The sequence below is a fragment of the Plutella xylostella genome, chromosome Z (genome assembly GCF_932276165.1).
Source record: "Plutella xylostella chromosome Z, ilPluXylo3.1, whole genome shotgun sequence".
NCBI lineage: Eukaryota > Metazoa > Arthropoda > Insecta > Lepidoptera > Plutellidae > Plutella > Plutella xylostella.
The window spans coordinates 7,030,445-7,174,623 of record NC_064012.1 but is presented as its reverse complement, the minus strand read 5'-3'; the positions used below and the strand labels follow the sequence as shown (position 1 = coordinate 7,174,623).

At 37.6% G+C, this 144,179-nt stretch overlaps 1 protein-coding gene across 3 annotated transcripts; it reads right to left on the bottom strand.

Moving 5' to 3' along the window:
* Positions 1 to 55,202: 55,202 nt before the first annotated feature.
* Positions 55,203 to 143,562, bottom strand: LOC105397006 (homeobox protein caupolican). Of its 3 annotated transcripts, none has more exons than XM_038122202.2 (7): positions 143,079 to 143,562; positions 83,234 to 83,602; positions 70,170 to 70,282; positions 64,214 to 64,530; positions 59,577 to 60,183; positions 59,392 to 59,450; positions 55,203 to 57,386 (listed from the first exon to the last, which is right to left on the bottom strand). In XM_038122202.2, exons 1-6 carry the CDS (start codon positions 143,166 to 143,168, stop codon positions 59,414 to 59,416), a joined length of 1,533 nt encoding a protein of 510 aa, XP_037978130.1. In that variant the 5' UTR covers positions 143,169 to 143,562; the 3' UTR covers positions 55,203 to 57,386; positions 59,392 to 59,413. The 3 variants fall into 3 exon arrangements, with proteins under 3 accessions (XP_037978130.1, XP_037978131.1, XP_037978132.1); XM_038122203.2 differs by lacking the exon at positions 143,079 to 143,562 and adding an exon at positions 98,174 to 98,471; XM_038122204.2 differs by lacking the exon at positions 59,392 to 59,450 and having other exon boundaries at positions 143,079 to 143,561.
* Between the last annotated feature and the right edge of the window lie 617 nt (positions 143,563 to 144,179).

Here is a 144,179-nt window from a genome sequence, read left to right as displayed (position 1 = left end):
CCGATTGAGTGATTTTCGCGAATTTCCAAATTCTGATTTCAGTTTCGGGCTTAGATATACCATGCTGCACATGTAGGTTTCGGCTTAGTATACCAATTTTGCAACACCCTGTATAATTATGATACTAGATTCCCCAAGTGTACGTGCGTACTGCGCGTGTCAAAAGGGTTGATCATAATAAATGATCAACTTTTGTTCATACATTTAGTTCCTGCCAGCTGTCATTGTCATTATCAGTGTCAAAAATAATAAAGGTCGTCGCTAATTACAGCCACCCAACTCCAACTCCGCACCGCCTCGCCTCGTGCGGTTAGTAGGTATTCTTTATATGAAATTGTATGGGTATGCGTTCACTACATCAAGTACGCAGCATCACAGCATCGACTCAGCCGCATGCCCTCCACGCGCGGACGACAGGTGGACCACTTGGTGAAAAAATACTGCTCGCACGCTGGCTTTGCGTTGAAAGCGCTGAACGCGAGTGGTACACTTGAGGACAATTGTGAAGAGATTACACGAAAATTCTTTGACTAATCGGCCTCTAGTCGTAGATCATGCGGCGTCTACCAGCGGCCAGCGCGGGGTCCACTACGAGTCCACGAGACGAGTGGACGACGTGCGACCAGGCGATGCGGGGTGGGGGATGGGTGGCTCTAATGAGCTATGACCTTAATTCCTATACAAATTTCGGCACATCGGTTCTCATAGAAATGAGTGCATTTGTGCAATCTAGTCATATTATATGTCTGTGGTCAGTATAGAGAACCCTCATGGAGAAGTCATCGTTACGAAAAAAACGTGGATGGCTGCAGAAGAACGAATGAATGATATTGAAAATGATTGTCAACTACTTAGATGTTGTCCGCGACCTCCGCTTTGGCTTTAAAAGTTTATACTTACCTGGGCATACCAGAATAATTTATGTTAATCTAGAGTCAGGTTCCTATATAGGTACTTACCGAATATCATCAAAATAGATCCTGCGGTTTGCCAGTAGGTAATGAAAGTTTGTATTACCAGTGATCATTACAATAGCACAACGATCATAGTTAATCAAATTGAAGGCGATACTTTTACTATGTGTCCTAAGTACCAGTACAGAAGTCTGGCTGTGAAGTGAAGAAGAATGGCTTTCAAAGAAATATGATTCCATCCCATAAGCAATAAAATCTAATTTAGATCGCGATCCAGCCGCACACGTTTTTATTTACTTACCTACCAATTTAATTTTGAGAAAATATGCGCCTTATTTCACTGGACTACGGTGCATAATAAGTTATACGTGGTTATACGCATTGAAAAAGAAGCCACCTTACTGCCAGTTTCTATATCTCTATCTATCCATAACTGCTAGTTACTTTCATACGATTTTGACATAATGAAAAGTAACAATCGGTCAAAATCGTATGAAAGTAACTACCAGTTAAACATAGAAGATAGGGTTAAAGAAACTGGCAGTTAGGGTTGCCTCAGCACCACAGACTACAACGTTTACTAAGCAACGGACTGAGTTTGTAAAAAGAATATCATGATTTTAAAACAAAATTAATTTGAATTTAGAATACAAAGCTATTCCAAACTTATTTTCTATTGGAAATTACTAGTAAAAGCTACGGCAATTTCATAGTTAAAGACCTATTCATAGATCTATATATTTGAAGTAAAAGAAAGAGGTAGATAGGAACCTAAATCTACCTAAAACATTTACTTCAGTCAAAAAATGTTTTTTTCTTCATAATGTGTGATAATATTGAGATGAATTAATTGATCATGATGTTCTGTTTTAGTTTAGTTGAGCACGAATACCACTCAGCTCACATTTTATAATCGATTCATTAATACATTTTGAGGAAAGTCTTGTGTCTGTAAATTTAATATATATATAAAATATATATAAAAATGACGTTGTCATATACGAATTTCAACCTTTTCACTGACGTAAAGAGTTGAAAGTAGTGTGAATTAAAGTCAATTTTAACTTTGTTGTAAATTTACAATACGTTCTATGAATTTGAGTTTGTAATCACAAAATTGACTCGTAACCTTGTAAAGTCTACTTACCTGAGATAGTTTTCCTTTTAATTTCGTCATAATTATATACTACATCTGTGATTTTTTTTATATTTTTCGACCAACCATTTAGACAGCAGGGACACTTGGGTCTAGCAAAAATTGAACTTTGAAGCATAATATTTCGTAAACCAATCACTGAATCAAAAAATGTTTTGAGCATACCTACAATATTTTTGAAAGACCTATTCAACGATATTACCCCACACCATCGAAACAGCTACTACACTGCCGGGCAATGAAAAAGTTCCACTCACAAAATGCTGACAACGAACGATACCAATTTTTTCAAAGATTTAATTTAAAATTGGAGCAAAATATTACCGATTTTAGTTGGTAATATTCTGATGCTCTGCTAAATGTACGTACTTCAATGTTGCAGAAGACGGCATTAAGCTAGCCTTTTCCGTTTAGAAGTAATTTGGTGCTTTTCTCAGTGGAACCTTTTCATTGCCCGTGAGTGTACTTTGTCGGGGCCGTAACTTTGTATATCTATGCGAAATATCAGCTTGATATCTTTACCCGTTCCTCAGAAAAAGGTTGGTGACAGACAGACAACAAAGTGATCCTATAAGGGGTTCTTTTGTAATTTTAAGGTACGGAACCATAAAAATATCAATTCTGGAATCTATGATGCTGATACTATTGATCAAAGTATTGAATACTGAGGTAGTTCTTGAGGTATTACCTGGTTACTTTTACAAACCTACTTCAAATAAGGTTACCAATACAAAATCAATAGAGATCTGCCACTGCCGTGCACGACAAAGGTTATATGAATTATAATTCATATAGGTAGAAAGGTAATAAAAACATCGCTCCTTATTGAAAAAGTGTAATAAATAAGGCTTGTTGGGTAGCGGCTTGTCGAAGGCAAAACATCAAAGATGGCTGATTAGGCGGTTGCGTGACAAACACCTATTTGTACGATCATTGTCTAAAGCCTCGAATCTGGACAACTTAGGCTTGATGAAAATACCTGGGGATATCCCCTTTTGGCTGGTACCTGGAAATACTGCTGTAGAACCTGAGGACATGGTCAAATATGTTCATTAATTTGATTTGAGACTTGAGTCCTAGCTATAATAATTATTGAGATTCATAACAGCAGGGCGGGTAGCTGTATCTTCGTCAGATAATTTTACTAGCTGCTTGTTTTTTTCTTCAAGACCAATTCAAAGAGGAGAGCTCGATCTGTAACGTGTAATGGGCTTATGAAGCTGATGTTTCGAAAGTTAAATTAAAATAATTTCACAGCAGAAATCGATTAAAGTACTTACATGAGGTAATTATTGTGTTGGTTTCTGTGGTAAGTAAATTTAAAAGCAACCGTTAAATTACCCTATGTAAAAATCCATTAATATTATGAGTTTCTACTTGTGTATACCATTCCTCAGAGCCTGAAGACAAAAGTCTTCAACCAGTGCGTCCTGCCAGTGATGACGTATGGTGCAGAGACGTGGACACTGACGGTAGGACTGGTCCACCGATTTAAAGTCGCTCAGCGTGCTATGGAGAGAGCTATGCTTGGGGTTTCTCTGATGGATCGTATCAGAAATGAGGTTATCCGCCAGAGAACTAATGTTACCGACATAGCTGTCAAAATATGCAAGCTGAAGTGGCAGTGGGCTGGTCATATCTGCCGAAGAACCGATAACCGTTGGGGTAGACGAGTTCTCGAGTGGAGACCACGAACAGGCAAACGCAGCGTGGGACGCCCTCCTGCCCGCTGGACTGACGACCTTAGGCGGGCGGCGTGTAGTGGTTAGATGAGGAAGGCCGAGGACCGAGTGTTGTGGCGCTCCTTGGGAGAGGCCTATGTCCAGCAGTGGATGATTATTGGCTGATGATGATGATGACTTGTGACAAAACACAAATAATTATATAATGGTAAAGAAATATTAAATTCACATTTACATTAAGTACATCTTGGATATATTGACTAAGTACCTATATTATAACTATTCATATCATTTAAAGCGAAAGTTTCTAAAGTTTTAAAGTAACGTAACCTCAATACCTCAACTGAAACATCCTTTGTCCAAGAAAATAATGAACGTGACGATGCACGTTCGATCAATTTCTAATTTATTTATACTGTATTTTTATCCAACAATAAGTATAAAAAGTATCGGGCGAGGTGCGAAGGTTCGATGGTTGTAGCGATACGATAATCTCGACTTACAGGATGTTCGTAAGGTTTAATTGGCAACTCCATGGTACGTACGTTTTCGTGCCTGCTTATTGTAGCTGATCAACGCTACTCATCGGGTCAATTAATTGAATAAATTATTCAAACTTAATTCTTTTGCTGATGCGTATTTTCAGAATAACTTGGTGGTACGGTGTCGCTTAAATCTCGTCGTTTTATGAGATTATCAGATAGCACGTACTTCGATTTTATTTAAATTGATCACACTTAATTAATTAAATGTGTGGTTTTACTTAATATGGTAGACACTTTCTTGTATTAGTTAAGTAGAATACGAGTATGACGTTAATTGACGTTAGTATAATTCATAATTATTGTGTATGTATTATGTGGGACCCAGCGAACCATAGTGCTTTATGGCAATAAATAAACATACTAATGCGTTGAGCTACTCTCATTTGTCATTCTTTGTTGCCAATTGTTAACATTATTATGACAGAAAAATCAATTCAAATCGTAACAAAGGAAGAAGAATACCTTTTAAAAGACAGATAAATGAGGGGATAGGTGCTTTGACCCCGGGAAGAGGACTAGGAAATCAAAAGTTATCGTTGCCGGTTCCCCTGCGCATAAGTCGCGTATGATTCTTCTCAGCGGAGTTCGGACAATAGGCGACAGCTCACGGCTAGAAGCCACAAATGCCGTAAGCGTCAATAAATCATTGACATAGCGGAAGTGCGTAGCCTGCCCGGCGGCCGGCACCCTGGCAATAACGGTTGCCCCGGCAGCCGGACTTTGGCATTTTCAGCGCGATAGATAAATTAAATGCCAACATATCCCACAAACTCTGCCGGCAGAAGCGCGCTAGGAATGCCCAAATAATTTTTTGATAAACGCAGCGGAAGCAGAACCTATTACGTGAATGCCCCCGTTCCGTCATTCGGATCGGGAGCCGACTTAGTTATTGTTTTTCCCGTTGAGAATTTCGGGCATTTTAAGGATATGGTTTTATTTCGTTCGGCAGATGGGCAGCGCGGCGGCGCTTTGAACCGATTATAGGCGATAGACAAACAGATAATAGGTCAGTTTTGTGTCGGAATTAATCAAGCGTCAAAGGGCTGGCAACCAATTATGTTACGTGGCATTGTGTGGGCATATGTCCTTTTAATTAATCGACTTGATTAGAATTTACTTTCGGGACAGAAGATAAGATCTTATTAGGAATCCCTTTTCAGCCACTAAAATATAACGAGTCTGAGTGGCAACGGAACTGAATAGTACCTTTATAAATCTATCCTGTAGACTTTATGGACTTCCCGGGCTGTCAAATACCATACTGAAATGCGGGTGATTATAGCAAAACCAATACATTTCCAATATCGAGGGTGAATCGGTGCGTGCCAACTCGATATAAAGAAAAAATCATATCATAAACAAGTAGTTGACGATGGTAATGCGAAGCATAAAGTAAGGCTTTATCTACGATCTCGGGGCAGATCGTGGAGTAGTGTGAAATGTGTTCTTAGTGACACCGTTTAGCAGCGTAATATGCGTGACTGCCATACAAATTATGCATTTCGGAATTCGGGTTTTATTGCTGCGGAAGTCATGTCTATAAAGCAACAACGGTTTTACGTCGCTGTCGTACCTATGACTTCCGATCGGACAGATACCGATTGTTATTACCATACCGTGGAAAAACGATTTGTTAAATGTATCTACGTCAGAATTTCCTTCTAAAAACCTAAATTTTAGCTTAGTACATCCTTGGGACATAAGGTACAGTTGTACCTCTATAAAGGCTACGTGAACCGTTGTAACAAATATGAAATTGGTGGGTAAGTATCTCTTAAGATTCTTAGACGGTTCGGTATGATGCAATAGCATTAGCACGAGCGTTCGGGCATATAGGATCATATATTTCTACGTATGCAGCATCATAGCACTAGGTCAATAATCGATACGGTGATAATTTATCAGCCCTCTATGCTGCAATCAAAAGTAGGCAACCAATAATATATAGCCTCATCCTTGATAAAACCCCTAGACGTGAGAAAACCCGCTTTTTCATATTAAAAATCTAATTCAAACTCGAGACAACTACAGAACAGCTCTGGCAGCGAGCGTTACGTAGGTACTTAATAGCTATAACCGCTAATTTTGTACATACAAATATAGACACAGTTTAATGTCGAATGCTTTCTCTAAATCTCTACAAAAAAATCCCTTCGTTACATCTATATGTAAACTTCACTACTTTCCAAATTCCGACAAAGGCTATTAGGAACAATGAGTAACTGTAAATGTTTGCTTTATTCCACAAATCCAACTTAACGTTGCATTAAACCCATTATTATCACAAATTATAAGCTATGTAAATATTTCTAGCTATGTATACGCAAATTATAAGTTTCTTTTTGTATTAATGTTCCGTTAAACTTACATTTAAACTGATTTAATAAGAACATTTGTATAAGCTTGGTGTAATTTAATTAAAACAAAACATTAACACTTTCAACAAACCAGTATTTACTTAAACTGACTCAAATAGACATCATAATATTATTCTTATTGTAACATTACAAATTATGTTTGTATTAATCTATACTTAACTTATTTAATTGATATTACAATTACCTTTCCTAACATAAACACTAACGTCTGTAACTCCTTACTGTAGTAAACAAAGTAAATTAGTACAAAAACTTTTTAACAGCGGCGACGTTGATGTTAAGTCATCCTACAAGAATCATGCAACATTAGAATCAAGGGACATTACTATACACTGTGTAGCGTTAATAGTGGTCCAAGCTTAAAGGGGTGATACATCATACAATAACCCATCAGATACCCGAATTTGAAATAATTTTACCCATAGGTCTGTCCAAAAATGTTTTTTTTAAATATTAAAAAAAAAACCTTTTTTGTCACTTAAGTACCTGTAATTTTGACAAATGAGTGACTTTTCAGATCTGTTTTTTGTTTACTTCACCTGAATACAGTGCCACAAACTTATCTGTTCCGGTGAGAGCGAACTAAATTGATCCATATCTCATTATTTACCAATAAATTATATTTTGATATAGATTAGATGGGTTTATTAACACCGCAAGAGTGAATTACCACTACTTGCAAACTTAAAATCATATAGAATAAAGAAATATTAGACATTTATGTGAGCTCTCACCGGAACAGATAAGTTTGTGGCGCTGTACATGTGCTAATGATGTCTTCCATGCCGATGCGGCTACGGCGACTGCTGCTTGTTATTTAGGCTTCGCGGGTGTGCCCTTGTGTGGCTAACATAGCCAATCTTGGCGGTAAAAGTTCGTTCGCATATACCACACTTCAAAACTCCATTTTCATAATTATATGTTATAGCCGCAGGTGGTCGGGCCTCAGCTGATCTCGCTTAGTGTCGAGATCTTTACGTCTTTTTTCTTCAAACGTGAAAACATTTATCTGAACCCGGCGTCTCCATTCAGGCCTATCGGCGGCGCACTTCTCCCAGTTCTCTGGTGCTATATTGCAGCTCTTCATGTGCCTCTTCAACACGTCTTTTCTAAGAAACTGGCCACCTTGTTTCCGTTTGCCATCTCGGAGTTCTGAATAGAACACACGCTTGGCCAGCCTCTCATCGGTCATACTGGAGACATGCCCGCACCAACGCAACTGTCGTCTCATCAAATAGGCTTCAATGCCGCCAACATTTGCCCTGCGCAGTACCTCTGTATTGCGAACGCGATCTGACCATTTGATATTCAAAATGTCTCGAAGGCACTTGAGGTGAAACCTATCCAATATTCGGATGTGCTTGCGATATACGCACCAGGTTTCCGCTGAGTATAAAAGGTTAGGCAACACGATAGCCATATAAACAGCTATTTTTGTCGATCAGTGTCCGTACATTCCAAGCTGCAAACGTCATTTTTGAGGTTCTTAAATTTTTATTATTGAGCTTGTTACCACGAGTGATGGGACGGCTGCCTAAGCAAGCCGTAGTTGCTACCTCCCTGTTGGTTTGAGGTACGCAATTTTTAGGACACCTTTTCTAGTCCTGTCCCCATGCAGGGCAAGCAGTGCTTCCCTAAAAATTGCTGCTTGGTCGCCCAGAGTGCTGCCGAGCTTTTCACTGTTACCTCTGATCAGCGTAAAAGCGACCACTCTCTCTGAGCCGCCTACGTGCAAACATCAAACAAAGCCCGGTGTGCATCACAACCGAGCCTCTCTACCTTTGTTCATCGCCGTAGGGCTTTTTTAATCCGGGTCCTTGTCCAAGAGCTGTCCGATGCGCAGATGATATTATAGAGCACATAGATGCACTCTCTCGTCCTCCCTCTTCTAAACCCGATGGAACGAAGACCGTTACGACCAGAGAAGAGTTTGGATGCAGTGTCTGGCCGACAGCCGCTAATAACCTCTACTATCGCCCTTGGCTTTCCACCAAGCCTTTGCTATACACCGACTCCGCTAATGTCCTTTGCTTATCAGCCGTGGATTGCCTTCGTCGCCGATATAGTCTTCATGCACTCGCGGGAGGTGACCGCGCGTAAGCCTGTCCGCAGATGCGTGCAGGTCCCCTCGACCAGGTTTAGCCCACGAGCCGACGTGGTTTGCCGTGGTGTGGCCGCTGCGTGCACAACAGCTTCTTGGAGCCACTGGTGAGAGATTTGCAGGACGCCTGTGGACCAGTGTGATTTCTACACCTTCCCGGAGGAGAGCCGGCTGTAAGAATCTGAAAGGTACTACCACTAGACATCCCACTACACCACACTACATGTGCTAATACATAAATACTATAAATGGAATGTATGGGTTATTGTATGACGTCACCCCCTTCAGCTTGGACCACTATTAACGCTACACCCTGTATACTTCTCTAACGATGTCTGAGGTGGTATACAGTTGGTCCTCTTGTAATTTTAGAGCACCTAATATATAGAGGAGGCAATCGTAACTGTATTTTTCCTTATCTTTAGCACAACATTCTTGGTTCGAGAATAACAATCAAATTATGTTTCTTAGTGCAATTAAAACAATAAAATCATTTCAGATATCTTTGCCTCGGTTTCGACAACCATTGGAAGCTAAGCATTCGTGCTTAAGTAAAATTAAACCCCAAAAAATAATTAATACGGGCACATACAGCAGTAAAATATGAATAACGACAATAGACGATACTTAACAATGTATCTCTACCTATAAGAATATAAACTTGAAACTTTAAATAGTACCTATGCAATTTAAATTCATGCAGGTCATGACCTTTACAAATGTACATGTTGAATGAATGACCTATGTTGAATTTAAAGCGATAAACAAGAATAATTAATGCTTACCATTGTTTCATTTGTTTCTAGTATGTCAACGATGTCTTACATTTGCATATTGTTACTTGTATCCGTTTACTAGACATAACTAGCTCTACCAACATATCACTGTTTCGTATTTTATACCAAAACTAATTTTAATTTTAATTATTTAAAATTAACAAGAACAGTGAACATGGTAAATCTACAATCTATCTTCTGGATCTGCTTATTCAAAGTAAGGACCTATGAGTAACATTTATGTATAATATTATATAAAATGTATCTTACTATACAATTTTTATTACCAAGTCCAATAAACAGGGAACACAAAATACCTAACTTCAGAAACAATCGACACGACGACGTCCCTCAGCGAATAGAAGCCGACAAAAAACTGTTATGACTCGCATAAATTGTACCGGGAATAAATCGTATACTTCTTCTAAGTGCCAATAAAAGTTGCGAGTAAATCATATTCGTATCACTCCTCTGAAAATGTCTATAACAAGTGTGTTATTGCCGAATAATTCAGTAGAGAGGTGGGGCGGAGTGAAGTATGTTTCCCTCAAGATCGCATAGATCCGGCTGCGACCTGTAACTCCCACCGCTCTTCTATGGAATCGAATCCTTCAATTATTTATCGGACCCATGTCTGCTTTCAGTTCACTCCTTCCTCCGCAAAACCTTTCAATGCAAAGCAAAATAAACATGTCACTCCTCTGGGAGTTAGAGGTACACGAATAGCGGTCTTTAAGCCTATAAAGTGTATCGAATTCGGTTTACCTGTGACACTGATAAATCGCGCGTTTTGGTTATTCACTTCCACGCCGGGTATAGTGCCTCTGAACGTTTCATTTATTGATGGCCTGTACACTGTGCAGAAATAGATTCCGCCGTTTTGTAGCCATACCTTTTGTGTTAATTGGCTGTTTTAATTAATGAATTGAGCCATCTCGCCGTATTGTAATACATAATTATTTACAACTTTTCTTTATGTTGCCTGTTTTGTGTCCCTGGGAAAAGTCTTCTTGTTACATCAATTTTAAAAGAATTAAAAAAGTAACAACTAAATCGTTTAGAAGCATTAACAATCCTAACTACAATAACTATGTTTGTCTATACTTAACGCTATGTTCTATTTCCAATATCGTTATTGTGTTATATTACTCATAAATCATGAGGTTAATTTATAGTTAGCGTTCGCAATAAAAAGTTGTCAAGAAGCGATTGGAATTGAGGAAACATAAAAAAATGTCGTTGTCACGTGTACGCAGTAGAGCAATAAGCGACAGTTTGTAAGCTTGCCTGGGCTTGATGTACCAAACTATAAAAAATGCAACGTTCGATATACCTATTCAGGTATAGATTATGTGGAAAATTAAAAGCTATTACTTATTCTGAGTGATTGATTACAGTGATTCTCTTGATTTACGGAACTGTAACTAAAACACGAGTATGCAAACCATTAAACAAATATCAACTAATTTAGAAGCCAAAAATTTGCGGTTTCAAAATGCAATGACACTTAGTTCAGCAAACTCTCAATAAATCATAGCGTGCGCCAATGGCGCTTACCACGAAAAAGGAAGTCGTATGTGTGTAGGTACTCTGCGTAAATTTTTACTGCTCGTTCCAACAGTTTGTCTCTTGCATTAACCTCTTTACATTGTTCTCTCCGCCAAAATAGTGTTCATTCAAACGGAATAAGAGTCAACGTGAGCACCGCCACAGTATGTCCTGGGACTTGTGAAGATGAACGTGCAGTGGCGTCCGCAATAGTCGGACATTTCGAGGTTGAGCCATCCGGTTCGCGGTGGCAAAAAGCGATGATAATAACAAAAGCCCATCGACGCGAAGGGCGCGGGTTCAGACTCCACCAACGGACGCGTGGCGAATAACGATGCGTCCCCTTGCCACAGAGCTACGAATTGCAAACACAGAACAGATTAATTTAATAAGTAGAGGTACAGTACTTATTTATATGAAACTGATTATTAATTACACTGATTATAGATTTAACTCCACTTTAACTGAATTATTAGATGATAACAATGCACATCAGAGAGATAGGAGTGTAGTGTAGCCACAATGACGAAATACAATTAAAAAAAAGTTTTGCCAACAGTATAAAAAGCTTATTAAAGCAGGCAGTTTTAGAAATTATCATAATCATGGTCTATGTCCTACTAAAGTCAAATTTAAAGTATGAAGTATTTTATTTTATTCTATGTTTATTCAGGAAACTAACAGCGCTTATAAAACATATGTGACTTAAGATAATTAATAGTGTACAAGGCCAATAATAAGTTCCCACATTATTAACTAATAACAAGTTGTAAACGAAACAAAACAAAGTAGGTAATACATTTTAAATACTGACTAACAAAGTGACAAAATACCATTCATAGTTCTACATTATTTTGATGGAAGAAAATCTCAACTAAGAATTAACTAGTAAGAAGTGAGCTGCTATTTGAAAATAGAGGTTCATTGATATACTACCTACCTACTGTATTTTTCAGAGTTATAGTGTAGGTACGAGTACCAGAGATAATGAGTAACTACATATAATATAATTTCAAATGAGAAAATATATTTAGGTGATTTGTGCTCTCAATCGCGACTAAACAGAAATAATATACCACAAATATAAACCAAGCAGACGGAGTTTTCAAGAATAACAATTTTATTATAAATTCATATTTAATATGTAGGCCATTCTGCTTCTATTAATATTAAGTATATTTGCCTATCTCTCCACATAAAATCATAAAATAGCTTTTAGAGTTAACCCAGTAACCTATCCTTATTTTGGAAGTCTATTGGAGTATTTATGAATATACCACTAAATTAAGTGATCTATAAGTAGAGTCGTCATTATGATTTTTTGAGATTGGATTCCACTGCCATTAGCGACTTCGACTCCTGTACCGTGGGTCCTATGTTCGATCCCCAGCTGGGCAGATATTGGTGTAGAGACAAATATTTGATCTCCAATTTAAGCGATTTTTTTTTTCATACATAGGTATGTTTTGTTTCTTTTTCAATTAGTGGATATTTGTTTATACTGGCGAAATAATAAATATATCCCAATTTTTTTACTCAGCCTTTCTATTCGTTTTGTAACACTACTCATTCTCAAGGTACTATTGACGGGTCTATATGAGAGCGTGGTGATACTCTGTGGAGCCGTAGTTTGGAGTACATCTACTGAGAGTCACGTAATGTTACAATATCCAAAGGCTTTGTTACAGACAGACCCTTCTAACATATTATAAGTGGTTTCATTTCACGATGGACCCGGGAGAGTGGAGGACCATTTGAATAAAAGAAGGCCAAACTGAAAGTCTGAAAGTAGCTGAAATATTGTAAGGAATAATAAGCTGCGCTAAACCCAACCTTTAACACAGGGTGGGTCTTTCTTCTTTCTTTCTTCTTTCTTTCAAACGCAAGAGAGGTTTTGAGGGTCCGTTAAAAAAAAGTTTCTAATTACACGTGCACGAGTTGACAACGAGTTATTAAATTTAAAACGATATGCTTTATTGAATAATCTTATTTTATACATTAATTATGAGACAAATAGACTTTATTCGCTTTAAAATAGCGCGACCGTGGCGTTTTATAAATTTTCTGAAACCTTCGTGGGTAATAATCATGTTTAATTGTCAAATTAATTGTTTCTACAACAGGAGAATAACTACAACTTACATTATAATACCTAATAATATTATCTCACCATGCACTCGAACATTATTGCTTACTTTGATTTATTTAAAAGTAAGTACTATTACGATTACTAAAGGAGCTAAATATGCTGTAATCAAGCGTAACCAAATAAAAACACCGTGCGTTTTCCCCTTTTCCAGCGCGGGTCGCATTCCTATCCCTACCCCATTTCGCGCCAAAATCTGCCCTGTAAGAGTAGACTTTTTAAAATCTTATTTAAACTTTATAAAATAAGTGGCTCGGGTCCCCTTCTAGAGGGTCCCTTTCCGATATTATTGTGCATCCATCTGTGACGGCTTGCTGCGACATCAAAAAGATATATTTTTAGATTCAACTGGCAAATAATTTGGATCCAATTGGTTTACGCGCGTGTGAATTTGGCGCTAAATTCGCTATTATTTTGTTGGTCTGTTATTTATTTGTCTGTTTTAGTTGGTAGTGCGTGTTTAGTTTTATGCTTTGTCGAGGGTGATTTATGCATCTACTGTATTTATATTGCTTTTTATGCGACTTTTTATAACGAATATTTAGTGACCAAGTTTTCTAACTTGCAATAAAAAAAATTATGTAAGTACCAGATTCTATTTGTTATGATTAACTAATTGCTATTGTTTTTATGATGTAAGTATAAGGTTTTGAAAGGAAATACACAGTATAATTATATACGTAACTTATGTCATCTTCAAAATAACAGTAATGAAATTTGCCTATTTATTCCTATATATGTATTGTCGATATGGAATATAATAACACAGTGCCACATATAGGAAGTTTATTTTATTACTTATCACATCAAAGAATCACAGCCCCCATAGATTGTCACTACAAAATGAAATAAATTAGTTTATTTCAAATTGACTTTACGGCGCTGTTTCTTAATATCACTCACCATAACTTTGGACACAGATTGTGGCACTAATGTATAAGTTTGGAGGGAAGGGTTGAGGCCCCTTTCCCTTTAAATTTTCATTCGTCACGCATATAACGTCAAATGGAAGTTTAATTTTAAGTTTAATATTTTAAACTGATTTTTTATTGTACATCTAAATGGAAGGCGACGTAACACCTCATTGTGTTAATGTGTAGCCTGGGCACCCCAGCACACTCTGGCACCTGGATGTAAAATACTTTTACAATACAAACTTTCTTGTCTTGGTAAAACTCTACCGGACATACAGTTCTCCCATATTAATAATGCGCATGCAAATCTTCGCAAACTGTCGTATTCCAGGAAACACCCGAATCATTGAATCGTAAGAGCCTTCAACAATGCACTTGGATTTTGCATCTTGTTAGAAAGAAATATGAGTCAATATCATGTGTACATAATCGAAAACAATTTGGGCTGTCGGCGGCTGTCACCAATCAGTCAAAGGTCCTTCAGTTCTTGTCAGTCAGTTCTGTGGAATGATATGTATAGAGCTGTTATTACACATCGTTCTTGGTTTTGTTTTCAAATGTGAATTTAATTTCAACTTTAATAAAATTATTGTGTCAAAAAAAACCAAGTCTCGTAACTCAGTTGTTCTACGGTAAAAAGTTGTGAGATCCATGTAATACCAAGTCTTATCCACGCACGCATCTCAACTTCACTTAAATATCTTTAATGGTCGCAGGCATCTGGTTTAATCTCCTGTTTGATTGAACCGCTAGCCCGTTCATTGGATGACGCTACTCAGTTGTATGACTAGGCCGAACGTTGATTGTACAAGCGTCACAAAACGTCCAACTAGTTAGCGGACTTAAAATCAGTCAGGTGGTGAATAAAACACATATGGCGTCTAACAGCGAACAGCTGACACAAAAAGCACTTGTATTGTAATTTTTTGCAAATAAATTTGCTTTACAGTGCGTTATTTATGTTAAAATAGTGTGACAACATGGATTTACCTATTATTACACCGCCGGCGGATAGTTTCAAAGAAAAAAATGTGCTGAAACTGGATAATTATGAACAACAATATCAAGGTACGAGTACTTTTATTGTTATTGTTTAGTTAATTTGTGAGATGAGAGCTTTGTAACATAGTCTTTGTCTTTGTTGACTCTTGTCTGGTCATGTTCATCCTAACCAGACATTACAAAGTTGCTATACTATATCCCATTTAACGACTTCGCTGAATAACGTTCAGTCAAGACGTTGGACGTTACAGTCAACCACTTGACGAGTTGTTCTTTAGTCATACAACTGAGTAGCGTCATCCAATGAACGGGCTAGCGGTTCAATCAAACAGGAGATTAAACCAGATGCCTGCGACATATAGGTACATATATTGAATCGGCCATCGCATGGAAACACGTGTTAATTAAATTATTTAGTGCGATGACCAAGTCAATATATTTATAAAAAAAACATTAAAGATATTTAAGATTGAGATGCGTGCGTGGATAAAACTTGGTATTACATGGATCTCACAAGTTTTTACCGTAGAACAACTGAGTTACGAGACTACTACTTTTTTTTGACAAGTATTGTTTATGATGGCTTCTCATTTCTTTTTGTATTTTGCAGACAGTTCTACTTTTTTTTCTTTTCGGTAACTTCTAGGTACGTAGGTGCGTTAACTTAGTTTGGTAGGTACCTACCTACATAAATCGCAAACTTGAGATAAGAATCAATAATCTTTATTTTTGGCTACGTAATGTACGTAATGAATTAACGTAACTTTGATACTTCGTACTGCATCAAATTTCTCTAATTAAATTTCAACCTTAGTTTCCAATACACAAAGTTCATTGTACATTAAGAAAATTTGATTATAAGTGGTAGCACTGGTAGCCTGATGTGCCTTGTCCGTAGGTAGGTAATCCATCCTTTGCGGATTTAATTTGCATGACGGGAATTTTTTGCTCGATTTGGCAGGGGCATTACCACACACACTCACGCCTTTTACTAATGTACTCCCTTGCGGGGTAGGCAGAGATGCATTGCTGCACCCACTTTTCGCTAGAGTGTTATGATAGTCAAAATGTAATAGGGGGCGGGCCTATTGCCATTTTACGGGCACATCCAAGACCCGAGAACAAATATCTGTGTTTAAACAAATATCTGCCCCAGCCGGGAATCGAACCCGGGGACCTTCGGCTCAGTACTCAGGGTAACAAACCACTATGCCATTCGGTAGTCAAATTGGTGCGCCTATATTTACTGTGATATGTGATTATGAAATTATAAAACGGAGATCACTAACATTGATTGGTCTAAATTATATGACCATACTGATATATCAGAGGCCACCAATTATTTCACTACCACGTTAAGTGATGTGATTACAAAGCATACTACTACATGTGTCTTACGAAAGGCTGACATCTTTAGTAGACCATGGATTACTCCTAATCTTATAAAATGTATAAGACGCAGAGACGCTTTCCATCGTAAGTCTACTAAAAAACCCGTCGACAATAATGTTGTAGCAATGTATAAAAAGTATAGGAACACCTGCAATAACATACTTCAAAACCTAAAAAATAAATATGAGAGTGATCTAATTACTAAAGCGAATGGAGATAGCAAGAAAACTTGGAAAGCCATTAAAACTATATGCAATCTTAACCCAAAAGCTAAGGAACACTCACAGTTGTTAAATATGACAAATAATGCAATTGAATCGCTTAATTTAGTAAATGTGTATTTTACCCAGGTCGGGGAAAATCTTGCCACCGATATTCTAACGAAACTAAATACAACGGAACAACAACTTGCAAATCTGGTCCAGGCAGTCAACCCGCCAACACAATCTTTCTACATGACACCAACAGATGATATAGAAATTGTCAATATAATAAGTCATTTAAAATCTAGCTCTGCATCTGGATGGGATAATATTAGTAATAATATTCTCAAACAAAACAAACAATCATTATCGTCTCCTATTGCTTTTCTGCGCAACTTAAGTATATCTACAGCTATAATGCCAGATTCCCTAAAAATTGCCAATATAACTCCTGTACATAAATCCGGTGATCAACTAATGCCCGAAAATTATAGGCCAATATCACTGCTCAGCTGTCTATCAAAAGTAATTGAGAAAGTAGTAAATAAGAGACTTCTAGCATTTTTAGAAAATAACAAACTGCTTTCTGATAATCAATACGGTTTTCGTCACAGGAGATCGACAGAGGATGCCGTTGCTCATCTTGTGGATTTCGTATCCAGCACACTTGACAAAGGTGATAAGTGCATCGGTGTCTTCTTAGATCTTGCGAAGGCGTTTGATACCGTTTCTCGACCAATACTTTTTCGCAAATTAGAGTCAAAAGGCATAAGAGGTGAGCCCTTAAAATGGTTACAGTCCTACCTCTCTGGTCGTACGCAAAGAGTTAAGTCTGAAGAACACCTTAGTAGCTTAAATTCCATTGACTTCGGGGTACCACAAGGTAGTGTACTTGGGCCGACCTTGTTTTTAATTTATATTGACCAACTTTGCTCCCTTGAACTGCTGCAGGCAGAACTTTTTACTTTTGCGGATGACACAGCTGTAATATTCTATGGCAAATCTTGGGATTCAGTACAAATGGCTGCAAACTTAGGTATAAATGATATTGCTAAATGCCTTCAACAAAATTTATTAACTTTAAACGCCACCAAGACAAAATTTGTCAGCTTTAGTATATCCAAGCGTTCTGCTCCGATGAAACCTATTAACATTTGTATACATACATGCCCAAATAAAAATCGATGTTCTGATTGCCCCAGTCTACAAGAAGTAGACCACATTAAATATCTTGGAGTGTTTATCGACAGCAAATTGTCATGGAGAAAACAAATTAATGCACTCACCCAAAGAGTAAGAAAGTTGTTTTACGTATTCAAGAGACTTAGACATGTTAGTAATAACTCCACACTCAATTTGGTGTATTTAGCTCTCTGTCAATCTGTGCTCACTTACTGCATAGTTTCCTGGGGCACAGCATGTAAAACCCATCTGCTGAGCCTTGAGCGAGCACAACGTGCAGTTCTTAAAATTGCTTTCTGCAAACCATACAGATATCCGACAGATAATCTGTACAGGGATGTAGAATGTCTCTCTGTAAGACAGCTGTTTATAACTTCTACTACATTAAGGTTTCACAAAAATGCCCTAGCTACAGCCATAATATCACGTGCGGCAAGACGTACCACATGGCATACAGAGAGAAAGTATACTGTCTTTGGACAGAGGTCCTTTTCTTTTCTCGGTCCCTTTATATATACAAAAATTAACAACTTGCTCAATATATTGTATATACCTCGTAAGCCATGCAGGGCAAAAATAAAAAGATGGTTGTTGTCACTCGATTACAATAAAACTGAACAATTTATAACCACATGCAAATAAATTTAATACCTAAATCATAATAATAATTTATCTTACTTAAAATAACTTAAATACTATACATGGGTTAGATACTTAAAATATAATTAATTGGTGTTGTTTGTATGTATTCTATATATTTTCATTGCATAGATGCTAAATGTTATAATTATGTATAACTTATTGAATTGTTAAATTGTTTAATTGTACAACTTAATTTAATTGTTTAATGGTTCAACAATGTAATAACTTCATATTTGCTGAGTTAATTAGTAATTCACAATTTTTAATGATTGTTGGATTTAGTTATAAGTAGTTATATTGCACAATATCGGAAGAGACTAGTACCCACAACACAGGGTATCCTAGTGTGGGGCTAGTGATATTTTTTGAATAACTTATCCTGTATACTTAAATAAATATTTCATTTCATTTCATTTCATTATTTAAGCAGTTATGTACCTATCGAGAAAACTGGACCAAAATTGAAAAATTTTACTCGAGTTGGTGGGGCCACTACCGTGCTCCCAAATATTTTAGTTTTCCCTTGATTCATACACCAAACACTACTTATATTCCAAATTTGAAGCTTCTAAGTCTGCTAGAAGTGCCTTAGAATTTTTATGATCGGTGAGTGAGTGAGTAAGTCAGTCAGTGACAAAATTAAGAAACTTTGACCCGTTATAAACTACTGGTTCAAATTGAATGAAATTTTAAATATACCGTGTCTTTACAATGCCTGCATGGTTAGTGAAAATTCAGTCTTCTAGTTTTATCCACAACGAAGTTACAGGGGGTCGAAAATGGCCTGGATTGCTTCGAGAAAAGGATGGTACAGCCGTGCCGCTTTTTTGCTCGACTTGAAGGGGGCACTGCCGTGCCCCCAGATATTATGAACTATCGAATCAAATTTCGTTAGTGATAAATCAATATCTCTTTAGCACCAAATACCTACATAATTCTACTAAAATTGCATGAAGAAATTGCACTTAACCACTCTAAATACATATAGTTTTCTAACGCTCGGGAATACGACTGTTGCCGAACAATGACGAAGATTTCTATGCGCATTATCAATTTTGGGAAACTGTACATGCATATTTTGTATCAAACAACTCATTTAACATACATACACACAGTATGAGACCATGAGTAAGATATGTAGCATTACTGCTAAAATTATTTTCTACCAGCCAACCTACAGAACAAACAAAATGTGAGCAGTATAGCGTTCAAAGTTTTTCGTTTAGCTATAACCTCTGTCGTGTTCCACGGTATGTCTGAACTTTGTCGTCCAAGAGTTGAGCTTGGTGTCCATACAAGTTTATCACTAATATTTCAGCGGCAAACATCGTACATTTCTTGTTATGTATAACGTACAAACATCAGGTCAAAATGTTTGTTATTTGCCTATTAACTTCATGCGTGTGCATCCCGTGAAATAGATTCCTAACTACGATGTAAGTAACTAATTTGGATAATTATCTGAAATACTTCAATGAATTGAATTTAATTAATTGAGTCAATCTAGGAACTACCCGCTTCAGTAGCAGCGTTTGCGTTTAAATTTGTATGAAAGTGCGAAACATAATTAACACATATTCGCCAAAGTCTATCCTATAAATAACTGTAAACACCAGCCATTATCACGGAATACTAAATACACACACTATATTAGATTACTTAGCTTGTTTACATAATAACACGGTGCGGGGCAGATAAGTAATGGCCCGAAACTGGCTGAAACTCGTACCCTTATTAAGCACCGTTTGTCAGTTAACCAACTGTAATTACCTCTTGTTATTTGCAATTATGACCGGCCAGTTAATACCTATTGTTGTGGTGGTTGCTATTTTGCAACGTCCTAGGTACTCGACAAATACCTACCTACGAATTTCATCGAAAATGCATGCGCTCGTTTTATATAAGATTGAAATTGAGGGCAGTTATATCTTTTGAAGGCAGATCAATCAATAATCGAAATTAATTCATAGCTCTTTTGCTTTGTAGAGGTACCTACATTATATTGTCTTAGGTCTGAAAGATGAAAATACTTGGCAAGATCTCATCTACATATTTGTATTATTACAAGAACTTTGTATTATTACAAAGTCCTTGCTCATCTATCACTTAAAAAAATGTTGATAGGTACATGTACCCTGTATATCATGTTTACAATTTAATTAGTCATGATTAATTTAGGCATGATTTAGGTATGGTTTATTTAGGAGAGTGTAGGAAGGTGGTCAGGACATAATAATTATGTCCTGACCAAGGTTGCACCGGACGTATACCTAATGAGGAACAAAGTTAGTACTTATATTATAAGTATGCCTATGCAGTATGCTGTCCGACGTTCATGTCTAATCCCCTAAACTGTGACTAAAACCCTAGTCCAGCCTAGCTTTAGTGGTTGTTATACACGTCTTATAAAATATATAGGTATCCTATTCATTTAAAACAATCTAAAAATCTAAATCAATATAAAAACAAAAAGTTTCCCCAAAGGGCAACCGCTACATTTAGCAACTCATTCATATTCCACTGGAGTACAAGACAATACCATAAAGAGATAGTTTATGCTACTTTAACTTTCCGGTATTCAGTAAAATACCAATTCGAGCTCCCTGCCTCTCAACTTAAAGTTCATTTTAGTGTGTAAAAGCGGTCGGCAACATGTGAATAGACGCTAGTCTTAGTACGAAGATGTGAACTTTTCAGATTCGCAATCAAGTCGGGAGAACTTTGAAATAAGTACGTACCAAGTTTAAGTTGGAAGAGGTAGTGACTTAGTTAAGGTAGTGATAGTGACGTAGTGGTGTACTGTTGGCAACGGACGCAAAGCTTTTGACAAAGAGCTTTTTTAATATTTTTTTGCAAAATATAGAGTGTCTGCATATAGCTCAATAATTATATCATGTGAATATACAGACATGCCATAAAGTGATTTTTATTTTGCATTGAGACCTTATTGAGACTGGCCTTTTTTTTTGCGAAATTATGTTTCGGGAAGCAGATCTAGCCAGTTACGGAAGGTGGTCGGAAAAGCTTTCATAACCAATAAAACTCCGAATTTGACATTTCAGAAAAAAAACATATTTTTCTAATATTATAATCATTAGATATCAGTCTTTTGTTTTTATAGAATATACATACGAGTGCAAAAGTTAAGTACCTTGATTTTTAATATTTTGTTACTTGGATGTTTTGGGAAACTGGTGTATTGAACGGGCTGTTTTTTGCCGCCTCTGCCTGAAAGAATCAAATTACTCAGCTTTCCACATGCAATTAATGTAATTTCCTATTTACCTTACTAATTAGGAAGGCTGCTTATTTTTTTATATTTATAAGAAACAGGCATGTAGACATTTTACAATTAATACAACTGTAGAATTAGAATCGTTCGCTAGGTGATAAAACCATGATTCTCTTACTATTCGTAGGCGAGTTAGTGGGCTTTTGATCCACCTATGCTACATATCCCACTGTTTATAAATGGGAAACCAAAAAAAAAGTTTTTTTTGCTGGAGCATATTTTTATGGAAAGCTCTGTTTCATCTATTATACACTGACAGGCAGAGAAGAAAAAGTTCCAGTGAGAAAAGCACCAAATTACTCCGTAGCGGAAAAGGATAGCTTAATGACGCTTTCTGCAACATTTAAGTACCTACAGGATATTACCAACTAAAAACATTAACTTTTGGTAAATAGGTATATTCTTATATGAAGTGTTTTAAAAAAATTAGGTTATTTAGTGAGTGGAACAGTTTCTTTGCTCGTGAGTGTATTACATATTATACTATTTCACTTATTACACTATACCTGTCAGCCTGTCCGTACCCGGGCATCCTGAGGCTTGTACCCGCTGAACGCCTTCATGTTGATTGTTTCAGAACTTGTGATTGTTTCATGGAAACTGCAAGGAATATTAGACGGGGATTGTTATTAACTGCGAGCAACGGAATTTCTTCAACTTTTCTTCCGTTCTATAGCGAACTCTTTATTGGATTCTGCCATCATTTTTTCCCGTCTCGCTTCAGTATGACACGAAGTTTTGATTGCTTTGAAAGTGCATCACCTAGTATAAAAGTGTTTTATAACATAGGTAGGTATTATTATAATTATTATGTTTTATATATATTTAGTTTCAGTGATCGACTTGAGTACCTATTACGGAAAGTAAATGAATCGCTTCCGAGTCACCTTTGTCTACCAACCATTACTGCCAGTTTCTATATCTCTATCTATCCATAACTGGTAGTTACTTTCATACGATTTTGACATAATCAAACCTATTAATCTGTCAAAATCGTATGAAAGTAACTACCAGTTATAGATAGATAGAGGTATAGAAACTGGCAGTTAGTAAGAATCATCAGTGCCTCAAAAAACGGAACACTGATAGATATAACAGGTGCACCTACACCAGATTTATAAATGTAAAGTCTTTGACAGGATTTCGTAACACGGTTGATGGCATAACAGAACAGCTTAGGTATAAGGAAACCCTTCTAATATTTAGGACCCCAGTAGGTAGCTCCAAGCTTCGGGAAGGTTTATTGGAACTAGAATGCGTGATCGTCCTATCGTCTAAGATGCTCTCTCTACTCAGAAATCTACAGAAAGCATGAAATTAAGTACTTTAGGTACGTATGATCAGATCGGGTATGTGTTATTAAGTACTATTTATTATGAGTAGAGGAAGCATCTTAATTATGAAGTCATGAATACAGACCTACAACAGCGCAATACTTACCCGATTTCAAATCGATCATTCCTATGGATAACGGAAAGCATATATTTTTGTACTAATCGTAAAAAGCAAATCCTGAAGCCGCCCATTTCAGAGATACTGTGGTTCTGAATACTGGAACGGTTAACATAAATAAGCAGCTGGATCTATACGTGAAACCGGAGTAGGCCGGCTACCGTTGTAAATACATTGTTGACGTCCATTTCTCTCAATCCAGAAAAAAAACCTAAGTTTTCCTACCGTAGTATCCGACTGACGCCGACAAACGATCATTAGTTGTAAACTGTTACTGCTTTCGATAATTTATGTAACTGATGTCGATAAGACCGCGCCAGGCCTCGTATAGAGCACAATACTTAAAATCTACATCCGGTCATCGGAGGCCCGAGTTTGATACAACGGAGTCATTAGGATAGATTTTGAGATTGAGAAAGGTTTTTTTTCAGATTTGACCTCTTTCGTTTTTAATTTATAAGATACTATATGTACCTATACAGGATGTTGCAAAAATGGTTGCTAAGCCGAAAAGAGGTGACTCAGGGGGTCATTCTGAACAACTTTTGTTATACGAGATTTGGAAATTCGCGAAAAAAAAAACCTTTTACATAGAAACGATATTTGTTAGATATTTTTTCATATTCGCCTGCAATAACCTGGGTATTTGTCGGTAGTAAAATATACTAACACACATTGTTTGAAAACTATATACCTAATTCCTAATTATATATTAAAATCGAATTTAAAATAACTTTTAAGTCAGCACACAAATTAACCTCGGCTTATATTGGCCACTAATCTGATATTGATAAGATAAGCATTTCTTACCACTTCCTTAAATATATTAAGTAGATTAATGATGAATGTAATAATAAATAAATAGATGGTGAATTTTACAGCAGCCAATAAAACGTTGGTCCGCCCGTCGGTATCGTAAAACCGTTGGGACCTTAAGTTTACGATGCGTCAATACGTTCCGCATAAATCGAAACCTTTAATTACCACAATTACCCTTACCTTTAGCTTTTTGTTGAACAATTTAAATACAGCTTGAATATAGTGATAACATATGCAAGCAAGACTCTTCCCCGGATTATGAGTGCTGTTTAAGACTCAGTTATTGATGTGCTAAAACTGAGAGACGAGATTGTAAAGATTCAAATACACCGCTTTATTGGAATAAAACAATTCCAAAGAGTTTTATTTTTAATGATTTGTATTTTGTAGATTCTAGTTTTTTTGCATTCCAAATGTTACGTACACCTGTAGGTATTGTAGATAAAACGACATTTGCCTGTTGCAAACTAACAGTCGGCATATGTGATGTTCCACGTCATTCGTTTTAAACTCGTTTTACAACAAATAATTAATTAGGTATCCACATAGGTCTTGTAAGTGGTTAAACGTTGAGTTGTTTTAGTTCATTCAAATAGCCGCCTATGCATCCTATATCCTATTAGAATGATGCACCGTTTTGAAAATGTACATAATTAAATTTCTATAATGTGGCTGCGACAGGTACATTACTTCCTCTTCCAAGGACCGCCACAACACTCGGTCCTCGGCCTTTCTCATCCAACCACTACCGGCTACCTCGTCAGTCCAGCGGGCAGGAGGGCGTATGCATCAGTTAACTATACATAATCGGATTAATAATGCCAAACGCGACTAATATTAAAGGGATGCTTATAATGATCTATATGAGGAAATCATTCTTGGTGTCATAAAAGCAGTAGGAAGTATATGCTTTCTTTCTAGAGTTTTTTTACAGGTTCTGTTTTGATGGTTTATCCTAACATTCTCAAAGTTTATTAACTCTATGGAAATAATACAGCGAGCGTGTGTCTATTAGTAAAGAAACAACGCTAACTAAGGCTAATGTTTGGATCCACTTATCTCATTATCGGCATTGAAGTCCACTCAATAATCATCGAAGTAGATCTAATCAAATAAACCGGAAAAAAATGACGAAAAAACAAGTCGGTCAACGTACAGACCCAAAAAAGTTGAGCCCTTTTTTTCGAAAAAAGGCGGATGCCCCTAGATGCGTCGTCTTTATTTAGTTTAATTTAACATGCTTTTCCCATTAAAGTGGCCAAGATTCGGGCATGTATAAAAGATAACGCCGACTCTTTTACTCCTTACACGGTATAATATTACCTCATTCACAGGTCGGGCCAACCCTCCGCGCTGTTAACCCTCGTTTAACTGCAGCTCCGAGCATTCGTCTCAATTCACTCACCACGCGAAAACAAATATCTACATAAGTGAATCACGTACACTCTCGGTTCTGTCGCGTTTTTACATTGCTACCAGGTCCCTAGGGTGCTTATGCCGCGCACTCAGAATCGATATATTTGCTTTAAGTGCTTAAGTGCTTTGTGGGCATACTGTTTTACTCGTGAATAAGCTACGCAAATTATTAGAATCGAATTTGGATAAGTCGTAGCTATCGCAATCGGATAAATCTCCCAAAGCTTTAACTTAACTCAATAATAGAAGTTTATTGGTTAGAAATGTATTTTTATGGGATTCTAGATTAAGGTGATAAGTACATAATATCACAAAATTTAGATTTTCTATTAATTATCTTAGTTAACTTTAAATCAATCGTTCCTCTAAATATCTAGATAATTTTGTCAAATTGATTTGTCAGACAAAATCAACTAGCAGGAATCAGGACCAGCAGAATGAGTAAAAATATTTATGGAAATCACTATTAAACTCCGATTAACTTAAAACCGAGTTAACTCTGTGACAGTGAAATCGGCCCGCGGCCCTGAAGACACCACGGCACCTTTTGTGAGTTTTATGGATAATCTTTGTTCGTCGTGTATTAACACGCGGAGTAATGTCCTCAGTTTTATACCTGCACCTCGCTCAGAGCTGCACCTATCAGCGGTCGAGGATATAGACGATAATTTTTATTACAAAAGTTTTGTCAAATTACTTGTGTCTTCAAATTAAATGATACTCCTCTTTTACTGATATCGCGCATTAATTTATGTAGGAGTCGAGTTCAGTATCTCCAGTCGGGGAGTTCGAAAGATAATTATTAAAATGTTGCAGATAGTGTACCCGTTTTAACGAATTGGAGATGAAGGCTTTTGTGATTTCATTCACCTGTTTCCAGGCTGCAGGCCTGCAGGCTTACAGTTTCGAACTCACCACCTCAGAGAGAGCGATTTCAGTAAGTGGTTTACCGCGAAGCTTTGAGCTGTCAGTTTTCAGAAGTTCGTTGCTGTTACCACGATTATAAATTGTATGCATCCATCTCTCACTGAAGGTATGCTTTTTTATAGTTTCCCGTGTAGTTTATAATAAACTTGCAGGTTTGTATTGTTGAAATTTATCCTAGGTACACCGTCCTATGTATTATAACATTAGTGCATCTAGATTTAGGAACATAATTTAGTTGGAGTAAAGTTACAATCTGAGCCGGCTGTGTCTCAATTGAACTCGGAGGGGTAGTGGTGGCCTAGGGGTTATTAACTTGTAACAAAGTATTGTCTAAACGGGGATTTCACTTATGACGAGAAACCTAGAGTAAGAAATTAAAACTAAAATTGACATATTTTACACAGATGTTAACGCATTAATATCTGTCAAATTTAAGCACCCATAATGAACGTGGATTAGACTTTGTACAGGGCCCTGAGTGCGAGTTTTTTCGCACTCAGGGCCCAGAGCGGTGTGATCCGGCTCGAAGGACCAATGTACAGAGCGGTATGCAATGTCACACTCTGTATAAGATTATTGTCAATTAGAGATGTCAGGATGTCAGGGTGTCAGAATGAATACATAACCGATACGTATAAAGGTCTATAATGTACTAAAGGCTTAAAACTAACGTGCCGTAATTAAAATAATAGAATATTTACAAAGATGTCACGACTTCCTTAATTGAGGGCGCGCATGTACGCGCTGTCATCAAATAATCTCATGTATGAGTGGCTCATACATATTTGTGTAAGTATCTTTTATTTTATAATTTTACGGGTTATGCAATTTAAAAAAAAACGAAAATACGTTACTTTTTCTTCTGTCATCTAAATTATCTGTCAAAAGTTACTTAATAGTTTTCGCTAGAGGCGCCACTTTGCGAGGTAATCTTTTGTAGTTTTCGACAAACTATCAAACCCGTGCTAGATGTGCTCGAGGATGGTGGTCTAACCAGTGTGATCGATTGTTCGCACTGCCCTCAATTCTCGTCTGTGCGTTATAGACCCTGTCTGTGTTATGGACTAATGATCGCCTGCGGGCTACTACTTAGGTCTGGTATCTGTACGTTTATATACATATTATGCATTTATAGTTTTAGATTATTCTAGTGTTGTACGCTAGGTCTCTACAAGGTCTATGTAGGGTAAAAGTACCAGTAACTGGCAGTTTAAGCGACTAGCAACACAAAAAAATATATTAAAATTAAAGTATTGACCTGATTTAAGCACCGGTAGGCTTGAATTACTGGCGATAAGATGACGAACAATTATAGGCATAAATGGTAAAGATATATGATTAATATTCGATTTTAATGAAGTTTATATCCACTACCCCCAAAAAACCTAGTAACTGGCAGTAAAAATTAGTAACTGTCACATGATGTTTCAGTAACTGGCACCTTTTAAAAAATCATGCAATTAGGTCAATAAGTACTCTAAAATCAATAATATATTTGATATTAGGTAATGTACAATTACCTGTCTAGGTTCTGTACCGGTAAGACTCAAAATCACCGTTGTAATGGTCGACTTCTACGACAAAATGACAGTACAAGTATGCGACGAATCGTGGGTCCATATGAATGCAACAAATCGAGAAACCCTTGGATTTGGAAACAGAAATGGAGAAAGCAAATGCTTGTGGACCTTGATGTATTCATTCAGCAGCTTGGGAGAAGTGACCTGGCTAAGTTGAAGACTGCTGACGGTAGTATAGTGCCTCTAAGCTGAAATTTCTTGTGGAAATTGAAAGGTTTCTACGGCTTTCAGCTTCACATGCTCTGGGTAAAGACAGAATTAGTACAGATCTTCTGAAAGCTATTACTATCCTCAAACGGCTTCAGAAGCTCTTTAACCAATTTAGTTTATAAGTCATGTTTTCAAGCTGTTTTATAAGGTCATCACGAACCGTGTTTCTATCAAGTTCTTCAAGGACTATAAGAAAGCCTTTGATTCCATTTAGACCTGGGCAGTTCTGGAATTCCCTCGTTGTAACATGCATAGCAGCCTTAATGCAGCAACAGTATATTATGTCTACCTTGAACAGTCTATTCCACTAGGCAGAAGGAACTTCGAAAACGAAGCTGTAAGGTGCATAAAACAAAATATGTATTACTGGATTGGACTGCATAAGGGAAGATTTGACAAATTTTCACATAAAATGCCAGAAGGCAAAGGTCTTCAGTCAATGCGTCTTACTGGTGATGACGTATGGATCATAGACGTGTTTGAAATATCGTTCCATCAGTGTATGATATACATACGCTAATTATCTTATCGTTCACGTGATCGTTGCTACAATTCGTTTCTGCAGTATCATTTATTTCATACGAAACATTCATGATAAGGTTAATACACTACATACTCGTATAGGAAAGACCATGTCTCTCATCTGTAGCAATAGCAATATCGTTCACCTGTCTAGGTATAGGTACCTACTGTGTCCCGCAGTACTATCTGATGTACGTACGGAACAAAGCTCTGGAGTCGGACTGTCGCCCCCGTCCTTTGTCTCCGAGCCGACACAAATGAGCAACCGCGGCATTATTACCAGACGGCCTGAACGCCCGCCCCTCTCGACCCCCCCACTTTCAGCAATGACATTGTAAACAAAAGTATCATATAAGTTTATTAATTACACCGCCCCCGGCACGAGCCTCCATGAATTTATTTTACTCAATGCCGAAAAGCTGCTTTAGAATTGAGTGGAGGAAAAGTTTTACAAAGAGCTCTTATTATTTAAGAAGTACCGGCGCCGCGTATTGAAAGGCAGTATAATTGCCGCCGGCGCTGGCCGTAAATAAATTTCTATGGTGAGTTGATAAGGTCTGTTTTTCGGTTGTTGAGCGTTGATTTATATTATCATAACACGATAAGAAAATGGTGTAAGAAAGTCAATAGAGTAAGGTGCGCGAGGGTACGCAGTGGAATAATTTTCCAGAGACTCGGCTTTTAATGAACAAATAATACGAGGACGGAGACGATTTAAATAATGCTCTGCGTGCTCCGCAATAAGCGGGTGTTTCCTTTCGTGGATCAATAAAGTTTCTTTGCTGCGTTGTCGTTGACAAGGAATAATTTTATTGAAGCGGTTACTTAGTCTTGCTACCCGTAGGGAAGTTCGTGAAACGGTTTGTTTATGAGACTGAGTGAGCGTTCCTTGAAGGGTATTGGATAGTACGACTGAAGAAAACAATTCCATGTAGGTATATGTAGGTATTGTGATATGCAGGTGTTGCAAAAGTATTACTAGCAATGCGAGATAAATTTTTTCTACGAATATAATGACTACAAAAAAATATAACATTAACTACGTCACTTGAATGAAAATCTGGTGCCATCTTACCTAACAACGGCAACGCTTAAAGTTCTTCGACTTTTTAAAGCGTCCTCAACGAAAGTCGAAATCTTACTTTTCGTACCCCAAAGCTTATGCAATCATTAGGCAGGGTATTAGGATTCTTTCAAGTTCGCTCGATTGTGGAACGAAAGTTACCACTACAATACATACCAGGCAAATAAAGCCCATATATTTTTAACCGACTTAAAAAAAAGCAGGGGGTTCTTAATTCGCCTGTATGTATTTTTTAAAATCTAAAGTTCATCTGCGACGAACGGAATTTGACGCGCAATCGGCACCCTTATTACTACAAGATAGACTCGTGGTTAGTGCTGCAGTTTTGTATTTCTCTACTTCGGATATAGATCCGGAGCCATGGGGCTCGGCTCTATGTAGTTGTATTATGCGTGCCGATTGCGAGAATTTTTTGTCGTTGACTCTTCGAAGAGAGTGACCCCCTGATCATTCAGTAAAACTGATCTCTATGTGTGTTATGATGATTATAATTTATAGTTTCGCTTAGAGCTTCGCTTCACCTTATTTTTTCCTTCTCGTGAAGGAAGTTCTCTCGACCATAAGGATTTTTATTCCCGTCCCTGTCTCCGTCCCTCATTGCAGCCCCATTGCTAAACAATTTGTGGCGCGTGGGCCGTGGCTGGTGGGTGTCACTTCCGCCCGCCTGTATGAAGTTCCAGCACTCATTTTATTTACTTTACTCTGCCACGAAGTAGACTTCGCGCCACCAATGAAGTGTTACGGAAAAAATGGGAAATGATAATATTTAAGAGTATTCATATGATCTGAGGATTTTCCTGTAAGTGCAGCGCCGCTTCTAACGGGTTAGTAGTGTTGCGGACTATTTCGACCCTTTTAAGGAGCCAACACACTAGCGGACGCGGCTTACGAACGCGGCTGTCAGCCGCGACTTATAGTGTGCACGGTCTTTTGGGACAGTTCGTGCCAAATCGCTCTCGGACGTCTTTATCGTTTAGCTTCCAGTAAGCCGCGTCCGCTAGTGTGTCGGCGCCTTTAACTGTAAAATGTTGGAAAATCGTTTCTTAGCGGGTGCTCAGGTCATTCAAACAACAATTCCTGCAAGTTTCAGGATGATACGTTCAGGAGTTTGGGCTGTGCGTTGATGCTCAGTCAGTCATTGAGACCGAGGGACAGTAAAAAGTATGTTACGTAGAGGTACATAAATACTCTCATATTTATTATATAACAAAAAAATAAGTCACATATTATGAGTCATACAAGACTTGTTTAAAGGTTGCAGGGTGCATAAAATATTTAGGCGAAGCAAAGCTTTCGAGCAACAATTTATCTAATTTACACTTGTACAGGTATATTTTTAATTCCATTTTGCGTAAAAGTAAAGTACTGTAAGTACCTTGACTAGCAAGAGAAGACATTCAGAAATAAAGCGCCACATTACAGTTGTCTGTAAAAAACATCCCTCGTTCCTTTGACAAAACATGGAGTGCAAAATTTGTAAAAGAAAACATTTTTATAACGGACAGCGTTTGGCCTGAAGTCCTCTTACATAAAAAAGTGCAAGAGTCACTTGAAAACCGCCCGCGGCCCTTATTTTTGTTATTACTGCGAAAGCGAACGACGTTTATGGAGTTGACCCCGGGGGTAGTACACTGGGGTCCTCCTGCTAACAATATTTTTGTGTGCCTTGTTCTTAATTCTGATCGTCATAAGAGTTAAATCAGAAAGATTATTTATTTTTGTGATGTTGTGCATTGTACCACGATGACGGGGGTAACTTCAGGAAGTGCATTGTAATAATATGCTCTAGTGTACTTCTAATCAATGGACGTGTGTTTGCTGTTGTGTATTATTTTAATCAATGGATATTTTAATTAGATGTTGTTTGGAGCATTAGTAGGTATGTTAGGTTTGTAATGTATTGTATTGTATATACCTAGTTTAGAATTGAAAAGTTGATGGATTTGGACTCAGAAAGGTATTTAATTTTGAAACGGTTCTATACAAGTTTGTCTAAGACCATAATTCATAAGGAAGAAAATAGTTGATCATAATATTATTATTATAAGATATTTATAGTTCAATAACTATATAAGGCATTTCTGATTTATAAAAATTAGTACTAAAACGTATGAAAGCGCAGCCGCGATTAATATAATAATTAGGTAATTTTCTCCTGAATTTTCTTAGTACGAAAGGCATAAACACAAGCTTACGCCCGGCCCAATAGCAGCCAAGTAGTTATTATTAAGAGTGATTATTTAATTAACAATGTCTTGGAACCTTACCCTCTTAAGTGAGTTGAGAGAAACAAGGAATTAATGCGGAATGTTCAGGTAGGGTTGTGCTTAGGAAAGCTTTGAGTTTCGTGATATATGAGGTTTCATTTAGTAAGAAAATAAAGTACCTACGCATCTTGTAGCAAGACTCATAGGTGGAAGATCATCTATCTTCCTTATTAATAATGTATGTTATCGATAATTTTAAATATATTTACGTCACATATAAGACTTGTCAGATGATCATAAAATTTGTTCTTACGCTGTGGGCCTCTTGTAGAATGTAGAGGATTTTTTTTACGTATTTTACGTTACTTTAAAAAAAAAAAATATTCATATTACCAGTATGGGTAGCATTTATACAAGCATCAGTATGTGTAGCATGAATTCTCATCGTGAACGTGAAGTAAAATTCATCGAGTAATTTTGTATGAAAATTTTTAGTTCTTCTAACGACCCTCCGTGGCGCTATTCATATGTTCATACAAAATCGATGAATTTTACTTCACGTTCAAGATGAAAATTCATGCTACACATACTGATGCTTGTATAAATTATGTGACGTTATTTGTTGACAGTGAGTGGTCCTAACACTTCCAAACTCTACGTAGTACAGTGGGGGACAGAGAAAACTTACCTCTCTCAGAAGTATTCTCATTCAGAGCAGGGTCAGATTTCTTTCCCCAGACTTCTTTGTGTGCAATCAACATAATAGGTAGGTACCTATAGGTACTTAAAATGAGACCCATCCACTATTTCCTAGGACTCCCTTATCTCACCACTTCCGGCTTCCTAGCGAGTTGGACTCGAGAACTTGTCTACCCCAACGGTCTTCAGCAGGCAGATAACAACAACAAAAATTACATAAAACTGATAATGGCATTAACCTATTATCGAATTCATTAAAGACTGTAATAAAATTTGTCGGTTTACTTACGGGGGGGCTAAATGACATGACCTCTCTTTAATTCGAGGTTTCAGAGGCGTCCCTGCTAATTATTCACTAGGGGTATATAAAGTAATTATTACTGGGTAGCCCTTTTTCCTTGCGCTGCCCCCCTTTGCCCCCTCCCTCTTGCCTAATCACCTCTCTGCGCCCGGTGGCATTGACGGCTCCAAATGTTGTCTTCCGTCGCGATGACAGAATTTTAATATATTTTGTTGTTGCTTGTAAAATGAGCAATGTTCAAATTGACAGCCCGCACAGACAGCATTACGTTATATTATACTATGCTCATCCCGCTTCTCCTCGCTTTGTCGTGAGTTTGATCTTTCTAAACTAAATGTTATATTTAGTTGATTATAGGTAATTAGCATAAATACATATGTGTACGGTATGATATTATTACATAAATCATTAAAAGTATCGAATACCTTTAAAAGTATAATTACCTCATTGCTGATGAGTAAATGTACCAAACATTAATTTCGTATAGTTAATAAAAGAACCTACCCAGGAATCGATAAAGCATCGATTATTTAGATTTGTTTAGTCTTCAAAATACATAAATTAGGTTGGGTAGGTTCTTTTATTAAGTATACGAAATTAATGTTTGGTACATTTACTCATCAGCAATGACAAGTTGAAAGAGGTAAGTGATGTTGATGTTGCTGTCCTAAGGTACCACAGTACAGAGAGCCTACAAGCCTGCGCCACGCCGTCCTGTTCTCAGCAACCACTCTGGCCTCCGTCCAGCTCAGGCCTTGCAGCTCGCTGTCCACTGTACGCCGCCATGAATGCACGGGAAGACCGCATCTGCGTGGACTCCAGGCGGTTTCCATAGGTGATGGAAAGACGTAAGTAGTGACTTGAATAACTACCCAGGTATAGGTATAGGGTTTATATGTTCCTTAAGTATCAAGAGCCGATCCGTTTGGACGAGGACAGCCGAGGACTGAGTGTAAACTTGAATTTGGCATTTCTGCAACACCCTCCCTGTCTATCCTAACTAATCCTAACTAATATTATAAATGCGAAAGTAACTGTGTCTGTCTGTCTGTTACTCTTTCACGCCAAAACTAGAACGGATTTGAATGAAATTTGGTATAAATACGGTCTAGACCCTAGGAAAGAACATAGGATACTTTTTATCCCGGAATTCCCACGGGAAATCTTTTTAAGGCGAAGCGAAGCGCGCGGGACCAGCTAGTATCAAATAAGAAGGTTTAGTGTGAAACTCTTACAATATTAATTTCAATCATTCGTTCATAACGACACATGAAACACAAAAATCTTATTCCTTTGTTCAGCGATGTGTTCATTCCATTGTTCAGGTTATTATTTCTTAATCAACCGTAACTGCGTTCTCAATTATACTTATTTACATTCGAATGCATGCAAAAAGTAATATAACAAAACTCGATGTGTTACCGTGGTTACTGCGTCAAACAAAATTGAATGCAGACAAGTAAGGGCATACGATTTATAGATTTCAATATTAATATTAGACAAATAAAACTAACAGAACTAAACAAAACAATATCAATACGGCTTTTACTGCTGAGGCTTGCCTACCAGAGCTAAGCTTATGGTACCATGAAGGTTCGATTAAAATGGTTGGTGAATAATGAGGCAGCTTGAATGAAGTGAGCAGAGAGGGGGTGGGAGGGGTACACAACCGAGCCTTGGAAGCGGTGCGCACGACATCTGTTCCTTTTGTCGCGACAAATTAACACCAACTCTGGCAAACTGAACTGCGACTAAAACGAGCATTTCTAGCAAACGTAACGAGCTCCAAAGCTTCCTTTAAACCGTGCCACCATCTGCTACACGCACTAAATCCAACGCTACAATGCTTTGTTTTATAAAATTTGTAATCATTCTCACATTTTATGGAAGTGAACGGTCCGTTTCTGAAAATTTGATCTGCCTCTAAAGCCTGTAATTGTGTAGCATTCCAGTTAATTAAAAGTTATGAATTTAGAGGCGCACAGCTTTGCGAGTCCTTTCTAACATTCTACAGTGAGTTTGAGTGCTCGTAACTTGGTAAATTGTTCTATTCACAGATTCTTTGAGCTCTTATAAGAAAGTTATCTATCATAACTACCTATAGTAATAGTGTTCTCAAAGTCATTTACAGGTATCTTTCGGATACTATGTTATTGTTCCGACATTTTGCCCGTAGAAAAGTATTTGGAAAAAAGTAAGGTATTTTTCAATTAATTTAATTAATTAGTCACAGCTTTCGGTTGAAAAAATCATCAAAAATTTCTTTGCTAACGTCAGGTAAACTTGAAGAAAAAAACTTCATGGAAGGCTGTCTTATAAGTTTAGCAAACTATTATGACCGTAAATCCTAATGCGATTATGGTACTTATTTACCTTTTAACAGCGAATGCGTTAATAAAAGAACATTTAAGACTATTTATAGTGGCAGCTTCGAATACAAAATACGTAAGCGACACAATAGGCAGATGCGACATCATAAAAGTGAGTAGCGAAAAATTATGCAATAAAAAGCTGCCGAGTCAAAACATTACTTTCCCACAATGATTAAACGGATCTTTCTATAAAGGGCAGTGGACGAGACTGTTCGCTCAAAGTGAGTTATGTAAACAAACACACATAAAGTATACGCATGTATGAAATCTCAAAAGCTAATAACCTCAAATTGTGAGGGTAACTTTTAGTAGGGTTGTTTTATATAGAACGTTAGTTTGGTATAATTCGATAAATGAGTCATGTTGGCAATTTAATGGTTTAGTCAACTCCTTAGCGACCTATTTTACTTTCATGTTTTCAGTGAATTCATGCCTGATGAAAAACATCTTAATGTAACGTTCGAAGTCAATACCTAAAATGTACCTATCAGTTTTATTGAAAATGCCAGTGCTCTGTTATACGGGTTTCAGAGCAGAATACAATGTAACTGTTCAGTGTTCATTATCCAATTATTGAGCTTTCATCACGTTCAAGTCTGTCATGTCACCCGTATTGACGGTACAATCGGAGTGTGTTACATTGTGTCAGCTTACATTTCTAATCATTATGATGTAGGTATTAAATATATCCGACATTCATATACAAATACAAACCGATAAAAACCGTCAGCTAAATAGAACTTTAATGATTTTACCATTTATTTGCCAAGAATGAATGTCGTATCAACAAAGCAATTATTACATAAGTATAAAGAAGGTTAAATATAATATTTAGAAACAGTTGAAAGTTTGTTTTATAAGTAAGTACTATTAAGTTTCACAGAACGTTAATTCCTGTATAACCAACTTCCTGTGTTTTTTTAGATCATTAACAATATATTTATGCTAATTCTACACCGACGTGAGGTCAAAAATAATGCTAATCCGCATGCCTCCAATGCTTGTGTGTTAATGTGAATGTGTGTGACGAATTTGAAAATATAGATACCTAATTAGCTACAAAAAATATGTAAATTAGTTGCATGTCAGCAGGTACCTGATTTTTTTACCTTTTTAATGCCATGTAGAATTATATGTGCCTAATTCCCAGCTTTTTTGATGTTTATTTATTACTAGCTGTTCCCGCGCGCTTCGCTTCGCCTTAAAAAGATTTCCCGTGGGTATTCCGGGATAAAAAGTAGCCTATGTTCTTTCCCAGGGTCTAGACCATATGTATACCAAATTTCATTCAAATCCGTTCAGTAGTTTTGGCGTGAAAGAGTAACAGACAGACAGACAGACAGACAGACAGACAGACAGACAGACAGACAGACACAGTTACTTTCGCATTTATAATATTAGTTAGGATTTCATTTAATAATGCTTATACCTAAAGCCAATATTGTTGTCACTTATTATCAGGTATGTACAAAATTGGATAACTATTGTAGTAAGTACACAAGCACATGTTTTTCTTTCAAGCTTTCATTTGAAGGAACAGTGTTAGGTAATATCTAATATTATACAACGAAATTAATTTATCATTAAAAATAATCAATCTTAGTGGATCTCAAAATCAAATTTATGTAACCACTAAGTATGTGTTAACTCGTATATATACGTAGAATTAAGTCAGTTTTTATGCAAATAATTGTGTAAATAAAATATTAAACGTCATTTAATTGCATTTACCTAATCTGCTAACTGCACAATATGAAATACGGAAGAAGTCAGAAAGCAACATCCGTCTCATAAAACTCGGATGAAAGTATAGATAACAGCAATAATTTGTGTCATTTCACGGTCCCTTATAATGTACCTAAACATTTATCAACATCTTTTTGTATGTTGAGCAAAAAGTCCACCTATACAACATCTCAACAGGGAACCCAGAGGAATAAGACAACTCTGTCATACATTTCTCACACAAGTCGTAAAACATTTTTTTCACTTCCTACTCAAATCGACGTTACGACTTAACATATGGCGAACTAAATTATGTCACCTACGTTCAAATGACAGTTAAATGAAAACATCCAAACATTTGTATTACACTACTTTTGTTGTCAATGGAAACCTTTTTTTTCTTTTGGAATATCCTTTCTAAAATTTTGTTATTAGATAGTTGAGTTTACTACATAAATACACTCGCAAGCAATGAAAAAGTTTCAGTGTCATAGTACCAAATTACTCCTATGTAAAACTGAAAAGGCTAGCTCAAGAGTTAAAATCTGGCCCTTTGCTATCTTTTTAATTACTCGTGCGTTTATAGTGATGTATGTATATATTATCTACTGTAATATTTCGTGATATAATAATAATACAGTTGTGTTAATAATAATAGTACTGATTTAACATGAAGCGTCGTTAAAACTTATTATTTTATTGACTAAAAACATAAACTATTATAAATATTATAAACCACAATCATTATTATCAAGACAGAATAGGAAACTCTATATCTAACATGTAACAGCAAGCGGCAACTGCAACGTAGGAATATGTATATCATACAAATTTATCATTACGATACATTTATAGTAGCAGATAAAAGGAAGCTGCCTCGCGCACATGGGGAGCCGTCAAATCCCAAACGTATTATTTTTTCAATGTCACCTCACGGTGTACTAATACAAGATAACGAAATTCACGTCTGAAGTGACTGTTCGCTTCGCGTGTAATCAGACGTGTTGGTGAGAATGCGCGTCGCGAGTGTGCACCTATAGCTGTACACATGTAGTGTGGCCGGGGTGCCATGTCGCGATACCTGTCAAAATATGACGACGCTCTTTCAGTTACAGATGTCCCTATTGTCATCGGGCTAATCTCATTTGAGCGCGCGAACCGTGAAAGTGTTCGGTATTGCGATTAACACATTTTTCTGTGCGTATTATTGGGAGGCTGTCAGTCGTTTTGCGTAAGCTGTGACAGTGAGTGGCAGGGCCTAGGGGGCGAGACACTGAGGGATCGCACGCCGAGCTAGAAATGCATTGATTCGGTGTGCATTATGGTGATAGCATTATCACTGCATCGATGGAACTGCAGCGGCTGAACTTGGCGTCCGGTTTTAGGCACTGCCTGTCTCGCTAAACCGAACCTGAAACGTATTGACTTTGTGCCAGACGCCAGCTTCCGATATCTTCTAAATTAAATGGTCGAGCGGGGATTCATTTTAATTATAACGTTATAATTTAAATACATATTGGTCATGCTTCGTTCTTTTGCCACTAAGCAGTCGTAAAATAAAACAATAAAGTAAACTTTTTAATAACTGTGTTAGCTTAATGTATCTTTAAAAATAAAGACGCACGTAAGTACCTGAATGATAATATCAATGTTCACGAGCATAAATAAAAATTACGTTCCCTGTTTCTCTTAATGTTAAAGTAAGACAAAAGGCAGTATGACACTAAACCAATCTCAGAACATTCGGTTTCAATGATCTCGCTCATACATTTTGTAAGATACGGCTACTTAGTAAAATTAGATGTTGGGGGAGATATGTCACAGTAAAGTTATTTAGATGTTTACGTGTGCAGCGTGGCATTAAATAAGCTACGAATCAGAGCGGGGGGCTAGCTGGAGTCGAATCCGGGACAATAAGTTCGCAGCAGCCGGCCTAACATGATTAACTTTTGTATCGCGCCGCTGACGCTTGTTGACATGTTTGGATGGCACTTTTGGTTTGTTTAATTTTGATGTCTTGTTATAAAAGGTGCCAAACGTAACAAGCTGAGAATAAAAAGACGAGGCTTGAAAGGTCTGCTTAGTGAAGAGGTACAATGCGTTTTTTTTAAGTAGTTATCGTATGAGAACTACAAACACGCAGTACCTACTATTTATAAATTACTTAATGTATTCCGGAAACCAAATCAGAACTAAACACCAGGCAAAAATTTGATCAACGACATGCTTTATTTCAGTCTGTGCTTATTACAAACATAAGGAATCCATTATGGCCATTAGTATTATTAGAATTGATGCAGTCGTAAGATAGTAGTGTGCAGCGATTAGGGGTAGGTGTTGGTGTGTAAGCTACACCGATACAGCTGTCGAGGAGGGCCGGGCCCTAATGCCGAGATAATGCTCCGACAGAGGAGTTAATTGCAAGCTCTGCACCACACTCGATGCGGCCCACATGCCCGCGCCCCCGGGGACCTCGGCGTCTTCACACCCCACCCCCCCACACCTACCGCTTAATCATTCAATCCTAATGGAAACCTCTGCTAAAATACGCATGAAATTTATATCACCCTCTCTCACTGACAAGAAAGCAAAAAATCGAACGTAAAATACTTTGCGAATTGTGTCCCCCAGGAACAATGGCGGAGCCACCAACGCCGTCGAAGCTGCGTCCCGCGGCGCACCAGCGCACACAACAATACGATGCGCACAAAACCCGTGCGACGAATATCATCAATCAATGTATTCCAAAATGTTTCATTAGTAAACATTAAGATGTTTGCTTACAAATGTTGTGTCCCATAATATGGTCAGATTCTGTGAAATGAGAACCGATGGGTGAAATATTGTCAGTGAAGATGTAGTTTCTCGCACAATGGCGTATAGTCTCCAAGCTGTCCATTGCATCACGTCGCGGGAGGTGACCAGGGGTGTCTGCAGAGTCAAGTTTGTGGGTGCATCAGTTGCTCTATACTCTCTCTAGCAGGTAGATTCGGCTATTATCTCTTCGTTGTGCTCTACAAGTAATATTTCATTTCGTATACAAACAAGTGAGATATCATTATTGATACAACAATTATTGTTGTCATGATATGTTTCTATGTGAAAATTTAACTTAAGCCATACATTGATTCTTGCAGGTGGCAAGTAGGAATATTTGCTTCAGCATTTGCACTAATCAATTAAAAATGGGGATCATCAGAAGCAACTTAGCAGCCAAGGATCCTTACCACCTTCCGAGACTGACAATAGCTATTAAAATTTCAATAATTATGATAGCCAAAAACACATTACTTAGGAAATCAACTACCTAGTTCCAATCAACATCACTATAAATATTTTCATGCAACCACAAAAAACGTGAGTAGGTATTAATGTCAAACATTGTATGAACCCTTTAACCCTTGCTGACTCCACCGCACCGTTACTTTAACTCTGACATAACCTTAATATTTGCATACTTAATAATTATATTCAATATCATAGTTTAGATTTGTCATCTAAACATAGACTGATGAATCATGAATGATCATGATGAATCTTAATATAAACTTGTCGATAATATCGAAGATAACAAATATGTAACAATACAAGGACTAGTAACATTGAATGCATGATTGGTACAAAAATACTACCAACCGTCTGACTTTTTCTGCATTTATGCGTTCTTGTTCCCTATACAACTAATTGGTAATTAATTATGTATAAATTGTCTTCTGCCTGAGTTCCACGCTGATAAAATGTTTCTAATCTTGAACAATGTCACTATTATTAGTATCAGTATTCAGGAATCCAGCATCAATCGTTCCCACAGTCGTCGGATTTTTATTTGGTATTTTGCATACTTTTAGTTTTATAGAGATTTATTGATACAATCTTGAAGTCCGTATACTTTTATTGTTTTTATGCTTTCAAGGGAAGATATGCAAGTTTACAACTTTGACTTCTACGTCATACTTATTTGTTTCTTTTAAGAGGTAAGTACAATTAAGTTATTAATTACTAAAAAGTATATACAAATATATTTAATTTAACACACCAAAGTAAGTACTTAATCCTTTTTTACAATATTATTCTCGAAAGAAGGTGAGCCCTAATATAGTTAGGGGTTAGGGACCATTTGTTAAACGTCTAAGTATTAATATGCAGTACCTTTTATTTTTTATACGCTTAAATTTACTTAACCTTTAAATAAATAACCAACGAATTTTAGATACATTACATTAGATAGATTACAGTCGTAATCAATCATATCATCACATCAGGCACCAATTTGTCCACTTCTCAATGGAGGTCTTAATCAGATTGACTTTTTAGAAAGCTCCACCAGCTGATATTTATTTATGTGTATTTTAATTTAATATTGAATGTAACTATGTGTTATTGTTTGTGTTATTTGTAAACATAAACTTACGATTAGCCGGCGAACGGTCTACAGAGCGGGTTATGTTAGAAAACAATATTTATTTGTCTCACGGCATTAGTGTTGCCCAAATTCAGTCTTGGTCTTGCAGTCTTGGTCTTGTTCTTGCGTTTTTGCAAGACCAAGACCAAGAACAAGACCGCGTATTTTTAGCAAGACCAAGACCAAGACTGACCGTGCAAGACTTGAGCAAGAACAAGACATAGCCTGCAAGACTCTTGCGTCTTGCAGAGCGCTATTTCACTGAGTAGTTAGGTGTAACAGTTCGGTGTATAGGTAAGTACGCTTAGGAATTCTATGAGATGCAAAAAACTGTATCAAAGAAAATGAAAAACTGGACCTATGCGCATTACGACTAATACCATAAACATAACGAATAAAAAAATATCTATTAAAATCAAAAAGTAAACTTTAATAAATAGTAATAGACTAATAGGTAATTGCAAGACTTGCAAGACTCTTGCTGCAAGACCAAGACCAAGACCAAGACTGGGAGCGCAAGACCAAGACCAAGACCAAGACCAGGTGTATTGGCGCAAGACCAAGACCAAGACCAAGACCAGGTGTATTGGCGCAAGACCAAGACCAAGACTGGTTAAGTCTCGTCTTGTTCTTGCATTTGGGCAACACTACACGGCATAACTATGTCAACGTTAGCTAGCTAATGTGCATATTATCTTAAACAAAGAAGCTGCAATACTTATTCAGCCATATTAGCAGTTTTTAATCGATATCGTAATGCCATTGTCAAATGGTAACTTAAAACGTACCTACAGGATACAGGTACATTTACCTTTAATTAGATATTGAAAAAACTAACCTTCTTAAAGTACTCAGAGACTTTGAAGGGGCGGTCTTATCGTTTATATCTCTAAGGTAACCCTTGGAGACAAAAGTTTCCTTTTTACACGTTTTATCGATCGCCTGGCCGTGAATGAATGGAAAGTATAACTCGCGCTCCTCCTTGCCACTCTCCCATGGACAGGCGCTTGTTTAAAGCGCATCATGTTATAGTAAGAATATAAACGTAACATGGTTTAATTTTAACTTTATAAAATCCAGATGCTGACATAACTGTATAAATAATATAATATAATAATATAATTTACCTAGAAAGAGCTGTTTTTCGTCGATGTTTTGGCTATGCATTCAAAACCGTGTATAATTAAAGCTACGAAGCTTTAAATATACACGGTGGGTATTTGTTGCTAAAGTGATAGGTGGACTAGGTGTCTCGGTGATTCTAATAAACTTTTTAAAAACTACATAAGTAAAAAGTATGGTTTCACTTTTTCAGTAAAACTGTTGATTTTACTTTGTTCATAAATTGTGGAACAAAATTGGTTCACAATGATGAGCTTATTTTTATAGTTACTTAGTTACCCACTTTCGGTTTGTTATGTCCATTTAACTACATTATATACAAATGGTGTCTGTAAAATCAATAAGTAATACCTATACTTACTAATATGTATATTAACATGCATAGAATTATCCTCACCTGATAAAATGAATCATGATAGAGAATCAGCTAAGGACGCCTACATCGATTTACCTACTTATAATATTATTGTTTCTGATTATTAAGGTCAATTCCGATTCATCATTCTCCGGTTGACACGCTTTGAGTAAGACTATAATAGAAAAATACATTACACTTACACAAATATATTATCTTCTCTGTCTTCCATGCAACCTTTGGATGGAGGAGTGCCTTATTGAGTGAATGAGGCATACATATATTGTATGTAAACAACTAGGTACCTAAATGCTATTGCTGAAAATAAAGAAGTTTATTATATACTCAATAAATAAGAACCTGAAATATGCAGATCGCTTTAAAAGGTTCTTATTAGTTTTAATGCCCTCCATTTGAGTAGAATCGGAACATTCAATCATCCTGTATACTTATTATAACATTAAAAATAACATAAAGCGATCACATGCACGGAACATAACGTTGTTATAACATTCGTTTCGATGTTTGTTATTTCTGATCTCTGTTCCGAATGGCTTTTAATAATACCTTTTTAAAACCACCGGACTGCCCCTTCACTGTTTAAAATATTATGATTATTACAGCCATTAACAGGCATTTGCAAGCGACCTATCGATATGCCAACAAATAAAACCCATTTCGCTTATCCAGTGAATCAGATCATTCATCTTAACCGTTATTTTGTATACCTATTAAACCATTAAACCCATCAACTGTCTTCAAAAATATACTTACATGTGTTAACAGCCTTTAAGGATAAATATTTAAATAATAGTGGAAATTACGTCATTTATCCTAGCATCAGACAGCTTTACTATCAAATCATAACCAATAAAGTTTTATAAAGACAGACATTCCAGAGCTTCGAGGCATAAATTTGAAAAATGTCTCCTAACGATCATAACATACTTAATCTTCGGATAAATTACAATTTATATCACCGAGCGCACACACCATTTTATAATTTCGGTGTGAGTATTGAAAAGTTAAAGTTGTGATAAATAAATAACAACATGATGGCAAACAAATAAAGTGCGGTCGCCTCCCGGCGCTCGGGCCCGTGTCTTGGATTAGGGACATTTTCATATGAAAGGGCAGCTCAGTTTTATGAATTATTTTCATTTGGGATCTGACGTAATGTCTCTCTTTATTTGACGGCCGAGGGGATGTTGCGTGGGAGACTTTAATTTGTTGCACTTTTCACTTAAGCGCATTAGTGAAAATTGTTTGCATGCGTTGAGTTGATATCTTACATGCGCATGTCTGATTGTCACAAACCGGCTTTGTGAGATAGAGTGTTAGTTGAGATAAAACTTGAATAAATTTGACTGTAATATATCTTTATTAAAGTAAAATTAACTAGATAAGGTTCCAATAGAATAGAAACGTGCAACAGAGAGACGACAGCTGCATACACCTATGAACGTAAGTGAGTGCATATATTGCGGAGACAAACGACAAAATTTGGCGAGCGCCGACCGAATGGAGCCGGACCACCGGTACAGGGTATTGTCCGATTTGTTCCCATTTCCATGAATTTTGTTTATCCAACATTGGCCCGTTTCTGGTCTGTTTTTTTAGGCATACACTTGATTTATCCCCAACCATTAGGTCACAGTGAGTAATGCTGTAAACTCGAACGTCGCCGCGGGGGCCCGATCCACGGACATAGATACTGTTGTCAACTTGTTGTTTCCATCCAAATAGCGCTTATTTTGATAAATTCTACGTTTTACATTTATGTCGATATTAACACTGTTTTATTAATGCATGTCATCTTGTAAGCTGTCGCTGGCTGGTGTGAGATCTGAGGTCATCAGATGTATTCTTGATAGTTTTGGAGTTTATGACTGTATAACTTATGTAGGCATACATGGTATCTTTGTGTGTTTTAGGTATGTTACGTCCCACAGTTACTGTTTGTGAGTTAAACAGCGACACACAGCAACCTTTAAACCATTGAAAGTGAAATGCGATCTATTTACAGCATCATAATAGACTAGAACATAAACTTTTTTGTGTTAACATGAAAGTAATTGTAAGTAGTAGTTGTAGTAGTAATTGTCTCTAAATGAGCTTTGGATTTCATTTCTGGGCTAAAATAGTGTGATTAGACTGCTCGGCCTAAAACAAAGTTAGAATTTTGACTGAAAAATTGTTTGTGAAACAAAACTACCTAGTTATGCTCCTGCATGAATGTTACACCGGAAAGGGTCCAGCTAGAGAACTCTCAGAGGACTCGCAGACGACTCACCTACAATGTTATGGGTAGGGTAACGTAACGTACCTTGGGACGCTTGTACCTCGGGAAATTTCTTCTATTTTAAAAACCGGCTAAATAAACCCATTAAAATTCTACCCTAGGCATAGTATTTTACTCGCTTGGCAAAACTAGTGAGTCTCGTGATCATACCGGCATCGAGTGTGTGGTGAAGACAATATGAAGTTTTTTGGAGTCAAAAGTAGCTTTTGTATAGTTTTTTGAGTTGCTTTATCTCATTGAGGCATGCTCAAAATAGAGACATGGATGTCACGTATATATTTTCAGTTATTTAATTTTATGCAGCAGCAATTATTTGAAAGATTCCTAACATAAAAATAAAGATATTGAAATTTTTGTTAAATATTGCTTTTTTGTACCTTGGGACACGATTAAATTTGTACCTTGGGACACTGTATCCTATGGTTTTGTACTATGGAGACTGTTAACTTCTAAATAACGCCATAAATCTCTGTTCTTATTAGTGGCAGAGTAAAACTGGAAAGAAGAGAGTTGTAGTAAGTCAGGATCGTTTGAAACAAGCAGTAGATAAAGTAAAAGAAGGAGAAAATATTCCTTTAAAGTGAATGTTCCAATTTGTAACATAAGATTCATACATAATCGCAAAATATAATTTCGTTATAAACTAATGATAATTTGATGTCAATGTAGTTATAAAATAACGATGATTACAAGACTTTTTGTACCAAAAATATAATAGATCAATTTGTCCTAAAGTACACTCAAAAGTGTCCCAAGGTACAAACGTGTAACGTACCTTGGGTCAAAATAAGCATTTTTACTTTAATCTTAATTTTAAAAAATCTGGCCACACCAAAGCTCCAGTACAAATACTAGTGTTAATAGATTATATATCCTACCGAATAAAGTAAATTTCACATTAATATCTTAGTTGTACGCTGCGATATCTTCATTCAAAGTTGGGGTAGTCGAAAGTGTCCCTAGGTACGTTACGTTACCCTATACCTCAATTTATATCTTCCAGGTGGATTGCTTCACTCAGATATAGAGATATATCACGAGAATTAATAAACACCGATTTGAAGGTGTCAACACGGCAACAAATTGTCGTAACTAAAGACGAATAACTTCCTGCTCCAACTAAAATAATCGGGCGTTGACTAAGTATAAATAAATAAGTCGGTTCAAAGAAACGCTATCAAGATTAGGAACACACGTATCGTGTGACATTGATTACATGTTAGTCACTTTATAAGCTGCCGAGGAGAGGAGCCTCGTCAGCACACGGACAATGAGGACAGATAGACGAAGCTCACTTGTCACACGACAACACTTTTTGTCTCTTGTGAATTTTTATAAGCAGATAGTTTTTTTTGTAGTGGAACAGTGTAGGAAGGAAGCCACTGCGGGCGGTCTGTGCCCTCCTGGGGCGTACACAAAACATTTCGTGATCCATAAAGACAAAAGGAAAATTAAAATCTGTATAACTCTCAGACTGGGCGCGTCTTTTACAGATTACACTTTAGAATCAGATAACTTGGGTAATTTGGTTATTGGTTTTGATTTGATATAAGGTGAAACATGTATACCTATCTTAATTATGGTTTGACAGTTAATTAATTGATATAACTTTATGCGTTAAAGAAACTTATCTTAGATTAGGCGACCGACCGTAACTTATGTAGGTATAGGAGTGATGTTCATTTACATACAAACTTTGAAGTCCTTCATTAACTTAACTTTTCATTTATCCGAAAATTCTTAGGTAGGTACATAAGTTTAAACTTACAAATAACATTTTATGCATAAACCTTAGATTAAAATATACAATATCGTTGGCATGAAGATATAAATCATATTCTAAGTACGCGGATTCTTTTCAACTTTTTGTGTGAGCATTCAAAATAAGCATACTGAGCGTCCCTGAGTGCCTGTCCGGATTTGCGGCCGCCAAACGGAAAGTAGTCAAGAGTTCACTCTACATGTGCCTATAATAAAATATTTACATTTTACTTTTATTATTCATGTAAACAAATGCTCCCTGGATTGGTTTTGAATTTTGTTGACTGCATTTACGAGAGCTTGGCCATTTCGCTGGTGAATATGCATTATGGATGCTCTACTCCTACTGTTTTTAGGGTTCCGTAGCCGAATGGTAAAAACTGGCCTATCTGTCCGCTTGTCCGTGAGTTGTAGTATGGCACTTGGGAAGGTATATTTATTGATGACGTGTGGCTCGACCAAATTATGCTCATCATCAGCTAGCATAGTAGGTATGTCTACTCTACTCATAACTATATTTTGTAAATTATACAAAGGCGATATTAAACCCAGACCGGTCATTAGAGAACCTATCGACATTAGTTAGATGGCTGAAACAAAATGTCTCATAACATTGATTTATCTACAAAAAAATCTGATATACCGCTAGCTGCTGGAATTAGCCATGTCCAAAATTTTGTACTGGATTTGTGCTGAAGATGAAAATGAAAAAGTACCTATTTATTAAAAACCGTTAACATTGCAATTAAATGGGTCGTATAATGATGGATGTAGCATTATGGTGTAGAATTACCAAGTAAGTAAATATCATCGGCGTCCCCTACAGTAGGTACGGTGGCCTGCGCCTAAAAGTATACAGGCGGAGTTTTTAAAATAGCGATCTCAAGCTCACATGCTGCTCAAGCACATCCACATAAACACCACTGCTACACACATCACACACAACACGTCCCCAGATTTATAACAGATGTAGCTGGTCCCTTCATCATCAGGGATCGCTATTTTAAAAACTCCGCCTGTATACTTTTAGGCGCAGGCCACCGTACAACCCGTATCGTCAGGGACGGTAGGCAGATTAGACAGAGAATGTTCACAGATATTTTACAGGCTGAAATACGTAAAATTAAATTTAGTGGCATTGAATAAAACAATCTCGAAACAATTTAAGCTATACTTTAGTTGAGCACTAGCTCACTCCTCGCTCAACACAGGGGGGTCACTCCATATGACAAAACATTTCTGAGCGCTACTGCGCGAGTCACGAGTTACGACTCTATCTCGCTATAATAAACGTGCCGATAGCACGTCAGCTCTCGGCCGTTCATTTTTCGTCAGTATAGAGTAACCCCTGGGGGCCGAGTGTCGGCCGAGCCGCGAGCTCCGTCCGGAAATCATTGATATAATAAAGACCTAAGCGAGAAAGCGGCCACTCGCTGCGTGATAGATGCGCAAGCGCGAGCGACAAAAAAATAACAAAATCGATATAGCAAACAAGTTTAATAAAATGAATGACTCGCTCATATATTTTCACCAGCTTAGTATGACATAAATTATAATAACATTATGTTGTACACGGCCAAGGAGTCCCAACAATTTCTTGTTAGAAATAAGACGTTACAGAAAAAAATAAATTGAAGATCGAAGTGTATGAAAGTTAAGTTACGGTAATATGTATAAAAAAAATTAAATAAACATTGCTGTTCGTACCACTTTAAATCTTTTATGTTACGCATACTTTGATGCTAATAAGAATGGCTGAACTGAGTGCCGACGTCGCAACTGAGAGCATCAAGTTAAACAAAACATAGCACAACATGAAGCGGCAGTGCTGTGATTGAGCTAAACTTAAGTTAATGCTTGATCAAAGGAGAAACTAGGCCTCAATGATCTGAATTGAAGCACTAAGTATTTGTAAATTATGGCAAACTAGCAGGAAAAGTGTGTAATGTGTATGTGTACCATGTTTAATAAAAACAATGTAATTTCACATCATAATAATGTAGGCAGCATAGCTTGAAATGATCTCGCCGTTTGCACTTTTATATATTTCGGTGTTTATTATTGATGTGATTGCGAGCGGGCGAGCCGCCGGGAATGCCGAGGCGTCTCGGAAGGGAGCACAGTCGAGCAGACAAAGGAACTCTTCACGACACAATCGCGACGACCGCCCCCGCGATCGATAAAATTATAAAGGCGAGCTGCTCGTAATTAGCGACTTATGATGACTGCGGCGGCGGTACTGATAGCGTCGATTTACGGATGCGGTAGTATGGATTTTATTTTACATTGTTTTGGCATTATTATATTGTAAGTAGGTATTAAAATATACTTACTTTTTATGTTTTATAAACTTTTGGCCACTGATTGATGGCTTCAGTCTTCCGTAGCTCTTGTCTTGATCTTCTTAACTGACGTCAATCTTGTATCGACGATTTGAACAGTGCGCAAAGTTTACTTTCATTCATATGTCTAGATAGCGATACTTTTTTCCGGCATAAAAAACTATTAGATTACAAAGCAAACGAAGACGCTGACATTGTCATCCATATACGCGAGACATTGCACTTAGATGGATTTCGGCGAAGATTAGGCGAGTGTGGGGTTGTACGTGCGTGTCGCGGCGGAAGGGCGGCGGCTTAGCGGCCCCGGGGACCGCTGACCCTCAGCCTCCGCACGCTGACAGCCGCCTTTGTCAACTGCTTAAGTGGAATTTCATACCGCGCAATTGACAGCCATACACTGCCCCGCGCCGTTCATTCATTACGTAGACAACGCGAGACGTGTTTCTGAACAGCTAAAATGAGTGCAATAAAATATTAGCAACAAGCCTCGCTGGATGCGGTGCCGGTCGAACACGGTTCGCGGCTCGCGCGGCAGGGAACAACTATGTTCTTATTTCAACGTGTACGAACCATTTTATTTCTTTAATAGTTATTTTATTTAATTTGCGCCGCAATAAATTATTAAGTTGGCTTTGTTCTTGATGTTATACGTTGGATGTATGATAACATCAACGCTGTTGTTACCGTTTGACGACTAGTTAAATTAAATGCCCCTTGAACAATGGAAATGTAAAAAATACATTATATTAATTATAATGTTGTACATAAGAAGTACGTCTACAAAACGCACTGTTAGTATATGCTAGTATACGTGTAGCTATCCGTTGATCGTAAGTTTACAGAGGGAACCATAGAACGTAGAATGGTTCCCGTATTTAGGTATCGCAGTTTAAGCGGGGCCTACATACTTGCGCTGGCTGCCGCGGCGTGTCGGTATTTCTCATTGATTTGCCGTATTATTCGTCGTCCTCGTGCAAGTATTCGACAAGTTTGGGGCCCGGTGCGATTTGATGAGAAATATTAATGAGGTAAATCGCGCCTCCTGTTTCCACGGCTGGGCTCGTCTTCTGAATCATAATGGGATGCATGAACCTTGACATTATAATTTGAAATTCCATTTTAACAATTTGGCTTCTTAGAGTTTAGTGGAATTAACACGTTAGAACGGACAAAGTTAGTTAGAGGCCTTAGGTTACCAATTGAACTAACTCATCCCGAAGGAAACGGAGAGATGTGCCTCTCCTTAGGTATAGGTAGTCTGTCAGAGTTGAGATCAGAGTCCAAAAATCTTAAAACGTAATCGCAGGTACTTAAGTGTATTTTATTTATAATCCGATAAAAATATTACTTAAGTACCTACCAATATATTAACGTGACCACCGTGCGAGATAAACGTTTGTATCTTGATGTGAAATTATGAAGCTATCGGTCAAGCCGCTACTTGCGCGGAAGGTACAAATGTCTATTGTCCACTCAGATCATAAGGGATGTCCGATGTCCGTAGATAAATTATAGTGATGTTTGTTTCCAGATGTAGGAGGCCAGGCGAGTGTGATCTCATCGGGAAACGCTGATCAATGCGCCGATATCGACCCTAACGTAAGCTAAGTCATTTGATTCAATCACTATAGTGCCGTCCCGCTCTGCAGCCCAGATCCAGTGAAGGACGGAACAGCATTTACTCTGGTTTTGTTTTCTTAACGGCCAGAAGTAGGGTAGATCCACATCTGGTAGCCCTCTCGTTTGTTATCGCCATCTAAACGAATTTATCGAAGTCATTTAGATTTATGGCTGCTAGTTTTATTAACAGCGCAATATTAAGGATAAATATTTAAGTAATCTAAGTATTTAACTCTTGTAAACAGTTGCGGCAACAGACTGCTACTATTGTGAGCTCAGGAATCCAGTTGTTAAAACTAAGCAAGATATAAAAATATCGCCTAACGGTAGTAACAATGCTAAAGCAGGTAACTTAAATTCTCTTTTTATCCATAATTAATTACTCTACAAATCACTTTAACGAGTACGTTTTACCTAGTTAGTCAAATATGAATATACATCTAGCAAAAAATATAACATGCATACCGTATGGGGATTTATGATTTGCCTAGGTAAATACCTAGTAGGTACACCAATAAAAGACGAATCCTATGTTATAGATAACTGTGATAAAGAAAGGTTAAAAAACTCTTTATGGCTTCCTAATTTTGACGGATTAGGTGTGTTAAGACATCCCTTAACACTTCCTGTACGCATAAATCGCGGCGATATCTGCTTAGTTTTGCAATAAATAAAACAAGAAGCTTGAGGCAATCCCGATGCATATAGAGGGCGCATTACGCAATAGTTTGATTTATCGGCGGGCGGCAAGGTGCGCCTCTAACGGCCGGCCGCACGCCGTCATAGAATTTCGGCAGCAATTTTCTCATATTTGTGTGAAAAACTATTCGGAGGGCTTCGGATGATAAATGCGAGGGTATGAATAAATTTGAATGGTCGAAAATCTGAAGTTGGAATTAGATTCGACACCTTGGGCCGGGCAGGTGAACTCGCTCAACAATAAGGCCTGCTAGCACGGTGATTGATGCAAATTTAACAGCTACTCGACTCACTAAAGCAAAGCCCTTTCTGTTTCACAGATGCGAAATTTAAATAAGCGAATAAAATAAAATATCTAATCATTTTAATTAGTGATAAACTGGAAGAGCACTTCTTATCTTAATTGTAGACACAATCCACTTAGATTTGGCCATTGAGCAGCTGAATTGTAATCGTAAGTTAAGTCGTAAACATAATAAGAACATTGTAAATAAACTATCACCTTCATTATGTATCTTTCCGAAAATAAAATCACCCAGCATGAACTTTCTCGTCAATTATAACGCTATTATTAAAACTTGCTAAACGCGAGTAGAGTGTGAAAAAAAAGAAAGAAAGAAAATACTTTTATGTCAGTCACACAATACGCTGATATACCTAGATATTTAGGCATATCTGCTCAGAACTTTGCTTCAATATTGCATATTATGATACTTAATAGGTAGTGCATTTACGTAAGTAGTTTTAATGGTGACTACGGCGGTAATTTTTCTATGAGTCTTGTTAATTAGATTATTTCCCATGAATAGTAGTTTTACTTAAAGCTAAGTTATAATAACATAATCTTCACCATCATTATGTTTTACAAATTTAAATCACGACTTCATAACATTAGACAACTGCACATAATGGATATAGATACCTACTAAAAAAATTGGGAATAGGAACATAGACATTGAACTGGGACAGAGCGGTGGTGTAGATGATTTTTTTTTTATTGGCGTTGTTTTTAATCTTTTGGTTTTATTATTGTGTCATTCTGAATTTACTATAATACGGCAAAACTCACTAATTCACCAGATCACCTTAGCTTTTTATTTGAAATTCGCATTTAATAAACCTCTTTCGCATTCAAATTAAAACATTTTATTTTAATACAGCTCATGCAAATTATTTAATCCTTTGCAGAATTAATTATACGTGACAGACAGTCTTTCTCATTAAAACACCTCTTCTGGACATTCGTACGAATAAAGTATTAAAAATTAACAGTTAGTTTCACTTAACTGTTTTATGCTTAACACTTAAGAGTCAGTTAACACACACTTAGGCGCCCACGCAATTGTATAGGTAATTAAATGTATAAGAAAAAACGTAGGAAATAACTCTACCTGTATTATTTTGTTGAAATACCTATTATGAAAGTAAAAATATTAATATATATTATCACTTAAATTATAATAAATACCCACATCGAATATAAGAGCCAAAAATGTGCTTATAAATGTATTTGAAAATACATACATAGGTATTCGTATTTTCTTGTTACCGCGCAGTTGTAAAGCTATCTATTATTGATGTAAAATGATCTATTGTTGTGTAAGTAACTCTCCTACTGGAATCAATATCTAAGCAGTTTAGACTTCTTATATGGTTAATTTTATACACAAAAAGTATAGGATGTTGCCGATGTTGCAAAAGTGGTACAGTTAACCGAAATGGTCAAGCGGTCGTCCCGAATAACTTTTACTCTGCCTCTTTGAGTAATTCGCGAGTTACCCCCTTTCGGATTACGCTCTTTTTGGAACACCCTGTATACCTACATAAACTAAAACTGCGTTAAAGAGCTTCAACAAAGCATTCCTCAAATACTTTTTTACTTACAAAAACCTAATCGTCAATTCACAAGTCCTGCCATCTTCTGGGGACAGGTGGAAACTAGCTAAACTTTACCCAACTACTTAGTAAAGTAGCGAGACCAAACGGTAGCTTATGTGAGATTAACACTTCAAATTGTTGAGTTGAACTCACATGCTTTCCCAGTTATTAATCATTTAACGGATTTAACCACAGGCCGAATATTCTAACAGGAAAAATAAGGATAGATACCTATGTATAGTATCGATGCCATACCCTTTAAACAATCATGGCTTTCAGTACGTACTGACGAGCAATCAACCATTAAGTACTAGGTAATAAATATGGTTACTGAGATGAAAATAGACATATTTATTATATTCCGCGCAGGTACTTACGTCGAAAATAAAAGTCACAAAAATTTGATTGGCTCCATGCGTTATTACTTCTTATTATTAGTCTTTATTTGTGTTGTTGCTATTTATGAGTCGTTTATGGGCAGTGCACGCAGTTATATGGCGGATTGAGTCGGCACGGTGATGCTTGATTTGATTAGGCAAAGCAATCGTTTCTCGTTTTGTCGGCTATAAGTTTATGATGAGACGCAATTGTTGCCCCGGGAGACGTCTTGTTAATGGGATATTGACTTATTTTGGTTGTACCATGACGCTTCGTTATTTTATGTAGGTATACAATATATAAAATAAGGAATTTATAGAGGGACTGAATGTATACCGACAGCAATTTTAGTCCAAAATGCAACTGTGCCATAATTTAATTTATATGATCCACAGAATAATGTCTTGACACAGTGAGACTGGTTGTCTACTGTTTCTCGCCAATTTATGAAGCTCTTAATTAATTTATCAAGCCCTTTGTAAGTTCTAATCCACCACGAAGTCAGGGGGTCGAATAGCCTGAACTGCTTTGAGAAAGGGATACTGGGCCCGCTTTTAACCGCTTGGGAGAATATTAAAGCCAATATTAAATATATTTTTATATCATTGTAGATCATCTTTCTTTGAGCAGCTTTACCAGACTTGAATGGCCTAGGCGCACAACATAATTTTACCGTGCATATGTAAAGTCATTTGCCATAAGAAGTAAAGGGTGCCTACTATTCCTAGATATGCACATCAATAAGGGTTAAGATTTGGTTGCAGCACTCCTTTATAAATGATTATCCCGGGTGTCAATTTTCAGTCTCTGTACTCAACATTGTACTGTATTAACTGGCGAGATATGCCGTGTGTCGAGATGATGTCAAGGTGTCCAATAGGAGAAGCATGACGATGCCATGCGGATGATGATGAGATTCCTGCTTTTAGGCTTTTTACTACTTAAGCTGGACTGACGACCTTAGGCGGGTAGCCGGTAGTGGTTGGATGAGGAAGGCTGAGGACCGAGTGTTGTGGCGCTCCTTGGGAGAGGCCTATGTCCAGCAGTGGATGATTATTGGCTGAGGATGACTACTTCAGTACTAAATATTATATTACAAACCTGGTGAATATTTCAGCAACTCCAGCATGCAAAAACACAAATAAAACGTGCTTCATTGAAATAAAGATTTAATTACAATTGGTACATAATTATTTTACTTAAAATTATTTTATATAATATTCTATAAATATCTATATAGGACATTTTAAATATTAAGCCATTGTATTCGATTTGGTCACTTAGAGGATTTTTTCTATTTTCACAATGTGTTCATTCCAAGCCTCAAACTAACTCCTTGTTTTCTGTGACCTAGGTCTGTGGTAAACGGATAATTAGCAATGTTCCTGTGATACTACTATTCTGCATATAAATAAAATATCTTAGGTAGGTATTCTAATCGTGTGATATCTTCATAACGTAACTGGATATTGAAATTACGATTTCATAAGATATTATACTAGTTAAATTCATTGCAATGTTATTAAAAATATGGCGCGTGATTAAACACTCATTGCTTTGCTTACCTACTGGAATATGTCATACACAGGGCTGTATAAAGCTGTATCGATCGATAACACCACATGTCGAAGGTGCAAATGTATACCCTCGACTACCCCTATACCTAACGTTCACTGCTGCACTCTTCCGATTGGCAGCATTTAGTGTATTAATTTACTAATTACATTAAAATAATATACCCAACTTGATTGAAACATACAGTGGTTAAGCACTCTAGTGGGTTAACCACTGATATCGTTGTACAAAAACCATTGATCAATATAGTTTAAAATATAATATTTTCTGAATATATTTACACGTACCCTAATAATACTTATAAACATTAAGTTCATCCGAGGTGCCCTTGACATTATTTGATGTGGCTCACAGACCCTTTGGATAGTTTCATTTTGATCCCCCAGACTTATCAGGATAGCCAGTACCCAAAAATTTATGGGGGATTGGAAGTGTTTTAATAGAAGTCACATAGAAGACGATACAGCTATAATTTACAAAACATTGCTCTTAATTTAGGAGGATCAGATGAAACAATCTGAATTTGTTTCATCTGAATTATTAAAATTTTACATAATTTAAGTTTCTAGTGTATTAGGCACCCCATGGGAGGACTATTGTATCTTTCAAATTTCATATTATGGAACGTAACCGGTATGCGTTCTTTTCTTGTAAATTAAAAGTAAAGAACGTATGCAGCGACTATAGATACCTATATGTATGCTGGTCAGAGGGGCGATTTCACTGATTAAATATTTCTGAATACTCCACATTATTATCTCATATTGAATGCAGCATTTGATAATCCCGAGTGAGTGGAAGTCGCCCCCAGATACAAATACAGTAATTGCAAGTCAGCACTCGCTTATCAGAATAAAGATATGTCGATCGATAAAATTACAGATGTAACAGTGCATGGACAGATCAAAGAAAAGTAACCATCAGAATCAGACCAAATGCTAATTACTTTGTACACTTCACGAGAAACTAAAATATAAAATCTACAAAACATTGTATTAACAAGGACAACAACAATAACCAAAACTAAGATCCTCTATCAAGTATTTACCTTAGAATAACAAAGTAAATGAAGCAAGGTATACAAATACGAAACCGAACTATTAAATAGATTCGTCTCTTTCGCTACTTTACACATTTCACATGTTATTAGTAACATTAAGAATCTGGCACTAAAATAACAAATTATTGCTTGAATGAAACAACAGTTCAATTAAATAAATGGAAGATCAAACAGAATACATACTTCAAGATATCTACATATACAAAACCTTACTTATCTACCTATCTGCATAGTACACATTAAACTATTTTATCGTCCAAACGTTACTAACAATGACCAATTACGGACCAATATTGGCAAAACATTCGATGATTTTCATTAAATTTTCCTTAAAACTATAAAATACTGAGCAATGTCGATTTCAAACAATAATTTGTTTTATATTTAAGTACAAAATATGAAAATTACCAATTATTTTAAGTACATACATACAAAGTAAGTAAAGTACCTACTGAACATTTTTCTTTCCCATAATATTCTGTGCATTCTTATAATATAGGTAATAACATAGTATACAAGTAATACTCCAGTACTTTGCTTTCATTTCACCATGACACTATAATAAATAGATTGAGCTGAAGTTTTAATGATAGTATAGACAAGTGTATCCGTTTGTTGTAGGCTTGTAGGACGAGATGACACACCGTGCACACTGGAGTTAACTAAAGTCGGACATGGCGGCGCCCCACGTATCACTTTCTTTACCTGAAACAATACCAAACAAACCGATTAATAAACTGCCAGAAGCCATAACGTATCAAATATTATTGCAGGGTCGTTCAAAGATTAACAATATCGATTTCGCATCGCATTGAATGACAAATCATATTAAAGTCAATAAAATAAACATCCTTTTATCCTCAGCCCATTCAGCGTTCATCAACGTTTATTTTATCCATTTTGGGCAAAACTTAAAAGCATCCTCTAAAAAGAAGCGGTTAGTATTTAAATTAACAAAAAAAGAAGTCCTATACGATCGCCCTTCGATTCTATCGCAGTCTGTCGCCCGAGCCAGACCGCCGGCGCGTTCACACATATAAACCCAAAAAGAAAAAATCTAAACCAATCGAGATGAGGTGACGAAACGTTCAACGTCTCATTATCTGAGAATTTATTAACGAATCGTCCGGACCGGGAAACCGAAATTTTAAAGAAATAAAAATTCGACCTCAGTCGCGGTCATCTACGGCGTCAATGAAAAAAGAAGTCAAACAGGTTCTCGGGCGACCTGGGACTGAATGAAACAGTGGACCCGAGCGAGGTTCACGAGATAAGAGAAAAGATTAGGGTGTCGAAAAAAAAGTAAAGTTTTAATGTGGAGGTAGTGTTGTGAATGAAGAGGATCCGTTGAGCTCTTCGCCCACGCATAATGACAGGATGCGTTATCGGGCAAGGCGCATCCGGGCCCCGTACGACCAGCTCGTTACTGCACTCCTCGTCTCTACACGGACCACACTACCCACAAACAACTACGTTACTATACTTGTACTCTTTTATTTGTATGTCATGTGTAAATCGACACTTTGTTTAATTTATGAAAGTCTTTTTAAATCACACAAAGGCCAGAGTAAGTTCTAGAATATAGAGACAAAAATAAAAGTTAAAAAATAAGAATAAAAGAAGAAATTGATATTTTTCTTCACATAAAAGGAATTCAATTATAGTTAAATAAGGAGTTATTTTCAGGTCAAAGAATTTGGCAGGCAAAAAGGCGTGAAAACCAAAATAAAGCAAAACCTTATGAAAGTGAATTTGTGAACGTTTGGCTAAAACAAAATTCCTCGCGCTGCCATCCTGTGCGGCGGATGGCTGTGAAAATTTATTGTAATAAGACACTAATGCCAGCGGCTTCTTTAACTAAACGTTAGGAGGCTAATAAAAAACGTGCCAAATATTTCCGTTTGACTCCAATAGAATTCGTCTTCACACGGTGTCAAATAAGCCGGTCTATTCCGTTGTCATATTGTTTTTCGAAACTGCTAGAGAGCTAGACCATTGGGATTTTTAACTTATCTGCAATCTTTTTGGCTGTCCACACCTGTGCTAATCAGCAAACTCTAGACAACTTAGTATTAGTCTTTAATATCAGTAGGTAATCTTAGATCTAGTACTTTGCCTTCGGAAAAGTAAAAACAAATACCTATTCGATATTTTCTAAAGTAGTTAATGGAGGTAGGAAGAGTATACCTTCCTACGTAGCTATTGGTAATTTGGTGAGGTCAGGGCGGCAGGCAGTGTCGCCGCTATGTGACACTGACATATGGAGGCAAGATTGCAATCTCTGTCGCCCTCGGGCCGAGATCCTCGCCCTTCCGCCGCGAGCCAGCTCCATTGTTTTCAATTACAAACATGACACCCCGACGACGAAGGTCCCACATGACGTTACAAACATTCGGTTTTAAGCCGGAAAACTAGGTGTTTTATCTTTTTTAGCATCAGCTTCGAGTGGTTTCGTATTTTATTTATCAATTCGTCTATGTCATTTGTTTATTCCTTTGTCTATTTGGTTTGTTTATTGTTTTATCGTTCGATTGTTATAATTATAAGCTTGATCTACTACTATACTATGTAGGTAATTGTAATTGTAATGGTCACTTAAATTTATATTTCATTAAGACGTGAACGTTTCCTTTAGCCCTTGTACTGCATGATCTTAACAGTGCGTTTTTACATAAGCTCAGTCATCATCAATCATCAATCTGTAACTCACCACTGTTGGGCGCGGTTCACTTTCAGACGGCTGACACGTAACCATTGGGGGCATGCGAGCTGGAATAGGAAACATTCACTCTGTTCACGTGGAGTCATGTTATAAGGCTTATGTTTTTGTGATAGAATTAAACCTCAAGGACTGGTTAGATGCAGAGTAGTAGGTATATTGGTGGTGACAATTACCTTTTGTAGAACGGTTTGAAAGCTGCAGCGGCGTCGTTGTGATGCGAGGGTTGCGTGGGCTGGTGCGGGGGCGCGGGGTGGTGCTGCGAGTGGTAGGGGTCGCGCTGCGGGGACTGCTGGTGGCGCGGGAAGCAGTAGCCGGAGGGCGCGCCGCCGCCGCTGCCCAGCGGGTTGGCGACGCTCGGCACCTTCATGTTGGGCGGCGTCTGCGGCGGCGTGTCGGTCTGCACGTCGGGGAAGGCGGCGGGGTGCACGCAGGGGTGCTGCGGCGCGTACTGGCCGCCGCCGGGGAAGCCGCCGTAGCGCCCGTAGCCGCCGGCCGCGGGGTTGGCGCCCCCTGCGCTGGGCAGCGCGAACCCGTTGGAGCCAGCGTCCGGCGCCGCGCGCTCGCCCGGCCCGGGCGCGTAGGGGTGCTGCGGCCACGGCGCCGCCGCGGGGGGAGGGGTCTTACACGCCGCCGTATCCGCCAGTGACCAGATCTTCGGCTTCGTTGCCGGAATCGGAACTCCGCAATCGGATGTTCCTCTTTTTGCCTCTTCTTTGATTCCGTATCCCAATAATTGGTGATGCATTCCCTGCAGTAACTCATCGCTTTTCCGCTCGTCATCTGTAAAGATGATAAAAATCCTTTAATCATATTTCGTGTCTGAGTCACTCTCTAGGGCGCGTGAGCGTACATTCATTTGAAAAGATTAGTAGTTTTCAACCTCATACCAGAACTAATGCAACAGCAATAAAAAGGGGCTTAAAATGTTTATTCCCGAATAAAATCGATGTGATGCGGATTCAATAGGTAATAGTCGTGACCGTTACACGCGGGACGTAAGTTTTAGCTCGTAAGACGCAGAATCATCAAGCTCCCCCAGAAAAGTCGTGTGAAAATACGTTTGGCGTGCAGTGACCCATGCGTTAAGTGGTTATCCGATTAGCGAAGTGAAAATACCACTTTGGGGCGCGACTCCCCTGCCGCGGGCGGCCGATCATCGATCCCTTTCGCATTTAAGTTGGGCATTTATTTGGCATTTCCCGGCGCTAGGCCGCGGGGCGCGCCGCCGCCGCCGCCGCGGTCGCGTCCTCGGAATGTGCTTTCCGCCACACCAATTAATGGTCAAGCGACCCTCCCACGACTATTTCATCTATTTTTGTGAGATATTCAATAAGTACCTAAACAAATTTTTATGACGTATTTTTCAGTCACACACCGCCTGTTTTCAGCACAATTAATTCAAACGCTTTTAGTGTAATCAAATGAATCCTTCCGACTTAAAAAAATCGGCGTTATTGAGCAATTACATAGGAATGTTTATTCAGCAAAATTTTATAAGGCTTTAAGTATTATCATAATGCTATTTTCTGTTGTAAAGTGGCTTTTGGAGGGGGCTAGGGTGGCTAATGAAATTCAGAGGCCGCCGGGCGGGCGGGGACCGGGGGGGGTACGACCGCTCGACTTCATTCTATTTATTCCATTTAATGCTGACTGCTTCTAGCTTTTAAGAGGGGTGATCCTCGTTGGCCCTACAATAGGCATAAACAGGGATGCTACTGATACTATTCGCAAAGATATTTATCCGGCAAATTGTTTTAATTTTCATCGTATTAATCTAATAAAGGCCCACAACTGGTGGAAGATAAGCGAGGATTGGATGATTTTATCGAGTTTTTGTTGGCAATGGGTAGGTTAATTAATTTGTATATTGTGTGTATAATTTTTATAGGTCGCAATACAAAAGGGGCATTATTAAACCTGGTATTAATATTTGATATCAGTATTTTCTGTCTGTAAGAGGTATTTACCTAGGAACATCCATGGAAGACTCATATTATGTCCACCAGAGGACAACAGGTTTTTCATGAGCCGCCACTGCTAGGCAGAACCTGACACGGTTTTTAAAAGGATATGCCACGCGTTTTCTATACTGAAAATCTGATTTTATTTATGATTATTTAGTTCAAAATCTTTGTGTTCAAAGTCCGATCATTTAATTTGATAATATGTTTCCGATATCCTTTTAAATTAATTTAAATCATTTCTTGCATAATGTATTCGATGACTCATATAATCGGCCTGAATTAAGCTCACGTTTGCCTACCCTATTCGTTTTGTTTCGTTATAAATATTTAGTCGAGGGCCGTGGAGGGCTAATGGAATCCTTGGATATGCAAACTATACTTTGTAAACGATATGAAAGTTGTCAAATCCATACATTTTATTTGACAGTGGTCCGTTTTCAAGCGAAAATTAACTTTATTTATCAGGGCCTCTAATACGGGTTTGGCAAGGGTTTGTTTTGGGTTTCTTCTGTCACCTTCATACATTTTCTGTAAAAAGTTTCATGATAGTTTCCGCTAGAGGCGCCAGTTTGTATGCGAGAAAACTGAAACTTTTATGGTTTTCGAAAATCTATCAAACCTGTACTAGACGTATACTTACAGGCAAAAGTCACAGGACTCATGCTATAATTTTCAAAATACCTATATGTACTTTTATCAAAATTGGTCTGCAACTGTGGTCGCAAATCGGTGAGAGATCGTGGAACCGGGACGCACTGCCCGTGGTGTTGAGTGGTTTTCCCCTTTTGTCACCGGGGCGGCGGCGGCGGCGGCGGCGGCGGCGGCTCAAGTGAGAAATAATAAAAAGGCGTCTCGTGAAGGCCGGAGGGTGCAGGCGCGGTGCACCCCGGGACGGCCGCACGCTGCCAGCCCCAGGCCACTGCAACCAATTTATTACTCCTAGAGAGCCGCGCCGCCCGCCCCGCGCGATGCTCACTTGTTTGTATTACTTCTGTACTCGTTTTCCATTAACGCGCGCCAGATTAATATTTTGTTTGCGATGCGTGTGCTAGCGACAAAAATTAACATTTATTGGTGGGGCACGAAATGAAGCTTTTATTCATGAGTGGCTTAAAGCCGGATAGTTTTAGATGTTTGTTTGCACTACGACGACGTTCTGGGGTTCGCGTGTGAAAGCTTTTATATTGCCTTTGTTTGCCGTGACTTAAAATGATATATTACACGTCGTGAACATTGACGTTTTAGTAGAAGTGGAGAATAGTTACGGATCTTTTACGGATCTTCAGTGCCGGCGACGAATGTTTATATTTATGTCAGTCAGGAACTCAGGACAGGATTGATACCTACCTAGTTAAATATATATTTTGGTAATTTGGCCTAAGTATATATACTTGCTTCAGAACTTATTTACCAACCTACATAATATTTACGAGTATCTAATAATATGATTAGATAAGTATACTTCCTATAAATATCGATTTACAAATTTTACCGAACTCTGAGAAAGATGGATATGATTATTTTCTTTCAGATATTATTATCACCGTGTCTTCGCAAACGTTAAAATTTTCATACTTTGTACCTCTAACAGCTATCTGTATTATTTCCGAGTGTCTCTAGCCTGTAATCCAGGCTTACAATAATGTTTCGGAGTGTTTTCAGTTTGAATGCGTTGTTGTTGAGATGGATGTATTCGTCACGGCGACGCCATTAAGATGCTGTTAGAGCGGAGAGCGGCGCCGCGGGGTTCATTAGACGACGTATGCCCCGCACGCGCCGCCCCGCCGCCGCCGCCGCCGCCGCCGCCGCCCGCCGACTCACACATAAATATCATTGTACTCATGAACAGCCCTTTTTGTTTGCCAAACAAATGACACTCCACCCAATTCGACACTCTGTTGCTGACATCAGCGATCTGCAGTTTACTACCGGGGTGCAATGTTAAGTACATTCCCACTTTAACTGCCTAACCGAAATATATTATAGCTACGTAATCGAACGGGAACCGTAACGAAATGAAAAAACAAGTCACAATCAAAATATATTTGCTATTGAAAAACATTCCGTCGTACTCAAGGAGAATAAATCCCGAACCTTACTCGCTCCCACTCCGACGGGACATCATAAAAGAAACGATCCAGTGAGTCGACAAATCCTTTGGCAAGAACACGAAGTAGGGCAGATCGTTCGACAAGCGGAACTCGACCTGCGAGCTTGTCGCCCCGTAGCGGAGCGCCAGGCGAGGAAGAAACGTTACTTGGGCTAGGGCGCCGCCCATTTTACTACAGAAAGGAAATCCGGGAGCGAAGAGAGGTTACGCATAGTTACACGCTTGTCCCTCCCCCGCGCCCGCGCCCGCCCCGCCCCCGCCCGCGCCCCGCGCCCCGCAGCCACACGCATCTTCACCGCATCCCCGCGGCCCCCTCGCCTCCTACTCGGTTTCAGCCAATTCACTCGACGATTTATACACCGACAAAATGAAACCAATTTTAAACGGTTAACAACACAAGCGCCATTCAAATGTAATGTATCTTTACATCCACACACAGGGGAAATGATATTAGGAACAAGGTGCCATTCGCAGTCGCAACATTGGTACATTGTACAGACACAGAATTTTATTACAACAACGCGCAGCAGAGACATAACATGGATTAAAAACTAACACTCAATTGAAATGCATGGAAATCAACATCCAATTGTCAATTCCGGATTCCGCTTACTCCGTGATCCGCAATACAATTTACGATGCGACCTGTGGCTGATATTGCATAATGTTGTGGATGAATTTGTCTGCGGTTTTGGAATTGAATATCGGATGTTACTAGTATTTTGATTATACCAACCTTTATGAGTTTTGAGCTTATCGTCCTGGTCGTCTTTTTCTTTTTCATCATCAGAGAGCATGGCATCGTCGTCATCGTCGGTCTTGTTCTTCGGTTCCCAGGTCATCTTGTTCTCCTTCTTGAGCCGGCGGCGCGCGTTCGCGAACCACGTGGACACCTGCGTCAGCGTCATCTTGGTGATGATGGCCAGCATGATCTTCTCGCCCTTGGTTGGGTAGGGGTTCTTCTTGTGCTCGTTCAGCCAAGCCTTCAGCGTGGCGGTTGATTCTCGCGTCGCGTTTTTCCGCCTCGCCGCGAGGTCGTACCCGGCGCCGTATCTGTCAACAAACACATATTTACACATATACCTAAAGGGCAATAACGCTTCCGGCCTTCATACATTCGCGCGGTGTGCTAAAAGTTGTTTGGATCAAGCCACATTTTCGGAGTGATAGCGACTGAACTTGACATGTGTATGTACGTTACGTATCAATGTAAAATTAGACATGGATTTATGTAGAATAAAAATATTCCGTTTGGGTTTTCAGAAGCTTCAAGTATTTACCAAAGATTACGGTTTATGATGACATTGATGACGATAAGGAAAGATAACGAATACGGTCATTTTTTTTTACAAAAAGCTCTTCAAATTAATTTGAATCAAGCCATTTTACATACCAATACAATAAACGTATGTAGGTACCATTATGTCGCCTTCACTCAAGATACAAATCTCGAAAGTCCCCGAAAGCAAAATTGTCTAATCTGAAATCGATAGACACGTTTTCCCTAAGTGCACCTTGAAACAGATTTTACGGGCCTACGGGTCTCATTTTGCAGCGTCTCCCCTTGTGGTAGACGCTTGTACCTGACTTCGATTTTCTGAGACACGATAAAGGCGAAGTCTGAAGGGTCCAATAAATAGTTTCCACGCGTCAATGTACAAAAAATGGTCGGCTGTCGAACGAGATTTAAGGAAATCGAGCGAGCTGACTTGGAGATTTAAGATTTTAGGCGTTTAGTAAAGCAATCCTTTTTAGTTATGTTTTGAGTTTGAGTTGAGTTTTAAATAAAAATCTCTACATTTCAGTGAAAATAGCGACCACTATTCGAAAAAAAACACACAAAGATTTCTCATTTGAAAGTAATGTATGCTGAATGCTCGTGCACCCTTAGCATCCTCAAGTGCATTCGGACCTGTTGTGCGGAGGCGGTCCGGTGCACTCGGGCTGCAGCGGCGGCGGGCGCAGGCGTGGGCCGTGTGGGCGGTCTCGATCAATGCCGGCGACGCCATCTTGTGACTGACATGCCGGACGTTGCAACCGCTAGCCTCCTGATAAAAAGGCCTATATTCGCATGTACGGCATTCAGGTGTGAAGTGGTAACTGCTAGTCCTGTGACTGTGACGCAAAACTGTCAAACACTAGTTAAGTCGGCAGACAGTTTTGGGAATATCGGTTGGCTTTCAGTGTGCAATGTTAATAGATTAAGATTTAAATATGGTCTCTCATGTCCGAGTGTTTTAATGGAAAATGAATTCGTCTAAATGAAGTTGAGTGGGTAGTGGGTAGGTACCGATTGGTTTCGGTTTTAGAGAAACAACTAGGAGAGCCGGAGTGTAGAGCAGTTTGAGTTCTCCCGGCGAGACGTGTGAGTGCGAACACGGGTAAGCTCTTCGGAGTGTCTCGGTGCCAGAGACGGGCGTCGGGAAATTCAGCTACTACGCCAAAGAGATGTAACTTTGTATCGAATTCGTTGTTTTGGAAACCGTCCTTCTGTTTAGAATACTTTGTGGAATTGCTATTTTAAAAGAGGTAGTAGTTTGTTGGAAACTTCTCGTGGAGAAAATTTAGAACAGCTTTTTGTTAATCTTATCGTGAAACAAGCTCTTAAACAATTTAAACTCAATTGATTACTAAGTTTGCGCTGGTTTTTTTAGGTGCTAACAATAGATCTGAAACCCAGCTTTATTACACATACAAGTATAACGTATACTTAACTGAAAAAGGTAAAGTTTTAATATGAACACATTTATAACTTTGTTCATATAAATTTTCTTTTCGTTTCAGTTGTCCTTTTAATTCTAATAAGTGCTCTTTAGTTAATAGATAAAGCACTTCCTATAAAAACCATTTTTTATTGCTATAAACTGGGAAGTTATTTCAGTAAGTACCTACAATTAATAATGCGGTTTCATTATTCAACGCGTTTTAATATAAAAATAGACTAACATAATTGTCTATCAATAGATCTTACTTTAGAGATGCTTTATTTCTTTTTTGATTAGCCTCGTTTAGCAGTTGGGTTAATACGCTGTGACATTTTCCACTCAATTTATTTTTAAATAAATCTTCAGACGTTTCTGTTTCTCCGCACGTTTTATTCTTTAAAAAGAGGAATAGAGACAATAAAACAACGTATTTCTGTTTTAAAAACCTGTAAACATTTTTGTCTTTTGAAGAAATGTGTAGTTGATACGTATTATTAGTTTTTCTAGCCATAGATTTCTCTAAAGTAAGTAAGTAGATATCCGTAAGGCATACCGCGGAGGTATTCTTACAGTGCTAAATATAGGAATAGCCGGTCTTCGTTGTCATCCAATCCCACTGCTCTAATGGATATAGGCCCGTTCCACATAACTGGGAGTGCACTACGACTGCACTTAGCGAGTAAAAAAAATAGACAAACCGTATGGAATGATCATTACAACTGCAATGAAATCAATTCGCAAGCGTTTGAAAATTTGCGTGGCAGACCTCGACTATATCGACGCAATGGGGCCCGGGGGGGTCACTCTATAATATAACAAAAAACTAAGTCTAGAGCGCTGCCAGCCACGACTGTATCCCGTTGTATTCAACGTGCCGATTGCACGATAGCTCTCGTTCGTTCGTTTTTCGCCAGTATAGAGTAACCCCCCGGGCGCCGTACTCCGTCTGAATGCGGTAGCATTCAATTCGCGGTATCGGAGGTTTACGATCTACCCGCTTAGGGGAATTATAGGCCCACGTGCCCTCCCTTCACACTCTATATACGTAGGTACGGCTCTTACATAGAAACCCCCACCCAGCCCTGTTAGGGGGTTTTAGAATTAGGATTCGTAACACAAGTTGTACAAGTAGTGAATGTTTTGGCTACTCGAAGCGGAATTGAATTTAATGACAGAGACACCGTTTTTTTTCAGGTAGTGTGAGTTGGTTTTTGTTTATTGGTAGTTTGTTGGTTTGTCATCAATACGATAAGAAGAAGATGTTAGTTTTATTTTGATCCGCATTTGATTAAAATTAAATATGCCTAAGCATGAATCAAGTCATGCTCAATGAAAATTCAGTTAATCACAGCGTTATACGTCATAGGTACCTACCTACTTCAGTTCTACTTAACTTGATTTACAGCTGTGAACCCGGCACCGGCAGTTAATCCTAACAGTCAGGATTAAGATTAGTTATATTGTATGTATAAGAAATTATGGTTAGATGGAGATTATTGTGTTGAAGCCCTTTAATAGTTATTCGATATCGTATAGAGATTTTTTGAGTCATCTGATTGTTTGTCGGTAATTTTTATCTCTTAATTTATTTTGACGGTATTATAAATACAATTGCTGTAAATAAAGCAGTAGGTAAATAGTTACAGTAGTATTTTGTAATTATTACGCATTTGTAATTGCGACGACGATGTTAGTTTATTAATGAGATTTCGCATCCCAATGATAATTACATTAACTAACACCAATTATTGATTACTATAGTCGGATAAACTCATGTCAATCTATGACATTATTAATGGCCTAGATATAACGTACTGATAAGCTATTAATTTGGTGATGTGTTTCAAAATTGCGGTAATCACGTATAGTTTAGGATTAAAATAAACCTAATGATAATTATTTAGAACAAATTTCTTCTTGTGTAAATAAATAAGATAGATCTACATACCGACCACATACGTAACCAATTAAATATCGGCCTCATAATTTATTTTCTGACTAATAAAAGCCTAGGAATACAAATTATCCTTCAGACACTTTATCGTCTGTAAGTTTTGGAAGTTTAAAATGCACAGTGGGTTGACATGTGTGACTGTGTCTGTGCCTAGTGTTATAAAATTTAATATGATTTTTTAATAAAAAAAATCACAAAAATACTTAAGTAGTGTAGTATATCTACTAAATTGATGTTTTGATTTGAAGTATCACAGTGATATGCACACCACATTAATATTGTTTATTAATACCTATACCACGGTATGCCCCGACCAGAAGTTGATCCACCGCGCAATAATTTAGGGCGCACGATTTTCCGCGTATTTTGATCTCAATAACGCGGTACGAGAGCGCCCTCTTCTCTAATTTTTGTACGTTTTACTGTGTGCTCGAATCTTGTGTTAAAAATAGCTGTGTAATTTTTCATTTCGGCGCGCGGCGGGCGTGGCAGATTACAGACTGTTTCAAATAATAAGCCAGCAGCAGTTTAACTGAAGTGTACCAATAACGTGAGTGAGTTTTGTTGCTTGTGCTCACTTTTCACAGTACACTCGTACCATTGTGCAGTTATTTATTTGACTCGGGCCAAGTTGGAGCGGGCTCCGACCGCTTTATGACGTTCTTACCAAGTTTTCTTTGAAATGAATATGTAGGTACAATTATGCTGGACCTTGTTATTATGTCGTTTGCAACTGAATAAATTGGCTGAGAATATTCTTTGTGACAATGAATATACAACAGTTATGGCATGAGTGCGGAATGTTTACCGGGAGAATGCAAAACAAGGACATTAATTTGTCTAAAGATTATTTTTGTAAGATATTTGGAAAGTGATCTCGGCCCGTGTTGGTTGGGAACAATTGTGTGTGTCAGTCGCGGAGCGCGATATATCACGGGGTATTTCCGTGCGCGTCGCGTCTCGCTATCGTTACATCTTTTTTAAAGCATAAAAACTAATGTCGCCTCTAATTATTTTTAGATTGCGCAGCCTGCCATATATTAAGTCGAGCAGAGCCGGATCGTCAGCATAACTCCGCTTTGAAGTACCAAGATTTGTTTTATTTTTCAGGTGATTCATGGATGTCCGTAAAGCAAGGTCGCTGTAAAACTTTACTTTTATTACCTATCCTAATCTTGACTTTTACTATTTTTATTAGGAAACTGTTTTTATACGCGAGACTCGAGTGGTTTGAAAAGCTGATTTGGAATTCTACTTAGCTCGTAGCAAGTTGCTCTCCGCGAGTGAGTTTTCATAACGCGTTCGACAAGCTCATAAGTTTTCTGAAAAAGTCCGCAAATGTTGGACTACTTGTTTTTGTCAAATAAATGAGAAATGCCAGTTATCCTCTTCTCACTTGTGGAGTGCGGGGTGAGGAGAAAAGAGACAGCAACAAGCGAGAATGATTGTGCGGTCATTTGTCCCGGTTTGCGGTCTTACATACAACGCGAAGCTCTGTTTTATCCGTTGAGTGCTGAAATGTTTATTTTGCTCAGCGAATTATTGTTTATCTCGTATTTCAAGGTGGTTTGGGTAAATGCTGTAAATGTTTCTTTATTTGGATAAATAACGTATCTTTATGAAAACAATTTATAAAAACGTTTTTTAATTTTATTAATACTTGTATTAATTAACTTACAAAGAAACTTCTGACTCCTAAGAAACCCGAATAATACCATGTAACGAATATTTACAAACACAACCAACAGATTTACAACGCTACCATTCCAAATGTAACTCGATCCAACTGAACTTAGCAGCACTCTAGCAGGGGTGGCATCGCTCACAGTATACATCAACGCCGTCGCCAACGCAGACGCGGAGCATTCGCAGTGCCTGTTCAAATCTTAATCCTGGTGTGCCCGGGACAGGGGAGAAGTAGGAAGTGGTATAAGTACCTGACCGTCTCGAGCGCTTCTTAATACTTCGTTTTCCTTAAGCCAGGTCGCTTTGGTCACTTCTCTCCCCCTGTCCCGGAGTGTCTGGAGACTTACCCGTAAGCGGCCAGGGTGGGGTCGTAGGGGTAGTAGCCGCTGGACGGCTGGAGCCCCGCGGAGGTCCACGCTGACATCTCGCCGCCGCCTTCCTTCAGCGCGTAAGGGTTGCTCTGAAACATCACAGTCGGAAATAAATGTTAGGCTCCTGTCGGATAAAGCATTTTAAAAACTTCATGTTTATAATCTCTTTTCAAAGAAATGTATAGGTAACATTTATTAATATCTCATCAACAATTATCATCAATTCCTCTCTCTTAATTCTAAACTCGTGTAGGAATATCAAACTACATGTCATTGTTATTAACAAGACACTAATTGAATTTTCTGAAACTCAAACCCATTGTTTACAACATTATAACTAACTAACTAATCACAAATCTCTTAAAAGCCCATTACGTTATTAACACTCACAGCCAAGGGTTCTGTAAGCAGATAAATCTCGTCGAGTAATTCCTTTTAGTCAATCGGCCTAACAAATACGTCGGCTTCAATTTAATTAAAGTTAACTTAATAAAAGGCAATAAACGCACGAACAACAATAAAAGTCCCAAGTGTACTGGCTGACATATCGCTGGCGTATTTGCATAATGTATGGATACAGAGGGGAAAACTATTAAGGCCGAGCACCCTCGCATCTGATAGATGTTTAACAGCAAGCCATTCGCCTGCGGAGGGCCTACTGTACCCTCTTAGCTCTCTATTCGCATACATTAAGAGCAACTAAATTAAAATTTTGAACGATTCCGCACCGACATACCCTCTCCCCTACACATTCTGCACAACTCTGATAAAAAATGAAAAGTATTATGATACATATGCGCCGCCGTCCCTTTGTCGCTCGATAAGTGAATAAAAAGGAAACTTATTTGTCTCCCCTTTTATAAAGAAAAGTAGCAGTGCGTTGTATTGGTGTCGTTGGTAATTTTTCTCTCTATTCCTCTGTGTATTGCACGCGGAGAGCTTCTGTTTGCAGCGCGGGATTACAACCTGACACTCCGGGTTTCGATTTCAACCTTCTCAACGATTTATTCTGAGAGATTAACAGATTTATACCCACAAACTTATTTGGTATCCATTAAGGCCTAATCATGATATCATCATTATTTTTCATTTTATTATGCACACGGCTTTATTTATGATTTCGGTTATGCTTATTCTCACAGGGAATAGTGTGGGAGTTAAAACCTTATATTACGATGCATGTTTATTAAGTAAATAAAGTTATTTCACTTTATTTAATTACGGCTACGAAAGGGTTTTACGTGCTTGTGTTTGCAAAAAAAGTAATAATAGGGAGTGTTGGGCTCCTCCGTTTTTAAATAACTGTATTTATGGCCGCTTCTTATTACCGAAATCAGTTTGTATTAGTCCGTTTATAGTAAACTGCAAGCTTTTATTAGCCGATATAACTGGCCACATTCGGCTATTTTTATCAGTTACAACTGAGTACTATACTGCATAGTAGGTACAAAATAGAAACTAGTTCACGTTTGTTTACAGTTGCGCTGAACAACAACACATCGGCTTTCAGTTCTAGGCTAATTAGTGAGCAATTACGGGGAACTCCTGCTCATTTCTGTGTGAAGTGAGATAAAATTGCGCTTTTCCTGGCGGTGACACTGGTAACCCTCGCGCGGGAGGTTCGCTAACTATGAGTGATGACTGCGCGCCCCTCGCATTAGCGTCATCGCGGGCCGCGTGCCACCTCGTAATGACGCCATAGCCTCAATAGAACACTGTTATTTATGATTATGCTCTTTTTTCGTGAAAGACAAAGGATTAGGCCGTAATTTTGGTTGTATTTTTGAGGGCTGTTTAGCTGTGCAGAGGCAACATTGATTGCAGGGGCAAATTATTTTGTTTTTAATTAGGAAATACATAATTAGGTAACTAAACTATGCATAGGTACTTAAAACATTTATAAAGCACTCATGATATGCTTAGCACATTTATATGTGTAAACCCACCAAACCTAAGTGGATCATCGTGGTCGGAAATGGTCCAAGCTTAGGAAGGCAGTTTGGACGTTAAGGAGATATGCCCCAAGGTTCGATTTGAGAGAGCCAGGTAAAGGTACTAACACCCCCACAGAGAATAGAATAGAAACACTCACAAATGTTATACCAAATGCACAACTTCTATTACCCACGGCTGGGAATAGAATCAAGAAACTTTGAACTTATTTGTTAAAACATCTTCCAGCAGGTACCTAACTCTAAGGTATTTATTTACTTACCTTCTCTAAACCAAACACAATAAATAAACAAAGCTTAAAAATGAACCATCGTCTTAATAAAGTTGTTAGAGCGAGTTGAAACGGTGTGTTAACTCTCATTTATTAACTCAATAAAATCTGTATCCGGCTCCAATTGATCCCCAGTTTTCCGTAAGACTGACTCTAACGACGTTTTAATCAATTCTTCACAGATTTTGCGAGTCAGCGCACTAGATAGACTCATTACAGCCACCCCAAATAAACATAAACAGTAGCTAAGGGGAAGGCCCCACTATTAACGTTATTCACACGCGTCGCTAAGTCCATAAATAAAAGCCAACTAGGATGCTCGCGACCCTTGAAACAAAAAACTCCAAGACGGACTCTATTCATTCATTATTGCATTATGGAATAATAGAATCGGGTCGCGATTCATAAATAAGGCGTTCATTTATTTGGTAGGAAGCGAGGCAATGAATTGCATTAAAGTGGTGATAAGTTATTTGACGGTTCATAAATTCGAACCCCATAGCGAGTGTGGTCGGTGGTCGGGTAATGGCGCCGCCGGGGCCGCTGCAGCCTGAGGCGCCACAATGTGTCGCGATGCCAAATAGCAAACACTTTATCATAACACTAAATGTCCCTATTAAGCACTTGCATACTGACTCTAGCCCAAAATATCCTTGCTTCAGCTACTTAGAGTAAAAGTGGAAGAAACACTGTGTTTCCGTTTCAGTCTGGTAAAAATTGTCTGTGTGATAAAAAAATTGCCTAAGGGTTGATTTTTCAACAGTCCTTTGAAAAATCAGAATGTCAGCATTACCTACCTCAAGTTTACCCCACAAACAATACTGTGCTACTGTGCTGAATCTAGGCATTTTGAAACAGACACTAAATTAAGAAAGTTTATTAAGCTCAGTCCAACTGCCTCCATGTTCAGACAGCATTTAAATAAATGCAAGGAATTAAATAAACAAAAGAAAGCATGGTTCCGATTTTCATTCATTTCAGCTGAAGTTGAGCAACGATATAATATACTAGGAGCAATCTGAAATTGAATTGAGTGGAAAAAAGATGACTCTAAGTGGATAAAGAGCGTATACAAACGAAAAAAGTCATTTCATGCCGCACGGTGCTTTGCAGGGGTGGGTGAAGTAGTCTGAGTCTTGTGAGACAAGAATTAGGGTTGACATTTGTACCGAGGGAGGAGGCCGTGGTTGAGTTCAATAAAGCCCCAAAATAAGCTATAAAACGACGTCGCCGGTCAGCGGGCGCGGGCGCGGGCGGCGCGGCGCGTAGGTAGGTTTGGTTCCCATTCCAATTATTTGTTTGTGGAGGCACAATAATTTTTTTATACGTTTTATTTAACATTTATTTCTTTACGGTTATTTCATGGGTATCAAAAATCGTCGGATTGTGATTTAAACGAAATTGGTTATTTTCCACTTGGCAGACCATTCTTGCGTGGTTTTATTGGTATTGATTCAATATTATTTTATTGTGCATGATGTTGAGTTGCTGAATGATAAAAACTTATTTACATCCGACACGGAGAGGCTTGGCCGGGTGTGATGCAGATTAACTTGTTACCCAACTCCGATAACAATACAAAAGTCATTATGTTTTATAACTTTCTGAAATCATATTTGCAATAGAGGGAATCGATATGAAAATGAGATTTTTTTACATTAAAAGTTATAAAGCAATGCGATAAATTCATTAAAATGAGGCAGGATATAGAAATTAGAAAGATCATTTCCCGCGCCCGCGCCGCGTTGTGACGCGTCCATAAATAAATAAACGATAAACCGGGATTAAACAACTCAATTGAAGATCAAACGTAGACAATGTGCGGTCAGGTTTACTGCCGAACCCGGCGGTTGCCGATCGCGCCGCCGTAATTCAATGATCGTAAACGCTCGCAATGATATCAATTAGACGAGGCCCCGAGACCGATAAAATTCCACCTTAATTAGGAGAACAAACAACAGACGGTCCTTAATGAGCCGTGAGCGTGTGGAGGGCGAGAGAGGTATGTAATTAGGACGGGGGAGCCACTGAGCTGAGAGCGATCAATAATTGAACCTCCATGATTGACTCGATCGCGGGCGCCGCGACGACCGCGAATCTGTCCCACTAACGACTTTCCATTTTCAAACTTCCCTCTGGCCCCAACTCGAACTCGCTCTGAATCTACTACAACTGCCTACCCAACCAACCACAACCGTCCTTTTAATTCAGCCTATCACGTATATTCTAAACTCTATGCAACATTAGAATATAACAGTTTATTTGTTTGTAGTGAAAATAAAAGCGCATTGGGTTTGAAGGGGTCGTGTTTATAGTTACTCGACGTATTTATCAGATGTCCCACTAATAGCCATCTATAGGGGGTATAAATGCAGCTGTAAAGTTTCCCGTTCTTGTATAAATTTGCCGTAATATTATACAGAGGGAAAGCTGTTTATGCCACGCTCTTTGTCTAGTCGTTAAAGAACTGAAATGATTTTACCAGTACCTACATTATAAATCTGGCTAAATCCATTTAATCAGTTATATATAACTAGCTGTTCCCGCGCGCTTCGCTTCGCCTTAAAAAGTTTTCCCGTGGGATTTCCGGGATAAAAAGTAGCCTATGTTCTTTCCCAGGGTCTAGACCGTATGTATACCAAATTTCATTCAAATCCGTTCAGTAGTTTTGGCGTGAAAGAGTAACAGACAGACAGACAGACAGACAGACAGACACAGTTACTTTCGCATTTATAATATTAGTTAGGATACTACTAAACGATTTTAGGGTTCCGTGATGGAAAACGGAAACCGTATAGAATCGTCACGATCAATCTATAAAAGCCGCTTTATTCCAAAACTATAAGTGAATAGTTTGCCTAAAAACTTATTTTTTCAGTTAGTGAAATGTTAAAAAACCTTATACCACATCTCAAGCTTAAAGCCAACGGTCTAATTTGTAATAATACACCCATAAAATAAAACCCAATAAAAGTATCAATATCAACAAAGCGAACCCCGTCCGTCCGTATAATAAACTTTTAAAATGTATACATTAAAAACCATTTAGAGCAATAACTACCGTACGCAGTCCTAAATAAAGAAGTTATAATTTATTAGATGTGTTATTTTGATACAGGAATAAACGTTGAAGAGGTGTCAGTGTTAATGGTCCGCGGGGGGAGGGGCGGGGCGGAGGGACAAAGATCCCCCGGGGCGCTTTTGTGCGCGATCTCCCCTGCCCCTGACATCTGTCCGAACCGCTACAATAACCCGCAAAAAATTCACTCCAAAGTCACAACTTTGAACGGAGCAATTGAATTCAGTTCAATTCAATTCATAGCTCACTCGCAGATATCTTCATTACATTGTTGTAAGTGACGTGTATATTTCATCCGGGTGCAACCGCCGCGGTGGTCTCCGTTCCTCCATGCAGAGCCCGGGACAAAAGGTGCCCACGTAAAATATTGTCACAATATTATAAATAGCGTTAAATTTTAACACTGACTATTGTTAGTTGCAGAAAAATCGCACTTGAAGGTAGACCAATGTGACACAAAGTATAGAGTTTTAAAAATGATCTTGTTAATTCTTTACAAAAATCGTAGCGCACAGTGTGGGAAGGTGTAAGAATACTCTAACAACATCTGCTATGTTCACACCTACGTAATGGTTCAATCTTGAACCCCCTTATCAATCTGTAATGAAAAAAAAACAGTATCTCGGGTACATCAATGTACAATCATTAATATTATATCAGGTCAACCTGGCAACGGTACCGTCACTAATACCTAGGTAAATTCTACCCTGAAAGTAAATAAACTATGTGTAAAAAATAATTAAGTAGCTATTCCTACAGCTGTTATCAAAAAGTTGCCTACTCAGAATTAGAAGCTTCTTATGCCATCGAATCCTTATAAAATAAGTACTGTGAAACAAGGAATCAAATTATTATACCAACCTAGTTAAATTTGTTACACTATAAAAACTAAAAAACGCAAAATTATCTCAAGTTTCATCGACACCTTGTTTTTTTAACCGACTTAATGCTTAGCACCACGGGCGGCGCGATGCGGACAAAAATTAACTTTTTATAAAGTTTTTTTAACTTCCGGTGTAGATAATGGTCAGAAAAGGAACCTTCATATGTTGTTAAATAGACACAGATCGGACTTAAATGATATGTCCAGTGTAAAAAATAAGTATGAAGTTATAAAAATATAGACGACCGAATGGCGTAGTGGTTAGTGACCCTGACTACTGAGCCGGTGGTCCCGGGTTCCATTCCCGGCTGGGGCAGATATTTGTTTAAACACAGATATTTGTTCTCGGGTCTTGGATGTGCCCGTAAAATGGAAATAGGCCCGCCCCCTATTACATTGGGAATTTGGGACTAACATAACACTCTATCGAAAAGTGGGTGCAGCAATGCACCTCTGCCTACCCCGCAAGGTAGTACATTAGTACAAGGCGTGAGTGCGTGTTTTTTAGGGTTCCGTAGCCAAAATGGCAAAAACGGAACCCTTATAGTTTCGTCATGTCCGTCTGTCCGTCTGTCCGTCTGTCCGTCTGTCCGTCTGTCACAGCCGATTTACTCGGAAACTATAAGTACTACAGTGATGAAATTTGATGGGAATATGTGTTGTATGAACCGCTACAAAAATATGACACTAAATAGTAAAAAAAAAAATTGGGGGTGGGGCCCCCCATACATGTAACTGAGGGATGAAATTTTTTTTTTCGATGTACATACCCGTGTGGGGTATCAATGGAAAGGTCTTTTAAAATGATATAAAGTTTTCTAAAAAACATTTTTCTTAAAGTGAACGGTTTTTGAGATATCAGCTCTCAAAGTCGTAAAAAGTATGTCCCCCCCCCTCTATTTTTATAACTACGGGGTATAAAATTCTAAAAAAAATTGAGGTGATGCATGCTAATTAACTCTTTCAACGATTTTTGGTTTGATCAAAGTATCTCTTATAGTTTTTGAGATAGGTTGATTTAATTGCTGCTACGGAACCCTTTGTGCGCGAGCCCGACTCGCACTTGGCCGGTTTTTTTAAATTAAAATATACTAAACTTACGATTTTTATACGGGGAACGTTACTCTTTAAATTGTGAATTGAAATTTATAATGCCATTCTATAAGAAATTATTAAATTAGATTATAACAATTTACTTCTGGCAAACCGGTGACCCCTGTCCGACAGCCCTCACACTTTCAATTAGTCTACATTAGTACACTTCCGGTGGTCAAGCAATGTTGCGAAACTTTCTACTTAAGTCTACACACAATACTACGCAACAGAACGACGAAACAATGGGGCTACATCAGTTCCTTACAAAGTGCTGACTCTCGCCCGGACCCACCACTGCCGGGGCAGGGGGCTGCCGCAAATGATTGCCAATGAAATATGCTTCAACACACACATCGGTCACGATAGTGGTGTTCGAAGTGTCTTCAAACAATAGTAAATACATTTAGCCAGGACGTTGTTTGATTTATCGCGAAAGCGTGCTGGTAATTTATAAGAGTGGCGCGGCGGCGTCCGGCGAGGGCGCAGGCTCGCGGCGGGAAGCCGCCGGGAAATCGGGGAAATCCGAAGATTTATTAGTGGCCGAGTCGGCGGGAGCGCGGCCGCGCTGACCGCACCGCTGTTTGTCCACTCATTAAAGTCGCCAACCAAAGATGAGTATATTTGCGGAGCAATTAACGCTCTCAAGATGAGACGAGGGTCTCTCCATCCTCGCTCAACTGACATTGTTTGCTGACCAACAATTAACAGTTCTAAATTAGCACCGCGCCGGCCGATTAGAAAACTAACGCGACGCCTTTAAAATTGAACGCTGATGCTATCGCATACTGTAACCGATAGATACTCGTAGGGCCGGCGATAGAGAATCAGTGCATGTCATGATAAGGTCTCTGTAAACATACGGGGTGTCAATCAGTTTGAGGCGGTCCCTTACAACGTTTATCGGTGTGCACATAATCTGTGTAGGTATAACGCATTTATGTCAAATCGTTGTTAATGTACTCAGTGATAAGCATGGCCGCCCATGTCGGTTGGCCCGACTATTGCACAATGAAGGCAGACAAACGATCGATGTAACTACTCAACACTTTTACATTAATAAAACAAGGCATTGGACATATTCTGCCCATGCATAACAGTTATCGCAATAAAAAAAGATGTAGGTATTATTAGGTAGGTTTTATATTACTAACTTTTCCCGCGAGCTTCGATTCGCCTTAAAAGGTTCCCCCCAATAGATAGACACACATAATTATATCAAAATTATAACATAATTTAAGAAGATAGTTATTGTAGTTTAACATTAAGGAAGTTTTCTAATACATTACCTACGCTTGGTCTGTTATTAAACTTTTTAGACTTACCGTAGTATGATCATACTTAACATTTGTGTTTATTACCATGTAGTTTTTTGACAGACCGACCAGAAACCAGGTCGATCATCGCATAAAATTAGTATTACCACTTTTGCTATAGGTATCCATATAAGTACATCGTTTTAATTTATTTTGATTGATTAATTCGGCAAATAATAACTAAATATTTTAACCACTCTGTAAATATATTTTAATATAAATATATAGTTTTTATAATCTGGTTAGCTACTGCTACTGGATCATGATACGCGGCTATTGTTGGCCCGCCTCGCTGATCCGATGCTCGATACAGACTTGATAATTAGGTCGGGACTTAATCTGTAGTGATTAATGAAGAAAGCGAGCTAACCGTGGACCACCCACAAGGCGGGACGTCTTTATAAAACCCTCATTAACACCTTAATTGCCATTCTCAATTCACTCGATTCCTCTTCAATTTTATTTATTTTTTCCCTCTCCCTTGCTCTACCGTCTCCTGCGCATTACGCTTTCTTTCTAACGCCCTTCTTTAATTGAATTTCTGCTTTCTTTCTTCTCTTTGACTTAAGATTAGCGATGCCGAATTTAAATTGGCATTTTGTAACGTTTTTATAGTCGGGAAGGCTCTCTCAACGACTGTTTCGACTTATCGAACTTTTAATTCAGTCGTGATAATGAAAAGACTGTTAAACTCCTGCTAGCTTGTTACAGGAAACGTTCGGTATTTTATACAACAAGTAATTTTTCGCTTTTGATGTCTGTGTTAACAGTGTGTTTATCATGTTTAACATAATTATTTTGTGGTTTATGTTGTGTTACAAGATAAAAGTCGATTTGTTCAGCTAATTCCGTCATCAAATTCGGATGTCGCAGTCATTTGTCTATCAGTCGGTGTGATTATATCGCCGCAGTGGCTCAAGACAGTCATGAAGATTTCCGTTTACAATAAACGGATGAGATATGTTTCGCAGGACGCCAGCCGCCCCGCCGCCGCCGCTGTCGCAGATGTGGCGGCACGCTGACGAAAGATTTTATGTACCCCTCCTCTCAATTTGCCACTAACAGTTTCTTAATAAAACTTGTTTCAGCCATCTAAACTTATTAAATCCTACCTACATACATAAAAATACTTAGGTACGGTGACGGGTTAAGATCCTTAGGGACAATAGAACTACCTTCACGGATAGAAATTCATTCTAAGGCGAAGCAAAACTCGGCGGTAAAGCTAGTCTCTTCAATGTATTGGGTCAGACGTTTTTCGAAGGAACACTTTCCTTTTAAGAATGTTGGCATGCAATTTGCATTGCAAAAATAGCTACACAAAGTTTTATTAATTGGCAATTAATACTTATACGTGTATAATTTTATGCGAAACACTAAAGTAACAGTTATAGTATTTATAAAAGTGTGCCAAACGAAATGATTGATTAATCAGCTATTAATTAGGTTACCGACATTGATTAGCTAACATAAAAACTTTTGCTGTAATTAGCATTGTCAATGTGACCATAAACCGCAAGACAGATTGGCTTTATCGATTATCAATTCAAACAATAGATAATAGATGGCGCTGCTTGTATTGTTGATAACCCGCAGCAAGGGAACAGACTATGGCGGCGCCACCGGAGTCGTTCGCCTACAAAATGGCAGTTGCATATTATTTTCTTGAAATCATTGTTGAGGTTAGCGTTTAACATTCTGAGCTTTAAATCTGAAGAGCTACAGTGTATAACCCGTTGGCTTGTGGCCGGCAAACTTGAACTGGTTAAGGTATGTGTGTGGTGCGGCGTCGTCATTGTTCGCTAAACTGTCGGATGCACGTAAGCCAGACTCAGTCGTGAGTTAGGTACGAATAGTGCACACAATGACAATATACGTAGGTACATTTAAACACCTGTTATTAGACATGCACAGGGACACAAAGCGTACTGCATCGTTAAATATATTAATGATAGAGACCTCCGGCTTGTAAATGGGCTGACATCTAAAAACACTGTTTATTATGTACTTAGGTAAACATACATAATGCCGACTACTATAAAGACCGTCTAAATTAATTCTGAATTGGTTTAGTGGCTGCATAGTGGGCCTGATACGTAGCTGAACTAAAGACATAATGCCGTTGAGCTATTTTCTTTATGTACGACTTCAAAGCAGAAGCACAGTATTACCGTTAGCTGTATGAAAAATGCGAATTGCGAACCTGTGAAATACCTTTAAATTCTCATTTCTTTGCTTTTCGGTACCGATGCCAACGCAAAACGAAAAAGTAATCTTACAAGAGCCGAACGCTCGCGCACTGAACGCTTCCGTTATGAACATTTCAACACTTATAAAATTACAAAAAGAAAAACTTGGCTCGGTTAAAGCTGATCATCCTTCGCCCGCTTGGCTTTTCCGGGCTTAGCCCATTTTCACGTGAGTAATGTCCAACGAATTTTATGCAGCTTTTGTGAAAAAATCTATTGTTCTTGAATTAAAAGCGTTTTGTAATGTGGTTTTTGTATAATGCCATAATTTTATTTTATGGTCATATTTTTTATTAAGTATATGAACATTTTATAGGTAGATATATTTTGGGTACATTAAGGTTTTGTATAATTAAGTGTAAAGGTCTTGCTCAACATACTTAGTAGTAATCTCATTCAATAAAAACTCATTTTGTGCAAACAATAGAACATAGTCCAATATAGTTTAATGTAGTTCATAATAATGATATACTTATTATATTAAATAAACTTATAAAATTTGGAAAAATCATTGTCTTTATTATTCAATAGTTATTTAAATATTGGCATTTTACTTACTTATAGCAAAAGGTTTTAACAGATCAGATAAAATAAATGCAGCTGGCATTTAAACACTACATCTAAAGTGGCACTAAACTATCATGGCATACCTTACCCTTTTAGGTGTATATTTTACCAGGTGAGCTAGTTCGTATATGTTTTCAGACCAAATCAGGCTTTATTTACGTACTAGTCTATTAGAGAGTGCACTGTATACCAAATCATATTTTTTTTAAAATGGTATCTATTTCGATGTAAAACATCGATGCATTTGGTGTCTGCATTTTGTTTTGTGTGTGGAACTTTACAATTTCTCGCGAGTGTATTTTTGATGCAATATGAATTCTACATATGTATTTCTTTGGTAATGTATAAAATCATGAATCATGTTTCTAAGTAAAAGTTGTAAAATGCTCTAGCTTCATAGAAAAACAGCTAGATTTGTTGTATTTATATCCCTTCGTAGTACGTCCACTTGCAAGAAGCGCATGATTCAAGTATGCAAGTACTTACTAGGAAGAATATTCTAGGCTCCGCTATAATACTGCTCTCCCGACTTGCTGTAAGCTGTAGCTCACCTTTGTTTACAAATAAGCTATTGAACCTTAATGCTCACCTCATACGGGTCAATTATGTACAGCCCAGCCCTGTACAAATTATCACCACACTCCTTTGGAGCACAAAGCGACAACCGACCTCGACTCGGCAGGTCCCGTTTTGTCAAATAACGTTTTTGCCTACAAGTGTACGTAAGGAAAGGTAAATTATTCCTTCATTATGTAAACTGCCTATTCGAATACCTTCAGTCTGAATATTAAACGGCTTGTGTCGAGCAAGTCTATTTGCAAATATTGCATTTAGTATTTGAGCCATTCCGTCTATGGATGGGCAGGAGGCGGGGCCTCGTCCGCGTCCAGTCACTCGGATGGCGTCAAACGGCAAAATGTAGATTGGCAGGTTTCGCTATATTGACAGACTTTTTCCAGTCAAGTTTAGATGAAATATTAATGATTTGGGACAGAGCTGCGAAGGCGGCTGCAGCGCTCGCGGAGGTGTCGGCGGTTTTCTGGCCGACTGCGCAGTGACCGGTTTGAGCCTCGCGCAGGCATCACTAGGGTTGCCAACATTCTCTCTCTGACTACAGGATATCCGCATATTTTATTAATGCTCTTTGAAGACTATTTGATACCTTTCTGTAGGTTTTTGTTATTATTTCAGCCTTCATCGCATAAGCTTTTATTTTATAAAGCAGTCCTGATTTATTGTACTTTATAGTCCACTACAAGGGTGCAGCGTGCAGGCCCTACTGCGCCGGCGGTGCCCGCACGCCACACGGCCGGAAAGCCGGCTCGCCGCCCGCTGTCGATAAACCGCACTTGCTACGGACAAACTACAAATTGATAGGTAGGTACTAATTTACTAAAATCATGCTTGAGGTTATTAACCATTTCGATTGGGGCGAAACTACAATTTTAGCAGACCCTGACTGTCCATCGTGCAGAATGTGTAAGAGATTTGACGATACAAGTACTTACTCGATATCTCTTCCAAAGTTGTAACCCTCATCTGCAAAGCGTGGAGAATCTTTGCTAGTTCCGTTTCTATTACACGGAACAGGAGGGTATCAAATAAACCAGCTGAAAAAAGTTTCACTTACCAGTGGAGAGTAGAACGCGGAGCTATCGACGCCGATGCTGGGGTAGGGGTTCTGGTCAGTGGACGGGTAGGGCGAGCCGTACACGCCGACTGCCGCGCTGGACAGCCGCGGGTAGGAGGTGAGGGCGAGTCTGGCACTGTCGTACTGGCAGGAGCAGACCGTGTGCCCGGACACGGGGTCGGTGATGATGGGCCGGGGGGTGTCGCAGCAGGGCGCGGCGGGGGTGGAGGCGTGCGAGCCGGCGCCGGGGGACAGCGCGCCCCCCGCCACGCCGCTGCCGCCCGGGGACAGCGGCGCCGCCGAGCTGGAGCCCCCGTCCGGGGACGTCGCCGACCCGCCGGTCCCCGCCCCGCTGCTGCCGACCAGCAGCTGCAGAATTAAATTACTGTTAAACATGTGTTTAGGCAACTCCTGATCCTAGATACACTAAACACAAAAAAAAAGTTTTATAACAGGACACTGTATGCGAAAATCTAATAAGGCCCCAATGATTTTATGAATTAAACTGTAGCTATAGGTAGGTACGTGCAGACATGAAGAATTTGAAGAAAGTTGGTGTGGCTATGAAATTATTTCAATAACAGCAAAGAACCATATGGTGTATCGAATCCTCATAGGTACAGTGCTCTACAATATGCTTGCTGAACTATTTCTGCTATTCACGATACAAGAGCATCGAGCGATAACTTGTAATCGTTTTGAATTTGCACTGTAAAACGTAGACGCTAGCGTAAAAATTGCGGAAACGACCACAGGGTTGACCGAATTACGGCATTAAAAACAAGTTAAAACCGTATCCGAAATTTAGGTGTCCCCACAAAACATGGGAAGTTTGTTAGTTTCTCAAATATTCTGTAAGTACCTATTAGGGTATGGTGTGATAGATACAAAATGATTAGTTCATAGTTGATTATTACTTTTTTTAATTTTGAGTTCTAAAACTATCATGTATAATGATTGCAAAATTAACGTATTTTGTAGAAACTGGTATGAGGAAGCCATGAAAAGGGATAGGTGGAAGAAGTAGGGAGAGACTTTTGCATAGCTGTGGGACAGAATAGGTTAATAAATAAAAAAACATAACTAGAACACGCACTAAACATGACTTCCTTCTTATTACACTCCGCCATAAATAGATAAAGGTAGGAGTAGGTACTAAGAATATACATATTAATTAGGTAGGCATACGTATCCAATAAATTTCTAAAACAGTAGAAAAGGGACCATAATGAATTCTCGCACATCGTACGATATCATTATTTATTTTACTTTACGAGTAGTAGAAAATTATTGTACAAAGTAGTACACATTCAAATATAGTTAGCGTAATTTCTACATTTATATGTAAATTCGGCGTGACTGTATTAAAAACAACCTTATTACATATTACCTGTAAACTGGAACTGAGTAAATATTTCTATGTTTCGATTGAAGTTGCACATACGCTGCCCAAGTGATGATGAAATTGTAACTGAACTGAGATTTAGACTATTTAGTTACCATGTCTCACTACATAAGTAACAACTATTCCCATTAAACTTCGGTTAAAAATTAATTAATGCAAAGCGAAACATCTAATTGTGTTGGAAATTAATTACACTTATAGCGTATCCACAATGAAACAGATTTATTATAGCCTCTGTCTACTGAACCTTTATAATGACTACGTGAGTTTTTAAAGTCTACCCGCTGATCATATTTTAAGCTAGGCTTATACCGCGTGACGATCGATAGGCATTCCAGTTTTTATTTTGTTATGAACTTTATTAAATTTATGCTAAATTATTCAATTATAATACTGGGCTAATATACGATAACATCGAAGTGAGTATCAATGTGTTGCGGCCGTATACACCTTGCAGGCTATCCTCTTTCAACGCTATGGCTTGGGTGGTACAGTCAGAAAAACAAATAAGTGTCCACTCCAGCTTTGGTATTCAATACAACTTCATATTAAACTCTACTGATGATAGATAATTCAATACCAAAAATGTAATTAGATTTTAAATAGCTAAGTTAATTGTTTACCATAGGTTTGATTGAACTATTTGTTAATGAACTTTTAAAATAATATATTATAAGTATTCATACTACTTGAATATATTAAAAACAGTTGCCTTTTTAAACAAAAACAAATATCGCGGTAAGGATTAAAGGAAAAGAGGAGAGTTCTGAAGGACGTCAACAGATATGATCAAATAAAACTCTGAGCTGGTTGATCCAGTTTGATTCTTAGCTGCACCTAGTAAGGTTTATTATGCCATGATGTGAAATGAGGTTCGGTCTTAGAAAATAATATCATCAGTGAACTTAGGCTCTGTACACAACGACCCCTCGGCTCGTTTGAGAAAGCATCTAGATTATTTTCTTTACAACAGAACCCGATATTTGAACAACGTCTTTTGGGGAAAATACTAAATCAACTATGACAGTGAAGAGATTTTCAAATAGTGATGCGATGATCTTCAATCAGGTAATGGCTCATGGGTTGAGGGCTCAAGTGTTTGAGAGATCGTTTTCATATATCTTTCCCCGATAGTTAGTGAGGTATTATGAACTGATCAAGTATGTTGGACATACATATAAATAACAATGTACTTCCTCACAAAACTATTTCTATTATATATAGCCCAAAAATAGCAGCTACTTTTTGTAGCATCATGATAATGTAAAAGCAGACAGAATTGTAGTAAAAATCCGTGTTTCCCCTGCTAGCCAGTGTCCATGTCCCATTTATTATTCATACGGGCTAAAAGCGTCAAAACTATGATGAAGGTACTGACTTAAGTAGGGATAGGTACGTAACCTTTCAGTCCCTCCACTCAGTAATTGTTGTTATTACCGCCAACCTAAAATGACCCGTCTGAAAACGGAGCCGCTATCTGCTAAATAATTAATTAATTAAAATAATTGCTGCCGTTGTAGCATTGCACCTTTACATTATTTTGTTGAAAAACATACATCTTTACAAAGACGATGTCAACGATACTTTAATTGCGTACACTCATGTATTACTTACAAGTGACACTGGACAATGTTTATTATTACTTTTCTAAATTAATCAAGGGACCGAGAGTCACTGCAGGGCTTATATTTGACGTGGATGTAATAATCGGATCCCCTTCTTTGCTTAACACTCCTGCTTTGACAGATTGAGCGAAATCACTAATGATTTTTTTATTTATTTTTTGTGTGAGTATTGCAGAAGAGGATTTGTTTGTACTGTCATATGAAGTTTGGTTTCCCCTGGATGGAGTAGTTTTTATTGAAGATCGTGTTGACAGAGTAGGTCGAGCGCGACCCAAGTGGTCCTTGGCTAACTCAACAACGCTCTATACCGTATCGGTCACTTTGAGAGCGGTATTGTTATAAATATGTTGTTTTAAAGTTCTATTTGACTTTGTAGTGCCTTTTAGTTTCTTGAGTTCTGTTTGTCGGACATATCCTTAATTTTTACTATAGTTATGCTAGCAATGCATCATCCTGCCTCCTATAAGTATGTTAATTAACCTAGTTTAGACACATTTGATTTGCCTTTTTCGTAATTTTTTCGTCAACGATAAGAATACTACAGCCATTTTGTCAAAACTAAGAACATGGTATACTGAATGTTATATTAAAATGTTAAATATTGTGCCTAGTTTTAACTTATTCTGACATCTCGTTGCAATGTCGTGATTATCGATATATATTGTCGTGATTATGTATCTAAGTACATAAAATATTCATCCTAATCTACAAATTCAACACCCCCTGTACCTGCTCTATTTTATCAGCGCCCATATAGGAGAGGTATTTTAGCGTTTTCAGGACGTTATCGCGGCTTCCTATCTGGCACGTTGAACGATGCTATATGACAATCACGCGTTCGTATTAATAACAGTATGTCCACGTCCAGTTACTATCGGTGGATCAGAATCACAATTTCATACTTAAATAGTGGTCGCGGGTTCATAATGACACAGCCGGGACGTTCGTGCTATCGCGGCTACATGCGGCTAATTACCGCGCGACACGCAACTACTAGGTATTCTGTATCTCAATATTACAAATTGATTGTGTTATCACCATGTAAACCCACTACGGTATCTCTCGCGGCACTACTTCATAAGGCAGTTTTGTGCGTAAATGCGATACGGGGATGACAATGATTTGTAATTGATTATTTTCAATCCTGTCCGCAGTCGTCACTTTATCTATTCCAGTTCTCGAAGCCGATGACTGAGTAGGCTACGCGCGTCACTCATATCTTATTTCATGGTCGAATTAGCCGACATTTTAAAAGCAGAACGCAGCCTTTTATTTTTAATGCGGCCGATATTACTTGCAATTAAGTAAAGGTGCTACACCACAACATAACTTTTCATTCAATAACGGTCATTATTCCGTGAGCAGTAAGGTTTAATAATATGTTTAGTGCGGCTGCAACTGTATGTAAGATTGTGAAACCTGTTAGTTAGCAACGCTATCATTCATCACTCATTCTATTGTCGCTCGCACCAAGACGACAAATTGAGTCAGTCTTGACTCCCAACAGATTTTATACAAGTACTTAAATAGCATTTTAGAAGTTTACCTCTCACAAATTCAAATGCACTATAATATAATTTCAGGTGTTCATTTAGGTAATTAGAGATAGGAAAGACCATTAAACGGGTAATAAATATGCATAAGAACACATGTTCGTATGTCTTGTATCTCTACGTAAACTATATTACATATTATTATTTTATACTTTAGTCACCGGTTCCTGACGATTTTATTAAATAAGTACTACTTAATACCTACTATAATTTCGCAATTCTATTCTCAACTGATATAAAGGCAAGGCAAGCAGAACTAAAACGAGGCAACTGTAAATAAACAATAAGTCCATTCAAAAAATCGTTACAGGCGGCCTCAGGTGGAACTTGAAAAGGAAGCAACTGAAAATCGATGAATTAGATTTTAAGAAAAACAGTATTTTGTTTCATTTGCCATTTAATTCATAATATAATGAACATCAGTCAGTTCCTAGTCCTCGTATTACATACCTCGAGACGACATGCAACGCTGACGCAACGCCTACACCCTACCCCGAGGGCAAGCGCCATTTTCCCAATAAACACCTAAGGTTTTAGAAAATACACATCGCTCTTCTCTAGGGCCCTTTATGGCTAATGTATTGTACACTATAAGCGTGAATCTGACTGGCACTGGGATATACATATAAATCCAACATTGATAATAAATGTAAACCATGCTCAGCTATAAAATGCCCAGTAAATAGTATATCTTGACACTTGAGATGTTTGTTTGTCAGCGAGGACCGTTGATTATGCCGATGACAAACCCGATAACGTGACGAAGTGTGTCAATTGATTTAATTAAATGTCTTCAAAACTATCAACGTTTGTCTTGTTAGTTTATTAGTTTTTACACAATCGCACGGAATCAACTGATATTATAAATGCAATTACTTTTGGCTTTCTTTTCAACGACTAACTTTGAAATATTAACAAGTGAAAATAACGACATGAAAGAGCAATTTATACTGCTTATACCTACACAATGTACTCAATAGAGTATCTAACAGTAGGCAAAGTTTAAAGGCTTAGCTAAAATTATAATAAAAAGCACAGAATGGAAAAGTCGTGTTAATTTATATTTTATGAGGCTGTCTCATTTTTATATCGAAAAATTCTATATATTTTAGTTACACTTTTAAACAGTACAGTTGCAGTAATATTTTTAGATAGTACTTACTAAATCCAAAATAATATAACAAATATCTTGTATAATTTTAATATCTAATTATATGACTATGTGTTAGCCTTCCACAAAAAAAAGTTATTAAATCTGCTTTATTTAACCTAGATTCTTCGTAGGCCTTCTTATTTTCAGTTATGTTTTTTAAGTGTTTTATGATAGTTGTAACTGTTAATTTCACCAACCAATCTATATCGAATACGCGAATTTCGACACATGTTACAGACAGTATAGTTAAAGAGAAACAGACCTTTTCGACATCTCAATGGCAATTGCGGGGTTTTTAGTTTTAGAAACTTTACAGGAAAACTAATTGTGCTAGTTACTGAAATGAAAATCAAAAGGCATGAAGAAACAACATAAAAGCATATCGCACACACAAAAATTGAATAAATATCCGGAACCCTATTTCATGTGTCAATTACTAAAGGTACGTCTCGAAGACTGCGCCATCTTGAAGCAGGACCTGCTGATAAATTTACGATGCCTCTCCTTGGACATTCGGTCCGGCTCACAGAGTTGTCAATATTTTATTAGCGTCGGGTGAGCCAGGCTCGCTCGCTGGACAATCTTAATGTGTCCACCGCCTTAGGGTGACATTTATAGTTAACCTGATTACCTGACCTGCTGGTGAACCCTCCTCCATACCTGTCCATGCTGAGGACATTATTCGCTATGCGGACACATTATCACTATCGTTAGTAACAATGTTAGTAGGACTTTCGCGAACTTCTCTCTTATAACAAAAGTGGTTCACAATGAACCCCTGAATCACCCCCACTCGGCTTAGTATATTTACCACTTTTGCAACACCCTGTATAACACTTTGTACTAATAAGTTTACGCTGAATTTTATCTACCTACATACTGAACTGAGTTTTTACGTATCTGCTCTGTCAAGAATAAGCCGGAGCAGTGGAGCTCAAATCCAAAATTTGTCGATTTTGCAAATTTAGCAGAAAGTGCCACTGGGTCATTATGGATGTTATCGGGCCGGAATATCTTGAGCAGTTTAATTCGTACGAGAGGGTGCAGGTGGAGGCGCGGAGGCGTCGCAGCTTTGTTTACAAGACCTGCCAGCTTCACGCGCCAACATTTTTTGTTATGAATAAATTCAATACAAAATTACTGGCTACCTGAACGGATGCACTTTAATTTAATCCCCATTTTCGAACGCGGAATGCACCATCATAAACCTGACCAGTGGACAGTAAAGGCTTAATAATGTGTTTATTTTAAAAGCACAGTTAAATGGTATAAAGATGATCTCATAATTTCCATTACATTAGCTAAAACTGTTCCGAGCCGTGGCTGCGCCGGTCGCCGCTCCAATTTTGCTGCTCCGTCCAACGAGATATGTTAAATAGGACATTATAATAATTTGATTGTTATCAGATTTTATTACGGGAATTTTCCAAAATTATAAGAACGAAGATAAGTCGATAATATCGTGACGACGACGGTAGGCCGCCGGTGCATAGATTAGAGTATAACCGGCGGCGTAAACGGGCCCACTAAAATTTGGTCCTTTAGAAGAGCACGCCATACAGCAAATCGATAACCGATCATTAAAATGATTGGGCTGTAAACGCTGCTCCTTTTCTCTTTTGAGTGTCTTGACGAACGGGAGTCGGTCGCAGCTCGGGGAGGCGCGAGAGGCGCGCCGAGGACCGTGAGCTCGCGTGACCCAAACGAAACACTTTTCATAATCGCAACTCTATTACCTCTATCCTCTGTGATTGCAAGATGCTAAGCCGCACGGAATTATCACTAACGCTGCCCAAGGACCGAAACTGAATGAGCCATTCCAGCCGATATAAAAAGATCAACGGCAGCACCCTCTGACCGTAAACACGTCCCATTTTATATTATTGTCGAATATTTATTTTAGATAATGGTGATCACGACCGACCGGTGTTTGCGGTGTCCTTTACCATCAAAGTAATGGGAAGACACCTCGTCGAGCTGAAGGCAATATCAAGATCCTCCATCGTCAGTTTTCAATTGACGCCACTATAATGTGTGCCATAAACATAAATCTTGTTGCCCTATTCGATGGAAGTTGGGTATATAATAGCACGGCGCTAGCGCTGGCGGCGCCAGGGCGACGCCTCCCCGCCACTACTGCGACCACTGAAACTCTTTCCAACAAGGCAATTGCAAAAAAAGTGTAAGTGCGACTCGAGGCTAGAGAGTTTTATTTTGCGAGAACATTTAAGACTTCTTTTTTTACGGTTACGATCTACAGTGGTTTCTTAATGTAATTTAAACTTTTATGTAAGGTTCTGCTTGTATTCCGAGCGTGGAGATTATGACGAAACCCTTCAATTTCCACGGAAGCCATGCCCTTTTATTGCATTTATGTTAACAACACGGGGATGAAATTTCCGATGAGGATGATGAGATAGGCCTAATCGTCATCGTGAACTACCTTTTAACTGCAATCACTTGAATCGAATACCTCTCCTTCACCTTTATAGTGAAGTGAACGTGCCCACAAGATATCTTACACATACGAGTAAACCCGTGCCTAGGCAGTATGTCGTTGGTACAGGCCGAGACAACTGAAGATGAATAACAGCATTACTCACACTTAGTGCGAGACTTGTCATTTAATGTACACATAGTGTCGCTCAGCGTGATGCATATCACTATATTATACTACAGAACCCGATATATATCTATATTCTTACATGTATAGAGTTTACTCCAGTGCATTATAACCTACGTTGTAGCTCGTACACAATGTATAACGTAGCTCTGACAGGCGACGATGTTGCAATGGCTCAAGATAAAGCTATTCTTACATGTATTATTCGGATTTTCCTAAACTTATGATGATATTACAGTACTTTGGTTTGTTAGGTATGTGAATTGAAATGTGTTATGAAATAACATTTTTGTAAAAATTAAATAACAGTTAATTCATATTGATTAGGTATTCGAAAGAACTTCAAACTTTTTGTTTTGAAAAAAGTCTAATTTATTAACCAAAATGAGGATCCTCATTAGTATAATTTAGTAAAATATGCAGAAAACGCGCAGGTCTCTAATTCTGAACCGCGCATCTCTGTAGGCTCTGTTACTAACTTATGGGTATTACTTGGTTTTACTGTATTACGAGTATGATGTGTCACAAACATACGGATTTAAAGGCGTGTGATTGAGTTTCAGCTGTCCAAACATGAGTACTCCTCGTCACAACAAAATAATTCCTCACCTGGCATAGAACTACATAAGTACATTACATACGCGTAGTAACTACTTAGTCATGTGCCTATACGATACGTAGAATATAAGTGATTTGTTGAAAGTATAGTGCGGTGTTGGTTGAAGACGCGTGAGCCACGACGTGTGGGCATGTCACGAGGGTGCGTGGCTCGTGTGATGTTCGACGCGTGAATGTCCGACATTGCTTTGTTCTCATATTTTTGTAGTTAACATGCGAGCCGCGTTTGCCAGTCTAGACTAAAAGTTAATTAAAATTGTTTGAAGTTAATTAATAAATCGATATTTAACTGCGTGTGTGTAGCTTAAGTTTAATGGAAGTCTATTAAATAAACAAAATTAAACATTATAAAGTTTAAACGAAATTAATGCTCATCAGTCGAACATTTTTTAAACTGAATATCTACGCTGTTCGATGGATATTTAGCGCCGCGGGGCAGCGTCGCACCTGCGATAACATCCACCGGCCGAAACAACGACTAATGGTCATTTAACATTCCATTCAATTATTGCCCGGTGGTTTGTGTCAATAACTCCAATAGCCCAATTCCCACAAGTTGATAATGCTGGGCGAATATTTCATTTATGGACATTTCGCAACGAGCCGTGGAGACTACGGCCGGCGCCGCGCCGCCCACAGAACATATTCTGCGAAGTGGACAGAGGACCAGCGTGGAAATTGTCACCAGATTAACCAAAATCATTATCCGGTGAAATACGTTGTAAGTCGTAAAATATTTTCGTAGCATACTTAGATTATAAAACGGGCGTATTGAAAAAATTACATAAATTAACTACAATCTTTATTAATTCTCGAGTAATAATTATTGTGCATGACTAATATTACCTACTATGCATGTTAAAGTTCCTATTTAGATTAAATGAGAACTCACTCGGATCCTCCAGTCGTGGTTGGTCGGTCCGAACATCCCCGCGCGGAAGTCGTGCGTCGGCTAATCACAGGCTACTGCCGCACTCTGACTCCAGTGCTAAGTGCAATTTCCTCGCAACGTTCCATCATAAAATTTATCGACAACTTTAATAACAAGCATACAATAATAGCAATAATCGCCATAAATTAATTATCGGTTTAGAGCGAGCGCGAATAAAAACCGTAAAAATGTGTCGGTATGTTGCGTGGCTCCGATATGAGAGTTGGACCGCAATAATAGGATGAAATTTATACGAGGCGGGCCGCTGGCGCTCGGGGTGTGTTTTGAGTTGGGCTTATAAATGAACAGTTAGCGGGTTGGGCAGGAGGCGCAGTGTAATGAGGTCGCAGGACTCCATTAAACTGTGCTACCGTATCCCGGTTTTATTGTGGAGTTTCGGCTTGACCGGCCCGGCCGCCGGATTATATAAATTGGTCCACTCCACGCTCGCAATCATGCCACCGCACTCAATGTTAATGATTCCCGTCTGCGGACGCGGGCGTTGCATTCGCCGCTACAAAACGACTGTTCAATCAATAGCTGTAATACGAATTTAACATGAGTATGGATCACGGGAACCTGCAGCTGGCTACACGGTATTATGTATTCTGGGTAACTACTAGGTTCAGTACATATTCATGCCTACATACAAGGTTAAGTACTTACATAGGTAGATATGTAAGTACTTAACCTTGATTGTAGGCTAGTATGAACTATATCTACCGATGAGGGTGTATTGCTATGTGTCTATTCGAACCGGAGGGTATTTATTTATCTATATCCATTTAGTCGAGTCCTTGTATGCATTAATGCAGTTCTTTCTTAGGTATACTATGATTTTGTAATTTCCACTTGTGTTAATACCATACTTTCATGCCAGTTTGTCGATTTTCAAGTGGGAGTCGATATCGAATCGCAATAAACATTAAGTAGCTACTGGGCGAGTTTGTTTAAACGCTCAATTGCATTTGCTCAATTATACGGAAAATTATTACGAGTGTTTGTACGCTCCGGTCACATTCCTGATAATCGAGTTTTGTAAAAGTTGAAGAATTTTAAGCTTTCACGGATGAAAACAGAGTGGCGTAGGCATTGGTGTACTCTAAAAAAAATATTGATTACTGTGATTGGTGGAACGTGCATTACCAAACAAGTTTATCGACGTCAATAACAAACCCGTGTAGCAGCCGCTGAAAAAGTTTATGTTACATAGCCCCTGTAAAACGGAATCTCGCCACAATATGATAATGCCATCGCGACACTCCTGCATGTGATATGAAAGGAGAGAAACCGCGCCATATATGTACGAACTGGGACTAGCTACACTACATACCAACCGCATCGCTACTGGAGGGGTACTCTATACTGTCGAAAAACGAACAAACCAGACACGAAGTAGATAGAGTCGTGGCTCGCGCATCATCACTCCGAAACTTAGCTTTTTGTCATCTAGAGTGACCCCCTGCATCGCCACAAAAAGAAGAACGCGTCGTCACCATGGTAGAAAGCTTCACATCCTTAATCATAACAAGGGCTACTTTTTACATACTCCTATTTAGGGTAGATTTGACAAAAGTGAGATAATTGTTATCTTAGGATTAAATTTGTTGCTGTCACTTTCCAAAATAATACTACTACCATTTTTCTATGCTACTATAGGTACTACTATCTACATCCATCCTGACGTCCCTCAGCAGAGACAAAGGGCTTGAGAAGATTTCTCCTTCTGGATCAATAATTTTTTAAAAATATTTAGGTAGGTAGGTTATTTACTTGCTCAAAAATATTGATGGATCCATAATATTGAATTAACATAATACATTAGTACCTAGGTATACTAAGTATAAATTACAAAAGGTATATCTCTCATGGACACCATGCTTAACTTTGTGTAACACTAGGATGAGGGTACGGGCCACGGGGGTGGTTGTGCCAGATTTCATTGTTGTATGTAGGGTCAAATTTTATCAGTAAAGTTTCCTTCGGTGATATACCTACTCAGGGAACTATTTACATGGGAGAAATCGGAGGGTTTCTAACAGCTGATTAAAAAAAATTACTAAATCATGGATGGCGTTAGTAAAACCTTCATACTAGAGCACTGCCTTTTTATTCTACTGCTGTAGTATGATGTTGTATGGTTTTAGTAGTGCCATATATGATTATGGTAAGCATATTTTTTAATGAGCATCAGAAAACATCCTATTGTGAAATCCAATTAGAGTTTGAATTATTATTTGATTTTCTTTTATAATGATATTACTTTATGTAAACAAGATTAATTCTAATTTATAATAAAATTACTCACGTAGATAAAGCTTTGAAATTTATAAAATACATTTATTATAGATAGTGTATATACAAATCCATATTAGCTAAGTAGGAGCAGGTACATTTCAAAATTAAATAAATAATTACATAAATTTTAAAGCACATTAATAAAACAATTACAAAAATTAAAAATACAATGAATACATCAACTCTATCCCTGTATTCTTAACTTAAAGCTCTTACAAAAAGACATATAGGTACATTAATGTTTTATAAATGGACCGGCAAATATAGGCTCTTACCTTAGTAATTGCAAATTTTTTATGTCAGTACTTTCCTATTATTTATTGTAGGTACTTATAAATGTGTTGGCTATAATTGGAATGGTACTAAAATAATTTCTTCTTTCCTACCAAATGATGCCTACTGTATCAGTAGACGTGTTGATGGCAAGTATGGCAACACAAGTTTATTTTTAATTATTGTTTATGGTCACTTCCGTATCCTATTCTGTTACAATAAAACTGCTGAACGGTGCTCTTGTGTTGTGATAAAATAAAATACTGTCTCACTGTGGAACTTTGGTTTTAATGAAAAAGACCAGCCAGACAAACCTACAGTCCACGAAACAAACAGTAGGTATGCAATACAAATAATGATAAACAATCAAACATAGTTTAGAAGTAAAACCGCAACAGCTTTCTTATTAATTATTATGTTACTTGGATAATGAACTAGGCTTACATACAATATTAACTAGCTGATGTTCGCAAGTTTCGGTTTAAAAGCTGGAATTTCACATCTTTATGAGTCATAAAAGAATATATTTTTTTACAATCACAACGGGTCATACAGTATTTAACTATGTATTTGTATATTTATAAGTCTATTCAGAATCGTACCTAACCTAATAATACCTATTATTTCTAGGCAAAAATAAAAATATGGTTTGTTTATAATGGTAGGTACTTTACACCATACTTACACCAAAACGCAAAATGCACCTACTTCCATATATTCAACTCATCATACTATATTGTTGATATACTCACTACTAAGCATTTTAGAAAAAATAACTTAGGAGGTACGGTTATACGACTTCCACACGCTTCGCGAACATAATTCGTTCCGTCGGCCGTTCAGTTCGCAACATAATATAGCCTACACTCTCTACTCGTCTCAGTGTTGTTGTCGGGAAGTTAAGGGAATAAAAAAACGTAATCCTTGCTTATAGGTAGGTATTATAAGTAGGTCTTCACACCTTGCTGTTATTATTTATGTTAGTGTTAAAAACTTTGTAACGTTGTAGTGTGCTTTTGAAAACTATAGAAGTACTTAATTTTTGCATGTAGTTAGTAACTCATATAACTACGAGTATCTATTGTCTATACTGGAAATCGTACTTCGGCTAGAGGACCTACTGAACCATTTCACCAATAATGTGGCACAATAGCCTAATATAAACAATACAAAAGGTGTACATTACAAGTGAAGTTTACACTGCCTTACTCTCTTTATGAATCATTTATGAAAAACTATAATGATCCCAGTAGATATGATTTGTGTTAATTAAATCCATTGCAATGATCTAAGCGTTCAATTTCACAAGGATAAAATTAATAAAGTAGAGTAGAGCTAATTATACCTAGGTTTCCGATACAAATACATAATATTTCAACCAACCAACTATGAAATTAACTACTGTCTCAAATTCAAACGAATATAGGTAGGTATAATGCAGTTTTTTTATATAAATATAGAATCAATCTGCCGTATAAGTTATGGAGATCATACCTAATACCCGGGTATTATTGACAATACCTACCTTTTGTTTAGCTACAGAACCCGCCGCCGCCCCCTTTTCCATATTCCATTGCCTAAGGATATTTTATAATACCAATGTATAATACAACTTATAAGTATTTGGTTGTTTCTATGTACATGTGCTTAGAATCTAATAAGAATTTTTGAATCAATATGAATTTGGGTACATTATCAATAGGCATTTGATAAATTGATTTAATTACCATGATTTTTCTATACTAAACAATTGTGTATCAGGAAACAAAATGTTAAGTAAGTACTTAAAATGATATTCATAATATGTATAATAATAATAAATTAGTACCTAGCGAATAACGTTGAATATCTAATCACAAAATTTTATATAGTTTTTGCTGTTTTTATAACGTAGTTACAGTACTCAGTAGTACTCACATGACATAAGTACCTTACATTTATATTTTACACATTAAGAAGAAGCTAAGTTATATTCAAATAGGTATACAAGCCTTTATTTATAATAATTATAAGCTTTAGTTAATTGCACTTTCAATATACCTCCTTACCTATACCCAGGTATGTAGGTACTCTACACTTAATTGAGAATTAGGTCTGATTCGATCAATAACTGACTTAATTGTTTCAGTTAGATCTATCTATACATGAATATTAAAACTGCAACAAGTTACTTCCATAATAAACAAAGAAATTAGCTTCTGGCCCTGCATTGCAATCCATGGGATTCACAATCCCAAAAATAAATGACAAAATACCTACTTAATTATTACACCTTCTAAATTTTACTACTTGTTATAGAGAGTATTTTATGATCCATAATAATGCTGAGTAAACAAATTATTGAGAAGTAGGTAAACTATAACAGAAGTAGGCTATAGGGCAATTTGTATTATCTTAAACAAGCTCTTATAACGGTTAAATCCATTAGTACAATAACATTTTAAGTAAAATGTAGACTAACCTGCGAGGCGGGTGGGTACGAATAGCCGAATTGTGCGTACGCTGCCATGGGGACGATCATATGGGCGGCTTCACTTAAACACTGTCTCTCAAAGTCTTTTCACGTATGTTTTAGATACTAGGTACAGCTAGTTAGGGGAATATCACAGATGGATGAGGTGCACGCGACGGCTGCGCGGCGCGCTGGCATTCCTGCGCGTCAGCGTCCCGGGGCGCGCGCTCGCATGCCGTCGAGCAGAGCTCCACACCTTCCTCGCACGCTCGTGGCTCGACACAGACTGGCGCGTGTGTCCGAGCCTCCGCCCCGCCGCCGAAGGATTGTACCATTTAGGCCCCGCCTTCGAGGCGGAGACTCGTCGCAACTACCAATCCACGTCGCGCTTTTCTGTCTTTTTCCCGCGCAGCAAGCCAATAAAGGAAGGCTATTGGTCCAATTTATCCCCTCTTTTCGCACGTCCCATCCCCATTGTCGACTCCGCCCACACACCAGTGGGGCGCAAGAAAAAAGCGGCACAAAGTCGGGCCGACTTGATCATGTTTATGGGTCTCCGTCGAGGCTGTCTACGAGCACTGTAGCACGAGCAAACAAATCTCTAGCGGCAAAAAAAGGCCCGAACGAGGACAAGTTGTTTCATTATACCCCGCTTGCCCGCGCCTCGCCAGATTTACGGGCGGACCTGTGGAGTTACGAATCGATTTTATAGACAGAGATTGCGACTTGTCGCCTGCTACATCTCTCGATGGGTATGTCGACACGAGAAAATTAGCACTTGTATAAATAAAGCATGTGTTTTCCCGCACGGGTGGGTACATCATTCTGCTTAAACCCACAAAAAGTTAAATAATAAAAAATAGAGTCGTAATATTTTTTAACAAGATTTTCATTGAATTATACATAGGTACTATTAGGTACTTATATATAGTACCTACCTACATGCAGAGGTATCTTAAGTTAGATTAAAAAAAATATTGCACCCTTAATTAAAATACAATAGAAAATAGTAATGTTTGTATTTAAATCTTAAACTGCCAAATTTGTGTCGGAGCAAGCGTGACCGCAACTTCTGTATACGTTGCGTTTCACTCGCGCCCGCGGTAAACTCACGCGTAGGTATGTAGATAGATAGATGTATACGTTGTTCGTATTGGTAGGTACATTTTCTTGCAGTTTCAGTTGTAACAACAGTAAACTGCACGCTAAGTGCTTTGTTTAGTAGGTAACGGATATGTTTTGATGGTTCTTAAAAACATTTTTTTTATTTATACTAGCTGATGCCCGCAACTTACGAAAACTTTTCAGAAAATAGTTTTTTTTGATAAAAAAAAATATATTCTAAAGGACATTGTTCATTTTCTAAAATTAAATTCATATTTTAAGGTGGCTTTTTCGTAATAAATAGGTAGGTATACAGGGTGTTGCAAAAAGGCTATACTAAGCTGAAACCTACATGTGCAGCATGTTATATCTAAGCCCGACACTGAAATCAGAATTTAAAAAATTCGCGAAAAAAAATTTTCATATTCCATAGAAACTTCGTTGGTCGCGTGACTTTGTACTATGGAAAAAAAAACATTTCGCGAATTTACAAAATTCTGATTTCAGTTTCGGGCTTAGATATAACATGCTGCACATGTAGGTTTCGGCTTAGTATAGTATACCAATTTTGCAACACCCTGTATATTACCTCCGTTGTTAATAAATTTTCTATTATTTACGTTTTCCCATTATTTTGAATTAAAATATATACAGAATATTAAATCTGGTCAGCACTAGTAGTTAACACTATAATTTAAAAGTATTTTGGTTTATGCTCGCAACTTTTCAAAAACGCGTGCAAATTGGCATAAAAAATTAAAAAACGCACAATGTCCTTTGCGTTATATGTTGTTCCAACAAACTTTTTACAGAGCAGCTTTTGAGTTACTCCCTTTCGACTTAGTTGCATTGGAACATAACCCTATATTTGCAATACCCTGCATAGCAGATAGACTAGACCTACCTATGTATATTTTTTATATATAACATTGTCTCAGACAGAAAATAATTTACTGATGCCTTAAATGACAAAAAAATACCTAGGTGATTTATGTGTAGTTAGGTGCCTATACCTAATCATTTAGGGCCACTTGCACCCAACATATTAAATCTAGATTTAGTGTTAAATCTCGATTAAGTGTCAAATTTTATATGGACTGACGTTTCTTAAATCGAGATTTGACACTAAATCTAGATTTAATATGTTTCTGCAAGTGGCCCTTAATCCTGAAACACAGTGAAAGTTACACGGATACCTAAGTGAAGTAATTAGTACGACGATAACAATAATAATATAGTAATACAGTATGGTTTTGTAATTTAGAGTTCAAAGAAATAAAACCTACAAACATTAGCGTTCCTAATACAAAAATATTTTTTCCGATAAGTAAATTTCAAGAGTTAGTTAGAGTACCAGCTAGCCTAGCACGCCACGGGGCCCAAGACCTTGCGTCCCGTGCTAGCCCTTCTGAGATAGATTGTTATCTAATCTTATCACAAGAAAGAAGTACCTACCAAATCTAAAATGTCCAAACCAGTTTACCTAATTTTCCTAACACATCTTCCACCCACTGCATGATAAAAATATTACGTCACACTAAGTACTATTTCTTTGATTTCGTTATAAAACAGATATTTAACCCTCAATCGGCCATAGGATATAATAATAATGGATTCGGCCTTTTGTGAACTTTAACCCAATGTGTTAAGGGCGAAAACCAATGAAATAATTTGAGTAGCCATGGTCGATTAAGGGTTAAAATAACATTGAAATGTTGGAGAATTGTTTCCAGGACCCTCAAGGCATTAAAGGATTTTGAGGTGTATCTGTATTTATAATAAATTTACTAGCGACAGTCCGTCATACATATAGAGAAATTATCAATTATATACGGACTTTAACCTTGTACTTTTACGGTACCAAACGTTGTTTTATTTTTTTGGCGTACTTTTATTATTTAATTTTCTTTCCATTCATATTTGGTGTGAATAAACGTATTTCTTTTTTTATTTCTAAATGCTATGTAAATGAAATGAATGTTGTATATATTTTCTTAATTTTCATTAAATAGTATTATTTAAAGTTCTTGAATAAAATAGGTACTTAACTACCCAGTGTTAAATATTTCATTGTTAGGTAAAACCATCCAGTCTAGGTAATGTTAAATATTTTGATTTTTATTATATTATTATGATACAAATACAGAAATCACACATAGCACAACAATTTGTAGAAGTGAGTTGTGTAAAGGTGTATATAAACAGGTGTGACATGCATGCTTCTGCTTTTTTCATATAAATACTTAATATTAAATTGTAGAAGTGGACTTCTGTAACTCTAGTTGCTAGTGTAAATCCAGCTTCATGTAGGATCTGTGGAATAATCGGTGCAAAGTATGACATAGGAATATGCAAAATAGGACTTCACTCCGTTAGGTAATAAGTAACTGGGAACAAAGCGATATAAAGCATTATTTCTAGATATTACTTAGACATATACTAAAATACCAGACAACCTTTTGATGGAAGAGAGACATAGTTTAAAAATGATTGTCAGGTTGTTGTGGTGCAAGGATATGCCTACGTAATAATATAATATACTACTTAAATCAGTAGGTACATAAAATAGTACACTTTATATTTATGTATTGACATTATTCATATAGATAGTTTTGTTTAGGAACATAGTGTCTTTTTTATATTATAAGGGTGGCTTGCACAACAAAGTTTTAAAGTCTTTTGCTCTGACAGTATAATTTCAGAGCAAAAGACAACCAATTTAATTTTGATAAACTTTGTTGTGCAAGCCACCCTTACACTTAACTTATTAGATAATCACGATGTAAGTATTACTATTAATCTTTAAAATAGTAAATTCTAACATTTACTTTTAAAAAAGTACTTACTTTCTTAGTTATTTATCATATCACAACAAACTTCCCATATCTCTAGATTCATAGACCGACTTAAAAACCTTTTCTACGATTACCTATTGAAAAGCGTACCACTATCTCCATATCTCATTTTGCCCCGAGTATAAAATAAAAAACCAGCTATTGTGTTACTAATTGCATATCCCAAATTCCTATATCAACACATCCGATCAGCCTCGTTGAGATGGCCAGGGCAGATTTACCCAACAAAGACCCTTATTTCTCGGTGTTAAAGCATGTTCATTTCGAGTGCGAGTCTAAGCCTGGCGCCAACGACATTCTGTCATCGTTAATAACAAGCAATTTGAGTCAATTTCGCATTTTTGGAATATGCGAGAGCGCCCAGGCGTCTCACTCTCACGACAGGAAGTCAACACCCAAAAAAACGCTAATACTAAATAAAGTAGTGGTTGACATGTGTAGTTTTTGCTTGAAGCCTACTAATTACCAGCAGCGGCACCCAGCGGCCGCCAGCAAGCGCTAACCGTAAAACTTAGCAGTTTAGATATTTATGAACATGTGTACGTAATTAATTTTTACGATGGATCAGATAACGACATCGTTGCAGCGATAAGTTTGTCGTTGCTCACGGTAACTTAGCGGTGAATGTAAAGGTTAATTAAAGCTAAATTGTGGATGAAGAAGGTTTTTCAACGAGTCGAGTGCGGGTCGGGGGTTAATAATGCGAGAGGTCCCGAGGACCCGAGGGCCAAACTCTGCCTCCCGGCGCGGCGCAGCCTGTTAACATTACCTACATTAAAAAAACCAAATAGGATTACTGAAGTTTAGAAAACAAAGACTCGCCCGGAACAACTATACCTACTAAATACTACAGATATAAATTACGGAGAGTGGGTTTAATCCTCTTACTTGAATAATCCTTTTGTATAGATAAAGGGCTTAGTTTTGTCTAATATTTTTTGGTATTGCACGTATATACAATGTACATAGCGCACATGCAGGTTTTTCCATTCATAAATTGTAAATATAAACAAATTAGCTAATAGTTAGCTATTTCATTTTAAAAAGATTCGCTTTAAGGGTACTGTATCTAGGTTTCATTGATATTCCGATAGTCCTAAAGAAGAAAGATATGTAACGTTAAGGCTGTCACTAAAGCTGGAAGAAAATCAGAATCTGTCAAATCTAGTGAGGGGGGGTTGAGGTATGCGGGGCGTTCTACGGACAATGACATGAAATTTTAACATAGTACTCGAAAACATAAAAGTGAAGACATGCCACTTTGTTAAAAATATACTAAGTAAGTAATATTGTTTTGTGATACGAAAATATTAATTTTTATTTGAAAGTATTTTTAATATTTAATAATTAATTATATATAAAGTCGTACCCGTGCCGATATTTATACAGGTTGTTGCAAAAAGGGTTTAATACTATGCCGAAACCTACGTGTGCAGCATGTTATTGATGTTATTTCTAAGCCAGGAAATGAAATCAGAATGTAAAAAAATCGCGAAAATATTATCAGAGTTTAATAGTTCAGGGTGTTGTATTAAACTCTGCCCCCGTGTAATAAAAAAAGTATAGTTAGCCGAAAGGGCGTTACTCAGGCGTCACTCTGAAAAACTTTTATCCTACGTAATTTTTTATATTCATGAAAAAAACGCTTCTTCATATAATTTTTTTTTGGTCACGTGACCTTTTCGTTAGACGACCTGTTTTTTTTTGGTGTTTCAAAAGCAGAACAGTAGTTTGCAGAACTCTGCATATACAGGGTGTCACAAAAGGTTACGTAGCTGGCAAAGGGATATGGGGAGGTCACCAGAAAAATAATAACATGTAAGTACCCCCGCAAGGGAGTACATTAGTACAAGGCGAGAGTGTGTATTTTTTTTTAAGTACTTATGTGTATTTGGGATATGATAGAAATAATATTTTTGTTTCTTAAAAACCAAAAAATGTACACCTTGCTGCGCTCTTTTGCTCACTGTAAGTACACCTACAAATATTGCTGTATTAAAAAAAAACGGTTTTGTTATAACGATTATAAAAAAAAAGTTATTTTCATGTCAAGGAGTCATTTACCTAATTACGATTTCACTCAACAGCAGGTGAACTGAAAAAATAAGTTCTAGTTCTATCATTACTTTAGATCGCAAACATTGTAACTCCACTTTTCTCGGCGAAAAGTACTCTTTGGTGTCAATAGAAACGTTTTTTGAATTCACATGTTTTCCTCTTTATTCGAAAAAAAAACTGTATTCCGCATTTTACCATTTGTTTTCCTCTAAACCCCAAACCGTGATTTTTAAACAAGAAAACTTAGTAATTATACCCTTTATTCTCATATACAACGTGCGATGTAGGCGAACGTGAACGAAAACTATGCAATAAGCCTTTGTTTTTATTACTACTTTAGTAAATTACAATAACATACTCAACAATGTTAATTTTTTTTTGCAATGTTATGTTGTTAAATTAAGATCTAATATTTTATTAACATGGAGAAGAAGTTACTTTTAACTTTTTTTTGCATCTATGCGTCGAATCACAGCATGACGGCTGCTGCAGCTTCCTGCTGTCCTGTCCTCCAACCAATCCCACCAGTACTGCAGGTTGCGTCGAATACGAGCCATTCTCTTCGACTTGACAAGACAGGTGCTCCCGGAAGGATCATAGATCGCACGGAACCCGTACCGTATAGAGGCAACGGACTCCTTTGCAACAGCCCCCCAGATTCGGAAGTAGCCCATGCACTGCATGGCGAGCACAGCTGCAGCAATTTTTTCGTAATGAATCATTGGGATGTCATCCCCGAAGGAGGCTCTCAGCCTACCTCACGACCTGTGTGACATTAGAAAAATGCACTGTGCTAACGCCGTTTGCGAGCTTGATTTGCAGGACCGCGTTGTATGCCAAGTTCCACAGCAGAGGGGTCCAAGACCTACCGCTGTGGAACTCCGCAACTGAACTTCTTCAGTGAAAACAAACCCTCTCTTTTCGCATCCTTAATGTACTTGTTAGACACGTATGACCTCTGTCAATTTTCTGCAGATAAGAAGACAAGTGATGGTATACAAGAGCCGCCCTAAAGGTTCGCCCTCTAGGGGATAGAGTTGAACGCGGTTACTATTTTTAAGCAAACAGCCAGCGCAACAACTCGCCCGTGGTTCTTATCCTGCTCCGACAGTGAACGAACGCAAAGTATTGTACCCACTATTCGAATCCGCATTTCGGATGCCAAACTGACTGTCCGAAAGGTCGAAACCGTACCACCACAGAGGTATGACTCGTTCGAAGAGCTTATCAGGCTCTTACAGCAATCAGATGTGTCGGTACACTGAAAGATAATCTACAGGCCTGCTTTATTTATTTAGGAGCACTAATGGCCTCCTTTCAGTCATTGAGTCACTGGCACTCAGGCTGCGGTTGAACAGGAAGATAGACTGTCTAAACAAATCATTTTTAGGCTAGTTAAAAAAAACTTTAGGTGGGTAGTATGCCAACTAGAACTACAAATAAAACAGTATTTTTGTCTCCTCTAAAATTTGGTCACGAGGAGTTACTCGTACGATGATTACGATCTAAGGTGACGCTGACGATATTTTATACAAGGTATTGAAAAAAGGGTATAAAGCTTAGCCAAAAGTGGATTTAGGTGCCATTCTGATCCACTTTTCTTCTACAATTTTGAAAATTCACGTAACAAAACCTTTTACATAGAAACTTATTCGATCACGTGACTTTTTACTATAGAGACCGAATTTATTTTTCGAGAATTTCCAAAACTTGGAGAACAAAAGTTGTTCAGAATAACCCCTGAGTCAAACCCTTTCGGCACAGTATACCCTTTTTGCAACATCCTGTATAGGTAATATCAGGTTTATAAAAGACCTGGGCCTGTAGAGTGAGACTCGGCATGGGGAGTCATAATTTATAGATCTTTTAGGTTGCAGTGGCGAATGGGCACTGGTAGCCCTGCCCTTTTCTATAACTATAACTATAGGTAATTTTATGGCAATTTAAAAATGGTATAACATTTATCTATTTGAAAAAATCATTAAAAATATACATTACCTATCACCCTAATTTAAAAAAAAAATTCAGCCCTTACTTTAAACTTATAACACCCCTCTATTTCCTTCAGGGGTTAAAAAACCTGTGTATTTAATATTTTCTTATGAGTTTTTTTTTAAAAACTAGGCTCTTACATAGTTGTACATAATATTATGCGGTATTTTATTCCACTTGTAACGCATAAAATTCATAGCTACAGTAAACATTTCATTTTTTTCATGGCGAGATACAGTCGCACTTAACCGCTTTTTTGCAAAGCTTGTTAAATAGATTTAAAAAATTATGTAAATTTTAGATCTTCAATTTTTAAAAATAAGGTAACGGGTCCATATTCCGAGGTAAATAACAACATTTGAAAGTAAGTAAGAAAAATAAGCATTTGTAACCATCAATATTGATGTGAAATATTGTCTTCTGTAAGAATATACGTTAAATTTTATATTTCTTAACACAGATTCATTGATAACACATTAATTATACTTAAAAAAATATAATTTATTACACATGTCGATTTGCCCTTATACCGAGGTAGGATTATGGTTTCTTCCATATACCGAGGTAGCCTGTTCCATATTCCGAGTTAGTCCTGTCAGTGGCTCCATGAGTGTGGCCATGAACATAAGGAAATTACAATCTAAAATATCGATATACTTTTTTAACCCTAAAGTACTCCAAATAAATTTAATTATTCTAAATAGTAGTTGAAAATAATGAAAAGAATTAAATACTCTCCATTTATATTGGTTTTCGTGATAATTTCTATTATTTATGTAACATTTTCATAATTCATTATTGCAACTGGTAACATTGGCTAGAAAAAATATTCATAATGCTTCTATGATGTTCTATGGACTTTTCCAAGCGATTAAAAAAAAATAGAGTAGAGATGGGGTAAATTGATGAAATAGTGACAGTAATCGAATATAATCGATTATTGAACTCGAATGATTTAAACATTTTTTACTATAGTTTTTATCTAAGTAAGGTCTAAAATTTTTCCACGATATTTTATGTTCTTACTTAAATGTTTAAAAGTTGATGATACGTAATAAAAGTAGATGTGTAAGGGATGAGGAAAAGTATCGAATACTTACAAAAGCCAAATACCTTATCAGTACTAATTTCCGATGAGTACCTAATGTATTTACCATAAACGAATATGATTATAATAAAAGTATCTACCCAGGAATCGATCCAGCATCGATTATTTTTTCATTCAAGCATAGGTCGGAAGCAAGGAACATTGCACTAGGTACATCTCTATGGCGCATGCGCGCTGGACTGGAGGCGCGCCGGCGCCATGTTCAATTTTCCGCCGAAAAGTTTGCCGCTATTCTTTCGTTTCTAAACTCACTAAGTTTTGTGAAAATGGGTACCAACTTATAAGGATAAGCTTAATTCTGTCAACTATCCATACAATTTACCTACTTACTTTATTTTTCAGTGACAACAACAAGAAAATGAAAAAATCAACCAGACCCCTAAACCAAACATGAAATGCAGTATACAGGACATTCATTTATCTGGGAATTCTGGGATAACAATATTACAACGGCCATCAGACCTCGAAGTAGAAGGATAATGGAAATAAAATACAGAAATGAAATTAGGCAATTGTCTATATAAGTGTTATAAAAACTCCACGGTCGTGTGTGTTATTTTATTCACCCAAATAAAGTTTTACGTCTACAAATTTCTTTCTTTCTTCTTTTATAAAGAGTAATAAGTAGGTAGTATCTAGTAGTAGTTTCGTAAAGTCAGGCATATCTATCCACACCCCTTTTATATTTAGGAAGAAAGTCGCTAATTCATCTTGATTTTATGGTTTGATGACGGCATCGGATGACACTGCGAAGGTGTGATGTAGTCATATTCCGATTTCCGAGGTACCTACCTATGTAAAATGTCATACTCCATATTAGGGGTTCAGCAAGTATTTTAATAATCCATATTCCGAGTTATCAAATTATCGATTTAGAAACAACATAGATTTGTTACTCAAATCATACATAAAATATTGGTAAAATTATGTATCACTTACGTTAATAGCGATGAAATAACACTGTTTTTTATCATTTCAAATATACATACTAAGTTAAGGTTTTCTATGTAACCATGATTTTTGGGTCAACAATTATCGTGTCATATTAAGATTCCTAGAGGATATTTTGTACCGCCGAATTAGGTTATAAGCTTGTCACGTTCATCATTATTATTATGTAATCAAGCATATACTTCAAATGTTATTATTTGTAAAGTTATAAGCTAAAAATCATGACATAGTATTTTTCCTTATACCGAGGGTAACTCGGAGTTAGGAACAACGTATAAAAATCAGGCCCTTATACCGAGGTATTTTGTTTTTGAGTTTAAAGGGGTAAAATTAGTTTAAAAAGAGTTAAAATTTAAATTTAATGTAAGTATAAGAATATAATAAACTAAATATAAACTATTTACAAAGTTGAACGTCGTATAAATATTAAAAAACACAATTATTAAATATGGCTGGCCTTACGTAAGCCGGGTCGCGTTTGTATGAAAAACATGGCGGCGTCGCCCTCACGGCACATTACATGAGTTTTTAGTAATTTTAGGCAATTTTAAACATATTTACTACATCAAGTAGTTTCAGTTAAAGATAATGAACGATTAAATGTAATTTTAGAGTATCCAAACCTATTAAAATGAGTAATAATCATGAAAATAAATATAACTCGAAATAAGGACGCCATTTTGAATACCGCGATATATGGACCCGTTACCTTACTTACTTATTTTTAACAACCTGTAGTGTACAGACTGCCACATCTTAAAATATATATATTTTTAATTAACTACGGTTTTTGGTTTCAAATAAAACAAATTATGAACTTACTTTTCAACACCCTGTATATTGTGTAGCTTACCTACCATACACAACCGTTAAAATAAAATAAATTACCCCTCACAATATAAACAGGCTCGCTCTTTGGCATACTGCATTGACCGTATAGTTCTTATTCGGAGAATCTAATAAGTGTCATTATGTGCAATGTTTACCTTTATCTATGCATCTGTAACTCTATAGTTAAAAAATGTAAACAAATCGAAAAGGCGAAATGTTTTCTAAGAATTTTCGGCTTTTCTGCATCTAAAATGATTAGAAAATTAACTTTCCATAGCAAATGCATATGTATTATAATACTTGTAGTCATAATTTGTTGATTTAATCAGTTTTTGTGAAATATTTGATAAAAAATAAAATGGCGTGGGTATCGCTCCTAACAGGCCGCCACCAGGGCGACGACTGAAGAAATCTGAAATCTGTCACGGTGTCATCATTTTTAAACCGGAATTTATTAGTTTTTTGCAAAAAAAGTTGACTTCTGGTCCATTAAATCCAACTCTTTAAGGTAACTTTGTTAAGAATTTAATTACCTACACATACATATAAGATTCCATGAAAATGGGCCCTCTGATTTCGAGGGTTTTTTCATAATAAGTCAAAAAATGGCAAAAGACATGGTGTGTTTGCAATTTTTTTTAACATACTTATTATAATCCTGCACCAATTTATAAGCAACTAACATGTTCAGTATACCCTCTGCTACAAAATATATTTTTATCAATGTGATAGAAGCCACCGTTTTTCCAATCTAATCAAGTATATCAAGCCGACTTTAGCATTTTAGCTTTAGGGATCCCCTTAAAATGCAAACGCCTAACAAACCCTAAAAATAATATACACCTAAGAAATTACAGCTCTTTTAAAAACCTGAACCTATGAAGCGACTGAAAACGCTTAGGGCTCCAACACATAAATACGATACGAAGACGTCGCGTCGTCGTGCAAGTGTCTCATTCCCACTCTCAAAAGTTTAATAGGAGAGAGCAAGAGAGTGGACGACGCGTTGTCGTATCGTGTTTATGTGTGGGAGCCCTTAGGCTGCGTTCACACTAGGAAAACTGCTCACTCATCACATCACTCAAGCGCGCGTAACGCTGCACAGTGTAGTGTACAGTAAACACAGAATAAAAAAAACTATCAACACTTGGCATACTAAACCATATCTGTTGCTTTCTGATTGTTATAAAAAAGTTAAATAAGTCTAACATAAGCATAGCATATAAGTAAATAAACTACAGGTCAGTCTGTATAAACGAAATAAAATTAAAAACACTGTCTAACAACCCTAATTAGTACCTATGTCAGTGCCAGTAGTATCAGTGCTTGACGATTCACGTACCTACTCTCTTTTAATATCAGTTAGGTAACTACAAGAAAAAGAGTGACGATAACATAAAAATGTTACAAATGAAGTAATATCAAAAACTGAACCCAATCATACATACCATACCTACAGCTTAAAATGTGTAATTTAAACATTTTTGCTTAGCTTTTTAATTAAAATTTACAACGTCAAACACTATCTCGTCATAAACCGACATTGGGAACAATTAAAACTGATGCTATAAAGTAATTATAGAACTATAAATACAGAAAAAAAGAATGCGTAAACAGCCATTAAGCGAGGTAAAAAAAGTACGAAAAGGGTTCCCTTGTTGATGTGTAATGTATACGTATATAAAATGTATATGTATATGAAATATACATGTCCACATGGGATAGGTACAGCGTGTTAACCCGTTGATTAAACAGAGCGGGCGACCGCAGTGCGTATGCAACCGGACGGACATATTAATAGGGCTCGAATTCTGATTGTTTAGAGAATTTATTACTCCCGGGCCTTGTACAGTTAATTGAATTCGCCCGTAGAATAGGCCCCGCCGCCGCTCCGCCACGAATTACGTCCTCGTGTCTTCACAATGCGTGCGTCCATCTGCTACACACCACCCACCACTTTTCATGGAAATTTACATAAACTTATTTATTTAAAGGAATTGAATTAAAATAAAACTTATTTAAGTGGCGTTCACCCTTAAGTATTTCTTTACGTACGTCGAGCCGTTTATTGCTATTTTGAGTCCGTCGAAGTTTTTTGCAGCGTGACGTTTGTAGTTTGGGTTGGATTTAATAAAAAAAAACACTTGACTAGATGTTGTTTAAGTGGCCGGATATACGCAGCAACAAGAAGTTATCTACTTTCAGTATGTGTAGGACACGTGTCACGAGTTGTTTAGTTGCCGAGTGACATGTTGTGAAGAGGTTTTGCTTGAAAAGTGAAGATAAGAAGGCCACAGCGTGGCTCATTTGAACAGTTCCTCACATTAGCCACAAAGTATAGTGTGGTCATGGACTTGGGAATAATGTGTTATTTCTAGATCTTGATTTTCAGTTAAGAATTTTCCTATCGGATATATGTTGATAAAACTAAGTACGTAAGTATGTTTTGTCTAATAAAATTATTCGCATAATTATTTTAAATACTTATTTAATTGATTTACGATTAGTACTAAATAAGAAAAGAGGGAGTTACAATATAACTGTCTCCCACACCAAAATACCCTAATACCCTACACAAGTACTTAGGTACCTCTACATAATGTAGATCACATCTTACTTCCTATTATAGGTGGAGTACTGAAGCATATCAAATTTCAATCAGAATCCTCCTCATTAATATTGTAATTACATCTCTAACACAGGATGTAATTGCTGATTAGACTAAATGACAGATATTGATTTACAACCGTATTGATCAGTAGATCACTGATACGGATCCTGGGAGAGGCCTATGTCCCACTATCGCCGATTATTGCCGGATTAAATATTGACAGGTCATAAATGGTCAGTTATTTCCAATTTCATCCTATAATCATCTTTTGAATTTAAATATTGGCCATTCACATAATTTTTTAGTTGCCTTTTTAAAAGCTTTCTTCTAGATTTTGACGTTTTGAGGCCCAGTTTTCTAATTGAACCTTTACGTAACACCGGTGAAAACTCTGATTAGTGCCGACCCCGTAAGTGAGTAGGTATAAATTTCCCCATTACCTACAGGGCGTTCCAGCTACAAACGTACTTACAATATATTGGGAATACTCGCAGCATGTCTCAGAGCTTGGGGAAGACATCACAAGGAATGCATTTACATGTCACTCGGGTGTGAGAACCCAGACACTTGCTTGATTGTCTGCTTGTACGTACGCTACATACATATATGTATGTAACACAGTATTACAGTAACTTAGGATGTGGCCTTAAACCACTCATGGCTATTTGCAAGCATTATGCCCTGGATATTGGTTTGAAATATTATGCCAAAAAATTGCAAGTGTTGTTCTTGAGGCGAGAAGAAAACGCATCCATATTCTAACCCGAACCGTCATTGTTATACTCGTAACTTTCCGTGAAACACCAAACTTAACACTGATATATTTTTTTAGTGGAGACGATTGAGTGGGTGATTTATTGTCTAAGTACGCGTACTTTACTAACAAAAAAGTTCTTCGAGCCATAAGTAAGCGTCAGCATAACTCGAGCGAGTATCTCCCGATTATCGAGTAAAGTAAATTTTCTCGATGAGATTCCTAGTAAAGGTACTGAGCTTCCTTATCCTTACAGCTCATTCCTATGTTAACGTAGTCACAGTCATTAGTTGCAACATCTTCAGCCGCCTGATGAGTTTGTATCGGATCCGGTAGGCGTTTCGCAGGATTGAGCGATCACTAATGAAAGCATTGATTAGCAAGTGAAACCCTTTGTAGATTGTGTACATTCCTTGTAGGTATCAGTATAGATATATGTATGCATAGATCATTATGGTATTGATGAAGATATCCTAAATCTGAACGTTTAATTTGACTTTACAAGTACTTAATTATGTTACAAAAGTAAAAATATTTATAACGGAATGTAGATGCAGCTTTGACCTAATAAATTTTCTACTTATATTTTTCTTTTTATAATTCTCCAAGTCACAATCAGTGTAACCTTTACCTACTATGAATTTTTATAGTTATACACTTAAGTACCTACACACTGAAATCTACGATATATATAATATGTTCAGATATAATATAATGTACCTTACTATGTAGTTTCATAGGTTCGTATTGTATTTAGCGGAGAATGGATTAGTGTGATCTGGGTCTGTGACGTAACCTACCGACTAGGCTTAACTTGCTCAGCAGCTTAATCCGGTATTCTCATTTACCCGCATATCAGAAATGAATTTGTAGTGCTTGTAGAGTTAGTGATAGCTTTAACTCTAACATGAAGCGTTGTGTGGTCTAAATGAACTTTGTGCATGTAGATATTTCTTTACTTACTGTTTGTTTGGTAAAAAAGTAAGTTGGGATTGATGATTATTAATGTTATGATTAAAATATTGATCAAAAATATTATTACGGTGAAACCTGGATAAGTGAGATTCCAATGGACCAACAATTTTGTCCCACTTATAGAGGTATTCCACTAAGACAGTGTCTCAGATATCCAGGTTTTAATTATATTAATTTCATTTACAGAGGGTCTAATACTAGATGCGATTACATAAACAGGAATATTACATGTAGTCCCAGTTAGAGAGGTTATGAATGTATGTATCTCAGTTACAAAGGTAAATTTATTTAAAGTTTTATTTCAATAATTTACACGACTTCATTAAAACATAGTTATTGTCTCAGCTATAGAGGTAAATACACTAACTTTCTCAATTATACAGGTAACATTACCATTCAAATATATAATAAGAATCCCATTTCCTCCAGCACCAAAACAGCGAGCGTTTGTAAACTGACGACGCCGTTTGTAAACGGCGAGATCATACAAAATGCCTGCGACATATATATTACAATATTTATTATACATATTTTAGAGCTGATTGCTGTAACAAGCAGCAGTATGCGGTAAAAAATAATTATATCAATTTATTTATTTACTTATCTATTTAATTGACAATTCTCCTGGACAACATTAATGGTTATGAGTATAAAACCTTATACATAATAGATAACTAATAGTATAAGTAGGTACCTAATAGATACTTGTACTATGTGTCATACAATTCATACACATCTATCTATAGCGACTACCGATATTCGATGTACCTACACGTTAGTAGGGTAATAAAATACTTTTAATTCTCGATAGACCACTAGGACGGTTCGCACATCATTTAAACAACACCTGTCGCCGATCAGATTGTCTTCCAGTTCGAGTTGAAGACGTGATAAAAATGCACAGACACTTTCCGAGAATACTTAGAGAAAGGGGCGCCCGGTTTGGATAGTTAAAATGAGGAGAAATGATTCACGCGTTGGGTTACTGCCCCGCACTGCCAGACTCAGGCAACGATAACCTCAGTGAAAAAAAAAATTCATAGTTATTAAATATTATATATTTTTTTATTTTTTATGTAGCCTGTATCGTGTCCCACTGCTGGGCAAAGGCCTCCTTATAAAATGACCACCGTTCCCGATCCTGTGCTTCTTTCGGCCATTGAGGCAAAAACCTGTCGAGGTCGTCCCGCCATCTCCGTCTGGGTCTTCCGCGACGCCGACGTCCATTACTGGGCACCCACTCGGTGACAATTCTGGCCCACCGGTCCGGGTGCATGCGACAGACGTGGCCTGCCCAGGCCCACTTCAGCTTCGCAGTCTGTGCGCCCACATCAGTGATACGAGTCGAGGAGCGTAGCGTGGTATTCCGGATTCGGTCTATCCTTCGTACACCAAGAATAGTACGCTCCATCGCTCTTTGGCAAACCTTGAGTTTGGACTTCTGATGTTCGGTCAGAGACCAAGTCTGTGCGCCGTAGGTTAGGACAGGCAGAATACACATGTCGATGAGTTGGCGTTTGAGAGTTAGAGGGAGAGTACCCTTCATTAGATCTTTCATGGACCAGAAGCTCTTCCAAGCGTTGATGGTAATGCGTCTTTCGACTTCCTTGTCCTGCCTGTTTTCGAAGGATGCTATCTGGCCCAAGTAGATATACTCATCGACATATCTTATTTCCTGCCCGTCTACCTCGACCCTACTTTTGACGCTATTGGTCATGACTTGAGTCTTAGACCTATTCATCTTCAGCCCCACCTCAAGGAAATGAAATTGAGCAGCATAGTTCCCTTTTCTAAAGGCGACGATATAGAAGATACAACTAACTTTAGACCGATCTCAGTTCTTTCAGTTCTGAGTAAAAAAAATTAGAAGTTTATACTCAATCAATTGACTTTACATTTAAATGAACATCGTTTATTGTACATAGCAAACAATATGGATTCACAGAAGGCAGATCAACCACTAATTTGCACTGGGAATCTGCACTAGATTTGACGCATAGGAACTTAGATTAACAATAAAATATGACATTTGACACATGAAAGACTGTGTGCTAAATAAATATTTTTGTTTTTTCACAAACCTCTATATCACGGACAAAAAAACTTTTATGTTAGTAAGCTACAAAACCTAACAAATAAAATTCATTGCACCTGTAGCAGTCACTTCTCTAAGTGTACATTGTTCTAAGGGAGAGTTCCTGCGTTGGGGTAGAATTCTCTAAGTTACAGCATGCAAAGCAGGGCCAGGTTTATAACAGAGCAATCTTCGGCAACAGCCGGTGAGCGATCTCGCAGCCGTCTATAATATATTCTGTGTTCCGGAGAACATTATTAGGTATTGAGAAGTTTCTCCAGCTACGTCGACACACAATTTCCAAAGGGGTTAGCAATAATGGCGGCAGGATTGAAAGCACGTGTTTAATATTGTTGTTCAGTTTTGATTCGGAAAAGTCACTACTTTCCTGTTATTTGTAGTTCATTTCGTTTTTATTTTTTAACCTAAAAAAGTTATTCGTAAGATAGCACACCAAATTAGTTATTTATAAGTCTATCTATAAAATAACTATAAAGCTAAAATTTAAGGCCATTTAGCGCGGCCAATTGAAAAAATCATAACTTTCGTTTGAAAGCGTTGCATGACAAAAGCGCAAACGTGGCAGTTTTGGAAAAAAAACGTTTCGAAGTTATTTATTTTTTATAATAATAGTATACATACATACAAGTACATACACCTACTACATACTATACATAATACATGTTATATATACTATAAAATAATACCTACATACATATACCTACATACATGATTTAAAATACTTATACATGGATCTAATAACAGATAAACAGTAGATTTAAGGTAGTCCTTTATTACCATGCTCTTAAAAAAATGATTCTAGAGTTGGTGCTTGACGGATTTTTTAAGGGAGATCATTCCACGAAGTGATAATATAGTCTTACACTTACACTTCACCTTAAGCTCCAATTTCTCCATAGTCGGGAAAGGTTGATCAATTAAACGTCTTCTCCATATTAAATTATTGACAGATGTGTCAAAAGTCAAGCAATAATCCCTAGTTATGGTCTAACCCACTATGGCGAAATTGGCACTAAATATCCTAAAACTAGCTACAACTTACAAGTCACGTCAACCAAATTAAACGTTTCAATTATTGTATATTTCTTATGAAAACCGCTCGTCCGCAGTAAATAATTCAAACATTATGCTGTGGTTTAAAATACAATTGTAAAACACGAAGACATACCGCAAATTATTGTCAATTTATCACCACCGTTCAACGCACAAACCGTTTTTTTGTAGTACAATGTTTTTCAGGCAAGTTAAAGTATTTGAATTCTTTTAATAAAATTTACTTGACGAATTTATTGATAAATAAATTGAACACAACGCAATGGGAGTCCAACGGCTTCGGAAGCATACAAAAACGTACAATTACTAGGTCTATAACGTAAAGGGGAAATCTTTTTAAACATAATTTAAGTTTAGTTGTAGCATAGTTTAGTTTTCCATGAAAAATTAAATACTTATAATAAAAAATTTAAATTTAATTAAATGACCAAGTAAAGCGAGCAATTAATTCGAAATAAACTCTATTAAGAATACTTATCTCGTGTGCCCACTAATAAAGTTAACTTAGGGTTCGATCTAATCAATGACCGCTACAAAAAACTTTATAAAACGCGCGTGCGTTAGAGGATATCTTGAAAAGGTTCATTCACAAAGAAACCTGTCTTAGGCTGGAGGGTCGCAGCTCTATATCTTGTCTTATCTCGGTTCATTCATTACCATCTCGCTTTATAAGAGTCAACGGGCCGAATACTTGTCACACCTCAATTTTTTGTCACTTTGAGTTAATTATCAAGATTTATATCTCGATAGCATCGGATACGATACTGTTCGCTTTGCAGATCGATTGATCGACTCGACGCTGTTTGGGATCCCATACGGATGAATATTCATTTCATCCCATTATAACTATACATAATTACTTCGTCACATATTACTTATTAAAATAATAAAAGAAAATATTATTATAACATTTACTTTTTATGTTCTCTTTTTATTTTCGTAAAAATATAAGAAGCAAGCCTATTGCCATTTTGTCGAGTCTTTCAAAATTTCATCTAAGAAATTTTAAACAAGTAAGTATATTTTATGTAATGTATTCTATCGTATATTGAATTGAATTAAATATACTACACTATACTACAATCAAAGTGAAAATTTGCGCCGAAAACGTTGATTCTTTATTACAAACTAATTACTTATAACGATAATGTGACAAAAAATATTGACACGTTGCCGTTGTTACTATCAAACAACCTCATTTTAATACTAGCTCATTGGAAATTGTAGCGTGATAGGTTAACTTATTTATGTTTTTGCAACAATAAACTCAACAAGATGGTGTGGGAGAAAATAGTGCTGTGTTGTTATTCACACAACACTGTTTTGTTGGTATTGATACGATTGTCGAAATAGTGACAGAACAATGGGAAGTGCGGTCAAAATTGTGACATGAGCCGATATGACAATGGGTCCCCGCGACGTGATAGATCGGCCACGAGGCCACGAGCGAGCTCTAGTGACGCGTGTCGTCTGTGTGTGGCTCAACTCGCTACCCAGCCAGATTGCAATCTTTGCAGTCTTTTGTTATTAAGACTAAATTAATTTATAAGTATTTTCTAAAACTATGCCAAAAAATGTTAACTCGTTGTTTTAAAGAATTTAACTCCTTATCCTTTGATCTTATCGATGCGGTAAAAAGTTCAAACTCGCAAATGAGAGTCTTGAACAGACGGCGGCCGAGTGCAATTTTAAACTCGATATGCATTTTTTGAACGTTGAGGATGTGGAGGCTTTGTTCTCGTCGGTCGAAGGACGAAGGAGTTTTAGTTAATTACCGCGTACAAACTGCGGATATACGTATAGTTAGCGATGGGGCTCCGGGAGCGGCGGACCGCACGGGCGCTGGCGCAGCGCAGCAGTATGGAGAATCCGCGGGCGAGGGCCGGCCGCCCGCTCGCTGCCTGGCCGCGCCCCGCCCGCCGTGCTAACCGCAAACACAAGACAAAAGCGGGTCGATGCCTTCGATAACGAAGCTCGTTTTTATCCTCTTATTTTAACGCTTTTAATTAGTTAGGAAAATATAACTGCCCAGAGCCATCGGACCTCGTTTTACGGATTGTCTTGAGCCGCCACTGCCGCGGGCGTCGTATAATGGAATCGAATATCTGAATAGCTCCAACAACTTTCTGTAATGTCGATTGGCTACTGTGCTACTGATGCGGCGGTATCCCGTTTTAATGGCCCGCTTGTTATAATATTGAATGTAAACGTTTATTTTAATTTTGCCATAAAATTTATAATAGCTATTAGAGCTCCATGTCCAATGATGGAAAATAGAATTAATGGCATTGATTATAATAAATAATCTCATAGGCAGAATTTAATTTTACTTGTAATATTTAATAAAGAGTTAAATGGTATGAACCTAGATTTTGTTACCTATGTGGGTACTCATTTCCAACATTGACCCAATAATCCTATAACAGCGAATCTTAAATAAAACATAGAACTGATGGAGACGATCATTAGTAAAGCTAAGTTTATGAATTGCATTTTAAATTATTATTATCAGGCTTTTTAATAAACAAATACCAAATCGCTAAGCCTTTATTAATTTATTAATTTTTATATTCTAGTTAGGTAGTTAAAATTTTATAGGGTACCTACCTACAATCCAAATATCTAGTGTTGAGTGTAAGAATCAGAAACAACCATGGTGGCTCAATAATGATTAAATACGCATTCACTAATTCAATAGATAGTATAGATATGAATTGCTGTAGAAGAAGATGGAACTGTATGATAACGACTTTATAAATAAGTACCTATCTATCGTAAATTTATTGTTATTCTTTAAAAATTCAAATCTTTGCTTTAAACATTTTGATATTGTACGGAACAGAAATAATTCTGTAGATTAGATTTCTAGTATTATTATTAGCCTCACAATACTAACCACTTTTTAAAAAGAAAGTTTTATAACGTGTAAAGTGGGGGAGGACGTCCATAAGCCGTTTTCTTCCAATTAAAAAAAATATAGCGAAAGGAAACCTTTAAAAACACCAGCCTATTCGGTAATAACATTGTATTAAATAATAACATATAATTAGTACTTTTCTACAGAGATAAGGGAGGGACAACCGAGTTTATAAAAGCTGTTTATATTCAGACATAAGTGGGGTACAGTCGTTAACACAACTTCATTCCGCTTCTCTCTTACTTTAGTCTTAACAAAGTTGATTAACGTCATTAAGTATAATGTTTTTATTCTTATTGTACCGCGGATAACAACAGTTTTACACATTTACATTTTTAAGAAGAGAGTGTTATAATTGCTGTCTTTGTACACTAATTACGCTAACGTAAGTAAGGTATTTGTTTATTTTGGTGTGGAAAGAAATTGTTTCCTATTTTTGAGTTTAAAAGCTGCAGTGACCTTTTAAATTCAAAAATCGACCTAAAACCTGCCGTAAATGCGGATTTCATAACTTTTAATTTATTGTGTCCCATTGCTAGTCAAAGATTTTTCTCTGAGCCTTCCAACTATACCCGTCAATGGTCTCCCCGTTTCATTTCCTACAAAAGACGTCCAGATCATCCCGCCATATTCTTCTGGGTCTGCCCCGACTTTCAAGTTACACTTAACCTCTCGTAACAAATCACCAGTGTGCCAATCACAAACATTGTGGGCTCTGGTCGATAGATAATTCTACAGCAATTTGTATGACATCTTAAAACGCATACAAACTCCAATGAGCCACCTAACGAATTACTATCAACTGAGCCGCGAGCACAGGATTCGAAACCACCGTTTACGTTGCGTATCGTCAAATGTCATTTGCCCATCCTCTTTTGTTAGTTCCAAAAGTGGCATTCGTTTTTTCCATATGTTTGTGTAGATTCGAAAATAGTATCGAATCCTGTGCTCGCGGCTCTAGAGTCGACAATATTCGTGACTCGAACACTGTTCCTTATACACATCCGGCGCCTCGCACACTGGGGGGTCACTTTATATGACGTAAAACAAAGTCACGGGGCGTTGCTGCGCGAGCCATCACACTAATTGTACTACAGCTCTCCTTCGTTCGTTTTTCGTCAGTATAGAGTAACCCTACTGGGCAGCCAACGACGAATGCTAATCTGACCGATCAATCCTTTTACCACGGTGACAAATCCTAATCTATAATTTAGATAGAGCTTTTCACCGACACGCTAAGAAGTAGAATAAATATATTTTTATGTTTCTACATAATATACGAGGGTAAAGTGACACTGGATTTTTTTTAACTACGTATCTGACAAACATTTTTTCAAATTAAACCTTCACCAACATTTTGCAGTAAAATAATTAAATTATTATTTATTTACGATTTTTTTATAAGTAGGTAGCTGGTTTCTAAAATTTGTACTATCACCCTTGTGTTATGATGTAGTTTTGACAGACCCTTGTTCAAGATATAATTTTTGCTAGTTAGCCGGTTATCAGTTATCAATCGTGCTCGATGGCTAGCGGAGTGACGGGTGACCGCCCTCTATATCGTCGCATCGCTGAAAACACCATCTTGTTGTAAACGTACTCGTTGTGAAGTGCTTCTTTTATCCTAACTAATATTATAAATGCGAAAGTAACTGTGTCTGTCTGTCTGTTACTCTTTCACGCCAAAACTACTGAACAGATTTAAATAAAAATTGGTATTCATATGGTTTAGACCCTCAGAAAGAATATAGGCTACTTTTTATCCCGGAATTCCCACGGGACAACTTTTAATGGCGATGCGAAGCTCGCGGAAACAGCTAGTTTTTTATAATTTATCAGAGGTAAGTACACTAGAAAATATTGGAATTGATATTGTTATATTTATAATGTTTGTAGCTTAACCCATAGATCACACCTTTAAGCTCAAAGTTAAGCAGAACTTGAGTATAAAAAGCAGCGCTATGATTGGCGGAATGGACGTTAAGTTAAACTTTGTAGTTTATGCTTAGGTAGATTTAGTCAGGTGAGAAACTGGGAATAAAGTCCTACGGATACAGTATGTCGTGTAACACGCGGGATATTCTTTTCTTATCGAACCTGCATTGATTTACCCAGTGGTTACTAAGGTGAGTTTTAGCCGAGACAACGTTTAACAAATTACAAATACCTGATTTTGATAAAATGATTATAAAGTAAACCCAAAGTATTCGATTACTACTAATATTGCAAATTCAATACAAATAAAAACAATGCTATCAATAACATTGCATACCATGAATACATAGTTTAATGTTTTTTATGCAATTTATACATCACTTGTACAACATAATTCCACCTTTTACAGTTACTTTACACCTTTGTTTGACGCTCACGTCTTTACCCTATGCAAGGGCCAAGGGTAAATTAAAATGTTAATTAGGCTTTTTAATATACAGCCGTCAGGTCAGACACCGATCAATATAAAAACGTTTACTTAAGCTATTACACTTACTTATATCTATTAAAATAATACTTACGCTATGAAGGCATTGTGACAATAAAATCGCAGGGAAATTTTATGAATAGCTTAAGAACCTGCTCCTTTTTTCGAAGTCGGTTAAAAATCGTGTAGCAAAGAGTCGAGCTACAAAAAATCGCGCAGTCCCTCAGTGTCAGTTATTTCTGCGTTTTGACACAGTCTGTACATAGGTATTTATATAGCCTGCTGTTACACTTCACAACCCCGGCAATATCCACGAGTAGCTCTAGTCCCGATAGAATTTCACACATCTAATATGGCTTTGACTTTCAGGACAGCTAATTTAATAAAATCAATGTCTTTTATACTTTTCGAAGTTGGGTCAAAATAAAAATGCTTAATCGAACGTTTCAGTTACACTTGCAATAAAACCTGCCGGCAGCTACCCGTCTATATGTCAAAAGGAAAATTGAATTGAAATAGTTTAGATTATTTTTAAAGTGTCAGTTTTAAATTCTGAAAACGACGGATTTTCTAGTTTAAGTAGTTAACTGTGTGTTTTTGTTTTGTTTTGCTTCGATCAATATTTTGTAGATTGAACTGTATGATTTATAGAGTTTGTTTTGACTCTCTCTATAGACAGTGATGCCCTGAATTATTACGTGTCCATATTATACATCGTAATTCATGTTTTATTATTTTGGTATATTAATTAAAAAGTAGGTAAGTAGGTACATAATCTAAGTTTTAACTAGCCTTTTTAGGGTTCCGTAGCCAAAATGGCAAAAACGGAACCCTTATAGTTTCGTCATGTCCGTCTGTCCGTCTGTCCGTCTGTCCGTCTGTCCGTCTGTCCGTCTGTCACAGCCGATTTACTCGGAAACTATAAGTACTACAGTGATGAAATTTGATGGGAATATGTGTTGTATGAACCGCTACAAAAATATGACACTAAATAGTAAAAAAAAGAATTGGGGGTGGGGCCCCCCATACATGTAACTGAGGGATGAAATTTTTTTTTTCGATGTACATACCCGTGTGGGGTATCAATGGAAAGGTCTTTTAAAATGATATAAAGTTTTCTAAAAAACATTTTTCTTAAAGTGAACGGTTTTTGAGATATCAGCTCTCAAAGTCGTAAAAAGTATGTCCCCCCCCCTCTATTTTTATAACTACGGGGTATAAAATTCTAAAAAAAATAGAGGTGATGCATGCTAATTAACTCTTTCAACGATTTTTGGTTTGATCAAAGTATCTCTTATAGTTTTTGAGATAGGTTGATTTAAGCTACGGAACCCTTTGTGCGCGAGCCCGACTCGCACTTGGCCGGTTTTTTAGAATAAATATGGAATTATCGACTAACTGACAGGCAGGATCAACCTATACGGGTATCATTTTTGCAAAAAAGAAACATTTAATTACTTAAATATATTAAAATTTTAACGGCTTAATGAAAGGACGTGACCGCGTAGCAAACTTGATATCAATAATATTATAATATTTCAATGTTTACGGTGGTGTAAGCAAAAACGCATCCATGAGAATAAATATTTATTTACAGTAACTCCGTCGAATCCTCTTCAAAAGTTACATATAAACGAAACAAAACGAAAATCGGTTTAGCCGTTTAAGAGCGACTAGGCTACTACATACAGTTAGACAGACATGTTTAACTTATAACACCTCTATTTTTCCGTCGGAGGTTAAAAATAAACGTGAATAACCAAATTATAATTTAAGGATTTGCATAGCATTTAATTAAATCTACATATAATTAGTTAAGCTTACGATTTTGTAGTGTGTGTTTTTAATAAAATGACTCATGTGTCCCTTTAAGTCCATTCAATTGATATTATAATATTATTGGTTGCGATTATTGATTCATCGGGTGCTTTTATGAATAAAAGCAGTTACACAAAAAATGTATGGGAATATTTGCTGATAGCGGCCGCCTCGGTTATTTCACTAAGGTATACGCGGCCGGGCCAGTGCGTCTCGGCTCCTTATGAATAAATTATAACTTGCCGGCAGGTGGAATGACCTGACACAAAATGTTTTGATGGAATTGTTTTAATTGGACAGTATCTGGCCAGCACTATCTGCCCCGATATACTTTGTTCGAAATATGAAATTCGTTGAATGCTATTTACATCAGCGCCCGCAATTAATTGTAAGTTTATTGTTGTTACTAAATATGGGTTAAAACAAATACACAGACGGAAGGATTAATTGTTTTTTGTGTTGGCATAATGAAATGTTTTGGACATATAAATATTAATGAGTAGTGAGTGATTGGTCGAGTTTTTGATAGTCGTTGTTTGTAGTGCTGAGGTGCGCCGTTTCGGTTGAGAACCAAACAGTTGTAGCTATGCCGCGTAAGCAAATAAACATAATATTATATGGCCATACTATATTTTTTATTAGAAAATTACCTTCCTAGGGAAATATTGAGCCATAATCGCGGGTTTTCATGTCGAACAAAATCATGATAACAAATCAAAAGCCAACAGAAATAAACAATAAAACAATAAAAGCATAAAACAATGTGTATTTCACTTTTTCAATAGAATTCCTAGCTTTATTACTAACAAGTTACACGAGTAAAGTAAATGAAGCGAGCTTTTTTTTGTTTTCATCTTTTAGTAATTAGGGTAGAGTCCGGAACGTTGGCACACGTTTTTGCTATTCGTCGTTCTAAGTGTGTTAATGTTTAATTTATTTATTCAGTCTCGAGTATCGACGCCGCTGATTGGCCGGCGTGGCCGCAGGAGCATATCAGTTGACGGGTGCTCGGTTGACGTAATCGCTTACGGTTTACCAACGTTTGTCGAGCGAAGGCAGTGGGTCATTATCTCGCTATCGTACGCATTGTTTTTGTCCACATGCACTTAGATAATTATATAATTTTCGTCTTTCGTGGAGCGAGCACGACAGCGGCGCGGGCGCACGCATTCATTAGCGACGACGCTCCGGAAGTCAGTCGCGTGTTTATACCGCCGATAGCGCATTGAATTATTTATACTTTTAATATTGTAATTATCGAGCGTCTGTGACCGCTGCCTTATTATCATTTATTTATATGTTATTATAAAATTTTATATAATAACACTCACCACGGAAAGGTTACTATAGATAAGCGGCATTAACGAGCCTGCATATTCGCTTGTGTGGCTCTCGAATGCTAATTCCCTTCACGACAACTTGTTTCTTTTTTACTAAGTTTACTTACATTTCATAATTCACATTATCATATATAATTTTATTGTTAACAAACATTGACATGATTGATTGAAATTATTGAATACAGTATAACTACTTAGGTATTTATAAAATTAAACAAATCTTAAATCAAATTATAAAAAAAAAACTATTTAGATAAAAACATAGAACATTTAAAAGTAATGGCTGGAAATGTTCTTTTTTGAATAGACAGAGGTCTAGAGAAATCATTTAAGGGGATCCCTAAAGCTAAAATGCTAAAGTCGGCTTGATATACTTGATTAGATTGGAAAAACGGTGGCTTCTATCACATTGATAAAAATATATTTTGTAGCAGAGGGTATACTGAACATGTTAGTTGCTTATAAATTGGTGCAGGATTATAATAAGTATGTTAAAAAAAATTGCAAACACACCATGTCTTTTGCCATTTTTTGACTTATTATGAAAAAACCCTCGAAATCAGAGGGCCCATTTTCATGGAATCTTATATGTATGTGTAGGTAATTAAATTCTTAACAAAGTTACCTTAAAGAGTTGGATTTAATGGACCAGAAGTCAACTTTTTTTGCAAAAAACTAATAAATTCCGGTTTAAAAATGATGACACCGTGACAGATTTCAGATTTCTACAGTCGTCGCCCTGGTGGCGGCCTGTTAGGAGCGATACCCACGCCATTTTATTTTTTATCAAATATTTCACAAAAACTGATTAAATCAACAAATTATGACTACAAGTATTATAATACATATGCATTTGCTATGGAAAGTTAATTTTCTAATCATTTTAGATGCAGAAAAGCCCAAAAATTTTTAGAAAACATTTCGCCTTTTCGATTTGTTTACATTTTTTACTATAGAGTTACAGATGCATAGATAAAGGTAAACATTGCACATAATGACACTTATTAGATTCTCCGAATAAGAACTATACGGTCAATGCAGTATGCCAAAGCGCGAGCCTGTTTATATTCTGAGGGGTAATTTATTTTATTTTAACGGTTGTGTATGGTAGGTAAGCTACACAATATACAGGGTGTTGAAAAGTAAGTTCATAATTTGTTTTATTTGAAACCAAAAACCGTAGTTAATTAAAAATATATATATTTTAAGATGTGGTAGTCTGTACACTACAGGTTGTTAAAAATAAGTAAGTATTTTTAAAAATTGAAGATCTAAAATATTATATTCTATTATAAACATAATTTTTTAAATCTATTTAACAAGCTTTGCAAAAAAGCGGTTAAGTGCGACTGTATCTCGCCATGAAAAAAATGAAATGTTTACTGTAGCTATGAATTTTATGCGTTACAAGTGGAATAAAATACCGCATAATATTATGTACAACTATGTAAGAGCCTAGTTTTTAAAAAAAAACTCATAAGAAAATATTAAATACACAGGTTTTTTAACCCCTGAAGGAAATAGAGGGGTGTTATAAGTTTAAAGTCAGGGCTGAATTTTTTTTTTAAATTAGGGTGATAGGTAATGTATATTTTTAATGATTTTTTCAAATAGATAAATGTTATACACCATTTTTAAATTGCCATAAAATTACCTATAGTTATAGTTATAGAAAAGGGCAGGGCTACCAGTGCCCATTCGCCACTGCAACCTAAAAGATCTATAAATTATGACTATGCCGAGTCTCACTCTACAGGCCCAGGTCTTTTATAAACCTGATATTACCTATACAGGATGTTGCAAAAAGGGTATACTGTGCCGAAAGGGTTTGACTCAGGGGTTATTCTGAACAACTTTTGTTCTCCAAGTTTTGGAAATTCTCGAAAAATAAATTCGGTCTCTATAGTAAAAAGTCACGTGATCGAATAAGTTTCTATGTAAAAGGTTTTGTTACGTGAATTTTCAAAATTGTAGAAGAAAAGTGGATCAGAATGGCACCTAAATCCACTTTTGGCTAAGCTTTATACCCTTTTTTCAATACCTTGTATAAAATATCGTCAGCGTCACCATAGATCGTAATCATCGTAACTCCTCGTGACCAAATTTTAGAGGAGACAAAAATACTGTTTTATTTGTAGTTCTAGTTGGCATACTACCCACCTAAAGATTTTTTTAACTAGCCTAAAAATGATTTGTTTAGACAGTCTATCTTCCTGTTCAACCGCAGCCTGAGTGCCAGTGACTCAATGACTGAAAGGAGGCCATTAGTGCTCCTAAATAAATAAAGCAGGCCTGTAGATTATCTTTCAGTGTACCGACACATCTGATTGCTGTAAGAGCCTGATAAGCTCTTCGAACGAGTCATACCTCTGTGGTGGTACGGTTTCGACCTTTCGGACAGTCAGTTTGGCATCCGAAATGCGGATTCGAATAGTGGGTACAATACTTTGCGTTCGTTCACTGTCGGAGCAGGATAAGAACCACGGGCGAGTTGTTGCGCTGGCTGTTTGCTTAAAAATAGTAACCGCGTTCAACTCTATCCCCTAGAGGGCGAACCTTTAGGGCGGCTCTTGTATACCATCACTTGTCTTCTTATCTGCAGAAAATTGACAGAGGTCATACGTGTCTAACAAGTACGTATTAAGGATGCTGTTAGCGACGCGTTACAATATATACCTACCAACCAGTCACCCCACACACACACACGCATTGTTTAGTTGTAGTCATATAAATTACTTAAATACCTAGTTAATTAAACCTAAGTAGAATCGTTAGGTACTGTTTCATATAAATAGGATGTCTTACCTACTTACTGATACCTACTGTATGCATTTTGTATGTATATTTAACCGTGCATTATTTTAATAAACATACGTTTTTTCATAAGGCGTGCGACCGGTAACCGGTACGTCACAAGGGTCCCGCGCGGTGCGGGGGGATGGCACCGAGTCTATATAAGGCCAAATTTCTAATCACACATGTGCTCACTTACATAGCGGCCACTGGACGCACGCCTTCGTCAACCTTAAATAGTTGTTTTACTCCATCCTGCAAGTTACAACCCCTACAAGCTGGTCTTCAAGCCGGATTACTGGAGAACCACTGCTGGAGAACGACCTGGAATGTTCACCACGCCACCGCCGCTGCGCAAGATGGTACAAACTCGCAGCGCGCACGAACGGGAGAAGATGGCGCTTCTAGAACAATCCACCCAGGATGGACCTTCTGGTCTCAACGTCAACGTGGCGACGTCTGAGAAAATAACTACCAAGAACGAGCTGAAGGAATGCGAGCCGCCCGTACGAAAAGTGGGTAGCTGCATGAAGATGGAAATTGGCTGCCACAAATCTTCCACCTCCAAGAAGATGTCCATGGCATCAAGCAAGCGGTCCATTGAGGCGAGGAAGAAACAGCTGGAGCTGGAAGCAGCAGAAGCGATCGCCAATATCAATAAAAAGCTGATCGAAAAGAAACTGGAAGCGGACATCGCCGCACTAGAAGACTGTTCTAAAAATAGTGCCGCGTCATACTCATCAGTGAACGTGTCACAAAAGGTGGAACAGTGGCTAGAACATAGCCATCACGACGCTAACGATCCGCCGCGGCCATCAACCATACCGCCGCCGCCCGGTGAACCACGCCACGACGCGGCCGCCCTACCCTCAACCGTGCGCGATATCGCGCAGTCGCCGCCGCCGCCGCCGCCGCCGCCAGCGCAGCCGCCCTCGGACATGCAGCAGCTGGTCCAGGCCATGAAGGACATCGCCGTCGCAGCAGCTACGAGTACTCCGCACTCCCAGATGCTGAGCCGTCTGTCCACGCCGAGAGATCTACCTACCTTCGCCAGCGATCCACTGGAATGGCTGAACTTCGTGCAGGCCTATGAAGAATCTACAGAGGTCTGTCACTTCACCCCCAAGGAAAACATGTGGAGGCTCAGGAAGTGTCTCCGTGGTCCTGCTCGGGACTCCGTCACGGCGCTGCTGGTGACGGCCGCCGCGCCCGAGACGGTGATAGGCGCCCTGCAGCTGCAGTATGGAAACCCTGACGTCATCCTGCCCAGGATCATACAGGATCTAAATCGGCTACACGCAGTAAGTGACGATTATCAAAAAGACATTATTAGCTTCTCAGTTAAAGTTCAGAACTATGTTGCAGCTGTGCTAGCATTAGGCCGTGACGAATATTTGCAGGGTATGAGCATTGCATCTGTTATCCTATCAAAGTTACCACCTGTATTAATTTCTAAGTGGAGCGACTACGGATATTCACGAATAAACGAAGGTACGAAATCTAGATTACAAATATTGTCTGATTTTTTGAGTGAGGAAGCATTAAAAATAACTAAAACAGCTGTTACTTTGACCGTACCTAAGTTTCGTAAACATAATGATCATAATTACTCTCAGTCTGTATTATTGCAAAGTGTTAACTCTAATAATAAATGTCGTTATTGTCGTACATCTAAACATGACTTGCCAGAATGTAAAAGGTTTAAAAAGGCTTTGCGCAAAGATAGGTGGAGTTACATTAAACGTAATGGCTTATGTTATAAATGTTTAATTTCGCGGCACAGTAAGGAACAATGCTCCGCACCTGTTTGTGATATAGATAACTGCGGACAGTCGCACCATAAGTTGCTACATTATAACATGAATAACTCATCTCAAAATAGTGTAAACATTTCACAACTTTTACCCTCTGAGCCCTTAGTGTCTGAGCCTATTGTAGAAACTGTTACAAATGTTAACGTAATGTCTAAAGTATTGCTAAAGGTTGTGTCTGTAAGTATTAATGGTCCAAATGGTATTATTAACAATGTTATTGCTTTGTTAGATGACGGTTCTACCGTTACAATGATAAGCGCAGGGCTAGCTAATAAGTTGGGCTTACAGGGACACAAACAAACAATGCGCGTGTGTGGTGCGTGGAACGACACAGAAATGGTATGCGATAGTCAGATAGTTCAGTTGGATTTATGTAATAATAATGGGGACTTGTTTACCATCAAGGCGCGTAGTGTAAATAAATTAAATTTACCTGTACAAAATACATTGTCTGTTGAAACCTCCAAATATTTACACTTAGCTAAAATAAAAGATCAATTAATTAAAGGGATACTTAAACCGGAATTACTGATAGGACAGGATAATTATCATCTTTTGCAACCTATGCAGGTCATTAAGGGTAAGGTTAATGAACCGTATGCTACACTCACACCGCTGGGGTGGTGCCTCCACGGCTGCGTGCCACACTCACCCGCCGGGGCCGCCTGCCACTCCTCACTGCTCGTCTGCTGCCGGGAACCGGAGGAAGAGTCGGAGTGCCAGCGCATCCTGCGTGACATGCACGACGAGGTGCGTCGCTCCTTCACCATCGAGTCCATGGGTGTCTCGCAGAAACCGCGGCAAAACTCGCTCGACGTTCAAGCAGTGAACCATCTGGACCAGAATTCTGTGTTGCTGAATGGAAGGTGGTACGTCGGCTTACCGTGGAAAACAGCTGATGTTAACCTGCCTAACTCGAAACCTAACGCTATGAAACGTCTGGAGAACGTGGAGAAGAAGATGAAGGCCAACGAAGGTTTTTCCCTCAGGTACAGGGAACGGGTGCAACACCTACTGGACAATGACTTCGCCGAGGAGCTGACCTGTACACGTACTTCGCCTAGAATTTGGCACCTACCTCACTTCAGGGTCGACAACCCGAATAAGAAAAAACTGAGATTAGTATACGACGCCGCCGCTAAAACTGATGGATTTTGTCTCAATGACTATCTACTAACGGGTCCTGACCTACTTATGTCGCTGTATGGAATTATGTTACGCTTCAGGGAAAAAAGAATAGCCGTGACAGGAGACATAAAGGACATGTTTCTTAGGATTAAAATTAATCCTGAGGATCAAGATGCATTGAGATTTCTATGGCGCGACCAACCGGAAGAACCTGTGAAAACCTACGTGATGACGTCACTAATATTTGGCGCCAGCTGTTCACCATTCATCGCACAGTATGTGAAGAATAAAAATGCACTAAGGTACGAGTCTACGATGCCGGCCGCCGTCCACGCTATATGTAAACAACACTACGCAGATGACTATATAGATAGTATAGACGACGAAAATACCGCTATACAGCTTGTGAAGGATATTGTTTACATTCACAGTCAGGGTGGTTTCGAGATAAGAAATTGGACAAGCAACTGCTCAGCTGTTTTGGATGGGTTGCCTCAAGAATCTCTGGGCAATACAGCTGTTAATTTGAATATGGACCAACATAATCAAGGTGAACGAACTCTTGGCCTTATCTGGTATCCGAAGAATGACTGCCTTAGCTTCGACGTCTCGCTGAAGAAAATTCCTGAAAATATAAGGGACGGTTCTAAGAAACCCACGAAAAGGGAAATGCTGCGGGTTATAATGTCCATCTTCGATATACTGGGGTTTCTTTCACCATTTACGATAAAAGGAAAGATTATGTTACAATGTACCTGGAAAAATGGATTACAATGGGATGACGTCATCACTGATAGCATTCATGAAAAATGGTCTGAATGGATAACTTTATTACAGCGCGTGGGCTCATTAAGCGTGCCCCGTTATTATCAAATTCCAATGGGTGCGAGCGAGAAAGAAGATGTACTGAATGTACTGAATAACATCGGGCCGGTCTCGCCTAGCAACAGTGACGCGCCGCCTCCAGCTGGCTATACAAACTTACAGCTACATATATTTTGCGATGCGTCGACTCAAGCTATGTGTGCTGTGGCTTACTGGCGCTGGGAAACTAATGTTATTCGAACAGCATTCGTAGCGAGTGAGGGTGGTGGACGTGCGCACCCGCACCGGGCTGATGAGGCGCCCCGCGACCCGCGTCGCAACTATACCTGTAGGTTAGGAGTGCTGCCTCAGCACTAGGGTGGGGAATGTTAGCGACGCGTTACAATATATACCTACCAACCAGTCACCCCACACACACACACGCATTGTTTAGTTGTAGTCATATAAATTACTTAAATACCTAGTTAATTAAACCTAAGTAGAATCGTTAGGTACTGTTTCATATAAATAGGATGTCTTACCTACTTACTGATACCTACTGTATGCATTTTGTATGTATATTTAACCGTGCATTATTTTAATAAACATACGTTTTTTCATAAGGCGTGCGACCGGTAACCGGTACGTCACAAGGGTCCCGCGCGGTGCGGGGGGATGGCACCGAGTCTATATAAGGCCAAATTTCTAATCACACATGTGCTCACTTACATAGCGGCCACTGGACGCACGCCTTCGTCAACCTTAAATAGTTGTTTTACTCCATCCTGCAAGTTACAACCCCTACAGATGCGAAAAGAGAGGGTTTGTTTTCACTGAAGAAGTTCAGTTGCGGAGTTCCACAGCGGTAGGTCTTGGACCCCTCTGCTGTGGAACTTGGCATACAACGCGGTCCTGCAAATCAAGCTCGCAAACGGCGTTAGCAAAGTGCATTTTTCTAATGTCACACAGGTCGTGAGGTAGGCTGAGAGCCTCCTTCGGGGATGACATCCCAATGATTCAGTACGAAAAAATTGCTGCAGCTGTGCTCGCCATGCAGTGCATGGGCTACTTCCGAATCTGGGGGGCTGTTGCAAAGGAGTCCGTTGCCTCTATACGGTAAGGGTTCCGTGCGATCTATGATCCTTCCGGGAGCACCTGTCTTGTCAAGTCGAAGAGAATGGCTCGTATTCGACGCAACCTGCAGTACTGGTGGGATTGGTTGGAGGACAGGACAGCAGGAAGCTGCAGCAGCCGTCATGCTGTGATTCGACGCATAGATGCAAAAAAAAGTTGAAAGTAACTTCATGTTAATAAAATATTAGATCTTAATTTAACAACATAACATTGCAAAAAAAATTAACATTGTTGAGTATGTTATTGTAATTTACTAAAGTAGTAATAAAAACAAAGGCTTATTGCATAGTTTTCGTTCACGTTCGCCTACATCGCACGTTGTATATGAGAATAAAGGGTATAATTACTAAGTTTTTTTGTTTAAAAATCACGGTTTGGGGTTTAGAGGAAAACAAATGGTAAAATGCGGAATACAGTTTTTTTTTTTCGAATAAAGAGGAAAACACGTGAATTCAAAAAACGTTTCTATTGACACCAAAGAGTACTTTTCGCCGAGAAAAGTGGAGTTACAATGTTTGCGATCTAAAGTGATGATAGAACTAGAACTTATTTTTTCAGTTCACCTGCTGTTGAGTGAAATCGTAATTAGGTAAATGACTCCTTGACATGAAAATAACTTTTTTTTTATAATCGTTATAACAAAACCGTTTTTTTTTAATACAGCAATATTTGTAGGTGTACTTACAGTGAGCAAAAGAGCGCAGCAAGGTGTAAATTTTTTGGTTTTTAAGAAACAAAAATATTATTTCTATCATATCCCAAATACACATAAGTACTTAAAAAAAAAATACACACTCTCGCCTTGTACTAATGTACTCCCTTGCGGGGGTACTTACATGTTATTATTTTTCTGGTGACCTCCCCATATCCCTTTGCCAGCTACGTAACCTTTTGTGACACCCTGTATATGCAGAGTTCTGCAAACTACTGTTCTGCTTTTGAAACACCAAAAAAAAACAGGTCGTCTAACTAAAAGGTCACGTGACCAAAAAAAAATTATATGAAGAAGCGTTTTTTTCATGAATATAAAAAATTACGTAGGATAAAAGTTTTTCAGAGTGACGCCTGAGTAACGCCCTTTCGGCTAACTATACTTTTTTTATTACACGGGGGCAGAGTTTAATACAACACCCTGAACTATTAAACTCTGATAATATTTTCGCGATTTTTTTACATTCTGATTTCATTTCCTGGCTTAGAAATAACATCAATAACATGCTGCACACGTAGGTTTCGGCATAGTATTAAACCCTTTTTGCAACAACCTGTATATAATTAATTATTAAATATTAAAAATACTTTCAAATAAAAATAAATATTTTCGTATCACAAAACAATATTACTTACTTAGTATATTTTTAACAAAGTGGCATGTCTTCACTTTTGTGTTTTCGAGTACTATGTTAAAATTTCATGTCATTGTCCGTAGAACGCCCCGCATACCTCAACCCCCCCTCACTAGATTTGACAGATTCTGATTTTCTTCCAGCTTTAGTGACAGCCTTAATATCTAATTTTAAATATTGACTTCACTAGTCTGGTGATATTTTGTTGCTGTATGTTTTTGTATGCGATGGCTGTTATTTTGCAATTTGTACTCGTTTGTCGAACGCGAAGCGAAGATCGTTAACTCCGATGATGTCGTTTTTGAATTGAACGGTAGCTTCGCTTGCAGAGATGGCACGAGATAGGTACTCGACTCAGTAATGATATGTACAAATGTAAGTACTTTTTTATACAAAGTTTTCATTTAATCTAACTATACTTTTAGCTATGCATAGTGTTTCTATAATGTTTCCCATTACATGATTACAGTAACATAACTACCAATCTATAAATGTTCATAAATAATAAACTAACATGAACTGTCTCCTGTAGAACCAACAGTCTCTATCAGTAAGGTTCTCAATTGAACTGGAGCCTATGAAATAGATTAAATAAGCAGTTACTTTCAGAATTATAAGCTTTAGCAGTAGCATAACTAGATCAGTAAAAAAAGTACTTATGAAACTATGAAACTCAATCATGTCACAGGTGCAGCAGAGGTGGGTGATAACTTATCAGCCTACGATTAATTTCATACAGAATCACCTATGTCTGCTCGCGCATGCTCACATCACATGGATATCTCGGAATCCAAATTTTAATAACAAAATAAGCGACATATTTTTTGAAAATAATTTACATACGTACCTACCTGCAATTGGCGCCGCGCGCTACCGCCAATGGCGGAAAAGCTAATATGTATACCTACATTATTAAAAAATAAAAATCAGCCAGATTTTTCATTGATCAGATAAATTTTATGTTAGAATAAAATTGTTGCTGTCACTGTCTAATACAAACATTCAGAGGCGACAGCATCAAAATTATTCCTCAGGTAACTTTTATCTGACTATTGAAACATCTGCTCTAAGTTAGTTTTTTTATCCACTTTCGATATAAAAGTTAACTTTCAACATGAGCATTCGTGGCAGTAGCCAAGAAAGTTGACAGGATCTAGCCAGCAGTACTAAAGTGCAAACACTTTTAACGTTATTCGATACAGTTAAAACTTCACACCGATGGCTTGGGTGAGTATTATTGACCTTTCTGCTGGCCCACAGGTGCGGTGAGCCAGCGACACGCATTAGCCACCAAGATGCGGGTAGTTCTACCGTTGCTGAACACGTGTGCAAAGGCCTTAGGGCTGGGAAATAAGCGGGGGCTTACGAAGTGGCGGGTATGCGAGCTATTGTACAGTTTTACACAAAACTATGTAAAATATGTATGATAAAATAAGAACTGATATCTGACTGGCTAATCCATTCAGAACGGTCACAAAGTTGTATAGCTCTATTGTTTGTTACCGACAGGATATGAAGAATTATGTAGGTAAGTAGGTACCTATCATGCATGATTATCTGTACGCATTTTTTCAGTTTTACTGGTCATAAGTTAAAAAAAAAGTTTTATCTAGGCGTAAACTTTTATGTGTACTGTGTATTGTTTAATAGAAAACCCTAAAAAAAACGCGGCTATGAAATATCGCTATACTCGTAAAGATTCGTACCTAGGCATTATTTATTTCGTGGCCTCACCTACACAATATCTTCAACTTTCCCACGACAGCAAATTGCTAAATGAATGCCATTAAACATCACTAAGGCAAAATAATAGGTAACTACCAGAAATACCACTTAGGTTTGAGTGCAGGACACATAATTTTCCTTTTGTTCTAACAACATCAACAACAGTTTTAATACATAAATAATTAATGTATCAAATAAGTAGGTACTTACAAACCTATTTTTATTTTGGATTTTTATTATGAACTGTCCTGATTCACATATAGTAAGTAAAAGGTAGAAATTATTGCAGTGCTCGACTGGAATACACTATTCCTAGTTCACATTATACCTATACACCTTTTTTTAACTTACATGTCAGTTTTTAATTAAATAAATATTGCAAGTAACTTAATTTAGTTAGACCCGATTAGGTCTGATGACAGGGGCAGTGTTAGTCAATTAATGAAGATATAGCCAAAGTGAAAAATCATGTTTCATATGACACAAAAATTAAAGCTGTTTACTAAACATGGTTTTATTGTTCTAATAATAATAAAAAAGAACAAATCGTTTTTATTCGATGGGTGTAAGTAAAGTGAAAAATTTTTTTAAACGAATTTCCAATTAATATTTTTTTCTTTCCAGAATTCTCATTCAAGCTGTGTCCGCAGTAGGCAAACTGAGAGCCACCGACTGAGTTACAGGAGGCGTATTGGTTTAGTATGCCGAGTGTTGCCAGTATGCTAGTTTTGTGCTCACTCCGCTTTACGCAGCAGTTTTCTTACTGGGAACGGACTGTTAAATCTGGAAGTTGACTCTGATATCGCTATGCCTATGCCCCCAGTCTCCTAGGCACGCTATAGCACTGCTGCAAATATGAAATATTCTTAACTTCATCATTTATTTGTACAAATTTTAAAATAATAAACCTTAATGAGAAATTATTTATGATACAAAAACAACTACAATATTCGAAGTTGTCGTTAATATTACAAAACAAAGTATTTGCCAAACACATTTATACGATAAACAATCAAAGCAAATATTATTTGGAAACTCATTAAATTGATATCGAAATCTAAGTAAAAACTACGTATAACGTTTCGACAGCTGCTTCTTGCACCTATTCTGACTGACAGGTGTGTTAGCTTGTTATTCTTTAGATAGTTTATCGCACATTTTATGTTTTAATTAGACCAAGGGCTTATAATACAATGATTATTAATTATTACAAAGTTATATTAACGAAAGTTTAGTAGGGTGGTTTGGCGAATGTATAATAAGCATCTCTTATCCAATTATATACAGGCCGGTTCGTTTATACAGGTCAATGGGGGAACTTATAAGCTATAGAAATAACATCTACGTAGTTAGTAAGTGAGTTACTATACTAATTTACTAATTATTTTATATATTTTAAAACTAGATACAACACTGATTAGGAATTAATACTGTTTGTTTCCATACTGTCTTAGTAACATAATTTGCTTTTTACAAACAAAAAAATTGGAATAATGGTTTTTACAGGTATCAAAGAAGACGAAGCGGGACTTCTATTATAGGTGCATATAGTATGTAACTTCTACAATGATACGTATCACGTATGTATATTAACAATAATATGGATTCTTTTAAATTTGATACGTTTACTTAGCACGGGTTAGTCCCGCTATGGTATGGTCCCGGTATGGCACCCTCTTAAAATACCTATCAAAAAGTCCCGCTATGGTACCCTTCAGTTTTTGGTACTGTTGTAAAGTAGATCTAAAAGATGGGTACCATAGCGGGACTTTTTGATAGGTATTTTAAGAGGGTGCCATACCGGGACCATACCATAGCGGGACTAACCCCTTAGCACAGCTCTTATGAGAAAGAGCGCATTGACAGAAGGTCAACCAGACAGCAGAGGTCGCATGTCGTATGTCGCTGGCATAGAACTACACGTTTATGTACGGAACCCTAAAAGTGAAAAATGCATACAACGCAATGGAAAAGCGCTAAAATTTTAAAAAAAAGTTACAAACTAGGTATGTAAAAAGTGACACGCAAAACCTATTAGTTTGTAGTTCCGTCCGTGTTGGTCCGGTCTACTATGAATAAAAGACAAAGCTATTGCACTAGCTGTGTTAACACGGTTTTAAAATATTACACGTACCAAAATTTTTATAAAAATAATAACATACAATTATGTAAAAATCGTAAAAGAAACACAGGAATTCTTCAGTCAATCAAGATTAAGGGTTGCTTAAATGGTACCCATTTTCTGTCTGTTGGTTCGTCTGTACGATGATGTTACCATTGTTTGAAACAAAAAAACATAATATTACAGATCAAAATCAATTTTCACTAGCAAATTATTACTTACAATTTCTCTCCACCGCAAAATGTCAAGCATTGGTGGTTTACACTACATCTGACTAAAAAACTCCACACAAGAAGTATATTTGTAAGACAGATAGTGAAAAAAATCTACTAAAAGAATAATCCTACTATAATTATTATTATCAATGCGAAAGTTTGTGAGTGTGTATGTTTACTTCTTCACGTGAAAACGGCTGAACCGATGTTAATGAAATTTGGTGTGGAGTTAGCTGACACCTTGGACTTTTTATCGCAGAATACCCAAAAGAGAACTTTAAGGCGTAGCGATGCTCGCGGGAACAGCTAGTTATTATACTATAAAAATAAAAATATGCATTCGGGAAACTTCGTTACATATTCTCCTCGGCCATTTCTCAGAGCCTGAAGACAAAAGTCTTCAACCAGTGCATCCTGCCAGTGATGACGTATGGTGCAGAGACGTGGACTGGCCCATCGATTTAAAGTCGCTCAGCGTGCTATGCAGAGAGCTATGCTTGGGGTTTCTCTGATGGATCGTATAAATAAGAAATAGGTTCTCCGTCAGAGGACTAAAATTACCGACATAGAGGTTAAAATATGCAAGCTGAAGTGGTAGTGGGCTGGTCATACCTGCCTGGCGACCACGAACAGGCAAATGCAGCTGGACTGACGACCTTAGGTGGGTAGCCGGCTGGATGAGAAAGGCCGCGGACCGAGTGTTGTGGCGCTCCTTGGGAGAGGCCTAAGCAGTGGATGATTATTGGCTGATGATGAAGAGACGAACATGGCCGCCAATTGTACGGTATATGCTACGTTTTTCGTCTTTACGTGTGTGTGCGATAAATAATTATTTATAAATAATTATGTATTACCTATATCTGCGTTTTGATTTTTGAAAATTCAAAAAATATAACCGTCTTCACAGTATATTATCAGTGAGATGCAGAATAAAGAGAAATTTTCTACTATTTGAAGAAAAAAAAACTATCTCTAAGTTTGATGGACATTAGGGGAAGTAGCTTACAGATTTTATTGAAAGAGTTGGCTAGCCTGTGTGTTTTACACGGGCTGTGGGCATTTAACGTTTTCCCTCTAAATAGCTATTTGTGGCCCAACCTGTTATTTGTGTGGTCTTAAAACGACAGGCCGCCTGACCGATAATTACATACATTCGTGTTGGAGATACACTATCAAGATAAAACACGTGAATTTGGTAACACTTAGTAGGCAACAGACTATGTTGTACAATACGTTGCCTAGTAAAGAAAATCTGTTTTATTATCATTACGTAAAAATATACTATTTATTATATTATATGCAGCACATAAATAATTATAATATACATTATACTATGCACATATACAAAATATTCACGAATGCATTCTTAGAAGGGGAGTCTGAAGTGAATATTACATTATTTTAGCATAAAAATACACTCACGAGCAATGAAAAAGTTCCGGTGACATAGCACAAAATTACTTCTAAGCGGAAAAATGACATATTTTATTAGGTATATTTAATAATACCAACTAAAAACGTAAAATATTTTGTTCATTTAAATTCAATGTTACAAACAGTTTGGTGTTGGCATGAAAATACGTGTGTGTTAAAAAATGTAAAAGCTGTAATTATTACAGGATCTGCCCAGTTTGGGGTCAGATCTACCAAGACGTCATCATAAATATAAATAATATTTAAAAAATGCACCCATGTGCTACGGCGCTACGAGTGTGCTACGTATTTTTGTTGTAGCAAGGAAATAAATCCGATACCTATGTCATAAAAAAGACATAAACGCAGAGCCTAAAAGAAAGTTCTGATGGACCATTTTTTCAGTTTGGGAGTAATTTGGTGCTGTCACTAGAACTTTTTCATTGCTCGTGAGCGCATAAGAAATTAAGGTATACATTATTCCCCGCGCCCTTACAGTGATGAAAAACGTCGTGAGGAAACCTGCATATCTAATGTGAACTGTGAACTCACTGTGGTGGAAGATAGTCTAAGCTTTGGGAAACAAATAAGAACTTAAGGGGATAATTATGTTACAGATACCTAAGATAGAAATGTAGAGGCTACTAACACTACCTCAGAGAAAAGAATAGAACACAAATATGCCATAAATTAATACATATCAAAATTGATCATTTTAGAATATTTGTTTTATTTTACCAATACTCATTAATAATGAGGTACATGTTTACTGTAATTAATGATAAGGCTGAGATAAAACGCAAACTTAAGAAGATATGCACAAAGCTTTCATTCGAATGAGTCAGACGGGGACTAACATCCCCGTAGAAAAAAAAATGGAACAGAATAGGTGGTTGGGATAAACATGGTGAATAAATTAGTAAAATAGGGGCACAATTCGAAAAATATCATTGTTGGAAGAACGCGTTAATCCTCTACTTAATATGTCAAATAAATATGTATTTACTGACAAGTATTTAAATTTTATATATTGTTTTGGCAATTATGTGTTTTCTTATTAAAGATTAAAGTAGTTTTTCCAATAATCATGATTTTAGAATTGTGCCCGCGATTAATATACCACATTGAATATGAATCTTTATACATAAACTCCGTCACAAATAAAACATGTTGTTTAAAATGAAATTTGAAACATTTAGAAGACGTTAAGAGCCGTGGTGGTGTAACGGATAAGACTCTCCACTCTAATTGTGGATTCGAATCCGGCCATGTAAATGAACTCTTTGGTATTAGAATTTTAAGTACAACTTTACCAAGTACTCTTACGGTGAAGAAAAACATCGTGAGGAAACCTGTGTTGTACCTACATCTAGATTACCCTAAGTGCATTGTGCTAATACGGCGATACGGCTCGCGACCTATCACGTGAGTACAAATGTACAGCGAAAAGCAGATGACTCGCTTGAGTCACCTTTGACTACCCCTTCGGGGATAACAGTCGTGAGCAGTAGGTATGTATAAGACATTTGACAGGCTCTTGACAGCAGCGGCGTTCAGCGTGTGTGTAAGTTTTAAAAGTGTGATGTGTGGAAAGTTGGACATTGCAGTCGTTTTGTTTCAAAGGTTAGTGTTTGAAAGGATGCGAGACTGTCATGAATTATTTAAGGAGTATTCTTAACGGGTTTGTCTTTAAAATATAACACAAAAAAGATTGTCTTAAAAATAAAATGTGCGGTATTTCGATTTTACGTGTTATTTACTGTTTTCTCACAAGGTATAGTGAATAATGACGTGTGGTACTTGCGGATGGTTATACAGGCTTTTGGGCTTTGGTTTGTAATCCACTGCGTGTTGTGCGAACTACGCTAACTCTACATTGGTTTTACAATACTATAATTTACTTATGGATTTTGTCACCTGCTAGATATACATAATTTATATACGATACTATGGGTTCAGGGTAAAGAAAATACAAGTGTTGCAGAATTAATACTCCGGGAATGTAGATTTCTAAATTTCTAATGGTAAAATATTTTTTTAAATCGAATCTTTAGTTTTGAGTTTATTCGTTACAAACATACACACACTGAAACTACCATAAATACATTACCATAATATTAATAAAAAAAAAAGTTCTTATACAGGATGTTGCAAGAGTGGTATACTAAGCCGAAAGAGGATGATTCAGTGGTCATTCTAGGGTTTTTCGTTGATAACTTTTTTTAATTTCTTGACTACGTAAAGTTTTTGTACAATTACAATAAACATACAGTAAAAAAACAAATAATGTTTGTTACGCTGATAAATAAAAACAAATGTATGACTTAGAGAAAAAATACACTGCCAAGATCTCATGTAAAAAAAATTAGTAGGTCCATGTCATTAAAATTGGCCGAATACTTATTTTTGCATTTCGGCAATAGAATTACAGTCCACCGTTATTAACTGTACTTTTTATTAGGTACATTTCTATCATTAAACCAGCCTTGTTTTAGGTTCAGAATACTTTTTGAAATTAAATTGATTGAAATAATTGTGAAATGACTAGATTAGGAGATCAAATTAACAAATGGATGAATATGTGTTATTATTTTGGGTATGAGCAATAAGCATTTAAGTACTATATAATCGGGGAGATACAGTTGGTTTATCGAGGGAAACTAAAATAGATTAGGGATAATGCACAAATATAAACATAAGTGTACAACCCTTTGTACACTTATGTTTATATACTGGACTTAGAGCAGTGGTAGCTCAGTAGTCGGTTAAACGCCCGCTTTTCACGCTAGATATGGAGGTTCGAATCCCGCTGACACGTAGCGTAGGTACCAATGAATTCTTTGGAATTTAAGTACACGGAATGTAATCGCTCTTACGGTGAAGGAAAAAATCGTGAGGCCTGAGAAAACCTACATATCTAGATTTAGCACATCTAGATTATGTGAACCTGTCTAAAGCTTAGGAAGGTAGTTTAGACCTTGGGGATAGGCACAAAGGTTATATTCTAGAGTGACTCTCTCAGAGTCAGTGATGCAGGATACTACACCCGCACATAATAGATTAGAAGGGTGGTCTTAATGCTGTAAGTAGGCATTTTCAACCAGTCAACCTATAGGAAGTGCAAAACTGTGTATTATAAATAGTTCTTAAAGAAGACCAGACAAGTAAACAAATAAACTTACAACAAGTCACTTAAGCTTTAGATGTTTTCCGAGTACTTTTTATGGCTGTCTTATTTTTTATGAATACTGTACACTTTTATTATTCATGCAAAACAATATGATATTTGGAGATTAACTACACCTGTAGTCCGCAGTCATTTCGTACTCAGAAATGTCTAGATGAACAGTAATTTTAGGTGATACGTTGATAATTTATACACGCACGTTTCACGTAAAATATAGGAAATCAGTTTCGCTTCAGCCAACTAGCATTAAATAAGTACAAGATGTAACAGAAATAGCTGTGTGCAAAGTGTTAGATTAGGTAATCTTGCCTAATGCTTGTAATTGTGTTATGTCGCATATTCTACTTACATCCTGTTGATTAAAGAAGTCATCTTGGGCATCTTCGCTGGAGCATCCCATATCCTGTAGGAGGGAAACGTGTCGTTCCCAATCATCCATTATAAAAAAGTATATCCTCAACAGTTAAAACTCGACTGTTCTTCACTTCTTAACAAAGTTTGTTCTGTATAACACAAACTGAAAACTTTCTTGTCATCTTAACGACCTTACACTACGAAAAGTTACACGAGCCGGGCGAAAGCGACTGTCAGATTTCGCGCCAAAAAGTTCCTTTTTTGTCTTTCGCTATCGGGTCGAAAGTGGCGGGAAGCGGGTGCGATTTCACGTGAAACTCGGCTGTCCCGGGCCGAGAGAGAGAGAAAAAACAGCCGTATCACGTCACACGACCGGAGCCGGCGCGCATTCAAAAAACGTAATAGGAGAAAAGTCGGCAAAGGTTGCGTACTGGTGCGGATGGCAGTTGTGCTAGGCGCGCGCTCCCGGCCGCCCGTCGACGCGACCGGAGCTAGAGTGCGTGGCGCGGCCGCCCTCTGAGGCGCGCCGCCTAGCGCGCGTCTCGCTCGCGCGGCGGCGGCGGGCGTAGCGGCGTCCCTCTCGCACGGCGCGCCTCCCATGGGCGGCCGCGGATCCCGCTGATGCGGCCGCAACATGGCCGAGCCCTCGTGGACACCACGCCGCCGCCGCCGCCGCCGCGGGCGACGTCCCCGGCGCCGGCCGCCACCACACATCCTATGACTACCAACTATTTGCCAAACTTTCTTCCTGAAAACTTCACTAAACTTGATCACACTTTAAGTACTTGTTTGTTACGACTATGATAGTTGGCTAACTCACTCGGTAGGTATTATATGCTACTTAAAATGAAAAAAATATATTTAGGTAAGTATATGTAACCAAACCAAATAAGTAACTTTTATATGGTAACCTATGTAGGCACGCACAAAGGTATTCATGATTTATCATGCTACATTACCAAGCATCACTAATACAAATAATAAATTAAAAAACGAATACTCTCTATTCTAAAGTCTATAATGTTAAAACATTATGATGACTGAAGTCTTATCTAGTCATGGTGTGAAATATCAATTGCAGAGCTTATTCTACTTG

Bases quoted from the DNA above. Each gene is read 5' to 3' on its own strand.
- LOC105397006 (XM_038122202.2), bottom strand. From the start codon at position 143,168: ATGGATGATTGGGAACGACACGTTTCCCTCCTACAGGATATGGGATGC. The intron at 83,603-143,078 runs GTAAGTAGAATA...TTAATTCTGCAG, and splicing joins ACTTCTTTAATCAACAGGAT to CTGCTGGTCGGCAGCAGCGG. The intron at 60,184-64,213 runs GTTGGTATAATC...TCATCTTTACAG, and splicing joins TAAGCTCAAAACTCATAAAG to ATGACGAGCGGAAAAGCGAT.